Source organism: Carassius carassius, chromosome 5 (genome assembly GCF_963082965.1).
Source record: "Carassius carassius chromosome 5, fCarCar2.1, whole genome shotgun sequence".
NCBI lineage: Eukaryota > Metazoa > Chordata > Actinopteri > Cypriniformes > Cyprinidae > Carassius > Carassius carassius.
This window is the reverse complement of record NC_081759.1, coordinates 36,864,062-37,008,240: the sequence shown is the minus strand read 5'-3', so window position 1 is coordinate 37,008,240 and position 144,179 is coordinate 36,864,062. Positions and strand designations below refer to the sequence as shown.

General features: G+C 37.6%; 9 protein-coding genes and 1 long non-coding RNA gene across 13 annotated transcripts in view; 5 read left to right on the top strand and 5 right to left on the bottom strand.

Annotated features, from left to right (window-relative positions):
• The window catches only part of casp22 (caspase 22, apoptosis-related cysteine peptidase), a 5,115-nt gene extending 1,191 nt beyond the window's left edge, over window positions 1-3,924 (bottom strand). The window contains exons 1-3 of the mRNA XM_059549287.1: window positions 3,915-3,924; window positions 330-656; window positions 120-145 (exon numbers count right to left, since the gene is read on the bottom strand). Coding sequence (XP_059405270.1) covers window positions 120-145; window positions 330-656; window positions 3,915-3,921 — 360 coding nt within the window. The 5' untranslated portion in view covers window positions 3,922-3,924. The remainder of the gene's footprint in view (window positions 1-119; window positions 146-329; window positions 657-3,914) is intronic.
• A 1,743-nt stretch (window positions 3,925-5,667) lies between these two features.
• nono (non-POU domain containing, octamer-binding) lies at window positions 5,668-11,449 on the bottom strand. Of its 2 annotated transcripts, none has more exons than XM_059551102.1 (10): window positions 11,303-11,449; window positions 10,436-10,583; window positions 10,158-10,351; window positions 9,336-9,637; window positions 9,155-9,250; window positions 8,780-8,976; window positions 7,310-7,494; window positions 7,208-7,238; window positions 6,336-6,415; window positions 5,668-6,249 (listed from the first exon to the last, which is right to left on the bottom strand). In XM_059551102.1, exons 2-10 carry the CDS (start codon window positions 10,581-10,583, stop codon window positions 6,154-6,156), a joined length of 1,329 nt encoding a protein of 442 aa, XP_059407085.1. In that variant the 5' UTR covers window positions 11,303-11,449; the 3' UTR covers window positions 5,668-6,153. The 2 variants fall into 2 exon arrangements, with proteins under 2 accessions (XP_059407085.1, XP_059407086.1); XM_059551103.1 differs by having other exon boundaries at window positions 5,668-6,246.
• A 381-nt stretch (window positions 11,450-11,830) lies between these two features.
• On the bottom strand, window positions 11,831-18,640 carry LOC132141529 (uncharacterized). Its single transcript, XM_059551104.1, has 7 exons — window positions 18,567-18,640; window positions 18,317-18,474; window positions 17,419-17,607; window positions 17,230-17,328; window positions 15,405-15,475; window positions 13,063-13,193; window positions 11,831-12,921 (listed from the first exon to the last, which is right to left on the bottom strand). The coding sequence occupies exons 2-7, from the start codon at window positions 18,453-18,455 to the stop codon at window positions 12,687-12,689; spliced, it is 864 nt and encodes a 287-aa protein (XP_059407087.1). The 5' UTR covers window positions 18,456-18,474; window positions 18,567-18,640; the 3' UTR covers window positions 11,831-12,686.
• An 18,293-nt stretch (window positions 18,641-36,933) lies between these two features.
• mtnr1c (melatonin receptor 1C) lies at window positions 36,934-50,254 on the top strand. The gene is made up of 2 exons (XM_059551100.1): window positions 36,934-37,510; window positions 48,575-50,254. Exons 1-2 carry the CDS (start codon window positions 37,315-37,317, stop codon window positions 49,462-49,464), a joined length of 1,086 nt encoding a protein of 361 aa, XP_059407083.1. The 5' UTR covers window positions 36,934-37,314; the 3' UTR covers window positions 49,465-50,254.
• Window positions 50,255-55,180: 4,926 nt separating this feature from the next.
• Window positions 55,181-56,368, top strand: LOC132141526 (vacuolar ATPase assembly integral membrane protein vma21-like). The gene is made up of 3 exons (XM_059551101.1): window positions 55,181-55,351; window positions 55,544-55,653; window positions 55,831-56,368. The coding sequence occupies exons 1-3, from the start codon at window positions 55,290-55,292 to the stop codon at window positions 55,971-55,973; spliced, it is 315 nt and encodes a 104-aa protein (XP_059407084.1). The 5' UTR covers window positions 55,181-55,289; the 3' UTR covers window positions 55,974-56,368.
• Window positions 56,369-62,137: 5,769 nt separating this feature from the next.
• LOC132141524 (uncharacterized) lies at window positions 62,138-106,389 on the top strand. The gene is made up of 3 exons (XR_009433900.1): window positions 62,138-62,283; window positions 62,598-63,017; window positions 106,294-106,389. It is a non-coding gene; the product is annotated as an uncharacterized LOC132141524 (long non-coding RNA).
• LOC132141523 (neuronal PAS domain-containing protein 2-like) lies at window positions 106,389-123,590 on the top strand. 2 transcript variants are annotated; one of them, XM_059551099.1, is made up of 21 exons: window positions 106,389-106,576; window positions 106,708-106,764; window positions 107,569-107,723; window positions 108,572-108,663; window positions 110,459-110,548; window positions 111,968-112,091; window positions 112,699-112,812; window positions 113,797-113,915; window positions 114,073-114,155; window positions 115,589-115,695; window positions 115,895-116,042; window positions 116,456-116,537; window positions 117,337-117,463; window positions 117,559-117,662; window positions 118,178-118,249; window positions 118,812-118,970; window positions 119,532-119,696; window positions 119,816-120,006; window positions 121,593-121,685; window positions 121,859-122,069; window positions 122,509-123,590. In XM_059551099.1, the coding sequence occupies exons 1-21, from the start codon at window positions 106,503-106,505 to the stop codon at window positions 122,674-122,676; spliced, it is 2,535 nt and encodes an 844-aa protein (XP_059407082.1). In that variant the 5' UTR covers window positions 106,389-106,502; the 3' UTR covers window positions 122,677-123,590. The 2 variants fall into 2 exon arrangements, with proteins under 2 accessions (XP_059407082.1, XP_059407081.1); XM_059551098.1 differs by having other exon boundaries at window positions 119,532-119,714; window positions 119,822-120,006.
• A 5,061-nt stretch (window positions 123,591-128,651) lies between these two features.
• On the top strand, window positions 128,652-135,741 carry radx (RPA1 related single stranded DNA binding protein). Its single transcript, XM_059551097.1, has 16 exons — window positions 128,652-128,773; window positions 128,894-129,451; window positions 130,013-130,155; window positions 130,262-130,454; window positions 130,587-130,695; window positions 131,246-131,346; window positions 131,493-131,612; window positions 131,694-131,786; window positions 131,890-132,045; window positions 132,462-132,613; window positions 132,718-132,878; window positions 133,449-133,496; window positions 133,917-134,035; window positions 134,256-134,543; window positions 134,627-134,791; window positions 134,889-135,741. Coding segments are annotated over exons 1-16 (2,556 nt in total). The 5' UTR covers window positions 128,652-128,772; the 3' UTR covers window positions 135,038-135,741.
• On the bottom strand, window positions 135,181-141,396 carry LOC132141521 (MICOS complex subunit MIC27-like). The gene is made up of 9 exons (XM_059551096.1): window positions 141,304-141,396; window positions 140,597-140,704; window positions 139,830-139,949; window positions 139,688-139,742; window positions 139,514-139,612; window positions 137,340-137,431; window positions 137,089-137,187; window positions 136,385-136,940; window positions 135,181-136,056 (listed from the first exon to the last, which is right to left on the bottom strand). Exons 1-9 carry the CDS (start codon window positions 141,361-141,363, stop codon window positions 135,968-135,970), a joined length of 1,278 nt encoding a protein of 425 aa, XP_059407079.1. The 5' UTR covers window positions 141,364-141,396; the 3' UTR covers window positions 135,181-135,967.
• A 1,722-nt stretch (window positions 141,397-143,118) lies between these two features.
• Window positions 143,119-144,179, bottom strand: part of LOC132141520 (connector enhancer of kinase suppressor of ras 2-like) — a 40,714-nt gene continuing 39,653 nt past the window's right edge. For both annotated transcript variants that reach the window (XM_059551093.1, XM_059551095.1), the window contains one exon: window positions 143,119-144,179. This exon is cut by the window's right edge and continues 1,180 nt beyond it. The gene's annotated coding sequence lies outside the window, so the exon portion shown is untranslated.

Sequence of the window (144,179 nt, the reverse complement as noted above, 5' to 3'; positions counted from 1 at the left end):
AAGTGTTACAAAGCACAAGCAACATTCAAGAATGAAATCTGTCTGACATGTCTATAAATTTACAGAAAAAAAAGGAAATCAATGGAAAATGTATAATGAGAACATGTTGCATTACTTACTCCACTGACCAAATCATTTTGTTTGTCTGCGGGGAAAAAAATACTTCAGTAAGTCTTTGAAGTCTTTTAGGTTAGATATTTTCATTAAAAAAACAATAGTCTACAAACATGTTTTATTTTTTAAACTGTAAAACTGGACCGAAAGAGGAAACGTGATAATATCTTTAAATTAAAACTGAATATTATTATTAATGTTTCATGTAACTGTACCTGTTGTACTTTGTGGTGTTGGTGGACTGGAGGTCGCTCCTCTTTCAGGAATTACTAAATGGCTGTCTATGTTTAGGTTGTCATAAAGACAGTTGTCTCTGTCCTTCAAGCATGTTAACATGATTTCACTTGCTTTTCTCCCCTTTCTGCTCACACCATCAATCAGATCCCGAGCTTGATCAGCTCGTGCTTTGGTCTTCTGCACTATTTCTTCAATCTCCTCATTTCCTAGCACCTTCTTGGCCCGAAGATCATCCAACAAATTTTTGATGACGGCCTCGGTCAAACCATCCTTCAGTTGAATCCGAAGTTGTTCCAAGACTTTTTCTAAAGGAAAGCGCTTTGATAAGTCAGATGTTCATTTATATGTTATTTAAATATGAGCTTATTATTGTCACTTAGGCATAATAAAGTGGGAGACCGGGTATGTTTGTAACACAGGTCACTTGTCACACTTCCAATTTCTCAAACAAGGAGCAAATTACAAATCACCTAATTCCCTTGACACATTCTCACTTTAGTCCTTATTCTACATGTGAGGAAGTGGAGCCCATGGCAGACACAGAATTTCTTCTATGAGAATAAATGTTGTACTTCATTATTTTTGTGATGGCAGTCCCTGCTTTGCAGTATATGCAGTGTAAGTGTAGATATTTTTCATGAAAGTTCTAATATTTTGGCTGTTAGCTGTAAAGTGAGCTTTGGCTACAAGACTCTGGCTTAGTTGTAACATCAATGAAACATTTTATAACTTACTCTAAACATATTTAGATGTTTTCTTTGAATTTCAGTATATGCCTGGATCTAGGAGAAAGGCAAACCTCTGGGTGTATCTAAACTGTTTAAATTCACTTTTATTATGGCCATTTACTGACTGACATTAACAAGCTTAAACACACACACACACACACACATAGTTTTATTCAGTTATTGTTATCATTATACAGTTTTATCATAATAATAATAATGTGACATACAATTGTTGTTCAAATGAAGCTGGTGCAAATTTGCTAATTTTATTCAGTTTTGTGTAACAAAACTGAATAAACTCACACACACGCACACACATAATGTTGAAAAGTCAGTGTTGAATAAAAACCTTTCAAAATCCTTTTTTTTTCTCATAATCCTTGTTGCATAATCACTCACCGGGAATATTACAACCAACCCAGACTATGGGGAGCATTGTAACATTTCCCTCCTCACTGAAAAAAAAATTGATTCATCAAATTAAAAAAAATGTGGGTATGATCTATATTTTTTAAATTGACCCAATGAAAAATAAATAGCTTGCCTTTTTTTTTTTAATTGGATGAAGGAACATTTTTTTTTTTTTTTGGTGCTCATATTTACAAATAAAGCATGCATTATCTGTTTGTGCTGCAAATATAACCGCTAACCAGGGCCATAGCTGGGGTTAGTGGGGCCCTGTGCAGGTTGTACAGTGGGCCATGTGTGAAATTGTTTAATTTGAATGTTCGTTCTATTTATTTATTTGTGCTATTTACACACTGTTTACGTTTTTTCAAGTTTGTAGGTGTCCAAGTAAACACCGAATAACCAAATGTAAAATGGCACTGCATAGCCTTCAATGTAAAATAAAATACACAGTCAAACCAAAATGTATTCATACACCATCAACATTTCTCACATTATTACAGTTTATTTGCTATAGTATATAAATTGGTAATAAAATATGACAAGAACTCAGGGTTGATCTGTCAGAACAAATTCATCTTGATAATGTCAGATAACTTTGATCGAAAGATATGTAATGGATTACAATCAACCAAAACTTCAGACAACTGTTAGTATGAAAATATTTACACAGCTATCAATACTTTGTTGAACAATTACTAAGCAGTACTTTGTTCAGTCTGTGCAAGCAAAATATGGTCAGGCCAAAGTGTCTGAATAATTTTTGGTCCAAAATTGATTTTTTTTTTTTATCAATTTCACTGGTAGTCTACAGTATGAAGAATTTTGGGATATAATATGTCACAGTTTTCTTTATACACTTAGCCTACATAAATAAACTGTCTTGCACCCACTAAAACCATATAAACGATTATATCTGGTGTCGGAATAATATTTGGTTCAACTGTGGATTAATTCTTGTTAGAACTACAAAGTAATTCAGTCAAGAGCAGTGAGTGATATTCTTTCTTTCATTTTCTAGCCTAAATTAGACGCGGTCACTTTAAGAGACAATGCATCCAATAAAACGACACACATCCGATTTAATTCTCAACTGTTACTTTCACTTAAGACGTAACCGACAGTTTTTTCGAACACAATTTCCAATAGGGGTATTTTGACATATTGTGTATGTATTTGTAGGTACAAAAGCAAGAAGAGGCAGATTCATTGTTGAAGTGAAAGTGAAAGTGACATTCAGCCAAAAAATTATAGTGACATTCAGTAAAGTATGGTGACCCATACTCAGAATTCGTGCTCTCTCTGCATTTAACCCATCCAAAGTGCACACACACATACACGGGAACAGTTGGGGGTTCAGTGCCTTGCTCAAGGGCACCTAAGTCATGGTATTGCCGGCCCGAGACTCGAACCCACAACCCTAGGGTTAGGAGGCAAACTCCCTGGTTTGCCTGCATGAATTAGCAGTAGACTATGTCTAATGCAAAAAATAAAAAAAAATTAAAAAGAGGGAAATATTGACTAAATGTAGGGCACGTAAATGATTAGTAACATTAGAAACATTATATATATATAATGTTACTAATCATTTACGTAAACAAGACTCAGCATACACACGGATTTGTCCCCCGGATCAAAGAGTATAGAAGTCTATATAGTTCTATATAAGTTCCTATAAGCATACATCACGCAAACACTATCATAAGCATCTAGTTTGATCCACACCCATTGATCCACCCAACTTCCGGGGTTCTGTACCTGGACACTTACAGACACGAAAAAAACTTAAACATTGTGTAAATAGCACAAATAACTGTCCTGAGCGTTTTTTTTAGGCTGGCCTCAGTCAGTCAGTTGATATCTCCGGGGGTCCCCCCTCAGGTGTGGGCCCTTTAATCCTCACCACCTTTCAGCCCACTAACCGGCCCTGGCTACAACATTTAATAGCAGACAGTTGTAACTAGTTTGAATCACGTTTTGAACCCACGGGCTTAAAATACAGACAGAAATGTCAAAAATGTTCCAACGATTAACCCGATCTCATGAAAGTGCGTATAAATAGTAGGCCTATACCAAATAAAACCGAAAACTCGTGGTAGAATGATAGGCAAAAATGGACTGGTGCATATGCCACGCGATGGGTAGGTTTAGGGTTGTGGGGTAGATGCGTATCATATGCATGCCAAAGTCCGTTTTTGCGTATCAATACCACGAGTTTTCGTTTTTATTTGGAATACTATACGCATTTTAATGAGACTGGGCTCGAGACTGACCGTAAAACTGAAACGGCTTGCCTCAGGTCTTCTTGCAGGTAACCGTTTTTTAATTTCACTTTCACTTTTAACGATTTCTTCAAAAATATTCGAGATATAGCCTACAAATGGACTTTTCTTACTCACACACATATATTATATTAATTAATCTTACCTGCCATTTCGTCGTATGTAAAATGTTGCGGTTTTTCTGTATCTCTTGCTAAATTAAGGGCAAAAGCAGGAAAAGGTAAATGAAGTTTCTTTCACACTCATAAAGTGGGTTGAGAGTGGAAATGGGTGGATCAAATTAGATGCTTACAATAGTGTTTGCGTGACGTATGCTTATAGGAATTTATAACTATATAGACTTCTATACTCTTTGATCCGAAAAAAAATGTCTTTTCTGAGGTAGGCTAAATAATGTTACTATTCATTTACGTGCCCTTCATTTAGTCAGTATTTCCTTTTTTTATTTTTTTGCATTAGACATACTGCTGATCCATGCATGCAAGAAGTTCCAGTTTTGTCACATCACTCCATAAAACATTCCTCAGCAAGTGTCTCAGCATTTTTTTTCATTTGCATTAAAATGATTTTCCTCCTTTGATCAGGCCACCTTGCAAGTCTTGGCAGTAAATCGAAGGTTTTTCTCAGTTGCTCAAATCCAACAATTTATGATATTGTGCTTTTTGTTTCTCAAAGGTTTTCTGGTACAACACATTTTAAATGTATTAGGCTGCCAGCTCTGTCTCCAGGAATTTTAGACTCTTGGAAATCTTCCTGTAGCCATAGACTTTCTAATGTAATACAAAAAAAATCTTTATAGCTTTCATGAAAACTTTTTTGACCTGGCAATACTCATCTTTAGCACATGCATGGGCTAATTGAATGTAGGCTACGTGTAACAGTTCAGCCAAATAAATTGACTTTAAACAGCAATGTTTAATATTTATAACAGCTGTATAACAAAGAAACCCCATAACTCAAAATATTCCATTATATATTGATATAACTTTTTCTGCAGTAGTTTGTCAGTAGAAGAGATCAGTTTACATTTCCAAACATTAAGTTTAATAATCCAGTGAGATTTTTGTCTGAAAACAGCCAGTGCTTCACACAGTGATCTGATCTGATCATTATCAGTCTGTCTTGAAAATAATGAAGAAACTGAACAAACTGAGACAGACTAAATTCAGAAGAACTGTGGCATCGTCTCCAAGATGCTTCAAGAAACCAACATGTGAAAAGTACTTGTTAAAGAGGGATTCCTAAAGAACATTCAACTTTTAAACCTCCTGGAATTCTTAAACACTCCTTTTATTTTTTTATTTTAAATATCATCTGTAACTTACTTTTATCTATGGACACAGAGGCTGCATTCACAATCACGTATTCTTTTGTTTTTTATAATTACTTCACAACTGCAAAAAAAGTTTGTTCTATACAGTATGAATGTGTGTAGTATGAATGCAATCTGCACGTACTACATTTGTCACGGTCACGTAACCTACCAACATCCTCTCCTGAGGCCTCATGGGATAGTAAAGTGTCCATTGTACGCACACTTCATCTTGACTGGAAGTACAGTATTAGGTCATCTGGGTACTTTTTGCCTACTCTTTTATAAGCACTGTGAATTCAGGCATTCTGTTTTCCACCTACTATATAGTAGGAAAGTAAGTGATTTTGATTTCGTTTCATTAAAGTTTTGAAGATCAATTTTTCAGCATTACAGCAGATGTACCAAAATAAATCTATTATATAAACTACTTTTATAATTATTTTCCATACCTTTTAGCAACTGAATGGATAGGAGACAATTTTGTAAAAAAAAAAATGGTTATCTTTCCTTCTTTGTAACAGCTGTACAAAGACAAATCACAAAATGTAGTCCATGAATGCTGCCAGCGACACCGGACAGTGTGTAACATGTAGTTATGAATTTATTTAAAGTTGTCTAGAAAGGCAAGCATTGCAGAGGACAAGATGGACAAAAGCTAATCTCTACTTTAGAAAAGGTCACTGCTGGGTGAAATACAAAAGAAATTAATAAAAAAGGAAAAATAGGGCTATACAAAGCTGAATGTCCAGCCAGGAGCTGTTTCCATGCACAGATAAACCCTCGCCTATAGATTAATCTTCAGTCAGAAATCAATAAGCATAAGAGTCTACCAAAGCTGGGCTCAATTCGTTTTTGGAAACAGTCCCTTAAGGCTCCTGCTGGGGATGGGAGATCTTACAGGGTAAATTAAAACATATACTTCAACCTGTTTACATTTGCCTACACATTTTCATTTGTGAATGTGAAATGCATACACAGGTCCTACAAAACCACAATATGCACTTAAAAATATTTTACAGTATGTTAAAAAAAAAAAAAAAAAAAGGCGAATGACTTTTGGCTGGTGGTCTCAGAATCTGCGGCGTTTATTGGGGCCAAAGTCAACAGGGGGTCCAGGACGAGGGAAGGGAAGAGGGAGACCACCTGGATTACCAGCAGCCCCCTGCTGAAAGAGACAAAGAAAGAAGATTACACACTGTACACTTTACATGTTGAACTGAAAGTTGTCAATGTGTGTAGAGAAATCCGTACCTCACTGGAAGCCAAGCTGGCAGCCCCTGCTGTTGTGGTATTTCCACCCAACGGATTCCTGTTCATGGCCATTCCCTGACCTTTCACCCCAAGAGAGAAAAGCAATGTTAAGTTCAAATGGGTGAAAAAAAAAAAAAAACCTGACAAGCAAGTAAGAGCATATATATAATTTTTTATTACAGAACCAAAAAGACCAATATGTACCGTGCATTTTTCCTAAATATTAAGTAGGACAAAACAACAGGAAACCCTCATGTTGTGTTTCTGGAATCCTTTTCTAAGGATTTTTTTTCTTGAAAATGCTAGTTATCACATATATACACTATATTACAATTCCCAGAAAACAGAATTAAATTTTTGTACTTTTTGGGATTTTTTCCTCCTTTTGATATACTTCTGTTTCCGATCAAGAATTACCATCCTACAAATCAAATATAAATGTCTTCCATATCTTTTTGGAACTAACTGATTATAGGCCTCGATCTGTGTTTATGCAAGTAAATTTTATAATGAACATTGCCAAAATTATCCCCAAATGTTTTTTTTTTTTGGTATATGCACAGATTAATGAGCATGATGATCAGTTCTAAAAAAAAATGTAAAACCTGTGCTAATTGATAAAAAAAGTGGGTGACAAAAAGATTGAATCCAAGACTTGGTGATATTATAGAATGATGAGAAATACTGACAAAACACTTTTAAAAAGCTGATCATTTTTAACCAGGAACACCAAATCAGGTAAAGGCTAGGGACATTTTCAGCACAGCATGTGGGTTTAACAATTCTTTCTGTGATCTGGGGTTTAAAATGTTCAGTAGTCTAAGCGTGAGTTCAGTGTTGTCAATCACAGAGTGCTTGAGTGTGATACACACCTCCCATATGCATCCTCATGTCTGGATCCCTCTGAAAAAGCAAAAACAAAACCCATAAATTAAAAATCCTCAGAAATGGAGACAATAATTGTGGAGACTCACTTTCTCAGAGAAGTTGCCTCCCTGCCCCTGCTGTCTCCTCATCAGGTCCTCCGAGTGAGCACGGAGCTCCTCCTCTCTCCTCCGCCGCTCCTCCTCCTGACGCAGCTCCATCTGTTTCCGTTTCTGCACCTCCTGGCTATGAGCCTCCTCCATTCTCCTCAACTCTTCCTGTCTGCGCAGGAGATCTAAAGCAAAGAGAGAAACAGACAGGACTTAGTGCAGTGTGATTGCTGATGGGATGTGCAAAACTACAGGGCTGCCTGAATTGACTGGTTTTAGGTTCCCCTGACTATGCTTGATTTAAAAACTGCTAGACAAGGTGTCTACAGATGTGATTTTTTTCTTTTTTTTATAGTTGCATTAAAAACAATGATCATGATGGGACACTGAAGAAAAGTGCAAGACATGACAATTGCAACTCATCCTTGTGAATGGAAACTAAAAGTGCTTTAAAACGGATTAATTAAAAGGCAAATTTTGTTTGCAAAAAAAAAAGGATTTACTTGTAAATATTATTATGCATTTTTATAGCCCTGACTGATTTTAAAATATAATTTTTTTGGCAGCCCAAGAAATGGGCCGTAATTGGCATTACCAGAGCGGATGAAAAATTTCACTAAAGCACTCATTCAAAGATGTACATTTATTGCTTAGATGGAGAAAGAACACCTTAAATGCACGTGTAGATTCACTCGAGTGACAAATTTGGAAGCTGAAGGTCTGGAATTCATGGCAGCCTTCATTGGCCAAGGCCTACCCATGAGGCCGTTTGACTGACATGTCAAACAACAAATCACAGTTTGTCTCGTTCATCGTCACGTTTCGGGGCTTGGAAATGTCACCACAATAACAGAACGGTGTGTAAAACTTTCGAATATATTTAAAAAATATTCTATGCCGTGAACTTTAATAATTTCATATACTTTTGAATATCCAGCGTTTAGTTGATCCTGATAAGCATTCGTCATCACATTTGCAAACACAATGGCTTTCTCCTTTCATTTGACGTCACAGTATCTTTCTTTGCAGGCAAAATGCAACACACGTCTACAAGAAATCCTGTATAATTCAACCAATCCGATGAGCACTTCGAAACTCCTGAAGTGTTTGCATTTTTGTTTGCCATATGCATCAGACTTTTAGCGAACTGTCCGTTGAGAGGCTGAGACAAAGCTTTGCAAACTTGAGTTTTGTGAGCGAACAACTGATAAAAAAGCTGATAATTAATAAATCATAAAAAAACAACAAGAACAAAAAAAGCAATCCACATTTTTTTAAAGGGGATGTCTAACGCTTTTTATGCATTCTAACTTATTTACACTGCTAACATGTGTTAAATAATAGGAATATTAACTTGAATTCTTATGGGAGTATTTCAAGCAAATATTTGAACGAGTTCGGCTGACAAACAATTTGGGTTCATTTTGGCATTAACCCTTCCCCAAAAAATGGCAACCTATGTGTGCTCACCTTGTCTCATCAACATGACTTGGTGCTCATGTCGTGCTGCTTCCATTTCAGTCTCCAGCTTCTCTTGGGCCTCTTTGATGTTTCGATCAACCTGTTCAAACTGCTGCTTTTCCATTTCCATTAAGGCCTTCCAGCGCATAGCATACTCATACTCAAACGAGCCTGGCTGAGCGAACCGGGGCGGCTGCTCGCGCTCTCTGATGGACAGACAGAGCTTTATAATTATATAATGCTTTATAATTTCCCATAACCTCTACAGATCTGAAAAACACTTCTTAAACACCAACTTTCAAGTTTTCCATGCTTACATGATGACTGGGTAACCATTTGGTTGCACCTAACTGTTTACCAATGCATTTGAGAGCAAGAACTCACTTGTGATATAGTGGGTTTTTGTTAATAAGTCTCTCAGGAAGTCCTTCATCCTCATCAAGCTGCTCCATCGGCTCAACGGTAACAGGCCTGGGGAAACTGAGTTTGGGAAAGAAAGGCCAACTTTACTAAAGCAGTTAGCACTAACACACAATTCAATAAAATGAAAGCAGCAGACACTCACGTGGTGAGAAGGAAGGCTCCATCTCCACAGCGGTCCAGAGCTTTCCTGGCAGAGGGTTTGTTGGCAAACTCCACAATGCCCTTCCCAGTTGGCCTGCCACGATCATCGACGATGACAATGGCCCGTTCGATCGGACCGAACATGGTGAAGGCCTCCTCCAAGAGCTCGTTGGACACAAACTGAGGCAGGTTCTTGACCATCAGCGCAGCACCATGAGTGGCAAAACGCACACGGATCTGGCGACCTTTGAACACAGTGTCATCCAGTTCTGCTTTCGCTATGTCAGCAAGAGTCTTTGTTTCCTAATTAGAAGAGAGCAGCAGATCAGGGTTAATGCTGCATTAGTTGAGAATACAAACATCACTGAAAAAAAAAATATGAAAATGAACACAACATGGCTTCTGCAGGTTTTATGAAGGTGAATTTAAGACTTTGAAAGGAACAAATTCAAATGCCACACAACAGACTCACTAAATTTCATTCAGGTTTTTAGAAAACAAGACTTCATATGTGTAATTTGCATATTAATGTATCTTGATTTAAAGAGGTTTAGACATTTATACTTTAAAACAAAGCAAAAACACTAATTTTTTGCAGGAGATGTAACATGTAATGCCATGAATTTATCCATTAAAGCCTTTCTGCTCCGATTTAATGTAGAAAAGAGAAGTTAGACCTTCAAAGACCTGCAAAAACCCTGATGAAAACATGATCTTTAACTACAAATGTAGTTGAACAAATCACAAAAAAAATTATAATAAAAGTTTGGTTATGAATGAACTACCATAGTCACTTCCTTTTTTTACTTTCTTTCAAACTCACCAGCCTGATGAAGCCAAAGCCTCTTTCCTTGTTGATGAAAATCTCAGAAGGTTTTCCATACTTGGAGAAGAGCTTCTCCACATCCTCTTCTGAGGTCCCAGTGGGCAGGTTGCCCACAAACAGCCTGCTCCGCTGCGTGTAGGTCTTCTCGCCTGGCTTTTTGAAGTTCTGCAGGTCTATAGTTAAAGCAGCATCTGCAGGAGAGAAGGTTCAGTCAGCAACTATGATTTCAACAAAGTCATAGATATCTGTCCCATCAGCCCACAACTGTTACTCACTCGGGCTGCTCTGCTCTCCAGCATCAGTGTGTTGTCCATTGCTGTCGGCTCCCGGGGGCTTCCTCTGCTGTTCCTGTTGGGGGTTGGGCTGCTGTCGGGGTGGGCCGTGATTCTGCTGCTCTGAACGGGGTCCTCTGTTTCCTTGCATCTGTTAAGGCACATGAACATCAATACAGACTTGACTTCATTAATCTTTAAAACCTGAGAAGAATAAGGCTCATTCAAAAGTGAAAAAAGGCCATGATGAACATTATTCGGACTGCTTTGATGAAGATGATTCACTGACATTACAGCATCGTTTAATTGTATAATGAAATACTTAATGGCAAACTCTACAACACACATGAACAAGAGACACTGAAAATCAAAAAATTATTAATCTCATTACGTTACACGATAAAACAGGACAGCTTGAAAATATAAGTACATTTAACATTGGGTATTTTATTTGGATTATACATTTAACGAAAAAATAAGATGCATATTTAAAGTCGAATGCAAGTCGAGTGTTTTAACAGATGATTTCTGTATTTGTTGGTGCAATTTGGCCTGTTTTCAATGATTGTTTGATTCTTCGTTGTGTACGCTAACGAATGCTTCGTTCACGGTTAAGATTTCAAGCTTGAATTACAAACATCAAGGAGTGTAGTTTAGCGCATGCAATTTTACATTATTAATTGTCTGATTTCTTCATTAATAATCGTGTATGGGTTTGCAAAGTGGAGCCGAATCGGACAGATAACGTTACACTCAACACGGCTAATGGCCCGGAATCGTCTCCAGCTCATATGCGCAAATACATTCTTTCATAAACGAAAGCATTCATCACATGCATACAATACAAAAGCCATACAAACGTCTAAATACCTTTTATAAGAGTATTTAATTCGCTCCAGCAACACACGCAGCGTTGATCACAAAGAGGAGAGAGGCTGAACGCCGCACACCTGAACTTGCTGCCGGATCTAGCTGCTCATTGGCCAGCATGGGTTTTCAGGCGTACGCTCTGACTCTTTCTATTGGCCGATTTCACGTCAATAAAATGACGTTTACGAGTTCCAAATGTTCCATTGGTTGTATTCGTTTTTAAACCCAGTTATTTAGGCCGAAATTGTTTTTTGTTCGAAGGACGTGACTAAAAACAAGTTAGTGAGCGGCGTTGATTGAGAAATGCATGTCAATAAATGGTGCTTTGCATGTAATGACACCTCTTTCTATGAAATGTTGATATTCTCTGTACTTTCATCTTTGGTATCTTGGCATTAAATAAATAAAATAAAACATATATATATTTTTTTAGAAATGCTAATGAAAAAATTGTGAACTCCTGGCGCCGACCAGCGTTCAACAAAGAAAACGCAATCAACAATACAGTGAAATGAATCAAATGTACACTTTTCATTTTATCATTCGCAGGCACCAATACTTTATTAATTAGAATTTTATTGTTTACACATTGACATGAACTTTAAACGTATTGGAATAAGTAACTGAAGTTCGGGGTTTGGTGTTAATTCATAGGAGCCTGTCAAGTTTAATTTTATAATTGTTTGTTAAATTGTTCAATTTTTATATATCATCACATACATGTCTAAAATCAAATAGGATAGAAATTGATGCAAACCAACCAATATCATAAAACATCAAAGAACGAGTACATCCACTAATATCTGATATATCAATACATATACAAGAAGCATGAAAATGTACTGCATAACAAAAATGACCCATTTAAAAAAAAAAAAAGTTCCACCTGTTTCTAAAACCAAATGGTGCAATGTGGTCAACAAAAAAACACTGGAAAGTTTGTATATGACAGTGTAGTCAAATAGAGAAGCACATTCAGCCTGTATTAAAAATAAACCTAGAAAAATAAACTATTGTCAAAATAAAAATAATCGTAACAATGCCCACATCCGATTACAGATCTGTTCTCCACATTCCTCCAAGGGACCCAAGTATAAGTCTACGACAAGAAAAAACAATTCATGTCTGCTTCGGATCCAAATTTTAAAAATAGACTATTATTCGAACTTTTCTATTTACCAAAACAGCTTACAGAAAACCTGTACAATGGAAACCAAATACAGCAATAATATTACCACAGGTCTACTCAGCTAAACAAGTCCTTCGGTCAGACAAAGCATCAATTATTGAATCAGAGTTGTGAGATTATTTCCATGCGGTAAGGCCAGCTTTCTTCAGCATTATTTGATAAATCAAATGAGGCCAATTTGAAAGTCTGTTAATCCTATTTGAGTTTGACTCTCTTTGCTCCTTCCTTATAGTCCTCCAGGGTGAGTTTGTAGCCCCAGTGCTGCAGTGTCTGTCTGACCACTGGGGAAACACTGAGGTTGTCATAAGCACAACCGGACCGGACCACTTTTGTGATGAGATTCTGCCTCCACCGACCTTTGACTCCTGCACATTTGGCCCAGCGACTGATCTGACGTGCATCGTCCTCGGTTCGCCTGCCCTGGTAAAACCTGTTGGTAAGATGGAACAAGAATGTTTGAAAGACTCGAGTCTTCAGTCTTCAGTATCACATGATCCTTCAGAAATCATTCTAATATGTTGATTCGATGTAAATTAGAAACATCTCTTATTATCGATGCAGTAGCTCTTGCCTGCAGTACCACTGGAACCAGCCGTACGGATCCTGGGGCACAATCCAGCCACTGCTTTCCCACATCTCTAGACTCCCTCCACATTTTACATTATAGGTGTTCACATTTTCCCTGTACGTGGATGAAGCCACCTGAAATTATAATAAAAAAAAACATGAAAAAACACCTCTCACGGTGTAAAACCTGCTTTAGACATCCACAAAGTTTCAATTATTTCTCAAATACATGCACACAACAACAGCTGTTTCCAATAGTATGTTCCTGCACAACCGGAGGCTGCAGATTCAGGACCGCAGATCTAGGACTCTGTTGGTTTAGTTTGCAGTCACGTTACTTTGTATACAGCATCAGTATATTCATCTCAGTAGTATTCGTTTTTAAATGTGATTTTTGATTCAAAATGCAGCAGAGGTTAATTACTAAGTGTGCTTTGAGTCACAATTTTAAATTTAAACATTAATTTACACAAAATATAAATGAAATATAAATTTTGTAAAATTGTAAAAAATGAAGAACCTTAAAAGTCTTAGTCTCTTGAATTATACAGTATATTGATTAACCTCCTTGAGTTGAATTAGCTCATTATCAGGTAAGTTAAAGTTGGAATCAGCGTATGGAGTCACTAAATTACAGCCAATATTTTAAAAGTTGTTGAGAGGCAAGACAAGACACAAGAATGATTCAAGAATGTTTATATATATATACACACACACACGTCATTTTTGCGACAACATCACAACAGCACCAAAGTGAACCCCTTTTCCATCAGTTGCTGCATGGATAGAATGGTTGTAGGCTTGAACTCTAGAGAAAGAGAGAGACAGAGAGAGATAAATAAGAAAAATTTGTTTAACATATTGAACTGGAATATCTATATATATATAATTATATATATATATAATTATACAGTATATTGATTAACCTCCTTAAGTTGAATTAGCTCATTATATATATATGAAAAGTGAAAGTCCTTGCAGCATGTGGTGCATCTCTTCAATTCGGGCAGGGATCTCCCTTTTTGGATTGTTATATGTATCTTGAAAAAGAGAGAGCCTACTTTTTAGAATATTTTGAGATCATGAAAATATCCCTAGTGCCTTTTTTAATCATCTGTTCTACAATGAGCCTAACCAAATCCATAAAATCACTTCATATTGGCCATGCAGAACATGACAGAAACTAACACATGATATCAATGGACTGTATGTGTGGAGTAGACGTGCAGATTAGGCCAAATTGTAACAAGCTATTAAAATTGCCAAACGCCTCATTCATCATTGCAAAACAATGCCAAAACAACAGGCTAAAACATACTGCAACTAGGCAGTCAGTGCAGTTTAAGATATTTTATACATAAATATGGCAAAACAACGACTATTAAGCCAGTATTTTCACGAATACATTAAGCTGCAGGTAAATCTTACAAACCTTACATCAACCATACTCTTGTCATCTGATAAGTTTAATTAATGTGCAGGCTAGGATCACTTATAATACTTTGTCATTAAAACTTAACAAGGATTTTTGAAATCATGGCCACGAATTAACGTCGTAGTAATTAATAAAACTAGCTCACAAATTCTTAATTTGGTGGGAATTAATCAATCATTAATTCATAGTTAGCAGTTCTCACTATGTAATCTTCGCACCGTTTAAACGTTATAAAATAAAACTTAATTAAATATCGGTACTCACCGTCTGATTGCTGTCCACGTCGTCCATCTTTAATTAGTGTTGATCCAGTACGGTAGGTGGCGCTTTCACAAAAAAACTAGGGTCCTAAAGCTGCGGTCCAAGAACTGCGGTCCTGAAACTGCAGCCTCCGGTTGTGCAGGAATACCCTTCTCGTTGTTTCTGTCAAATGTGAATGATTGCTGGCTTGTGGCAATCTAGGTGTTGTCAACTCCAGCATGTGGCAATCAACTATTCATTCATTTTTATCAAGTGCAAGCAAGGTCTTTTTACTACATAACCTTTCATGATTTTTCCCTCTTGCGAGTCTCGTCACATGCTCTTAGCCCTGAGCTTCAAACTAAAGGAATAAAACCACTCAAATGACCCGGTTAATTTGCTGACATAAAATAACATGAGGCAAATAACACATAAAAATAACAGCAGAGCTGTAAAACATAAATAATGATCATAAAAATAAGTACTAATACATAACAGTCAATTGAGGTCTCTACTGTGATCTACGATTCAACAGCATAAATCACACACAGAAAGAGAGCACACTGCTCTTTTATCTGCTATAGACACTCTTAATGAAAATGTTTGTTAACTTTGACAAAAGTATTTAGTATTGATATGCTATGTGCCAGTGCTAGTGAAATGATAAGCACCTGTTTAGAGATGTTTAGCCCATCCAGCCAGTCGTTGGGAATCTCCTGCCAAATATCTTTGTAATGTTGCTCTGTTTAAAAAAGAAAAAGAAAAAATTGAGTTGAGTGCAGAACTATTGTTAGACATTGGAGTGCATAACCAGCGTCTCTGACTGCCAAAAGAGATGTGGACAGACAGAAATGTAAAAATAAATAAATAAGAAGTAAAGACTTGTTCTGTGTTTCTTGCTCATGTCTTGAAGCGGAAAGTACAGTAAACAACTGAAACTATATCTGCCTGTCCTGACACTTAAAACTCCAATTTTCTTTTTACTTGTCCAAGTGTAAATGCAGTTATTCAAATGTATTACAAATTTCACAGTTCCATAAGCTAAAGCTGTACTCAGCTGCTCAATCAGGTTGCAGAGATAATTAGTAGACAGCTGTTTTTAAAAGAATAGCTTCAGAAATGAAAATTACATCATTTGCTCATCAAGAATCCTCTGCAGTGAATGGGTGCCGTCAGAATGAGAGTCCTAACAGCTGATAAAAGCATCACAATAATTTACAAGTAATCCACATGACTCCAGTCCATTAATTACAATCTCATGAAGTGAAAAAGTATGAGTTGTTTGTAAGAAACAAATCCATCATTAAGGTGTTTTAACTTTAAACCTTGTCCATTATTCATAATAATGTTTTCTCCACTGAAAATGCCTATCCCCTGTTGCCCTCTCACATCAAAATCCACCAATATACTGTATTAATTTACATAGTAATAGTGTCAAATTGTTTTTGCATATAACCTGTGCTTGATCTGTAGACTTAAGACTAGCAATATTATGAATTGAATATTTGTATTTCAGCCAGAAGCAATAGTCTGAAGTGTAAAATATGTCCTGTTGAAGGATACATTTATAACAAACATGTCATGTGGATTTCTTGTGGATTATTTTCGGGCTTTTATCAGCTGTTTGGACTTATTCTGACGGCACCCATTCACTGTAGATGATTCATTGGAAAATAAGTGATGCAATTCTAAAATTCTTCAGTCTGTTCTGATGAAGAAGCAAACTCATCTACATCTTAGACAGCCTGAGGGTGAGTAAATTATCAACTAATTTTCATTTAGGGAGGAACTATTTCTTTAAGTCTACCCTTAATTCCTCAACTAAGATTTAGAGTCTGACTTTGCCACTCGTGACCATTAAAGTTCATGTTTTTAGCACATTCTTGTGTAGTTTTAGATTTATGTATTTTTATTTATGGTCACTGTGTTCATGGAAAATAAATCTTCTCCCAAATCACTCACAGAATTTTTTCCCCTGTAGTTTGCTCCATTTATTTTACCCTCCACCTTCTTAAGGGCCAGCCACATTACACAATGTTCCTAGTGCCATACTTAATGTTGTGCTTTGAAGGAATCACAGTTATTGGCTTGGCCTTAAACCAAACACAGTGTTTAGTCTGATTGCCAAAAGGCTCACTTTTGGTCTCATCAGACGATAGTTTCTCACATGTCTTTTGGCAAATTGTAGATGTCTTATGACATTTTAACAGTGGCTTTCTCACACAGAAGTAACTGGTGAAGCGTCCAGACAGCATTTGTTTGTTGCATTATGTAACACAACCTCTTCAGAGTTGTTTCCTCTCACCACTTCTATCACAATAATGACCCACCGAACAATAGATCTTAACTATTTATGTGACTTTGAAAACCAATTGGTTGTAACATTTAGATTACTTAGAGTCCCCTCTGCAAATGGGCATAAAATTGAAAATGCCGTAGAAAAAAAATGACATTTTGCAATAATTAAAGCTAACAACTGATCAAGGTGAGACATACTTGTGATACTGGAGTAGATGGGCCTAAAATAGGTACCCCCAAAACTGCCTGCCTGTAAAACCTCTTTAGGAGTCAAGTTAGGTGTGAACTCTGGGTGGTCTGCAACAACAGAATAACGCAAAATTAGTGAATGAATAAATTAATGAATAAATCATAAACCTACACCATAAAACACATTCTTAACTTCACCTTTAAACACAAGTTGTCCTTTCTCGTTCCTCTTTATTTCAGAGGTATTTTTGCCGCCATCTGGGTTGTTTTTCTTATCATCCTCAGACCAGTCTGTTGAGTGGGCAGATTTATTTTTTTTCCCTTTGTCCTGGTCTTTGCTAGAAGCTTTCACTTTAGTTTTTGTTGAGTCCGCTTTACCAGTGAGAGCTGAGGATCAGAGCAAAACACAATCTCTAAATAATCCGACTAATTTAAAAAGACTTAATCTCTGAAACATAAATATGAAATATGTAAATTACGATAAGGAAAACTGCAAAATAAATAACTATTTCTGTCAAGAACAAACATTAATATAATACATGTGCTAAAACTGAGGCTGTATGAGAAATCGCATACTCTCGAGTAGGCACTTTTTTGAATAAGTAATTACTTTGCAACCACTAAAAGAGTATGTATAGCATGAACGGGTCTAGTATGAATCTCATCTACAAACCAATGTTTTTAACCCTAGAGTGCAGATTCAGAAACTGCATGGGGCACATTTATGCACATTTCTTTTGTTTTTGAGCTGCCAAAAAAGCTCCAAATAGAGAAGATGAAAGTTCTCAGTTCTATGTGGGAAATGCTAAAATGTGTTAGAACCAAAATGTAGTTTTGGTCAAAAGATTGTTTTTTTTTTCTTTATAAAATCTGCATATACCTATTTGCAGCCTTGACAACCATTCATATAAGATCAGGGTTGAAGTGGGTAAATAATGAAATTATCATAATATGACTGCTAGCTTATCCCTGATAGGTGGAAATGGTGTTATAACTCTCCCCAGGTTTCATCCTGTGAACCTCACCAACGCTGATGCCACTTAGATAGATAGATAGATAGATAGATAGATAGATAGATAGATAGATAGATAGATACCGTCTGATTTCTGCACTGCGGCGCTCTTTTCCTCGTTTTTGTCTTTTATTTTCTGTATCTTCTTCCCAGGCGCCTTTAAATCATCCGAATCTGTTTTTCTTTTCGTCTTCCTACTGTCTCTTTCATTATCGTCACTCATGTTTGAATGGCTTCTGTAACTTAAGGATATTTATTCAATGAGAAATAGGTTATAGACACAAGGACACTTTGCTTAGAAACCGAGCAAAGAGTTACTAATAAACTAACTTACACAAACCACTCCTTGAGAGCCACCGATTCCGCGTTTATGAAACACGCCGCGGTGTAGTGCGCATGCGCGCACAGGACAGGGCGTTCCTGTCTGTCTTTTAACGAATCAAGACAACTAAACCAATAAAACGAGTCAATGCAATTGTTCATAAACTAAGATTCGGTATGTGTTCATTTTAATTAATCATTTAGAAAGAGTATGCACTAGTTTTTAGAACGAGACCTTAGTTAGAATTCAGTCAAGTTTGTAAAGCTGCTCTAGCTACATACAGGCACGTGCCAACTGGTGCAAACCATAGACAGTAAAGGTGCAAACATATCAAAGAGGGCTTTTTCCTATAGCTTTTTCTTACTCGAAAGTGCCATTTTGCAAGTGCAAGAGTTTTTTTTTTTTTTTTTAATAAATTAACATGTGTATAGGTTTGGGTGTGTGTTTCTGTTTGCGCACAGCTTTCCCTGTCAAACAAATAAAAAAATCATATCAGTTCGGGTCGGGAAATGTTCTAGAGCCGCAAAAGTGATGCCCTCCCTCCCTTTCCACGGTGTTTGTCTTGGAGTTGAGTGGTAGACGGTGACAAAAAAAATTAAGTACCTGTACCAAGAATTTACAGCTAATAAGACAAAAGGCAATTAAGATAAATTTGTCTTGCTAACATCCACGACTCCTAAGAGCTACCATGCAAGTCTAGTGCTGTGTATGGCAGTTGAGTTCACTATATCAGGAAGGAGTGAATAAATAAGTGAACGGATTCGGACAGTGACGTATAGCCGACACTGCGCGTGAGACTTGGAGCTGTTGCAAAAACATTGCCATATGTACTTTTATATTACATGTACCTAATTTTAGAAGATACTACAGTTTTTTCAATTGTTTACATGCAATTTTGAAAACAGAGTTCTTTTTGTCAAAATATAGTCACAATTATCCAAACACCACAATCAATTATAGCAAAATTCCTAGATTGTTTGCAAAATGACACACTTCAGTCAAAACATACACATATTTGTGAAAATGCTATTCGTTTTCGTTTAACCAACACAGTCAGGGATCATACACTATTGCAGCCAGTTTCACACTGCTGTGATAAAAAAAAAAAAAAAATTCTTACTGTATTTAGGTGACAAAATAGTGAGAAACTCACAACATTATTCATGATTTGTTTTGAGATATAAGGAGAATGTAGACAAATACTGTAGGCCTACTATAACCTTACCAAGCACTGCACAACACTTGATGCTGCAGACTGAATATTTCAAGTATTTATTTCAATACTTACAGTATTTCTTACCATAATCAAAAACCCAATCGGTCAAGAAATGAAAGTATCAGATTTGCATTATAGGGTCCCAGATTTGCATGGTGGAGGACCCCATTTTGTGTGATAGCAGCGCAAAGGGTGATGTTACCCCCTCGCTGTCCTGACACATTGGTGATTGCCCTGTGCCCAATTACACTTTTCCCTCTTGTTTTTGCAAGGTTAAATCCAGCCTCATCCACATATAAATTCATGTTGAATTTCAGCAGCATCCATTTGCAAGACTCTCTGAAACACATTAAAAGAAAATAGGATGCTATTCAATATCTATAGCACAGTATTTTTTTTGTGACAGAACATTATGAGCAGTGCATGATACCACACCATAGTCAAATGAACAATGCATACCTCCACATACTCATTGCGCAGATGTTTCACGCTCTCTGAATTTCTGTCAAATGGTACCAGATACAGTTGCTTCATGTATATTTGATTTTTCTTTAGGATTCAACCTAATGTTGACAGACTCGTTGGATGTTATTGAAAATATGGTCATCATTGATGATATTGGCTTGGATTTCTCGTAGCCTGATACAATTATTGGCCAAAACCATGTTCACAATGGTGGCCTCTTGTGCACGACTAAACATAAGGCCCCTTCCACCTTGGTGTCCTCGACCCTCAATCCTATGTAAAAAAAAAAAAAAAAAAAAAAATTTTTTTTTTTTTTTTTTTTAAATACATGACAGTAGGCTGCATATATATATATATATATATATATGCGCAGCCTACTGTCAAATGTCACAGTAAACAATATTGATTATACAAGCTTCAGTTTCAATGTATACTGTGTGGTTAGCTTACCGGTTTTCTCGATGAAATGTCCGAATTACTGACGCAACCGTATTTCTGCTGAGATTTGGTTGAACTCTTTGTCCAGCTTCCATCAGTGTCAGTCCATGGTTGATAACATGGTCAATAAGTGTTGCACGGATTTCTCAAGTCAAATTTGGTCCTCATCTTCTTTGTTCAGGTTCTATCACCTCTTCAAGTCCTTCTCTACCTCTTCCTCGACCTAGGTGTCTTCCTCTACCTCCTTCTCTTCCTCTACCTTCTCCTCTACCTATGCCTCTTCCTCTACCTTCTCCTCTACCTATGCCTCTTCCTCTATCTCTTTCTCCTCTTCCTCCTTCTCCTCTTCCTCTACCTCCTTCTCCTCTTCCACCTTCATCTCCTCTTTGAGCTCCCCCTCTCATTCTCACTCTTCTTCTTCTTCTAACTCCTTCCATTTTTGTTGAAGACAGGTGAACTCACCTGCTGCCTTTTATAGCACACCTGAGTGCTGCGTTTTCAAATTAGCACATGTGTGCTTCCACACCTGGTAGATGTGTTTATCCAATTCGTTCATTAGTGTGGTAATTGGCAATCCGGTGCTTTGTAATTACAAGGAAGTACCATCACAATCCTTATCTGTGTCTAAGGTGTGAAAATGTGTGTAGAGTTTTACAAATCACTGTGTGTAATGTTTTGCAGAAAGGGTGAAGCAGACATTGTGTGTAATGTTGTGCAAATCTGTGGAGGTGTTTTGCTCATTGGAGTAAAATTTTGCTAATTGTGTGGAAATTTTAATTTTAGTGTGTAAACAATCGTAAAAAACTGTAATAGCAATAATACTTAAAATTAGTTTATATATTGCAGTTATACATACCTCCGCGTCAGCTTTGTGGTTTCATCGATGGTATATAATTTTTTTTTTTGTAATGCTTTTATGTTCATAATCATGAAATGCTATTACAGTTTTTTTCAGTCGCTTTGGTACATTTCTCGAATCACTCTTGAGATTTGCAAAACAGTATAAGTGCATTTCTCAAAACAACTCGTACAAAGAGCAAAACACAATGGATTACCTGTAAAAGCCAGTCTCTTGCTCAAAATCCTTAGTTCATCTCTCAAAAATAAATATGTGTCAATGAACATGTCAGTGCCATCAGAATGACAAGTCCTTGTGTCATAGTTTATGGATAAGACAGTCAAATTGTTTAGTCATGTTGTCAAAATAACAGTGTGATATGCCGGCAGCCATATCACCCTGGAGCCCAAGACCGGTTTCCCACTGAAGCTAAGCAGGGCTGAGCCTGGTCGGTACCTGGATGGGAGACCTCCTGAGAAAACTAGGTTGCTGCTGGAAGAGGTGCTATTGAGGCCAGCAGGGGGTGCTCACCCTGTGGTCTGTGTGGGTCCTAGCGCCCCAGTGTAGTGATGGGGACACTATACTGTCAACAAGCACCGTCTATACACTATACTGTCAAAGCGCTTTGAGTGCCTAGAAAAGTGCTATATAAATGTAATGAATTATTATTATTATAGTGTACTCTGGAGGGATGTTCTGATGTAAATTATGGTATAATAACTGTTTTGGATGACAGTTATTGTATTGAACAGTATGCCATATGCTTATGTATGCCATATATCCATTTCAAAAGTACAAATTTACACATTACTGTATGTGGGATATTGATTGAAAGAGACTGGATAGAATTCCCAGTTATACTTTTACTAGTGGTCTGGCCAAAAAGAATTATAAAAAAAACCTTTACAATGTCATTGTGATATAGAAAAGGAAAAAGAAATATGGGCACAAAGATGAAAATAAGTCCATTTTCAGAATTCTTAACTCTTGTGTTGTCCTCTATCTATACAGTATAAGCTTTCCAACTGAAGATTCATTAGATGCACTGTAAAAAAAAATCCCGTAAAATAACGGGCACATTAAGTAACGGTAATTTTCCGTAATTCAAAAATACAGTTTTTTGCTGTAATTTTACATGATTTTCTGTATTTTCTTCAGCTTTTAATGTTTAATAAGATGTTTTACATAAATATTGTGGAAAGTTGAGAAAAAAAAACATTAAATTATCATAAAGTTTGAACACTTTAACTTCAAATAATCAGCCATGAGTGCGAAAATGTGTTTTAATAATTTATTGACCTAGCTGCAAGAATATACCAATAGTTTGTTCAGAACTGCAATTTACTAATATTCTTTGTTCAAAACTGCAACACTATAGCTACCAGTATAAAGATTATAGCACAGCTGCAACAATATTCCAATAATTTGTCCATAACTGCAATAGCATAGAAAATATAATTACAAACGATCATAACTGCAACAATATTCCAGTAAACAAAATAAGCCCAAAGGTTTAAATTACTGTAGATCACAACTGCAACAACATACCAATTCAGTTTGTTCATAACTGCAACAGTATATATATAAAAAAAAAAATATATATATATATATATATATATATATATATATATATCATAACTGCAACAACACACAATAAAAGAATTGTTAAAAACTGCAACAATATAGCAGTTTGGTAAACAAATAAAAATTAATAATTAAAATTGTCCTTAAAACTGAACCACCTGTGAACAGATTAATTTATCTTGACAACAGATAATGCATGAAAAAAAATTATTCAACTATGAAATCAAATAATCAGCAAGTATTTTAAGTCTGTGACACTGTCAATAATTTCTGCTAGGCAATGTAGGAAGATCTGACACTCAAAGTTTTAATCCATCCTTTCATAGTCCGCAATCTTGTTAATCGGTGAAAGAACCTTTGGACTGACTGACGATTTCTTTCTCGATGTGGTCTTATCCACTTCCGGTCCCTTCTCGGGGTTCATCTTAAAAAGGCATCTGTTGAATGAAAAAAAAATCCTTAGTAATAAAACATGGACTGTAACATATGCTGTGAATATATTTAAAATAAAAGCAGAACAATAAGAACTTGTAAAGGGCATGCTTGTGGTGGATGTTTGCTATAAAGAAGTATGTGAGAGGTTGTTGTTTGTGAGGCAGACTGAGAAGGTTGTGACAATGTAAGAGAGTGTGTTGTGTGAGGATGAGAGTGTGAGGATGCATGTAGGGCTGCACGATTAATCACATGCGGTTGTGAGATGCGTTTGCAGATGAATCGCATTCGATTATGAACAGGATATTGTGTAGCTTGTCAGTGAACTACAGCTCTGTGTATTAAATGTTGCTCGATTTGAAAACAGGTGATGGATATTTACTACTAATCACAGGACCGGCTTTACTGACTAGACACGCCTGAAAAACGCATGTGATTAATCATGCAGCCTTGGAAGCGTGTGTGAGGATTGCGCGTTAGAGTGTGTTAGTGTGTGTGAGGATGCATGTGTGACTGTCTATGTGAGAGTGTGCTTGTGAGAGAGAATGTATATGTGAGAGTGTGTGAGTGTAAGGATGCATTTTTAAGAGTATGTGAAAGTGTGTAACTGTGTGTGTGAAGATGCGTGTAAGAGTGTGTGTGTGTGTGGATGCATGTGTAACTCTGTTAGAGTATGTGGATGTTTGTATTAGAATGTGTGTGTGTGTGAGAATGCGTGTGTGAGAATGTGTATGTGAGATTGTGTGTGTAAGGATGCATTTGTAAGAGTATGTGAAAGTGTGTAACTGTGTGTGTGAGAATGTGTATGTGAGAGTGTGTGAGTGTAAGAATGCATTTGTAAGAGTATGTGAAAGTGTGTAACTGTGTGTGTGAAGGTGTGTGTGTGTGTGAGGATGCATTTCTGAGTATGTGTATGTGAGTGTGTGAGTTTGAGGATGTGTGTGTGACAGTGTGTATATGAGAGAGTGTGAGGATGCATGTGTGACTGTGAGTGTGTGTGTGAGAATGCATGTGAGAGAATGTGTATGTGATAGTGTGTGAGTTTGAGGATGCTTTTGTGAGTCTGTCTATGTGAGTGTGAGGATGTGTGTGTGACTGCATGTATGTGAGTGTCTGTGTGTGTGAGAGTGTGTGAGTATGCATGTGTGACTGTGTGTGAGTGCGTGTGTGAGAGTGTGTGTTAGAGTGAGTGTATGTAAGGATGCGTAAGTCAGTGTGTGTTGAAAAGTGAGTGACTGTGTGTGAGGACACGCGTGTGAGTGTGATATGTGTGAGAGTGAGTTTATGAGTGTGTGTTTTTACCTTTGCACAATCTCTTGCGTTTCTCCTTGGTTTCCTGGGTATGAAATGTTCAAGCAGTAGTATGAAGCAAACATCAGCTTCAGAGCGTCGTAGAAGATGGTGATGTGGCCGTTAACTATGATTTGGTCAACAGAAAACAAAGTTCTCTGCAGTCAAAGGGGGAACTTCCTGTTGTCATGCATAAGAAAAAGAAGAGATCAGTTACACTGTGATAAACTTACTGCAAATATTAAATTGTTTTCCTTTAAATATATTCAAACATACCACACACAATTATTTTTCTGACAGCTAGTAAATTGACATGAAAAGGTCCCTGCCTGTGACACAGAAGATAACTGCTGATGCTGACTTTTAAATGCATCGTAATTTCTGAACCGTAGGTGCAAGCTGCTAGCAACAAACCAATAGGTAGTGTGCCTCATTTCTGTGTAGCCCTTGATGTTGTGAATTGTGAGTTTTCAAAGAAACACCATAACTATTACAAGTGTAATCTGTGAACATCTTTGCATTGTGCAACTCACCCTTTCATGTTGACATTGGTTTTAGCCACTCACAGAACTTATCTGTAAGGAGAAAAAAAAGCATATAAATGTGAAATTTTAGGAAATCTACAAAAATACAAAGAAATATACTGATATTTAATATACCTGTTCACCCTATCAGTGAGTATCAATAATCCCTATAAGCTTCAATAACAGTCTTTAATTATAGAAGGGTGATTTAAACTGTCATGAAACAGAAGTTGTGAATTTTTTTTCCCTAGGCTAGATTACAAGATTTCAAGGTTATATGAATTCTCAGATGACACACTGCAGACATTGTTTTTTCATTCACAATTTTAACTGGTCAATGGTTTTAGTCACCAGCTTTTTTAAATACTTTTAATATTTTTAATATTTGCTTAACCAATAGACAGATATAAAGGGTAACCAACATATATAATTTATTAAAAAGTGATTAAATACTGACTGTAACGATATTTCAGACCATCAGTGAGACTATATCTGGAATTAAAAGAGTAAAACATGCAGACAAAATAAAGTAGTTAAGTGAACTTCATTATACAAGCGTAATAACCAGTGCTTGAAGAGGGATAACGGTTAAGTGCCCGGCGAACATAACGTTTCAAATCGCGCGTCACTTTAAGCGCTGGTCCTAATGAATCTTTTTCTAAATTCAAAATTTTCATCCAATCTCGCCTCGAAAAATATGATTTTTTTTTAGCTTTTAGACGACGCCTACGATTATGTATATCAAAACCGATTAAAAACACTGCATTATGCGTCGAAGTTCGGTAAAGTTGGCAACATATCTATATATTCGAACTTAACGTTAACTTACCCTCGCTAACTGTAAAATTCATGAGTTCTTAAACCACAAATGATAATAATATTCAATAACAGCATCGTAGACAACCAGCCAACGACTTTCCTTAAAGTCAGCCTGTTTTTCCCTCAGGGACAAAATAACGTTAGAAGTTAGCCACACTTAACGACCAACGGCACTGGTCAGCGCCGAAGTTTGAAACACTGGTTTAACGATTCAAAAAGGTAAACATTCTAAATGCTGGAACTCAAATATAGTAGAAATAACATGTAGTAATGACCAGAATTAGAAAACATGAACTTTACCTGCTTTTTTCGCCTCAAATCGAAGATTGACCGTGAAACTGAAGGTCGAGTGATTCCTTCTGCGCGCGCAGCAGCCCCACTGCGTGCTTGGAGGAGAATGTATCCTTGCGCTAGGGCGGGAATTCCTCCAGTTCGAATATTTAAAATGTTTTTTTTTTTTTGTAATTTAAATATCAGCATATTATTATAGTATTATATCACATTATGAAACGGTACTATGAGAATAAATGCGTAATAAAACACCAAACTGAGCAGAACTATTTTGACAAGCGGAAGAAGAGGAAGATATCAGTTGACAGTACTATGGAAATACGATTGTTTTGCTCGAATTGATTCTTTCGGGAAGGATGTTTCAACAAACCGGTTCAAAAACTGATTCACCTGCTCTTTTATGCAAACACGCAATGTAGGCAACATATACATATTATATCAATAATAATAATAATAATAATAATAATAATAATAATAAAAATAATAATGAACGTGAACTTTTGTACAGTTGTTATTTATATTTTTAATCTGTTAAAAAATATGGCATTATATTATTAATGCCACACACACACACACACACACACACACATACATACTGCACATAAACATACATATAGCGCACTGTTTTTGGTGTGTTATGTGAAATAAATCTTCAAAAATATTTTTGTGGCGTTATGCACATTGACATGTTTTTCATGTGATTTTACATAGGATATGTAAATATACAGTCTATTTCTGTAATTTTACAATTTTAAACTGTATTTCAAAATTACGTGAAAAAAACTGTAAAATAAAACAGTAAAATTCTGTAAAATAACAGTTTTTTTTACAGTGTAAACCTTTGAGCTATTTCAGAGAAATGGTTTATCATTGGTTTATCATCTACATTCTCTTCATTAGTAAAGATTCACTTGCACAATTCATGCCAAATTGACAAAAAGTCTAATAATGATGTGTAAAAATACAAATAAAAAAGTGTGCTTGGCAGTTTATGACAACTAGATTAACCATTTTGCATTTAATGACTTATACCATGAACTGGAGACTTGATGTTTTGAGCGGTAAGACTATTGCACAGAAAACTATATAATACATTTTGAGCAACATGACATTAGCAACTGATAATGTAGGAAACCGCAGATAAATGTGCATAATCAATTGCATGAATGTACAAAATTAATCGCAACTTGTTCAAAAGAATGAGAAACTGGTTTTATGATGTGTATAAATGACTAGATGATGTGGAGGTTGTACAAGTAGTTTTGAGAATTTCATTTCTGATTTGAGAAATGCACCAAAGTGACTGAGAAAAACTGTAAAATGCATTTAGAATGATCACAAAATTCAAGATATGGGAATATACATTTTTTCACCAAATATTAATATTAAGACACTTACATTTTAGACACAATATTGACTGTTTTTTGCTCTATATCGGCAACATATATAATTTCCAATTTTCGTTCCTGAATGAATCAACTGTTTAAATGAATCGGTTCAGTCGCAATGACTCTCTTATTACCAGTGTCTTGCTGCCACCTACTGACAGTTTTAATTTAAAATGTAAGGTATCTTTTCATTAAATTTTTTTAAGTCAGTATTCCATTTTTTATGTTTAAAATATCAAAACAGTATTAATGAATTTGTAAATGCAGGATATATGCATTCCTGTCCTGCATCAAACAGTGTGTAAATGCATCTTAATGCCACTTCAGATGCAGCTTCTGTTTTCCTCTGCATTGCAAGAGGTCAGTTTTGTCAATACTAATTTCATTTCCTTGGTAACACCCGAAATGACTTATTATTCGAATTGATTGATTCAATTTAAGAATTTGACTCAAAAGATAATGCAAACTTTTTTAAAAAAAGTGCTTTATAAAGGTAAAAATTCCCATAAAAGGTAAAAAAAAAAAAAAAATTTAAACTCATAGGAAAAGATTAATTTATCACGGCTGTGAACTGATTACCAGAATATGCAGAATATCAAACACTGTCTTCAGATAATACAGTACATCGGCTCTTTTTTTCACGTGCATGTTTCTTCTATAAAAGGATTTGTCAATTTATGATAATTAATTTTGCAGAGAGACTTTGATATATTTAGATTTGAACATTTTATTTTAATTTTATTTTAATCTATCTATCTATCTATCTATCTATCTATCTATCTATCTATCTATCTATCTATCTATCTATCTATCCATCCATCCATCCATCCATCCATCCATCCATCCATCCATCCATCCATCCATCCATCTATCTATCTATCTATCTATCTATCTATCTATCTATCTATCTATCTATCTATCTATCTATCTATCTATCTATCTATCTATCTATCTATCTATCTATCTATCTATCTGTCTGTCTTATCTGCCTGTCTCTGTCTGTCTGTCTGTCTGTTTGTCTGTCTTATAGCTTCTTGCTTTGTTTAAGCTGACATTTGTTTATCTTGTTCACTCCAAGAGACTTCAGTAAATCTATTTTTATAGCGTAGGCAGTGGATTCCTTGCAACTTGGCAGTATTTCTGATGGCCCTTTCTGATTCTTCATTATGTTTCAGGTTTAAAGTTCCAAAGTTTTTGGTTAGTTTTATCAAATCTAAGTGGATTATAGCTATGGGAGTTTGATTGCAAGAGACTGGACAAGATTCACATTTACGCTTTTACTGTTTGTACTGTAATTTGTTGACAGATCATGTCATTGCGATACAGAAAGGAAAAGACAGCACTGCATTGCACAAAGAAAAACAAAAAACCCTCTCTTGTTCAGGCATGAGATTGTCAGACATTGAAACACTGTGTTGTGCTCTGGCTATATATATATATATATATATATATATATATATATATATATACCTATGGAAGCATATGGGTAGCGATATTCAATTTGCAATGTAATATGCAAAATGACAATGCAATATGTAAAATGACAATGCATTTCTGTATTTAAATTTTCATTTTCCAATACATTTGTGCAACATTTGGTGCAAAATGAAAATGAAAAATTAAATTACATACTTTTCATTTGCCATTTCATACACCAGTTTTAATATGTAAAATGAAAACTAATTTTAATGCTTTATAAGTTGCAAAATGAAAATGCATTACAGAAATGATTAGATATGTATAACATGTTCAAGCAAAAACTGTGGCAAAATTATCATTTAAATGCTATTTTTCTTAAATGCATTAACACTCACAGTCAAGACACTTACGATTGCATTTTCATTCAGTGTCCCGCAATGAATGTAGCAAAATTCAATGTGCACATTGAAAATGCATTCCGAGCCGATCACGTGTCCGCCCCCTCCCAGCATGTCAATCACTGCGTGAACAAGGCGGGGCTTGCAGAAGGTCTGAGACTCAAATCTCAAGAAGAGCATTCAAGTGAGAGAACATGGACAAGACAGTTGGCCCGTGTAGGTTTTGATCATTTCGGTTTATGGCTTTAATATTTCTTTCGCACTGGTGGGCGGAGCTGAAACGCTGCTTTCATCTGATTGGTCGAATCGCTCCATCTTAAGCTCGGTCTTTTCATTCTTTCGGCATAATAAGAGTCAGTACGAGTGCGGCACTGTAATGTCTGAAACTACACTCACTGTTAATTAGCATAATATTTTAATCAGATGTAGCTGGGCACATAATTCGTGCTGCTGAGACCTGCAAATTATTTCTAGGTTGTAGTATTGTATGAAAATTGTCCCACTGATAAATACAGTGCAAATAGTTCTGTCTCTTTGGAAAAAAGTGAAGTGGAAATAAAAATCAATAATAGACTGAACAGTTCCATGTCTGTAACATTTACCACTCTCATCTTTTAAGTCATAAGGCACTAGGTATGTGTGTGTGTGATATTAATAAATAATTGTAAAAATTAATATAGTTACATTTCTGAAATAAAAATAGTAAAATTAGCTCTGTGCTGCTCAGTGCTCCTGTAGCCTACCCCAGAGCGCCTTCTCGCGGCTGTAGACGGTAATGTTTTCTCTTGGTTCTGAATAAATGGGACCTATATATGTTTTTTTCCTCGTCATGACGTATTTTTGGACTGATAAAACTTATACCGAAAAATACGGGTAACATTATTATTTATTATGAGAGTAATTGACACAGACTAGAACTTTAATGTTTCACCAAATTCAGCTCAGATCTTCAGACTCGTCTGACTCGTGTTGCTGAATAACTGGCCAGACTTACCTTCCCAAGAAATCCTATTTAATTTTATTTCATAAATTTAACTATATTTATTTCCACTTCACTGTTATCCAAGGAGACAGAACTATTTGCACTGTTTTTATCAGTGGGACAATATTTATACAATACTATAACCTAGAAATAATTTAACGGGGTCTCTTGCAAGTCGCAGCAGCACGAAATTATGTGCCCAGCTACATCTGATTCAAATATTATGCTAATTAACAGTGAGTGTAGTTTCAGACATTACAGTGCTTCACTCGCACTGACTCTTATTCTGGCTAAAAGAATGAAAAGACCGAGCTTAAGATGGAGCGATTCGACCAATCAGATGAAAGCAGCGTTTCAGCTCCGCCCACAAGTGCGAATGAAATATTGAAGCCATAAACCGAAATGATCAAAACGAAATGATCATTTCTGATTTGAGAAATGCACCAAAGTGACTGAGAAAAACTGTAAAATGCATTTAGAATGATCACAAAATTCAAGATATGGGAATATACATTTTTTCACCAAATATTAATATTAAGACACTTACATTTTAGACACAATATTGACTGTTTTTTGCTCTATATCGGCAACATATATAATTTCCAATTTTCGTTCCTGAATGAATCAACTGTTTAAATGAATCGGTTCAGTCGCAATGACTCTCTTATTACCAGTGTCTTGCTGCCACCTACTGACAGTTTTAATTTAAAATGTAAGGTATCTTTTCATTAAATTTTTTTAAGTCAGTATTCCATTTTTTATGTTTAAAATATCAAAACAGTATTAATGAATTTGTAAATGCAGGATATATGCATTCCTGTCCTGCATTAAACAGTGTGTAAATGCATCTTAATGCCACTTCAGATGCAGCTTCTGTTTTCCTCTGCATTGCAAGAGGTCAGTTTTGTCAATACTAATTTCATTTCCTTGGTAACACCCGAAATGACTTATTATTCTAATTGATTGATTCAATTTAAGAATTTGACTCAAAAGATAATGCAAACTTTTAAAAAAAAAAGTGCTTTATAAAGGTAAAAATTCCCATAAAAGGTAAAAAAAAAAAAAAAATTTAAACTCATAGGAAAAGATTAATTTATCACGGCTGTGAACTGATTACCAGAATATGCAGAATATCAAACACTGTCTTCAGATAATACAGTACATCGGCTCTTTTTTTCACGTGCATGTTTCTTCTATAAAAGGATTTGTCAATTTATGATAATTAATTTTGCAGAGAGACTTTGATATATTTAGATTTGAACATTTTATTTTAATTGTATTTTAATCTATCTATCTATCTATCTATCTATCTATCTATCTATCTATCTATCTATCTATCTATCTATCTATCTATCCATCCATCCATCCATCCATCCATCCATCCATCCATCCATCCATCCATCCATCCATCCATCCATCTATCTATCTATCTATCTATCTATCTATCTATCTATCTATCTATCTATCTATCTATCTATCTATCTGTCTGTCTTATCTGCCTGTCTCTGTCTGTCTGTCTGTCTGTTTGTCTGTCTTATAGCTTCTTGCTTTGTTTAAGCTGACATTTGTTTATCTTGTTCACTCCAAGAGACTTCAGTAAATCTATTTTTATAGCGTAGGCAGTGGATTCCTTGCAACTTGGCAGTATTTCTGATGGCCCTTTCTGATTCTTCATTATGTTTCAGGTTTAAAGTTCCAAAGTTTTTGGTTAGTTTTATCAAATCTAAGTGGATTATAGCTATGGGAGTTTGATTGCAAGAGACTGGACAAGATTCACATTTACGCTTTTACTGTTTGTACTGTAATTTGTTGACAGATCATGTCATTGCGATACAGAAAGGAAAAGACAGCACTGCATTGCACAAAGAAAAACAAAAAACCCTCTCTTGTTCAGGCATGAGATTGTCAGACATTGAAACACTGTGTTGTGCTCTGGCTATATATATATATATATATATATATACCTATGGAAGCATATGGGTAGCGATATTCAATTTGCAATGTAATATGCAAAATGACAATGCAATATGTAAAATGACAATCCATTTCTGTATTTAAATTTTCATTTTCCAATACATTTGTGCAACGTTTGGTGCAAAATGAAAATGAAAATTAAATTACATACTTTTCATTTGCCATTTCATACACCAGTTTTAATATGTAAAATGAAAACTAATTTTAATGCTTTATAAGTTGCAAAATGAAAATGAAAATGCATTACAGAAATGATTAGATATGTATAACATGTTCAAGCAAAAACTGTGGCAAAATTATCATTTAAATGCTATTTTTCTTAAATGCATTAACACTCACAGTCAAGACACTTACGATTGCATTTTCATTCAGTGTCCCGCAATGAATGTAGCAAAATTCAATGTGCACATTGAAAATGCATTCCGAGCCGATCACGTGTCCGCCCCCTCGAGCCATGTCAATCACTGCGTGAACAAGGCGGGGCTGGCAGAAGGTCTGAGACTCAAATCTCAAGAAGAGCATTCAAGTGAGAGAACATGGACAAGACAGTTGGCCCGTGTAGGTTTTGATCATTTCGGTTTATGGCTTTAATATTTCTTTCGCACTGGTGGGCGGAGCTGAAACGCTGCTTTCATCTTATTGGTCGAATCGCTCCATCTTAAGCTCGGTCTTTTCATTCTTTCGGCATAATAAGAGTCAGTACGAGTGCGGCACTGTAATGTCTGAAACTACACTCACTGTTAATTAGCATAATATTTTAATCAGATGTAGCTGGGCACATAATTCGTGCTGCTGAGACCTGCAAATTATTTCTAGGTTGTAGTATTGTATGAATATTGTCCCACTGATAAATACAGTGCAAATAGTTCTGTCTCTTTGGAAAAAAGTGAAGTGGAAATAAAAATCAATAATAGACTGAACAGTTCCATGTCTGTAACATTTACCACTCTCATCTTTTAAGTCATAAGGCACTAGGTATGTGTGTGTGTGATATTAATAAATAATTGTAAAAATTAATATAGTTACATTTCTGAAATAAAAATAGTAAAATTAGCTCTGTGCTGCTCAGTGCTCCTGTAGCCTACCCCAGAGCGCCTTCTCGAGGCTGTAGACGGTAATGTTTTCTCTTGGTTCTGAATAAATGGGACTTATATATGTTTTTTTCCTCGTCATGACGTATTTTTGGACTGATAAAACTTATACCGAAAAATACGGGTAACATTATTATTTATTATGAGAGTAATTGACACAGACTAGAACTTTAATGTTTCACCAAATTCAGCTCAGATCTTCAGACTCGTCTGACTCGTGTTGCTGAATAACTGGCCAGACTTACCTTCCCAAGAAATCCTATTTAATTTTATTTCATAAATTTAACTATATTTATTTCCACTTCACTGTTATCCAAGGAGACAGAACTATTTGCACTGTTTTTATCAGTGGGACAATATTTATACAATACTATAACCTAGAAATAATTTAACGGGGTCTCTTGCAAGTCGCAGCAGCACGAAATTATGTGCCCAGCTACATCTGATTCAAATATTATGCTAATTAACAGTGAGTGTAGTTTCAGACATTACAGTGCTTCACTCGCACTGACTCTTATTCTGGCTAAAAGAATGAAAAGACCGAGCTTAAGATGGAGCGATTCGACCAATCAGATGAAAGCAGCGTTTCAGCTCCGCCCACAAGTGCGAATGAAATATTGAAGCCATAAACCGAAATGATCAAAACATACACGGACCAACGGTCTTGTCCATGTTCTCTCACTTGAATGCTCTTCTTGAGATTTGAGTCTCTGACCTTCTGCAAGCCCCGCCTTGCTCACGCAGTGATTGACATGGCGGGAGGGGGCGGACACGTGATCGGCTCGGAATGCATTTTCAATGTGCACATTGAATTTTGCTACATTCATTGCGGGACACTGAATGAAAATGCAATCGTAAGTGTCTTGACTGTGAGTGTTAATGCATTTAAGAAAAAAATTGCATTTAAATGATCATTTTGCCACAGTTTTTGCTTGAACATGTTATACATATCTAATCATTTCTGTAATACATTTTCATTTTAATTTTGCAACTTATAAAGCGTTAAAATTAGTATTCATTTTATATATTAAAACTGGTGTATGAAATGTAAATGTAATTTAATTTTCATTTTGCACCAAACGTTGCACAAATGTATTGGAAAATGTAAATGTAAATACAGAAATGCATTGTCATTTTACATATTGCATTGTCATTTTGCATATTACATTCTAAATTGAAAATCGCTACCCATATGCTTCCATATATACTTGCCAGTTGATGGTTCATGAGATGCACGTTAAAGAAAATCAAGATTCACCTGAGAGCAATTTACCAATGCAGGACAGATTTAGAATAAAAGTCTAATGGAAATGTATAGAAATATGCTTGACATATTATGAAAACTTGATCTACCATTTTGCATGTAAAGACTTATGCTATGAACTAATGCCTAAATGTTGTGGGGGGTGAGACTGTACAACAGAGACCCATTATAATACATTTGGATCAACATGACATAAGCAATTGATAATGTAGGAAACAGCAGAGAATTGTACATAATATTTTGCATGGACGTATCAAAGCATTTGCAACTTGTTCAAAGAAATGAGAAATTGCTCTTTTGATGTGCACAAGTGACACAATGATGTGAAGACTGAACAGGTAGTTTTGAGAATTTCAATTCTGATCTGAGAAATGTACCAAAGTGATTGAGAAAAACTGTAGTTATTACATGCTATAACCAGAGGGAGAGCTTATTTATTGTATTATTGTTTATTGAAAGTTATGTTCCACATATATTTGTGTGTGAAACAACTTTTAACAAAAGAGTCAGAAAGTATTAGCATTCAATGAAATAGATGGATTCTGGGAATTGACTGACAAATGAACCTTATTGCCGAGTTCAGAGTTTATTCATTGATAGCTGAGAATGTTTTGTCACATATGCAGTATAAGGAATGACAGGAAGACTAAAACGCTGGTTCGACAGAACCGGAAGACTCCACCGAGAATTGACTGATGACATTGTACATAATCCTGGAACATCCCTTCAGTTAAAGTGCCTCACACTAGACAGAAATTCATGGCATAAAATTGTAAACAAGACATGAGACACCTACAGGCATGAGCTCATGATTGTTTATGATGCCTGTCCTCTGCTTCACTGCCTTTTTTGCATTATAAAATAACTGCATAACTTAATTTCCCCAGATGGCACTGCAGTGATTGGTACAATATAGCCTCTCTCACACGTTTCCCATAAAGCTTGCACTTGCTACCACATTGTAGTAGCTACACTAATGCTACACCAGTGTGAATGTAAATATGCATGAGAATGAGATTGAATGTGGATGATTATTTTTAGCTACAGATTGTTTTTTGTTCTGTTTCTGTTCTCTCAGCTCTCATGTCAGGATGCCACTGTTTATACTTGGCCTGCCATTGTTCATCAGCTTGACTGTTGCAGCCTCACAAATATCTGTAAATTTGTTTTAAATTAACAAATAACAATGAGATTATTAACATCATGCAGCAGAAAGTGTGTGTGTTTGTGTGGGTGGCTGGTTGAAGGGCTTTGGGGTTAATTACTTGTGTGAAGCAGAAAATATTATTTTATAGCCTATAGGACGTAAAAAACACATTAGACGTATCACTTAAATGTTTTCTGACTTAATTCGATCTTAAAATATACAAATAATTGTAAAAAATATTTGAAAAATGTTTTCATTTCGTCAAATTATCGAATGAATTCTGTAAAAATAGATCGAATTGAGCTGAATGTGAAATTAAACAACAGGCTATATATATAATAATATCTAATTTTGTGCGCAGTTTGTGGAGGTTTGGCGTCGCTAACCAAAAGCGGTCTTTTTAGACAACCTGTTTAAAATAAAATAAGCTATTTATTTTAACTGTGGTAAGTAAAACCTAAGTCCTTTTTAGTCTTTGGTAAAACTATAAGGTGCTGTATATACATTTGAATTATACAAATCCTTACTGAAAGCGCTCCAGCTGCATACTGTTGCCATGGTTACCTCTTTAATCCATCGCGAGGTTGCTTCGCTAACTTTTCTGTTTACCCAACCAGTTTTTTATATATATAATAAATTAAAAAAATAAACCTCCACACTCTTTGTAGAGTTGTGGACTAGATTGAATCCCAATCTCGTTACGCTAATCGCGGTTTGGTTTGGAGCTGCACATCTGACTGTGCGCTGGAACGGAGACCGAGAGGCTACGGCGCCGGGGATGCGACGCCGCCTGCCGCTGGTGTGTGTGTGTGTGTGTGTGTGTGTGTGTGTGTGTGTGGCGTCTGAGCAACAGCCCGGAGTGTGTGTGAGTCACTGTGATCCGAAGTGACTGACAATCCAGATAACTGTGGGGCTGGCAATGCGCCGACTACCAAACATGCAAACATGCATTTGAACTGAATGGGAGCTACTGGGAAATTCGAAGGAATCCTTCTGTGACAGTTGCCGTGCTATTGAAGTTATGTAAAAACGTCTTTTATACAGCATTCGATTTTTAAGTGCCCAGTGACCTTTTAGAGGTGGAATGGATTGGTTATATTTTCTGGAGGGTGAATACCGGTTCGTTCCAACTTTGCCTTTTTTCCTCGAAGAGTGGATCAAAGGAGAAACTTTAATGAGGCTTTACGCTTTTCTCTAAGAATGGAGTTGCTGAAGGCGAACTTGAGCTGTCTGGATAGTTTATCCCGGGGAAACAACTGCCTGCCCGCCAGGGGCACGTCTCCCGGGGTAGCGGCCACCCTCGCCGGCGTACTCATCTTCACCACCGTGACTGATATCGTTGGAAATCTGCTGGTCATCCTGTCTGTGTACAGGAACAAGAAACTCAGGAATGCAGGTGTGAATAGATACAGAAACTGTAATGTTCTGCAAACATCACACATGTTTAGATGAAATTACATTTTTAGAAATGAGAAATTAAAAAATTGTAGAGTAGCCTATGCATCTGTAACCGTGGTTAGCTAAAAAGCATCTAAACGTATTTAAGGTAAAGCAGCATTGGATATTTATGTTGGCTGTTAGTTGTTCCCAGTTGCTAGTGTCAGTTTGGCATAAATAATATTTTATTTCAGTTGATAGTGGTTTTTAATTACACTATATTAAACAGAAGGTACATAGAATTTATTTTCATGTTATATCTATCAAAACAACGGCCACATGCTTTTCTCGGTGTGTCCAGTGTTTTGATGCATCCTTTTCTCCAGAATTACATAAGAAACAGCAGCAAAACATGGCTGTCTTTTTAATGTTGTGCAACAACACAAGATGTTGAGTGGCATAGTAACTTTTCATGCTTTTGATGTGCAAAGAAGTGTCTGGAGAATGTAACCTAAGGCACGATCAGTTCAACAGAAGCACATCAGCAGACAACACATTTTACAGGGCTTCATTTTATACCGCAGGCAGTGCATTGAACAAACAATTACTAGATGTGTGAGACTGTTATAGGGCTGCAGAAACATCAAATGCACATCTCTCCAGAGCTCATACATACCAAGATGTACAGAAATTGAGACATTTCGTGAAAATTTTCCTGTATTGCTTTTTCTAATATAAAAGCTTTTTTTTTGCATATAATATATTCAGAATAAAAGTTCAACTTAATGGCATAATGAATTTGAGAATTGCTTGGCATTAGCACTCCACAGGTTTGTGTCAGACCTGATGATCTATGTTAAAGAGCATACTTGAAAATAAGGTAAGAGCATCAGTGCTTCACTGGTGGAAAATGTGACCTTTTGTGCAGTGGAGTTCACATGGTCAATGTCCCAAATTTGATTAATAGACTAGAATTATTATTGCATGTAATCTTAGGTGAAAGTGAGAGAGTGGAGCCCTGCTTGTGAGAGGTAGGTATCTCTATTGATTTCACTGCTATGAGTTCAGGGTTATTTTCATGTGATTGCGCTATACTAGGAATGAGAATGACTATGATCTGAGCTGGGCAGACAGGAACCCAAAAGGTTCTTTATTGGCATCTATGGTTCCGTGAAAAACCTTTAACATCCATGTAACCTTTCCATTGCTTAAGGTTCCATTTTTAGGTTCTTTAATCTTCACACTAAGAAAAAAATTCTGCAATTGATTCTGAGGATCCCAAAGTGGCTCTTCTATTGCCTCACTATGAAAGCCCTCTTTTGGAACAGTTATTTTAAAGAGTGTGCTGTTTACACATGTTTAAAGCACTCTGGGAGATGAGAATTTCTCATGATTTGAAGACGGTGGTTAATTGTCCATGTCGGCATCCACAGAAAGGGAATTATAAGATGCACATCAATCATAATGAGAAAATAATGCTTCAGTATGGCTAGTGTTCTCTTTTCATATTCTTGTTATCAGACTGTTCCGATCTCTTCAGCTACTCCTCACTATTTTGGCAGTGTGTCGAAATGTTGCTGCCTCAGATCATGGGGTGTTTTCCCAGCCTGCCCTGAGCCATGAGCTACTTGAGTAGATGTGCATCCCTGTATGTTTGCAAAAAGAATGGATATCCAGCATTTCTCCTGACAGAGATGGACAAACACCAGACACTTAGTTTTAAAATGATCAGTGTCTGCACTGGCTGTTAGGGACAGTGTGCAATGTTAGATTCTGGAGAACTCTGTAACATCAGAATCCTGTGCGTGATGGCAGGAAGAAAGAGGTAAACGATCTATTTGTGCAGTTTTAGTGCTAGCATTTTATATTCTTATTTATGGGCTTTAATGTCTTTAAGCACAGGACAAGAGGTGGGATCAGGACATGACATGGGCTGTTTATGTGTTGTGAGCATGTGCCACAGCTAAAGTACAAATTTTGTATTTGTTGATGGAAATGTTGTTGTCGGTTAATTTTATTCCTAGTAAGTATTTTAACCAGTGAAGGACAAACAGATGTGCTCGTTTAATTGTGTTGTAACTTTACATAATAAAACTACATTTTGTTGTACTTAAGAATGACAGCTGAATGCACTGAAAAAATAATAATGGTAACATTACATCATAAGGTTATATACATTTCAATACATAAAAAAACTGTGTATCACAATATTTTTTTTTTTATCCATAAATAAAAATAAAACATAAAATCTATTTATTTATTTTTTAAATATAATGATAAACTGATGTTAAAATGTTGACTATGGGCTTGTACTTACTGCAGTAAGAAGAAAAATTAAAATGAAAAAACTGCACTAATATGTCAAGATATATGACTAAGAATTTTGGCACAAGGACACTCAAAACTGCATTCCTCTCTTTAATTTTTAGTTTTCTCTCAGCTCAGCCTGTTTCTATAGACGTCAGGTTCAGTTATGGGGCTGTGCAAGTTCTGGCAGCCTGAGTTTGGTTTAATCAATACTCTCTTACCCCCTTCTGCTGGCCCGTCTTTAGACTAGAGTGCTGATTGATAGCTTTTTAATGTCCAGCATCAGTTGGCGTTCCCACATGCTGTTTAGGAGATTCTGGCACGTATTAGATCTGCCCAAGTTAAGCATCTCAACCGGTCTGAATCATCTAAAACCCAGTATAAAAAAGGTCTCTCATGCTCACCAAGACTGCATTTATCTTATGACAAATACTGTAAAAATAGCAGTATTGTGAAATATTATTACAATTGAAAATAACTGTTTTCTGTTTCAATATACTTTAAAATGTAATTTATTCCTTTGATGCAAATCTGAATTTTCAGCAGCCATTACTTCAGAAATCATTCTAATATGCTGATTGGTGCTCAAGTAGGGTTGTAAAAAGATGGAAAATCTCCATTAAAGTTTCGAAAAAAACATTTCAGAATTTTTTGAGAGTTTCCGGAAATTTACCAGAAATGTTCCACTCCTTTGCAACCCACAAGTAACATTTCTATTTCCATCCAAAAGTCTCTACTCTCACATTTGAGCAATTTAATGCATCCTTGCTGAATAAAAGTAATAATTTCTTTAAATTATCGAAAAAAGACTGCCCTCAGAGATTCAAATGGCACTGCTACCGTCTGATGGAAGGGCATTTAGATATTCTCTGTCAACTTCTGTATTATGGTGTCTCCATTAGCAGCAGCAGCACACTGCAGTTCATCCATTACACCTCACCTGAATTAGCAGCAGTGTTTGGCATTGGCACACACTCAGGGCTCCTGGTGGGCAGACGGCTTTCAGAGGAGAGCCAATGAACTACTCTCAGTGTAGTAATACTCACAGATGTGAGTAGAAGTGAAGGAAGGCATGACAGTTTTACAATTCTCTACTCTTGCTAAGGCAAGAATACTGTTGCTTAAATTTAAAGTTAGGTACACAAACAAGCCCTTACTCTAGTCAAGAGTAGCTGTCCACTGTAGTCCTAAAGGGCTGCAGACTTCACTTCCAATCTACACCGTCACACTTGACTGTAATTTAAATAATCCTGAACACGTTGATTAGCTGGTCAGGTGTGTCATTAAACATGATTTTTACCTTGATTTGTCCTGCTAGTTGAAGAGAACACCATGACAGCTGCATAGCAACATCATGACAGCCACCACAAATTAACCCTTAGCATCCTGGCAGCAACTTTTGCACTTCTTCAGAAAATGTGAAAAATAGTTGCAATTTTGTGTTTGTTATCCACTATAAATTGTCTTAATGATACATCAGTCTAATGCAATGAGAATGTGTGGCCTCACTGCACCATTCCCTCACATAATATCCAGACACGCACACACACACACACACACACACACACACATCGTTGTCAACATAATTGAATGTGTCTCCAGTTCACACTGAGGCATGTTAATGATCTTATATGGTCATTTCTGATCTGAATGGGTTTGAATTAGACAGGAATGCATGTGTGCAGATGTGAATTGTTGAGATGGAGCATTACAGTGATAGTGAAAGTCTTTGATAATAATAAATAATAATTCATTACATTTATATAGCGCTTTTCTAGACACTCAAAGCGCTTACATTGTCTGGGGGGTACCTCCTCATCCACCACCAGTGAGCAGCATCCACCTGGATGATGCGATGGCAGCCATAGTGCGCCAGAACCGTGGGCTGACCATGGCAATGGTAATGTTTTCTGGCTTTAGCTGCAGCCTTGAACTCCACCGTCTGACCGCTGTAAACTCTCATTGGACACTCTGATGAAAGTTCAACAGCCAATAGAGTATCTCACTACAAATTGCAATGACCTCTTGGAAATCTAATAGATTTTTAATAATAATAGAACAACATTATCATTTGCATTTCGCAGGATGAAGATGTTGTTTAGATAGCTGGACTGGGTTTGATCCGTCTGTTGGCAGAGCTCCTGAGAGGATGGTTGGCTGTTGTATATGACTGGCTGGTGTACAGGAATAATTCAGCATTAAGTACTTATGGAAATGAAGGGGGGAAATGCTCCCATTCTTTCTTTTTCATGCATACGAATAAACACTGGCGCACACACACACTGCTTCAAAATTTAGTCTTTTAACTATTAACCACGTTAGCTAACATAAACTACTAATGAAAAATAGTTCTGAAGCATTTATTAATTATACTTAATCATTATTACAACATTTACTAATACATTATTAAAATCAGTAAAAAAATGATTAAAATTGATTAATGTTTATTGAATGGACCTGAGCTAACATGGACTAACAATGAACAGTATTACCATTACCATTTACAAAGTAAAAATGTATTGTTCGTTGTTAATGTTAGTTAATGTATTAAATACAGTTAACAAATGAATCAGAGTGTTACAAGACCGTTCTTACACAACTTAAACATTCTTCCCATTTCATACATCTTTAGTAAATATGATTTTGAGCAAACAGTTTTTAATAAAATAATTAGAAATGAATTTAATTAAAATGTATTTTAAACTGATTTTTATTATTATAGTTAATTGCTACTTTAAAAAGACATTATGCAATGCACATAACTTATATTGCATTAACCTTCACATGTCCTTCACATCTTTTTTTCTCGATTGCTCTCTGTCTCTTTCTTTCTCAATGCTTCCACTGAGATATTTTTATGCAGCTGGAATTTTAAAGGTAATGTGCGTCTGTGTGTACATAACCCTACATGTGTATCTAAGGCTGCGGTTATACATGTGTATGCATTTTCAAAGCAGAATTGGTGGTGGTATCTCACCAGTATCTAATGAAATTTATAATCCAATAATTTAACAGACGATGGTTGGCAGATTTGAATGTTCCACACATATAATCCTGGACATCAGAGCGAGAGATAAAGATGAGATATCAAACACTCTTTCATTTCATTGCCTTTCACAAAGATATAATAATTAACCTATATTTTGTATAAATTTAAGAATTAAATTAATTACATATTGTACATATGTTTTATATAAATAGAGCAATAGTAAGCAAAAGGACATGCATATCTGTAATTGTGCATACATGTGTGTGTGGGGAGGTTGCATAAGCACATCCAGCCTTGCTTCAGTCCATCAAACACCTCGGGTACTGATGCAGTCTGGGATATTTTCTAGGAGAGATCAAAATATATTGTGGCATGTTATTTGATAGATTCTTAACATTTGTTGTGGATTCTTTGTATTAATATGGCATGTTTCAAATGTCCTCTACAGATAACTCTCTCAATATACATCATTTTGCAAAGATCATAAGTAAAAAAAAACAGATTTCATTAGAATGTGAGTTTTATGAAGCCATAATTTGCAACAAAGATGTGAAATCTATTCTGGTCTTTTCTCAGCATTGCAAGAAGTCTGCACTTGTATGCGTTTCCAAAGCCCAAACATCTAGATGGAACTCAGAACATGCTGACACCTCAAAACCAGCTTTCCTCAGACTAGATTTTAGTTTATCTTCTGTTTGAAACAGAGTAAAGTTTGAGAATGAATTAGGATATTTTTGACAAGACGCTTGTCTGGAAAAAAATATTTACCCTCCTATCAGATTCTTCCTTGTTTACTATTTGCCCAGGTCTTTTTTTCTTTTTTTCCCGGTTATGCGCTGCAGAAACTCAACAGAGCTTTTGAGTTTTTCAAAACAATATTTAATGTGCCATATATATATATATATATATATATATTTATATATATATATATATATATATATATATATATATATATATATATATATATATATATATATATATATATATATATATATATATTTGGTGAATGTTCATGCTGCATAATGCATTATTTTTCCATAGTAATTGGCTGTCTCTACAAAAAAAAAAAAAAAAAAAAATTTGTAAATGGTACCCACATAAACTGACTTATACATATAGAAAAAATTAATGAATGTGTTAACTATTAATTTCTATATTTTGTCTTTTCTCTAATATTGTTCATTTATCATTTCTGTTTACATTTTACATATTATACATTTAGTAGATTATTTTATCCAAATGAGAAAGTGCCAGCAATATGCAACATCTATAGGTTTCTATAGGTTTAAAAAGCGAAACTATATAGGCTGAATTCAAAATAGCATACTCAAATTTCCATTTCTGTCAAATACCCTGATGATATGATAGAAATAGTAAAGCAACCTATGCCGTTTCAAATTCAACTGTAATACTTCTACATAACTCTGGTTAGGGATCACTGGCTTAAGTGATATCAACGGTAAAGGATTAAATATGATGAAATATGATTCTGATGAATCATGCACAGTAACACCATATTAAGAATGTAAATAAGGTCTGTTTTGATCTTATGTTCTCCCATATGACTTACTTACACATGCTGTTCTTAAGTATATATTTCAGGCTTGTAGAACATAAGTCTTTGTGTAGAGAAGGAAACCAATTAAACCGTTCAGTCCAGGATAATCATGTGGATTTATAGTGATCCTCAGGCAGTCGCTCCTGCCCAGCAACTGTCCTGATCTGAACCGCAAACTAAATAAATGCTCTTCTCTCTTTCCTGCTCTTCCTCTTTCTCTCCCAAATGTGAAATATAAGCCTCTTTAAAATAAGCCTGTAATTATTACACTGTCTTTATGTCCTTCAACCTTGATGTGGAATAAAAAACAAGAGCAGATGCATCTCTGTTCAAGCTGGAAGACATTGATAGAGGAAAGGTTCAGCATTCACACCTTATCTCTGATGATTTGTGGTGTTATTAGATGTTGAAATACAGCTCTCTAAAGGTTTGATACTCTGATGGTACCTTTATTGTGGGTCATGTGACAGGTTTATGCAGCTATAAAGCAGCCAACTCCAAGATGACTGCAATTCAAATCCAAGAGGGATCAAGAGTAAAACAAAGTTAAAATGCTTCTTTGTATTTAAATGACAACTTGCCACTTCTATATCTTTGTTTAAGCGAGAGATTATTTTTTAGTTTTTGTCCGAAAAACTTTCCCGCTCCGAAATGACGTCTTTGTCTGGCGCCAACAGCACTGACTCTCCATATAAATGTCATTGTAAATGTCAGTGCGAAGAACCCCATAGTGACCTGTGTGCAATTCCCTGACCATTAGGACTCTGTTGCCAGAGGATCCATTTCCAGTGACTGTTTGAAAAAAATCTAAAACTGCTTTTTCAGGCCTGAGGTCGGACTTGAGCTTATATTGAGGATTCTGCTCTGATCTCAGTGATGAGCTGCAGAGAGTCAGACCACTGAGGCATTTGAGCGCACCACTAGAAAAGGGTTTCAGCTGAACAGATATTGCAACCTTGAGGGAATTGTATCTTGAAAATATTTCTAATTGTACAAAATGGTTCAATTTGATTGGCTGATTTACATAATAATTAAAGAAGCAGAACTTATAATCAGGATTCCTATTGGAATTAAATTTAAAAAGGTACTATATTTTCAGTCTGATATTTATTTATTGATACTAAAATGACATAATAATTCATTTACCTATTTATGTGCAAATAAAACGTTCTCACACCAGTTAAGTTAGTTCTAACAAATCTGGATTATTTTAAATGAAAAGAATAGCTCATGACAGCAGTAAATCATTTACATAAAATTTCTCTCATTTAGCCATTTATTAACCTATTTATTTATTTACACTGAGAAATAATTAGTAGGCTACTTAAAATCCTCGTAGAGTCAATTAATTTCTAACAATAAATAATGTGTGTAATTTTAGTTTGAATGATACTGATTTTTTTGGCCGAAAATTATTATTTACATTATATGTATTATAAACGTAATATTTAAAAGCCATCATATTAAGATTAAACAAACTGTCAATTCTGAAATCTCTGGATTCACCTCTAGATTTTTATTTTAATGAACATAACTTTTTAGGTTACATAACAAAAAACTTTTAAAGTGTATTTTATGATTTGTTTTTCCATGTCAAAGCTTATGATAAATATACAGTTATTCAAATTGAATATTAATATTGAGAATTTGAGAACTGATGCTATTATTCAAGTATCAATTGTCACAACAAATGTATATATACATATGTATTCTAATTTTTGTATAAACTTTTTAGCACAGAGAGCTGAAGCCGCCCAGTGTGTTGTCCAGTGTGTGATGCCTCAGGTTATTGGACTCATGCTAGACTGATGGCGGGAGATGGTGATCTTGTCAAAGCACACTTCTTGTCAGCTGTGGCTTCTGGTTGATAAATGTTTGGCAGGCTGAGGCACTAGTCAAAATGCCAGTGTAGATTTAAAGGAAATGCTCAGATAAATCATTTCTGATGCTAAAGGTGACACGATGAAAAAGGTGCAGTTTTAAGGCTGTCTAAAACCGATTTTGTGTAAGTGTGCAGTTGCGCTCACTAGGCTGATGTAATCTGTAACTGAATCTTGTTTCTCTCTTTTTTTACACCACAGTGTGCTGTTTGTTGCAGACAGAACAGACCTTGAAAGTGTTCTTCAATCTCAAGTAGAAAATGATCATACACAAAACAGTTTCTTGGTATGTACTATTTAGGGGTAAATAAGATGTAACTTAGCTTATGTGCCTTAGGGTACCATCCCAGTGACAGCATTCTACCTTTTTTCTGACAGTGTATGTAAAGTGTGACCCAGTCTGAACACTTTATAACACTTTGCATGAGTGAAAAGTCATAGATGATGCCAGGTGTTACATGCACAAAAGGCTGCCGGTCTGATGCAGTTTGAATCTGTTTCACTCATAAATGTGACCTTCGTGAGTTGTAAAGCATTTTTAGTTTTCTTGGCACGTAATCTTTTCGGCTCCTTTGGGTCGAAATGGAGATAGAGTGTGATGGAAGGAAACAGTCGATGAGAGTTCATGAATGGAAAATAGTGAGCAAAACAAGTGTGCCCTGATCAGTGATGCGTAAAGAATAATTGAAACTGCAGAAATGATCTGCTTTTGTATTCAGCGAATGATTTGTACATGGGTTTATGGGGGCAACTCAATCAGAAATGCATTTTTGCACAGACAAAATGAGGTCATTTTTGGAGAAGATGGATGTGTCTGACCGTTTTGTTTTTGAGATTGAACATGAGGCTGAATCACTTAGCTTTTAAAGACATTTTTTTCTCTTTGTTATCTTTCAGAGTGTTGTGAAGAGTGTGAGGAGACTTCATGTTAGTCTGCAGGGATAATAGTTATTACACCGCCTCCCTAATTGAGTTATAAATTACACACCGGTGTCTGTTTTCTGTCTGTCCACACACAGTCCTGACGCAGACCTTCACATGCACACTCTTTTAAATGACACAGACTTGCAGTCTCAGAGATGCACTATGCTGATATTACATAGCAAGAAAAGTTAGTGAAGTGACCTACTATTACTATAATATTACTATTAGTCTTTTTCTGTTCCCGTATTTAATAAATGCTGACAAATACAGTACATGTGTAGTGTCTAATCATTTGTTGCATAAATTTTAAAGATTTAAAATGTAAAATAAAAATTTTAAAATGTTCAATTTAAGTTACATTAACATTTTTTAAATGCAAAATAAAGGAAAAAGATAAATAATTGATAAGGATAAATAATGAAGTAATAAATAAATACAATACAATAAAACATACAATAATTAAGGTCAAGTTGATGAAAAGGAGTAATAGCAACAGGCAAAGGCATCCTGTGCACAGCAGTCTTTGTGGTCCCCGAAGGGCTGTTCACACTGACAGCGATTTGCAGCGACAAAGCAACCGGAAGTCATTCATTTTCAATGAGAGTTGGTGATTTGAGGTGACATGAGCAACAGAGGCCGACGGCGATGCAACAAAGTTGAGCAGAGTTCAACTCTATGCAAACGTACTGTGACATAATGTGACTATGAGATAATATGACAGTGAGAGTCCAGACAGCAGAGCACATGTGATCCACCACATGATACCATTAGTTACATTCAAGGGGTTTATCTGAATTAAAGGGATAGTTCACCCAAAAATGAAAATTCTCCAAACCCTCATGTCTTTTAGCAAACCCGCATGACTTCTTTTATTCTGTGGAGCACAAAATATGTAAAGAAGTTTTGAAGTTTTGGTCTAGTTTATTTTTCTGAGCTGCTGTATTTGGGTTGTCCATAATCTACTGTAATTGTAATATTGTTTATAGTTTCTTTCTTCATTTTGTCTTCTGTAGAACACAAAAAAGCGATTTTCGAAAAATAAATGTCTTAGTTTTGGGTCCATGCTGCCCACCGAGGTCCACTGTTTTTGGACCGCAATGATTTTCAAAAGATCTCCTTTTTTGGTTTTAAGGGCGAATAAACGATGACAGAATGTTTATTTTGGTGAACTATCCCTTTAAGTAGAAATGTTGTGTTTGGATTGCCCAGTACTTGTGTATAATTATAATATGGTTTATAATTTATTTCTTCTGTGGAACACAAAAGAAGTTGTCGTCAATATGTTTTTTTAACAATAAAAGTCAATGGGGTCTAATGATGTTGGAACCCCAGTGACTTACAGTATATATCATATATATAATTTAAGTATGTAAATATTCAAATATAATAGAATTAATTAACTTGCTCATTCTCTCTCATTAATAGGTAACATCTTTGTGGTGAGTCTTTCTGTGGCTGACCTGGTGGTGGCGCTGTACCCCTACCCCTTGGCTCTGGTCGCTATCTTCCATAATGGCTGGACAATGGGCCCCCTGCACTGCCAGCTGAGCGGGTTCATTATGGGACTGAGTGTGATCGGTTCAGTGTTCAACATCACGGCTATCGCCATCAACCGCTACTGCTACATCTGCCACAGTCTCCGCTACGACCGGCTGTATTCTCGTCAGAACACCTGTCTGTACCTGCTGCTCACCTGGACGCTAACCGCTTTGGCCACTGTGCCCAACTTCCTGGTGGGTTCCCTAAAATATGACCCACGCGTCTTCTCCTGCACGTTCACCCAGACAGCAAGTTCTTCTTATACCGTTTGCGTTGTTCTGATCCACTTTCTGGTTCCTCTGGGTGTGGTTTCTTTCTGCTACCTGCGCATATGGACGTTGGTGATTAGGGTCAAAGGTCGCGTGCGGCCCAATCCGAAGGTCAGGGCGGCCGACTTGCGGAATTTCTTGACGATGTTTGTGGTGTTCGTGCTGTTCGCCGTGTGCTGGGCGCCCTTGAACTTCATCGGGCTCGCCGTGGCGATAAACCCCGCAAGAGTGGCGCCGAATGTACCAGAGTGGCTGTTTGTTACCAGCTACTTCATGGCGTATTTCAACAGCTGTCTGAATGCTGTCATCTACGGGTTGCTCAACCAGAACTTCAGGCAAGAATACAAACAGATTCTCCGCGCTCTCTGCACCCCACGAGCACTGTTCACTGAGAGCTCCAGGTACAACACTGAAGCCATAAAGAGTAAACAGTCGCCGGCGGGAACCAATAACAATGTGAAAGAGGCCAATATGTATAAGGGTGGTGTAACACACACTCTTTTCTAGTACAGCACCCCCCATTTAACTAACAACCACAAAATTTGTGTATAAACGGGTTAAAGGCACAGTGGGGTAAAATGCACATTTGTTTTTATTTTTCCGCAGCACTTTCCTAAACATCCGTGGTTCACTATGCACCAGGAAATTTGGCTGAGCCTTGATTCAGCAAATAAAATGTCAATTCTGCACTACACTGACCTAATATTTGACTATTTTTATGCTATTTTATAGAGTTATATGACAATTGAGAATCAATACAATTTCCAAATATATTTTCAAAGATCTGAGCAGTATGTAAAAGTATGGTATTTAGGGTAAAAAGTGCCCTTACTGTTGAAGCTAATGTCACAATAATTGGAATAAAAATAAATAGCAGGTTGACTTTTTAATTTAGTTTAGTTTATTTTAGTTTATTTATTTATAAAGCACATTTAAAAACAACAGGAGTTGCAACCAAAATGCTGTATAACAAATATAAAACAAAGTAAAAACATACCCAATAAAGAAAGACAAAGGGACAAAAAACTATTTACACCCTCAAAAAGAATTAAAACATACAGAATAAAAATAGATTTTAAAAGAGGACTTAAAGAAATATAAAGGGAAAAATCTTTTGTGAAGAGGAAGACTGTTCCAGAGCATAGGAGCTGCCACAGCAAAAGACTAATCGATTTAGTTTGAAAATGTGAACGAGGGATTAGACGAGAAATTGGCTAGATAACCGAAGAGATCTAGAGGATCTAGAGAAGATTACAAATATACTGGGGAGCTTTAAAAACAAAGAGCAAAATCTTAAAATCAAACGGAAATCGCCCGGGAGCCAGTGTATGGAGGTGAGTACTGGGGTGATGTGCTCACGTTTTCTAGTGCCAATCAATAATCTGGCTGCAGCATTTTGCACCAATTGCAATCGGTGCAGAGATGATTTAGATCAAAACCCTTATCTCTAAACCCAGACTGAAATATGTCCAAAATATTACTTAAGTAAGCACTTAAGTAAGATGAGATCTGAGAATAAACTATTTTTTTTCAAAACCTTTGGGGTGAAAGATAATTTAGAAATGGGTCTATAGTTATTTAGGTCTTGGCTGATCAAGATTATGCTTTTTTAACAGTGATCAAGACCATGCTTTTTTAAATGTTTTTTAACATTTGTTGACATGAGATTGTGATTTAAATGGTCAGTGTCATGTATTACGTAGGGTTTCCACCTTAGAGATAATCACTATATGTATAATGAAACTATCATATTAAAAAATACATGATTCATATTTTAATCAAAATTTTAATCAAACATATGTTAATCATTAATTGTTGCTGTAAAGCCTCAATAAATTATGATATCTTCTTCAAGCTATGTAGGAAGCTTTAAGAATTTTTATATTTTTCTGTTTTTTAAAAAGAACTAACCTTAATGACAGCGTAAAATACATTTTAATTATTTAGTTAATTAAAATAAATAGAATATGGTGCAAAACTTTGCTGAAGTTATTATTTTAAAACAAGTATTAACTTATTACACAAATGTATTACTATATCTACTTCTTAAATAGTTCAACCAAATAAATGAAAATTCTGTCACTTACCTTCATGTTGTTCCAATCCTGTAAGACCTTCATTCATCTTCAGACCACAAATTAAGATATTTTTTTATGAAATCCGAGAGCTTTCTGTCCCTGCATAGACAGCAATGCAACTGACATGTTTTATGGCCCAGAAAGGTAGACATCGTTAAAATAGTCCATGTGACATCAGTAGTTGTCACCTTAAAGGGTTAGTTCACCCAGATAGCAAAATTATGTAATTAATAACTTACCCTCATGTTGTTCCAAACCCGTAAGACCTCCGTTTATATTTGGAACACAGTTTAAGATATTTTAGATTTAGTCCGAGAGCTCTCAGTCCCTCCATTGAAGCTGTGTGTACGGTATACTGTCCATGTCCAGAAAGGTAAGAAAAACATCATCAAAGTATTTCATGTGACATCAGATGGTCAGTTAGAATTTTTTGAAGCATCAAAAATACATTTTGGTCCAAAAATAGCAAAAACGACGACTTTATTCAGCATTGTCTTCTCTTCCGTGTCTCTTTGTGAGAGAGAGTTCAAAACAAAGCAGTCTGAATATCCGGTTCGTGAACGAATCATTCAGTTCACCAAATCGAACTGAATCGTTTTAAACGGTTCGCATCTCTAATACGCATTAATCCACAAATAACTTAAGCTGTTAACTTTTTTAATGTGGCTGACACTCCCTCTGAGTTAAAACAAACCAATATCCCGGAGTAATGCATTTACCCAAACAGTACACTGACTGAACTGCTGTGAAGAGAGAACTGAAGATGAACACCGAGCCGAGCCAGATAAGAAGAATCGAGGAGCTGATGATACTGCGCATGTGTGATTCAGCGTGAAGCAGACTGACACACAGAGCGCATGAACTGAACTGATTCTGTGCTAGTGTTATGAGCGCGGGTAAACCGAAGGCTTGAATCAAGGGCAATCATCGCAAATGACGCTATTACGTCGAGCGCAAAAGAACTGGTGAACCGTTTTCTTCAACCGGTTTATTGAATCGAACTGTCCGAAAGAACTACTGGTGATCCAAAAACCGGTGCAACCGGTTCTTGACTCGTGAACGAGTCAGTCTATTGTTCGTTATCTGGCTCGGCTCGGTGTTCATCTTCAGTTCTCTCTTCACAGCAGTTCAGTCAGTGTACTGTTTGAGTAAATGAATTACTCCGGGATATTGGTTTGTTTTAACTCAGAGGGAGTGTCAGCCACATTAAAAAAGTTAACAGCTTAAGTCATTTGTGGATTAATGCGTATTAGAGATGCGAACCGTTTAAAACGATTCAGTTCAATTTGGTTAACTGAATGATTCGTTCACGAACCGGATATCCAGACTGCTTTGTTTTGAACTCTCTCACACAACAGACGCGGAAGAGAAGACAATGCTGAATAAAGTCGTCGTTTTTGCTATTTTTGGACCAAAATGTATTTTCGATGCTTCAAAAAATTCTAACTGACCCTCTGATGTCACATGGACTACTTTGATGATGTTTTCCTTACCTTTCTGGACATGGACAGTATACCATACACACAGCTTCAATGGAGGGACTGAGAGCTCTCGGACTTATAAGAGCAGCTTCACATTAATAAACAGGGAAAAAACAGTTAATGTTATGAGATAATGATCAAATAAATTCCATTTTGTAAAGCAGCTCTATACAGAAGAGTCATTGTTGAGCTCAATTTAGTTTAATAAAACTGTTGATGTTGCAATGCTCATCAATTATGAAACAAGCTACCATATAAGCAGCTTTACAGAAGGCAACAGTGTCATTATTCAGCTCTGTTCAGTTTAAGAACAGTGTCAGTTCATTAAATCAATAAAATTACTGAATATTAATTGTTTTTCAAACCTCAACTGTGCAAGCCAAAGGTGACAGTGACAAGCAACCAAAACGCCATCAGGTGACAGCAGTGGAGAAAACAAAACATCTTGGGAGAAACCAGCCTCAGATGAGGTTGGGGGGAGGGCGGTTCTTCTATGTACAAATGAGCAAACATTGGGCGATTTATGATTCCAGGCTGCACCACAAATCAGATTTTGTGGTCTGATATTATTCAAGATTTCACACTTTTTGTGTGTTTTGTTTGAGCAGACTTGAGCTAACAAACAGAGAAAATAAGACTGCAGAAGGTTGTGTATATGCTATTGAGTTCTTAGATTGGCTGATACCATGGCAACCATCACTGAAAAAGACATGTTGATGCTCTGTGTGTCCTTTGTAAACACTTTGTAGCTTATATGGATGTTTTTTGTATATCAGGCAGTGTGTTTCTAAGTAATGGACTTTTTTTTTTTAAGAAGAAGAAGACTGAGGCTTCTATAATTATTGTTGACCCATCTATTATTGTTGTATGTTTTTACTTTTGCAACAAAACAACGTATTTAAGTGAAATCTTTTTTATATATATCTACTTCATGTTGTGTATTTCTGTACAATCAGAGGGGGCATTTCAAATCTGAATGGTCTGCATGCAATGGTGCTGAAAACTAAACTACATCTTTGTCTTTGTAGTCCTGACTTTCTTTTGTCTCTGAATCTTTCGTCCATTTGTCTAAATATCTTTCTTTTGCTCTACCCGGGTTATTTACCTTAATTTTTCTGCACACACTACACACTTTTGCTCCTGTCCTTGAGGAAGATTTATCACTTCTCCAGACACTAAACGCACTGGCTGAAAGAGGTAGATGATGATGACCTGACGCAAGTTTCTCCTGAGCTATAATTTGAAGTATTATCCCTGATGCTCTAGCCTTGCCATATCCAGCACAGACATAAAGAGCCGTAGACATCAGTGTGTTTTCAAGCTCAGTGGAGTAGAAGCATATGGTTTGAAATCCAGGTCTTAATTTTTGGCGGACCTGTTTTAGTTATTTTTATTCATATATATTTACTATAAAGACATTAATTTTTATTTGGCAAAAAAATATTATATTAATATTATATATAAGTTTCCTTATATTAGGAGACTGGGGCCACAAGTTGTCCCAAGGGCTATATCCCAGCAACTCAGTATTGAAGCAAGAGTCTAATTATCTCAAGAAGTAAAAAAAAAAAAAAAAAAAACCTTCTCTTCAATTAAAATAATTTTGTCATAATATCATATGGAGGTAAAATGTTTGACAACTGGTCATGGTTTCCATCCTCTGTAAATGTAATGATTTTATTCAAAATAAATGTTTCTTTTATGCTGGTTTTAAGTTCAAAAATCTCTTCTAGTGCAAAAATCTCTCAAATTAGAATAGCTCATTTAAATCTACAAACTTAAAGCCAAATATTTAAAATTATTTAAAGGGGAGACACTGCAGGCAAAAACACAGTTTTTCATGCACCTGTCAAGTTTGAGATTCATGGCTTTTTGGTTTTTCATAAAGTGTTTTTTCAGGCTAGTGGAAAGAAAACACCCAAAAGACACTGTCATGTGTTTCTTTATAGCACTTTATATATTTGTGTCAATAGATTAAAATTACAATTCAATACACTTACACACACCAAACTTTACATTTTTATTCCAGTCTATATCCTGAAAGTTTTTACAGAGTGATTTGTTCATATATAATTTGCTCGATTATATACAACATTTTAATCCCTCCAAAAATGTAAAAATACAGTGTTTTCTGTCCATTATAAGCATTTCTGAATTATGGAGGACAAAAATGAGATACCAAAAATTCCATCTGTAAAAAGTTTTGACTAATATGTAAAACAAAATAAATAAACAAGAATTTTGAAACTGACATCATCCATGTTTAGATTTTTGTACAAGAAATGCATGCAATTTAGCGCACATTTCATTAAATAATGACTCATTGGCATATCTAAACCTAACATTTAAGAAAACTTGTAATACAAAAAAAGTTTGCAGTTATCAGTGTAATCAATCAGCTGGGAATGGCAATAACTATTCTTTTTGTTTTTTGTTTAGTTTATTTACCCTAATCACCTGCAGTGTGTCGCCTTACTTAACAAGAAGAATTGTAATGTTGCAATTTTTACAACAAATCTTGCCGACATTGTAGTACTATTAAAAAGACATTTCCAGAAGGTTATTTTATCTAGCAAACTTATTTACTGCTAGAAGCTCGTTACAGCGCGGCGGCGCCCCCTAGCGGACATGCGCACAACAAGCTGTCACGTTCATCCGCGTCATGTGACAAAAACCCGGAAGCGCAAATCACTGAAGATGTCGCAGAACGGAATTACGAGCTATTGAGGTCCCGTATCTTTCTTCTTTTTTTGTTCATAATTACTAATACAAAATGCATAATTACGATAAGACTGCTGTGGACCCCATGCCTGCAACCGCACCTGATTTCAGAGGGTAAGATTTTTAATATGATGCGCCTTTTCTGCTCAGACTGCACGTGACCTTACACTAAAATTACAATGACTTAGGGCAATTTTAAATTGAAATAGTCATTTAATGAATATCGTTGTTGAATTTAAAATGCTTTTAAAGCTCATATTTCGAGTAGTTTCATTTATCTAATCTCTTTTCTTTGCTTTCAATCAGGAATGACGGTTCACTTGTCTCTGTGCTCAAGACGCTGTTGTTCTTCACTCTTCTGATGATAACGTTACCAATCGGACTGTATTTTGCTTCAAAGTCTTTTTTCTTTGAAGGTATTTGCTTCCTTAGGGTGATAAGCCAGTCTTTTATTCATGCTTTAAAATAATAATAACAGTAATAATATTTAATATCCATGTGTAACACTACATGTCAATGTATATTAAGTCCTTAGGAGCTGATTTGCTTTGGTAATTCATGGTTTCTGCTTAACTCTCACGTTTTCTTCACAGCCTTTCTGGGATACTCTAGCAATGACAGCTACTTCTATGCAGCCATCCTTGCTGTGCTTGCCGTCCATGTGGTTCTGGCTCTCTTCGTTTACGTTGCATGGAATGAAGGATCACGCCAATGCAGAGAGGGAAAACAGGATTAAGCAAGACGATAAAACCTAAAGGGAGAGATGGAAACACACAACACACTCTGTCTGATTCATTCCTGAACTAGAGAAAAATAATGGAGTGACTCCATCTCTCGCTCTCTCTCTGTGTTTAATTATCTCTGAACGTCTCAGCCTATCAGAGAGAAGATGCCTGAGTTCTCAGAATGGAGGAGGTCATCTTTGGTCTGGCTATAGAGGTTGTGTCAGAAGGTGTTAGATGTTAATCTGTGTTTTTGTGCAGCATTAATTCAGGATGGCAGAGAAGACGCACTGTTCTCATGGAAGTTAATTGTTCCTGCAGTGTCATATTTGGACCCTTTTCAGTGGGGTCAGAGTTTTATGTTGACATTATGTGTTTCAATGTAGCAAATAAATCAACACTCCATCTCCCCATTGTTTGTGCCCCTTTTTAGGATAATATAAATAAAAGGATTTAATCATCAGAATATTGATTTAGATTACTCTATGCCTCTAATATATCTGTATGATTCACAGAAATTTTTGATCACGTGACATTTAATGAATTATTTTAACACTGTCTCTTTGAATCAAAAGCTCTCACACTTAACCTCAATATATAAATTTTGCATGACTGAATAGATGTTCTGGCTTGAAAATCAGAAGTGTTTGCTACAGCTTTCAAGCTCTGCCCTTTTTATTATCAAGTGGAAACTCAGTGTAATTAGGTTTGACAAGTGAATCAGCCTGAGACTAAGCTAGGGACAGTGACGGAGGGCAGTGAAATCATGATTATTGAGAGGTTTCTGCATTTCTAAGCCTAGTTTAGACTAGAGAACATGACCCCAAGGCGACACAAGAAGATGATTGCATGCAGAGTTTGCCAAAGAAGGGATGTGTATAAGTAGCTTTAAATTAAAATTGTAAATCAGAAATAAACTCCTGCATAAACCCATGGTTGAGATTATGACAAGAACAAGTTTAGAATACTGTTTTGAGATCAGCCTTGAGCTCTACCACATGAATAGGCATTTTAAACTCATTCCTTCTAGCAATCCGTACCTAAAGCAATGTACAGTTTAGAAAAATAAGCTTACATCAGTAAATTTTCTGAATAAATCAGACTATATATTTCATATTTTTATATTATATAATATAAAGAAAAAGTGTCTTTGAACCCCTGAGACAGTCTGCATCAAGTTGCATCAAAACACCCCGAAGAATGCATTTGGGTTTTGATGAGTTCATGAATAGGTTTTGGTCTGGACAGATTCTTACTGTGCTGTTCTTCATCTGGTAATGGAAGGAATGAGGGCTTTTACATACCGACTGCTAAAGAAGACTGAGCCAAAAATGATGATGACTGAGAAACAGACGAAAGGGAAAAGTGAGTCAAATGGCTTGAGGGATGAAGCTGGGCAGGGAAACATCCCTGCGGAAATATTGAGAGCATGTCTGGATGTAAGAGGAAGAGTGGAAAGGAGAATTAGTAGAATTTCCAGGTTTCCATCCAGCTCTGTCTTTTTCTCTGTCCACTGTTTACTACTATATTTGAGCTGTGCTCTGTGCAGCCCAGACTATAGGACTCTACATTGCTGTCAGCAGTACTATCATACTGAACTTTATATAATACAACAATAGGAGTTCATGTTTAAGCAATAAAATATGAGACACCATGCTATAGTCAAGGCTAAATTAACACAGAACCTGAAACCAATTTAACTGTGACTATTACAATAAATAACTGATTGCTTTTCTAAAACATTAGGGCTGTCACATAATAAAATATATAGGACTCATATTTAATAGATGTTATTTTATTAAGGAATAGTTCACTAGAAAATGAAAATCTGCTGAAAATGTTCTCGCCTTCAGGCTATCGGAATAGATTTGGAGTAATTTAGTATTATATCACTTAAATTGAATGCTCTGCAGCAAATGGGTGCCATCAGAATGAGTAATATTATGAAGAGAGGACTTGGATTTTAGCCAATAACACTGGTTTGAAGTTAAAAATATGTCTAATTGATGGATTTGTTTACAAATATGCAACTTTTCACTTCGCAAGATGCTAATCGATGGACTGGATTGGTGTGCATTACTTGTTTTTATCAGATGTTGGAACTCTGTCTGATGGCACCCATTTACTGCAGAGGATGCTTTGGTGAGCAAGTGGTTAAATGCTGAATTTCTCATCTGTTCTGATGAAGATGAAAACTAATCTTGGATGACCTATGGGTGAGTAAATTTTCATATTATGATGAACTGTTCTTTTAAATCATTCTGATAATATATTTCCTAATAAACAAAACCTCGCTTTGCAACAAAGATAACAATCCACTAGTGTTGATACTGTACATTAAAGCATTATTATAAAATAAATATATATTTAGAATAGTTAATGTTTGAAAATTACTTTTTAAAAAGCGAACGTGAGTATTTTGTGTTCATGGCCATCTGTGTGTAATATTTGACCATGATGTTTGATTTACCTGAATGTACTCAGATCTGAAGAGGGAAGTTTCAACACATGTATTTCTTTTGATCAGTTGAATTCTCACACTTGAATGAAAACATTTACTAATTAACTTTATGAATTAACACTTTTTTTGAGTTTGGTGAAAGTGGGGTGGTATAGTTATAGCTCATCAAAGGTAATTGAATGGCTGCCAGTTCAGTTCCTACTGATATCACCACTGTGTTGTAAGTGTGGATGAAAGTGTGTGAATAAGCATCTGATATCTAAGAGAGCAGATAAACTGCCACTGGCCCCATCTTCAGGATCAGTTTTCAGACAGGTGGCCTAATGGAACCTACATGTTCTAATCATCTCTTAATAACACAGAGATAGGAGATGGAGAGGTCACAGGTTAATGTTAGTGAAGCAATACTTTGACATATACAGAAGAGAAAAGAACTGTGGGGAAGTTGGAATGAAAGAGGAATGACTGAAAAATACAGGTCTTATTAGAAGTAACTGCAGCTCCACAGTAACAGTGGGGGGGGGGGGGGGGGGGTATTACAGATAAATAGGGCAAGGATAGCTGTTATCCAACTGTTCCTCAGACAGCAGTCCTGACCTGGAATCTACACAGTACATGATAAAACCACTAGCAGTCTGTCTATTTCTGTTTCACTCATTGTGTCTCCCCACTCCTGCCTCCCCAGACACAGAGATGATTTTTGCGTCATCATATCATTCTTAATCCAGGTCTGTGTGTACGTATCTGTGAGGGTCCATACGTGCTTGAGTTTATGGGTGGGTATGTGTTTGTGTGTGTGCATACGAATCTTCCCCTATTACTCCCTGTGACTCACTCCCGTCGTGTAAACACACATGCAGAGAGGTGAGAGGATGTTGTATAATCCTCCCCATTTCCTGTGTGCATGTGAATGTGGCTTTCTACAGTTAGACAATACATGACCTAACTGAGGTCAAAAAAAGTCTTGACCATGCAGTTCAGACTTACAACTAACACGCTGACACATTGCAAACTGAACATAAATATCTCATCTAAAATGAATAATTTATATAAATTGTAATTTTAAATGTATTAAATAATAATAAATCATATATCTAATGATGATGCCTGATACACATGGTAGAAAGCTGAATTAAGGAAGAGGAAGTACATGTGCATTAAAGATGGCTAGAGCCATGGGATTTCACTTTTTGGCCGTTGGTCAGTTGGTCACCTCATCAGTACAGTAAAATAACAGATTAAATGCATTTAATACAGTATTCACATAATTCTGCTCATATTTAGTGATTCATGCTATAAATTATGAGACATATCTGTAGTCGGCTAAGTGTCTCATGGAACAAATCTACTGTAGTGCTGTAATGGGATCTGAAGCAAAACCAAAGGCCAGAAACTGGGTCAGACATCGACGAATGTTTTTGTCTAAGTATGAGTCCCGTCTTAACCTGCAGAACCAGAATCCTGTTGCCCAAGTGGAACACATCCGCTAAGTCTCCATGGACACAATTTGGGCTCTCATCCTGTATTTTGATTGTGCAAAAGTAACTAAGGGTGATTCACCGACTAGCGACCATTGCCATGGAGACTGGGTTCTCTCTCATATTATCTTGGAATTGTTTAGATAAGTTCAGTCTAAAAGAGAGAGAAAAGAGAGACGGAAACAAAGAATAATTCTAAATTCTCTCATAGAGTAATCCACAGAAGCTAATTTGAGGCTTGTAAACATTTATCTAAACTGTCTGCACGGGAGAAACGTGTATGTGCTCAGCATTCAGAGGTAACTGTGAGTCATTTCGGATCAGTAATGATTTTGCTAATGATTTAGACTACTGGTCTAGAACTAGCCATCTTGAGTTGCCGGGTACAGACTTATATTTGTCATGCTGATCTTGGACCAGTTATTCATTGAGCTCAGGCTGGTACATTGGCATGAGCCAGCACACTGACTCATTGGGAATTCTGCCAGGGCACTGGGACAGCAATGTGTGCTCTGATCTGTACTTAAACACCAAACACCTAATCTTTTCTTCACTCTCTCTTTCACGTCCCAAATGTCTCAATTTCCTTGATGTTACAGATAACTTAAAGTTATCCTGTTCTATGCATACTGTATGTATGTTATATATACCTTGTACATGGGGAGGTCTTGGCCTAGTGGTTAGAGAGCTTGACTCCTAACCCTACGTTTGTGGGTTTGAGTCTTGGGCCGGCAATGCCACGACTTAGGTGCCCTTGAGCAAGGCACCGAACCCCCAACTGCTCCCCGGGCGCCGCAGCATAAATGGCTGCCCACTGCTCCAGGTGTGTGATCATGGTGTGTGTGTGCCCTTGGATGGGTTAAATTCAGAGCATGAATTTTGAGTATGGGTCACCATACTTGGCTGTATGTCATGGCACTTTAATTTTTTTTTTTTTTTTTACTTATACAGCATTCTGCATGATGACATAATCAGCACTATTTATATACTTGTGTATACTATCTGTAATGAGTATATTCTGTAATGCATCTAAAATTAATATAAATAACTGAAAATGTTTTTTAAGGGTTATTATCTTAAAAAATATGAATTACCTTATAATTTACAGAGAAACAAAACATATATTGAATAAACAGTTCATCCAAAAATGATTTGAAAAAAATTTGATTAATTGGGAACTAAAACTATATCTTGAAATATCTACAATTATTTTTGCACAGAAAAGAAAAAAAGAAAGTCAAACAGGTTTGAAAAAACCTGAGGATGATGAGTTTTCATTTTGGGGTGAATTATCCTTAAATGAGACAATCCATGTGAGATTATTGATTTATTTACAAACCATTACATGTATTTGGATTATATTTAATTGCTTTGAACACTGGTGTATTTTGTTTTACTTTGTTCTGTTAATGTTTACTGCATTCTTTCAGTGTCTTGTGTGTTACCCTGTCGGTATTTTTGATGTAAATTAACACTCTGCTGTCTTAAAATGATAAAGAGGTCAAGGATGAGGTTAATGAAAAGTCATTGTGTGTTATTTCTCCACCATTTTTTTTTACTATCTATACATTTTAAATTAGTGGTTTACTGCAAATGAGCTTTAAATTAGGGCTTTAATGATACAAAAAAATAGGCCTTTGATAACATATTATTAGCAAGTTCTGGCAACAACATCTGCAATTTCTATATAATTGTATTCTACACCTTTGGTCCTATTTGATTGCTTGTGTATGTCCAACTGATAAGTGATAGCTTACATTTACAGGTTGCACAACAACAGTGACTCAGTATGGATCAGCTGTGTGATTTCTGCCTCTGGACTACAGCTGGCTGTCCTCGACTGCTTCATTGACCAAGCACCGCTGAGCGAACCGTCGGCAGATGGCAATCACTGTCTGACATGACCTAGTTACAGTCCACAGCAGCACGATCCAATTAAACCCCCTCCCGCCCGCTGATCTGTGTACAGTTTGAAAGAAAATCTTTCCGCTTCTTAGAATTACGTTTCTTCGTCTTTACGCGCGCAAACAATTGGAATTTTAACGGTTATTTTTTTTTCTTAGGGTAAAATTAATGGGGTCAGAGTACGAATTATGCAGTGAATTTCTGCCTGTCAGGTTTTTCAAAGTTCTACGAGGAGACGCATATTTTGTGATAGGCGAATGAAATGCTGAATGATGAGTTTTTAAAATTTGTTGACGTACTTGGAAAGGGCGTTAGTGGTGTACTGTATCCATGGTTACCACCTCAGACAAACTCACCTCACGTTAGTGTTCGTCGGAATCTAGTTGGAGACCGTTGTAAATATTCGCTCTGCCCAACGTGCAATCTAACTAACTTTTATGGTTGCAGAAACGTTTGAAAACAACTTTGACTCATATATTGGTAAGTTATAGCCTACAAAATATGCAACCCCATCGCTGGCCCTCGTGCTCTCTTAAACTTATTGGTCCAGATGGAGGTTAGTGATGACGCAATATTTCAAGGCATCGTTTACAGCCACAAACTAATAAGCTGCGAAATACACCTTAATGAAATAATAGTCCTTACATAACATAACTGCCTGCAGGACTCCCACGTCATTTGGGAAACTCGAGCATAACTATGACATTTTTTTAAAAACATCGTTGGCTCTAATGGTATTTGTAATAACCTACTAAATCTGTAACCTAGGCTCCCCCTTTTATTTCCACACGAAGAGCTTGCCTCACTGAGACACGGCCTCCTTAATTCTCCGCCGATGACATTCTCTGGCCGGCGTTCAAATGGGTTGAGAATGAGAACGGAGAGAGAGAGAGAGCGCACACCCGCAGCGTTCCCCACAGGTTCCCCACCGTTGACTCTGGCGAATCCGGTCCGGTCACGCCCCTTCGCTCCTTTTAAGGTGTGACGACGGCTGCTGACGTAAAGCATGAGGTGTGTGCGTTGGAAAATGAACATCAGTGAATGAAAAAAGCGCTCTGGAAGTCACTCATTGCCCACAGAAACGGTGCCGGTTATGTAACCCTATTGCATGTGTAAGGCAAGGAAGGCAAAAAACGATCTCGGTGTGTCTCGTCGCTGGAGATTCCTAGCAACTTTTCTGCTGAGGTCGGGTTCTGATTGCTGCCTCTGATTAGGTGAGTACGTTACTGCCGGTTGTTGCTTGGTTTAGTTTGTGAAATTAGAGCACACAAGAAGAAGTGTGTCATTGTGTTAAAGGCGCCCATAACGGGGTTACATGGTGCTGTAGACGTTCTGTTCGTGCAGTTAAAGTTGCAACAGATAGAACGAGTAGTGTTTGTTTTGTTTTTATTAGTAGCGAGAAGTAAATTTGTTTTTCTTGAAATACATTTATGGGGTTCTCTCTGTGATTAAGTAATTTGTTAAGTACAGTCTCTGTACTTTGTTCGTGTACTTCTTGTGAAGTGACATATTCCAGGAATGTGATATCTATGGAATGTGATATATGTCAGATGGTTGTACGGATTGTGTGAGTCTGCATATACATATTCATTCATTGGCCGAGCTGACGTTTCTCTGTATGTTTTAAATAGGTCAATAGGTAAAGTATAGTAAAATCTAACCCTACTCTGTTTTCTTTAACATGGACTGAAGTCATAGATCATGCTTTTAACGATGCCGATATGCCTTTTGAAAGTTTGGACGTAATAACCCTCAGAATAAAAGCACTTATGAAAAGATTGCAAGTTATGTAACACATGACTTGAGAATCATGAGCCGGTGGCAGTGACGTCATGCCCTGGATTTCGTTGAGGGGAATAGAAAGTTCACTGCTGAGTCTGACGATGTGTTCGTTCAGACTTTTTTCCACTGGACACTCGCTTATAGTTTTCGCTCAAAAATGACTTCGATCTCTCTTATTGTCTCATTTTATGTGTAGTCTAGTTCAGTTGTTGGTGTTACTAGTTCTGGACAAAGTTAACAAATGGACGCAAAGTAAACATTGTATATTGGTGACTTGTTTGATTGTGATTATAAAGGCTTTTATTGTTTGTGTAGTTTATGTATGCCTGGCACAGCACGAGGGCAGTTGTCGGTCCTTTTTTTATTCTGGTTGCCTGAATGAAACTCAAATGACATCAAATTAATCTATGAACAAATTGATTTATGTTTGATAATGCATTGGTGTGATGGATTCACACCTGAACTGCTTTGTTGCATTGAAAAATATAATCATTTTCAAATCAGTAACAGTGTTCTCCTCAGCTGTACGAAAAGCAATGTAATGCTCAAAAATGTGTTTTAGGCTGTTTTGTTTATAACTAGACGCTTTTTAACACCCCCCCCCCCCATTCATGTTGAAGCTAAATGGGAGTTGAGCCTGGTCAGTAATGGGATGGGGAAACATAATGAAGGCTGCTGCTGGAAGTATTAGTGAGGCCAGCAGATGGTGCACACCATTTATAGTCCCCTATAAAGAAATTGTGACATTTCTGTAAAAATAATTAATGTTTAAATGAAGTCCTGATTCAATGTGGTCATACAGATTCCAAGAAGGATGTAAACCTGTTGGCCAGACAGATGCTGGTGTTGGCACCTTATGGCTGTTGCATGATCCACTTTGATGCTGCACACTGGTGAATTCTCTGTAAAGTGCTTTGGCTGAGAAAAGTGATCTATTAATGAACAGATCTGAATGAAAAATTGGAAGGGGAAATGTGGTCAAAGTATGCACTCATCTAGCCTAATAATCCAAGATCTTTTTGAGCAGAGCATTTGGAAACAGTTGACAGGATAAAACAAGCATGTAGTATATGCTTTAGACAACGCTTATAACAAATTCAGATCTTTCTTGAACAAGATTATCAGAACCATCAGATATCAAATTAGATGAAACCTGTGCAGCTGGTTTAGAAACTCTAAACATTCATCTTTTATTCTTTCCCTCAATGATGGTCCTCTTACATAATTGTATTCCTTCTGTTAACTGTCAAGCCTACAAAGAGCATGACATGCTGTTTCATTTAAACTCTTCATTGTTTTAGCAGGCTTTTTCAGAGTGTCTTTTTGTCACATGCAAATTTTGATATTTTCTTTCAATATGTTTAAAGAAAGCAAAGTGAATCATGATAATAACGTGCATTGATTTGCGTGTTTCATGTGTATTTGATCTGTCTGAAAGTGACTGTGAATGGGTGGGAGACTGAAAGGGAGAGATTGTGAATCAGCCTGTGTCATGGTTAATTAAGTTGCCAGTTAATTAGCCATGTTAGTAATGTGCTGATTATCACCCAGTGGTCACTTAATGTAATGAAGCAGTATGCTGTTTTGTAAGTGTGCTGTGACGGATAATAAATCAGATTCATGTGTTAAGATCAGGGCTTGAAAACGAAAAAAAAAATTCAATCGTTCACTCCGAGCAGAATCAATATTTTCTGTTTTGCATTCCTCTGATATTATTACCATTCCGATACCGGTTCGGGTGGAAGAAATACCGGTTAATAACGTTATTTTTTTTAAAAACAATATTATTTGCCTAATCATAATAATTTAATAATAATAAAGTGTAACGTTTTCTTTACTCAAAAAGAAAAGGAAAAAATCGAGATCTAACGCTTAGTCACAGCCAATAGGCTACAGCATCATCATCTCTAGATTTTGGCCAAATGTAAGCTACTAAAAAAAAAAAAAACAATCTATCAACACTAAAGACAAAGTATTTTTAAGATATTTAAAATTGTTTGCTGCATTGTTTAAAGAAAAAAAAAAAACATTATAAGATTGCATTTTGAGAGTAAAAAAAAAAAAAGTCGCGAATCACGTCGCATTTTATTAGCCCTATTACTTCCGAAAGAATAAAGGCTAAAATGCCTGTAGTCTAAAGCAAAATTTTTAAAAACATTATAAAAACAGTTGGTCAATCCAAAAACAAATTAATCTAAGGTGAAGCTGATGCGTACCTCTCTCTTTCGGCACGAATCCAAATGTTTCCATGTTCACGACGTATCTGGATGCTAAAATGTTATTTAATATAAAGAATATAGAATAATAGGAAATGTATAATAAGTAACGCTGTATATGCGTCAGAAAGTCGGAATCCAAATTTCATTCTAAGAATTATTTTGAGGTTAATATAGCAAATGAAAACTGTTCAGCCTCCGGCTAATTTGAAAAGCTTCATTAGGCTATTTTAGTTCCCCTCACTCCACAACAAAATAATTTCAATTAACAGTATTTAGAGAAGAACAAGAATTAAAAATATAAGAAGCTATAGCAATATTAACCACAAACTAAAACTAATAAATTTAGGCAAAAACGAAACTGAAACCAACATTGGGTCTCATTCAACACAAAATCAAAAATTCCGTATTCGCGATGTATTTGAATGACAAATGATTATACAAAATAGCCTAGTGTTTATTATGGCCTAATGTTTGTAAACATTCTGTGTCTGCATTATGTCTATTTCTGAATGAAATAATATATTTTTTTCTCTCTAAAAAAACTAATAGGCTATACAAGTTTTCTCTTTCTCTTGCTCTCTCTCATATATATATATATATATATATATATATATATATATATATATATATATACACGTAGCGTATTTTAACCATGCAGCAAACCTTTTTAAATATTTTGATAATTTACTGAAAATAGATAAATGACTTTTTAAACCGTTTAACTGATTATAAATCGGTCAAAATTAGCTGATACGGTTTGCTGCGTTAATGCACACTCAGATACCGGTGACTGTGAATGAATCAGCAGAGCTTGTACGAGCTTTTGCTGAATCTTTCTCAGACGTTTCCAAATGTCGAAATTGGTTAGCGCATCTATCTGTGCATGAAGATGTCCAATGCCTCCGGCGAGCGGAGCTTCTCAAAGTTGGGAATAATCAAAGGAGAGCTGCAGTCCTCAGTTGGGCAGGAAAGGCTAAGCATGCTGGCGCTTGAATGTCGAATGCACATGCACCAACGCGAAGAAAAAAAGGCCCTTTTTGCGCTGCAGCATCAGCCCTAATTTGGTCTTAATCCGGCCCTGAAGGTGGTGCATTGCCATTGGACTTGCCTACGATGAGTTCACAGCTGAGCGGACATTTCACTCATTGGCTTCAGCGTCATATTTGCATAGACAGTACTACTAGAATTCGTGATTGGTTGACAGCAAATTTCAAAAATTAAATGGAACGATAAAATAACGTTATTACATGTTATAGGCCATTTCAAATCTTCGATTCTGTTCGGAACTTTAAAATTTGATTTCGTTTCTGTTTCTGGTTCTGTTCCTGTCAAAATTTTGTTTGTTCCCGGTTTTCGTTTTCGTTCCTTGAACCGGTTCAGAGCCCTGGTTAAGATGTTTGCTAGTGAATTTAGTGTTGGTCAAGAAAAGAATAGGTGTTTGCAGTCAATCACATGCTGTCCAAACCATGCAAATGGACATTTGGCAAAACGCTACATGTGTCTGAAATGGCCCCAATTTCCTTATATAGTACACTGCTTTAGGGGACAACCATTTGTAGTGTCCGAAACCACAGTGGACATTCAATCCCATAATGCACCTCAAAAAATAGTACACAGTTGATGTATACTTTACGACTAGGCTAGCTGCTACAACATACTCATGCGCTATGTGCATTATGCCAAATTAATTCCGCATTTCATTCGCAGCATTTCCAACGCACTCAGTATCCAAATTTGCTCATCTGTTTTTTTTCTTTACTTACTTAGTGGACTTTGTAAGCAGTGTAATGTAGAGAACAGGGAATGAGGACATATTATTTTTTCAAAACTTCTAGTTGTTAGTACTTTCCTGGCTCTTGATTGGCTCTCCTGAGGTTGCCAGCCATTGATTATCTCAACATTACTTCATCAGAATAACGCAGATGTATTTTTGAAGGATTTAGTGTTTTATATAGCTCTCTTAATCTGTTTCATGTTGTATTAATGGCTCAGTCAGTTATTCTCTTTATTCAGTCCTGTATATCTGTTGCACTGTGTGGGCAGATGTGCTGTGTTCTGCTCTAAATGTTAAATTGTTCTGCATAAAGGCTCTCATTAGTAGAAAATCTCATACAGTGACTCACAAAAAAAAAAAAAAAAAAAACCTCAGCAGAAACTTGGGGTTGTGGGTGGTGAAGGCATGTGACAGGTACACCCCCTCTGGTGTGAGTGTGTGTGTTAGGTAACAGATGACACAGTGAAAGGGCCACTGCTGTGCTGTTACGGAGCTATCACACTGGGGAAACTGGGTTACTGGGGCATGGCCTGCAAGCTTCGCCCTAGCATGCAGGCAAGCATGTCATTGTGACTTGGCAGGCAGAAATGGCAGTGAGCTGCTACTGCGTCTGATTGTGTTAAAAAAAAAGCGCCGGCCCTTTAAGAGCTCTCAGAGCAGTGGCAAATGTTCAAATTCTGTGTCAGATCTACAGCCATGTGAACAGAGCATGAAGCTAAAAAACTCAGTAGACAGATAAAAATGAAAGAAACTCAGCAAAAAGAAGGACACAGAATGTGTACAATGAAGGGGAGAAAGTGAAGAATAAAAACATAAGAGAAAACACCCTAATGTCTGACACCATTAAAAAGCAGCATTTCAAGCATGAATTGAGATTTATATAAATTTCATCATCAAATGAAGTCCTTAGCAAAAATTAAGTTTTAATATATTTGATACATTTTCACTGTCTGCAAACTTTGTATGTGACTGATTCCTACTTCTGGGTTTCCCAGAGTAGTGTTTGTGAACTCCCGGGGGCTTTGGAGTTGATGAAAAGCTTTTATTAAATCATAAAAATTAAAAATCTCAATAAATAATACTTGAGAAAAAACATATGAACAACTATAACGTAATCATGTAGCCACCACAATACAGCTGCCCCTGCCCCGCGAGACCTTCTACGGCCATTAGAAAAACGGCAAATAGAAAAAAACTAAAAAATGTAATATTGTATTTACTTGCATGTCATGTGGCCAGTAACTGACATCATGGTTTAATTTATGAAATATTATTAATTAAAAACTCAGGAAGTATTTAAAGACATCTCAGACAGTTGTTTATCACTTTGCATAAAAGCACTATGCCAAGTGTATGGAAATGTATATGACAAGGATCTCAAGTTGCCCCCTAGTGGCAGTTGTGACAAACTTTCAATTTGTGAAGCTTCTCTGTGTCTGTACGAGATGATTTTATAGTTAGACTGTAAACCTATAAAAATGTATTCTGAAAACACATTGTAAAAGTTATTTTGTCATGCCTAGATGACTTGATGTTTTTCAAACACCTCAATAAATCTTTCTAATGCAGTGAAGGTCTTTGATCTATACCAAGAGCCAAAGGTCAAATTGTTGGTACTGACATAAATAAAACCACTGTCTTGAACATCATATGTTGTTGTTGTTATTAAATTGTTATTGCTAAAATTGTTGTTGTTATAAGTTTCTTTTTTTTACTGTTAGTAGTAGTAATAGCAGTAAAAAGTAGATACAGCATACAGATATAGCATACAGTATAGCAATAGGTGTAAACTATGATATTTGCCCTCCCTCATGCCCACTGTCTCTCCTTGCCCTGAGGTCGCTCAGATGATTGTATAAGTTTGACAAATGAATGCAGTGTGAATGATTTCTTCTCAAGGTTTTGAAACACAGTTTGAGGGCAGCACTGTTCTTTTTTGAGGGATTTTACTACCGTCTTCTCAAAGCTTCTTACTGGTGACCACAACACAGTTAAACACTGGAAACTTCTTTTATCTGTCTCTTTCATTTCTTTTATTGCATACTGCTATATTTTACTCTTATTGTTCTTCCTCCTGAAATGTCATGTCCCTTTTCCTCATTGTTCCTTTTTTCTTAGTTGTTTCTTCAGTGCTCTCTCCTTTCTTTGACTCGAATCAATTAGAGTCAGGCTAATCGATTCTTACATTCATGTTTCAATTATGATACACTTTGAGGCATTACTTACACTCCCTGTCTTTCTTTGATCTTGCGCTCTTTACATTCTCTAACTCACATTTCCCTGTGAACTTAGATGCTAAAGTTTGTCCAGAAACAGACACGGGACCCTGAACAGGCCCAGATGAAAGATACAGACTTTTTCAAATTTTTTACCATTCTGAAAGAAATATCTGCTGAATACTGCAGAATGAAAAAGATTATTGTCAGCAAATTTAATTGCATATTTCAGTAGAATATGCAGGAGATGGAGTGTGTGTAGAACTTGGTGGTGAGGCAGACTACACAAATATCATCTTCCCCATATGATGTTAACACAGTAAAGTAAACTCAATAATTTTACAAAAACAACATGTATAGTAAAGTAATAAACAAAGCTGCTCTCCCTGATAAGCCTCAGTTCTTATCTGTTTGTTCAAATATAGTTTGCCCACTCTGAATTAACATCACAAACAGACTGCAAACAAAACAAAAATCCACAATTAGCAGATAGACCATGTGATTACTGATTTTATATGAAGCTGCCTGATATCTAAAAAAAAAAAAAAAAAAAAGATATTTGCGCACACACACACACACACACACAATCATCTGTTAGTTGGATTTTTCCTTGTAGTTTGCCATGAAGCTTCTGTAAACAGCCGTTTCAGGGCTTATTTACCAGCTAAATTATGCGAAATCTGATTGAGGGGTTGATAAGAATGATGAATTAAATCTACAGTGTTTAGTGATTTATATTTGTGATGCATTTTCTGAGGATTCTTTGATGAATAAAACATTGAGAACAGCATTTAGTTGAAAAACAAATCTTTGCAACCTTATAAATTTACCCTCAGTCTAAAACTCTTCGAATTTAGCTATTGCCATAGAGATTATCTCCTCTCTTGGTGTAATAAATGAGATATAAAGGTTAAAAGCTGGGACTGGATGCCTACAACCACCCCCAGTCATGATTATAAATTCTCAGATGTGAAGAAAGCTCATTGATTAAGTTCTCTGCTGCTAGGCCAGAATCATGCTAAGAATATCTCCGTTGTGCCTCATTAGTTTCGGTATGCTTTGTTTTTTGCAGTGATCATATCAAAGAGTCAGCCCAGAGCAGGATGTGTCACGGATTTGGGATTAGGTCACTGCTACCACCATCAGTCACGTTTGCATTATTCACTGTCACTGACCTCTGTCATGCCTGTTTTTATTATATATATATATATAGTCATGATAACATTAATTCACATTTAGGAAGCATTCTCTAAAAATACACGGGTGTTTTTTATCTAGATTTATCTTACTTGTGTATTGTTGAACTTTTATCAGCATTCAGCACTGAAATCAGTGCATGAAATAGGCGACTTATTATAAACGAATGACTTCATGTCGCTTTACTGTGTTTGAAAGTTATATGTGTGTGTGTAGAGTTTGTAGCTCTGCCCAATGTCGGCGTCATAGGGAAAAGGGGGACAGGTGAAGCACTCAATGGAAATTCATCATGATTATCATGTGAGCATTGCATCCAGCAAATGTATTTAGCCATGAACTGCATGTGCCAGAGAACTCTCTGGAAAGACATTCAAGGTTTAAAACGATTCATGGGCCATTAGTAAAAGTCACTGGCTTTTTAACTTAAGGTTTTTCAGCAAACTATAAACAGTTCAAAATGTGCTCTCTGCAGATTGCTAATCTTAAAGAGGTTGTATATGCATTGTACACTGAAACGGTTGGGATAAGTTTACTTGGCCTGAAGCTGTAGAATTTGCTTGTCATTTCTAGTAACATGAAATATTGATGTCAGTGATGCAAGATTTACAGTAATAATGAAATAACTGAAATGTCTCTTCCTGGCACAAGGCTGTTATGTGGCTTTAGAGATGAGCTGAGATATAGTGAACAAGTCAAATAGATTAAAATAGCTGTTTTCTGCTTGAGTACATTATAAACTTGTATTCATTGCTATAATGGTAAAGCTGAATTTTCAGCAGCCGTTTTTTCAGAAATCATTCTAGTATTGCTGATTTGATGATTAAGTGTTATATTCTCTGATTAATATAAGGTTCAATAGAGCAGCGTTTATTTGAAACAGAAACGTCTCAGGTTACGAATGTAACCATGGTTCCCTGAGAGGGAACGAGACACTGCGTCCTCTGAGGGGACACTATGGGGAACACCTCGTCGTGACCCGTGTCTGAAGCATAATTTGAAAAACGCCAACGTGTTGGCCGGCGACAGCCTCCGACGTCACTACCAGCGCGACTATAAATACGCGCCTGTAGGACCCGTCACTATCTTCTTCGTGAAGCTTGCGTCCGAAGCATGGCAGGGAGCTAGAGGACGCAGTGTCTCGTTCCCTCTCAGGGAACCATGGTTACATTCGTAACCTGAGACGTTCCCTTTCAAGGGAACTTCGAACTGCGTCCTCTGAGGGGACACTATGGGGAACAGTATACCCACGCCGCCATGCTGAGGGGAGTGCAGACCAGAATCATGGCAAACACTAAGTACCAACTCTACCGCTTTTCTCTTCACCGGGAGTCGCCCCTGGGACGGTCTGACGGCTGCCTTATGACATTATCCCTTACGGCCAAAGGCCTAAGCTACATACCCAACTTATCCTGTAGGGCCCTGGCCCGGGGTAGAGCTAAAGGCTTGGAATCACAGAGATTCCTTTAAAGGGATACGGCTAAGAGCCTGGCACTTTCCTCTACCAAGTCTTTGCCTGTCACACAGGGGCTACTGCTAGCTTTCGCAAAAACCTCCCGAAAGGGCTGTCCCCACAGCACTCTAGTAGCGGCGCCCTGTTCTAGATAGGTATCCGAGGATACCTAGGTGGAGTGGTGCCCAAGATGAACGGGGCTTAAACCAACTCAAGAAAGGGCACGAAGCAGCAGCGCGAAGCCCTTACCATCTAGGGATTTTAGAAAGAACGCAGAGACTAGCGTGCGAACTTACCACAATGTGGATTTTAGAAAGTGCGCAAAGACTCCCGTGCACACTTACCATAACATGGATTTAAAATACTGTTCTAAGGAGGGGTTCTCGTGGGACTCTGTCAGAGCAGCTCGTAGAAGAATGGCCCGGGAGTAGAGCAATTGGAGGCCTCAGCCCCTGCCTCAGCAGGATGCCTGCTCTCACAGAGCGTCTCAAACAGTATGTGGTACTGGAGCGCTCTGAAGAACCGGGAATCAGTCTCCCAAGAGAGGAAGACTCCGAGCTCCGAGCAGCATGCTCATAGGTGACCCTTTCAGAAAAGGGGAGCGCTGCTGAACTACCCGAGAATTGCCCACACAGCCCCCCCAAGTTGAGGGGGCTTGGGGTGTACAATAAGTACAGACCGGTTGGATGAAGCCCAAGGAACACCGGGGCGAATCATCCCGAGAAAGGGAACGAAGCGGAGCGCGTAACCCTTACCATACAGGATTTTAGAAAGTGCGCAGAGTCTTGCGTGCACACTTACCACTTTACGTGGATTTCAGAAAGTGCGCAGAGTCTTGCGTGCACACTTACCACTTTACGTGGATTTCAGACAGTGCGCAAAGCGTTAACGTGCACACTGACCACCATGTGGATTTGAGAAAGTACACAGGCAAGCGTGTGTACTGAAAGGTTACCTGACAACCACAGTATGTGGGAGCTCACATTCAGAGAGGCCTGTGAAGCCTGCTACCTGATAACCACAAAATGTGGGAGTTCACCTACAGAGAGGCCTAGAGAGGCCTACTATCTGTTACCAGATAACCACCTCAGTGGAAACTGAAAGCAATATGGAACTCGACTCCAGGGAGGCCTGGTGAGGCCTACTACCTGACAACCACAAATCGCGGGAGCTCGCTTTTTAGGAAACGCACAGTATGTGGGAGCTAAATCTCCAGGGAGGCCTGGTGAGGCCTACTACCTGGCAACCACAGTATGTGGGAGCTCACCATCAGGGAGGCCTGATGAAGCCTACCACCTGACAACCACAATATGTGGGTAGTCCACCCAGCCCCTCATGATAAGGGAAGCGATGCTTGAGGTGTATAACAAATACACACTGGTTGGATGAAGCCCAAGGAACACCGGGGCGAATCATCCCAAGAAAGGGAACGAAGCGGAGCGCGTAACCCTTACCATACAGGATTTTAGAAAGTGCGCAGAGTCTTGCGTGCACACTTACCACTTTACGTGGATTTCAGAAAGTGCGCAGAGTCTTGCGTGCACACTTACCACTTTACGTGGGTTTCAGACAGTGCACAAAGCGTTAACGTGCACACTGACCACCATGTGGATTTGAGAAAGTACACAGGCAAGCGTGTGTACTGAAAGGTTACCTGACAACCACAGTATGTGGGAGCTCACATTCAGAGAGGCCTGTGAAGCCTGCTACCTGATAACCACAATATGTGGGAGTTCACCTACAGAGAGGCCTAGAGAGGCCTACTATCTGTTACCAGATAACCACCTCAGTGGAAACTGAAAGCAATATGGAACTCAACTCCAGGGAGGCCTTGTGAGGCCTACTACCTGACAACCACAAATCGCGGGAGCTCGTTTTTTAGGAAACGCACAGTATGTGGGAGCTAAATCTCCAGGGAGGCCTGGTGAGGCCTACTACCTGGCAACCACAGTATGTGGGAGCTCGTCTTAAGAGAGACCTGATGAAGCCTACTATCTGAAAACCACAATGTGCTATTTAGTGGAACGCACAATATGTGGGAGCTAAATCTCCAGGGAGGCCTGGTGAGGCCTACTACCTGGCAACCACAGTATGTGGGAGCTCGTCTTCAGAGAGACCTGATGAAGCCTACTATCTGAAAACCACAATGTGCTATTCCGTAGAAACGCATAGTATGTGGGAGCTAAATCTCCAGGGAGGCCTGGTGAGGCCTACTACCTGGCAACCACAGTATGTGGGAGCTCGTCTTCAGAGAGACCTGGTGAAGCCTACTATCTGAAAAAGCCACAACATGCTATTCCGTGGAAACGCATAGTATGTGGGAGCTAAATCTCCAGGGAGGCCTGGTGAGGCCTACTACCTGGCGACCACCGAACGTGGGAGCTCACCTTCAGAGAGACCTGGTGAAGCCTACTATCTGAAAACCACAATATGCTATTTAGTGGAGACGCACAGTATGTGGGAGCCAAATCTCCAGGGAGGCCTGGTGAGGCCTACTACCTGGCGACCACCGTATATGGGAGCTCACCATCAGGGAGGCCTGATGAAGCCTACCACCTGATAACCACAATATGTGGGAGACCACCCAGCCCCTCATGTTGAGGGAAGCGATGCTTGAGGTGCATAACAAATACACACTGGTTGGATGAAGCCCAAGGAACACCGGGGGCGAATCATCCCAAGAAAGGGAACGAAGCGGAGCGCGTAACCCTTACCATACAGGATTTTAGAAAGTGCGCAGAGTCTTGCGTGCACACTTACCACTTTATGTGGATTTCAGAAAGTGCGCAGAGTCTTGCGTGCACACTTACCACTTTACGTGGATTTCAGACAGTGCGCAAAGCGTTAACGTGCACACTGACCACTATGTGGCTTTGAGAAAGTACACAGGCAAGCGTGTGTACAGAGAGGTTCCCAAGCATCGCAGAGGCGCTGGATTGCACGGGAGCGGTGAGCTCCAACCCTCTTTTCTAGGCGAGGGGAGCATCACCTGAGGCAGTAAATACAGAGCTTCTTGCCGTAACCACCACCTCCCCGGATGCGCCAGGCGGCCCCTCAGGGTGACCTGGCCGGACATCTATGGAATTCCCTGCAGTGCTGTGCCAATTCTTTGGCCACCTAGCTACTGTAAAGGAAACTCACAGAGATTGTTAGTAGACATATAACCACCAGCAACATAACCATAAACAGGTAGAGCAAGGGTACCTACTCACCCACCCTCCTGTACTGGAGTCCCGCTGCGGGGCGCCCCCTTCTGGTCCAGACCGTCAGTAAGGCGGTTGCTATGAACATAGAACCAACCAAAACATCATAGGTCCAGAAAGGAGACTGTTATGTGAGAGACCGTCCACCTAACCTCGATCAGGTGGAAAGCTGGTGGCTACAGGGGAATTAGGCAGGGGAGGACAAAAAACAGAGGTTAAAAACAGAGGTTAAAAACATCCGCAGCTACTAGGTCATCCTACCGCTCTGACCCGGGCGAGGACGCTGCCTCGTCCGAATCACGTCCCTCAGACCCTGCTTACCGCTCCGTGATCCGCGGTTCCTCTTGCCCCTGCCCTTAGGCGGGGGAGGAGCGCGAGCCGCAACACTAGCCTTCTGCGCCCCTCTACGACCCTCAGATCGAGATGGGCCAGGACCCCTGAGTTGCTCGGGCTCGGACCTGGACCTTCGTGGAATGAAGGATTTAAAGGCCGCTGAGCGCGCCCTTGCCTCCCTGAACTTCCCGACCACCATCTCGACGGAGGTACCAAAAAGCTCAGAAGGCGAGACCGGAGCATCGAGAAGAAACCCCCTTTCTTCCTTCCCGATGTCAGCCAGGTTCACCCACAGATGTCTCTCTGTCACCACCATGGCCGCCATAGACCTGCCCATGGTGGAGGCGGCCTGCTTGGTAGCTCGGAGAGAGAGGTCTGTGGTGCGGCGCAGCTCGGCTACCTGGTCAGGTGAAAGGCCCTCACCTGTATCCAGGTCCTTCAGCAGGTCAGCCTGGTAGGCCTGGAGCACCGCCATCGTGTGCAGTGAAGCCACAGCCTGACCGGCTGCCGCGTATGACCTGCCATTTAAGCGGGATGTATCTTGGAGGGGCTTAGATGGCAAAGCGGGAGATTTAAGAGAGGATGTTTGCCCCACAGAGAGATAGCAAGCCAGCGTCTCTTCTACAGGGGGCATCCTCTCATAGCCGTTCTCATGCAAGCCCTCGATATTAGCATAGCTCGTATGCTGAAACCGGTGGATGTGAGAGGAAAACGGCCTCTTCCATTCCTTTTCGACTTCTGCATGTAAGTCAGGCAAGAATGGAAGGCTCACCTGGGCTGGAGGGCTATGGTCAGACAAGTACCGCTCAGCGAGGCGACCTCGTGGCGCCACCTTGCTGGCACGCTTCCATGGCAAATCTAATTTTGCCGTGGCGCGATCCATAACCTCTAACAGCTCCTCATACGCGGGACAGGAGGATTGAGAAGGCTCAGCCTCAGCTTCTTCACCACTCTCAGACATCTCCTGCTCTTCCTGGGTAGAACCCAGCAGAGCACTAACTTCAGTGTCAGAATGGGTTAATGATACCACATCTGCCTCCCGAAGTTCGCTCTCGTTCGCCGCCAGAGAGTGTGAAAAGGAAGGTCCCTCTCTACACTCCTCAGCGAGATCCATTTGTGATCCCCACGAGCTCATTCTCCTCCGTGCCTCGGTAACGGCGGGACCTGAGCCGCGGGATCCAGATGGCTGTCCCTCTTTCCTCGAAAAGAGAGACAAACGAGAGTGGAGCTTTCTCAGAGAGAAACGCTCGCAGTGCACGCAGACCGCCCCCTCAAGGACATCGCGCGCGTGCTCTTCGCCCAAACAAGAGACGCAAAGAGTGTGCGTGTCATCGGGTGTCAGATAACGCTGACACGGATGCACACACTGTCTAAACGCCTTGCTAGTGGAAGCCATGATGAAAACAGTAATAGATCGCTCTTACCGTTTTGGTCGTTTCTCAGGTGCACGCTTCAAACAAAACAGTCAACTGAAGACGAAGAAGATAGTGACGGGTCCTACGGGCGCGTATTTATAGTCGCGCTGGTAGTGACGTCAGAGGCTGTCGCCGGCCAACACGTTGCCGTTTTTCAAAGTATGCTTCAGACACAGGTCACGACGAGGTGTTCCCCATAGTGTCCCCTCAGAGGACGCAGTTCGAAGTTCCCTTGAAAGGGAACTTTTTTTAACATTATAAATGTATTAACTGTTACTTTTGATCAATTTAATTGCTGAACAAAAGTATTAATTTAAAAATCTTACTGACCCCAAACTTTTGAATGGTAGAATCTGGTTCTTTTTCATCCTTGATTTGCATTCTTTTAATGTAAAAGAGCAGTGTAAACATTCTGCTTAAAATATCTGGTAACACTTTATTTTAAGGTGTCCTTGTTACACATGTTAAATGTACTTAATATTATAATAACAATTAATTATGCATTATTACATGCGAGTAACCCTAAACTAAACCCTAACCCTAACCTTAATCATATAGTAAGTACATGTAGTTAATTAATATTACTCAGTACATACATGTATAATTACACTGTAATAATGACACCTTAAAATAAAGTGTAACCAAATCTCTTTTTATGTTTGATAGTGAAAACCATGTCAGATTGGTTTGAGGGGAGTAAATGATGACCTCAGACAAACCTGACAGAGGAGCCCAGTCAGAGCACTTGTGAACGGCTGTAGATGGTGTTGGGGCAGATAAGTCTCTCTGAGTAGGGATTTAATGGCCGTAGAAGGTCTCGCAGGGCAGGGGCAGCTGTATTGTGGTGGCTACATGATTACGTTAAGCAAGTGGAAGTATGCTGCACATGACTATGGAGAAAATGTCTGGTATTCATGTCGCTGTCTGTAACCTTCTAATGGTGACATACGCAATGTTCAGCGCATGATTATATAACCGCCTGTACAGACGTCATTCTCTGCTCAAATGCCTCTCTCCCCCCATCCCTCCTCCTCTCTCCTTTAAAGTGCTCTCTTTCTGTTTTTTTTCCCCTCTAGGTCTGTTTCTTATCCCCCTCCACTTTCCCCCGCCTACATTTTTCTGCATTTTATGTGATGTGCCTTTGGGTGCATGATTAAGAGACATAATAATTTTTCCTCTGTTTTTTATGTCTCTTTTTTTTTTTAAATACAAGTGTGTGTGTGTTTAGCTGTGTGCAAATATGGGTTTGTTTGAGTCTTGTAAACCTTGATATAAAGCATTGCCCAATGAGAAATCATTAGAGTGATGCAGTGCAAGTCTGAATGGAGGCACACAGGGAGTCTAAAGGGGTCATATCATGAGGAGTCAAATGTTCCTTGATGTTGTGAGCATAGGCGGAGTGTGTATCCACCTTTTTCCTATGCTCCTTGATGCTTTGCTCAAATGATGGGAGTAATTTCCGCTTGCACTGTAAACAATCAGCAAAAGGTTCACTCTATGAATGCAACATGCACAGATGAGTGTTTCAGATTAAGACCTCTTTTAATCTGGGAATATTCATTTCTTAGGCTTGAGTGGGGTCTTCTTTCTGTGTAAGCATGAGTGGTTATTTATCTAGATTTCTAGGTTAGTCTTATTCTTACCACTGCTTAGAACACCAGAGTCTGTTCAGGTTAAAACTATTCCTGTCCGGGATTAATTCCATTACAGTTCATCTGTTTTGGCAGGTGTTGGTTGTGTGGCGGTTGAGGATTTGGGCTTTTTTTTGTATGTTCACTTTTATGGCTGACTCATGACAATTCTGCACCATCACCAATGTGTCCTTAAGCAAAACACAGAAGATTTTAGTTTTGTAATGCATCTGATCTCATTTGCATTAATTTAATTTTTATGCAGTGCTGTAGATTCATTCAAAATCAGTTCAAACGTGCCATATATTTAGGGCAGGTATATCGCAAAATAAAACCAGACAGAGAGAGATCGCAGGCAGCTGAAGTTGGATCTCAGGAGGCGGGTCATATTTCCAAAAACCATTTCAGGGATCACTCTAAAGCCGTTGTCTTGGTCTTGGAAAATCAAATCAAGCAAACCAGAAGGTGAGACAGATATTCTGAGCATGTACTTGCGGCTTTCAGCTTGTGAGATTGGAGATCAATAAACCATAAACATTTGAGATGCCACAGAAAACAGTAGTTTTTGATGCCATTGTAGTTCAAAGGAGTAAAGCTGTCTTGTAAGGGAGGGTGACATACAAGAAGCCATTACACAAACAGCACCATGTGAAAGCATGTCTGGAGTTACCAAAAAGCAAAATCATGATTCGTGACCTAGATGCAATATGAGAAAAGATTTTGTGGTCAGATGAGACCACATCTTTCAAAGAACCATTTTCTCATGTTTTTAATGTATACCAATGTGTTGTCATTTGATGTATACCATACCTACAGTAAAGGATAGAATAGAATAGTGGCTGGTAAAGTGGGCATCTGGTGCAAAATACATGGAAGTACAGGTGAACCCTTTGGCTGCAAAACTGAGCTCTGAAGGAGGTTTCAGTTGTGGTTAGTAAAGTGTCATCCACCCAATACACAACCTAGCTGTACAGGATGTTTGTCTGCTGGAAATATATTTTTTGCCCCCAGCAGAATTTTAGCTGGCTTACCACATAATAATAATAATAAACGGTTCTTTATAGCAGTATTTTTCATTAAAAATGAACATATTGGTTTTTTTTTACAAACAGAACATTTGAAACAAGTAGAAATGTCTACAACCATAATGTAACTCCATAAATGGATTTTGCTGTAAAAAGATGGCAACTGCTGGAAAAACATAGCTGTCTTTGGTTTTTGTTACTGCTGCTTCCAAGACTGTCAAAGACCATTTTGCTAAATTTTATATTAATCTTGGCATCATTTACACAGAACATTTTTAAACCGAATGTACAAAATTGACATAAAAAATTATGTAGAACATAATTCTTTAAAAAAAAAGGTAAAAAATATTATTGAAAGGATATTTTTTTTAAAGCGATAAAATAAAAATATTAAAAGAATGTCAAATGGTGCTTTTAAAATGAACACATTATAGAGATAAAAATGAAGTAACACTCATTTTTCCAATAGTATTTCATGTTAGTGTGTAGCTTTTATCTGAGCTGGTACATACAGTGATGCATTATGGGATATCCGACAGTTTGTTCTCTCAATCTGTGTTCAGCCAGCTTGGGTGTGGCTCCAGTGGTAGAGATTCAGGTCTGGACTTTGGTTTTGTGGTTTGTTGAGCTGACTATTAGCTAATATTAGCTGACATATATTCGTTTTTCCAGTATATCATTATCCAGGATTTCTATTTCCAAGCAGCCCTATGCAAATGTTTGGATGCACAAAAGTTGAGAGGGGGAATTTATGTTTGTGGCTGTAATTTACAGCTTAATATTGCACTGTCCAGCTCATAACCAATGATGCCATATAAGCTCATGAGTCATGACTCACTTTGACTGTATTGTTTTGTTTGTTTTCCTGTTTGCTAAAAGGCCAGGAAGAGCCGTAGGCCCTTTGTGTCAGCTTACAGATATTCCAAAAATTAAACGGATAAATTAACATCACTTTGGCTATACTGATATGGAATCAGTGATGTCATGCTAATGTCATAGATAATGTTCTCAATACAAGTCTTTGTTGCTGTTATGCAAAACGTTAATTATCCAAGAGCCTTCGGTATGTGTGTGTGATGTTTGAGTTTGCATGTAACTGTGCCAGCATAAATAATCAGTATTTCGGCTTTTGTTGCAGTTACAATCTTTCTCTCTGTGTTGATTGCTCAGTTTGCCTCTCTCACTCTCTCCCCTCTTTCTCTTTGCATTTTGCAGGACTGTGGGGATTGTTTGAGTGGTTAATATTAATGAAATCTAATGAAAGTTTTGAATATACAAGTAAATTATTTATGCTATGTTGGTGCTCACAGGAGAGATTGATGGTTCTTGAATTATAGACTAATGAGAGGAAACCTCAACAGTCATTAGACTAAAAACATAGGAGCATTAGCCAAAAGGCCTTTTAAATACAAAATATAAGTTTGATAAATGAATGCAGCCTGTTTGATATCAAATATTAAGATGGTTTGGTAGGTTATTAAAAGGGCAATTCGAAAGAGCAGTGCTTGTTGTCTTGGATGCGGAACAGGTTAAAAGGTGAATTTATTATACAAGTCAAACTGCAAAACTGCAGCTGCATTGACTGTCTGACCTGTAGCTGCAAGTGTCTGTCTTAACAAACGCTGAATTGCATCTTGGGACAAGTATAGCTCTGAAGTGGCCCTAGACTAGAGTCAATCTAATCAGGTTACGTTTCAATGTGTCCCTCTGGCGAACTTACATAATGTGTTAAAATATCATGTTCTCTGGGTGTGTGTTTGTATAGGCTGGAATACACTACAAAATGTTTGCCACGATTTACAGTTGATGCTAGTTGGCGCAAGTCAGAGCCATTCTGCAGATTTGACAGATTTCATAGAAAATTGCATAGTATGATGATCACAGACTCTGATTTTTTAGCTTTAGAGTCTGATTCCATCCAGTCGGAGGTCATCAAAGTTTTGATATTTTGAGCCGATTTTCAGCGTTCCTGCTTCTTGTTTACTTTGGTCACATCATGCATTGCAGAACTGAATTGTGGGTCCGTTGAGTCACTAGAGTTGCTTGTGGCAGAAGTTGAAATATGTTCAACTTTTTAGGTTTCAACGCAGGCATAAGTCACATTGAATAAAATTGAATCTTGCATGATCAGGTTTTGCACAAATTTAAAATTAATCTAGTTGTGCTGCACTGAAGGATGCTAGGAACATACATACTGTACACAAACATTCTTGTTGGAATGACTGCATGTATGTGTGTGAAGAATATTTTAGTCATCCTCATTGCTGTTTTCTTGATAAGTTCTCACATGCACTGTAAGAAAAAATAGAAAAGGCACTAATTTTCTGTCAGGATATTGTCCAAGTTTATGACATTTCTTTTAAATCCTAAAACAACACAATGTAATGCATAATTAAATATAAGTCTAAACCCCTGTTAAAAATCCTATGGATGATTCCTTTATATTTACTCTGTACATTGGCCCCGGTTTTTATAGACTTCATGGAGTGCACAGCCACTCTATTTACTTGAAACAATACGTATATGCATGTGTTAAACTTGCATTACATAAATTTGTATTTTAAATAATTTTCATTATCTTGAAAAACAAATATGATTATGTTATAAATAAAGATTTTTTTTTTAGGTTCATCAGACTATTTTCTGGTCAAGCTCAGGCACTTTATTAATCATAAATTGATCATTTAACAATTGGCAAGAAGGGATGTGAATAAAGAGATGGAGCCATTGTTCACTGAGGGATTGAGAGTTTTGATATTATTTAAACGTAAAGATTATAGCGCAGGGCCTTAAGGCTTCCATACTAAAATACTTAATGCAAAGAATTAATTTTGCAGTTACAAAAAATTGTTGGTTTTGCTCCAGAATGAAAATAGACTTCACAGCAGACAATCAACCTCTTACCAAAGCCACCCTCCTATTCTCTCTCTCTCTCTCTCTCTCTCTCTCTCTCTCTCTCTCTGTCTTTGATGTTGCCTGTATAATTAAGTGATCACTGTTCTGTTTGATATAAAGTAGCTCACTGTTAAATTATAAACAGACCATTTTAATTATAGTCTCTCTTCCCTTAATTAGTTTGTGTTTTTCCCCCTCTAACTCTGTATAATAGACCCCTCACTCTCTCTTTTTCTTTCTGTATCTCTTTATTCTCTTTTCCGCACAAACACATAAAGGGAGAGGTGGAGCATTGCGTCCTTTTGATGACTCTTGATGGTAAAGTGAGAAAGCCTTTTACTTGATCTAATATGTGATGATTAGCTTTTTCATTTAGCTGGGTCAGACCACATTAAGATAATTACACTACAGCAGCATAGGACACACACATATGTGGATAATTGCAACACACACCGTCACACAAGCATAAAAGACCGGAGCCCAGAACAGCCATATGTTATGATGATAATGCTCAGGAATAAATAGAAAGATGGATGGATAGACTGAACGATGGTGCTTTTGACATGTGAATAGATAGAGGAAGAGAGAGCAGCAATTATCTGGGCTCAGAGAGAGTAAGATGACCTCCTGTGAAACGATCATAGAGTTTAGAGGTTTATTTCTGGCTGTGGGGTTTTAAACATCTACAAGACTTTCCTGTCCTCTGAGATTGAAGCAAACTGCTGCTTTACTCCAGCTGACCTACATAATCTTGTGTAAGGCTCAACAAAAGAAACTGAGAGGTTAAGCTCATCTTCACTCACTGAATTGAACATGAATCAAGCATTTATTAAATGTTCTGCTTGTTATGCATTACATGGACTTACAATTAATTCTTTAAAAACAATATGTGAAATGTTCTATCCCTCTGTTAAATGACTCGAGACTAAATCATTTTGTGTGTGCGTGTGTGTATGTAAATTTTTTTTCACAACACTTTGTTGAATCTGATGGCTGAAGGGTCTTTCCACTCATGAGATATTTATCCACACCACACAGGAACCTTTTGACCATTTGTATCACTCCACTTTCTCTTTTTGCAGCAAGTGTCGTGGCAGATGCCTAAATCCATCATAATTTTATCATACTGTTTTTGTGTCTGAATATAGGCTAGTTTTAAAAGTTTATGCAAGAATGTAGATGTTTAGACTTCAAATTTGCAGTGTGGTAATAAAAGATATCGCTTTTACATTTTCTGAGACATTTGACGTGTGAATAGACAGAAAGAGAGAGCAGCAATTATCTCTGCTCAACTAACTCCATTCTCGCCATAGCATGAGTATGTGGTGTACATAAATAAAAAAACTGAAAGCTCCCAAGAACTAGTGATTTTGATCAACTTTTTGTGAGAGAGATATCCAAAGATCAAGAAAAAAAGATTCACAGATATACACAGTGAATGTATGAAAGATGAGAGAATGTCAGTATTTCTATTTTTATTTTATGCATTTTTGCGTTTTTATTAGGATAGATCAGAACTGACTGGAAGTGAAGTGGGAGAGAGCTAGGGGGCAGGATTGGGACGGATCCTCGATCTGGGATTTGAACATGGGATGCCCGTAGTGCTATAGAGCTGTATGTTGGCGCACTGCCCACAAGGCTATCAGTGTTGACAGACTGTCACTATTTGATGTAAGGGTTAGGATGTGATCTGTGGTATCAGGAAGAAGAGGTTTGTTATGTATTATTAAGGAACTGCTGAAATGAATCTGACTGTAATTGTGTCAGTTCTAGACTAGTAAACAAACCACTGTCAGACAAAAACAAGATTTGACCTCAAAATTTGAGGATTACCTGTTGCTTAAAAACCATCAACACTTAAAATTGCTGATCAAAACATATGCAGAAGGAACAATTGCATATTTGTGTACTGTATAGTGTGTATGAAGAGAGGTGTTTTCTGATGGGAGAATCTGATGACTAGATTGTGAATTCCTTATGAACAAATCACTTGACCTTTTATTGGTTTGCAACAGAAACATGTAGGTTGTGTGTTCTCACACGTACACACACACACACACACACACACACACACACACACACCCTTGACACATATCTGCTGTGTGATTCTAATGAGGAAGTTCCTGTTCTATTTTTTTATTATTTCCTTAACTTCTGAATGTTGTTTGCTCATAAAAGTCATCTATACTGACACAGGAGAATCAATTATTCTGCTGGTCAACTAATACTCTCAGAAACTCTGCTACAAATCATTAAATTCTCTCTCTCGCTTTCTTTCTCTTTCTCAGTTCCTCCCTCGCGCATGTGCTGGTGTTCCACTGACCCATATTCTTCTGGTTCTTCTTTATAGCTACAGAGCCACAGTCAGCTTTCAGACCAAAGCAGCCCCAACTTAAAAAACTATAAAGCAAAACACAAAAGAAAATAGAGAAAGAAAGAAAGAAATCAATAAATATATATTTTCTGATCTTATTATACCCAATGACTCATGACATGATGAATCTAAAATTCCCTCTATTAACAATTGTCATAAGACTTTAATTAGACTCCGTTCCTTTTGGTTTTATAATAATTAGCAGAGTTTTGAAGCTATTTTTGCAAGCACACCATGGCAACTAAAACTATTAAAGTATTAAGAATAATGCAAAGCAATTACATCTGTTTGGTGAGTACAGTAAACACGCACGGAGCTGTTAAAGCCTTGCAGATGATGTGTTTCAGAGGTTTCGCTGCTCTTCTGCCCAGCGGCTATTTGGACAGAGAGTCTGATGGAGGATTCTGTGTTTGCCATGGCAACCAATACTGTGTCCTGATACAGGCTTTCCTGCATCACACATTATTTCTGCTTTAAGTGATTAAAAAGATGTTCCGTAAATATATTTAATTTTTTTTTTTGACGGCATGTTTTATCCTTTAAACGAAAGTTTACATGCATTTGAATTTAGTGCAAATTTCTGCCATTTTATTTGATAATAAACCTCAGTAAACTGTGCCATAAAGCATTGTTATTTCAACTCCTGACACTGCTGCAACAAACCCAGTTTCACCTGTGAGAAAAATACCTCCAAAATAGAGCAGGTTGTTCACATGTGCCTTCAAAGGGAGCTTTGGGCTCCGCTTCTTGTAAATTTGAGCATCACCACATACATATAATAAGCCTGGACATATTGCAGTCACTTCCAACAATCGCCATGGTCACTGTTGAATTGTCACATTAATTTTTTTTATAGACAATTTGCATTTTGCTGTACAAGTCTGTTCTACTTAAAAAAAAAATTTCCCCTGACTAATTGCTAATTGTGATTCTGTATTTTTAATATGACAGAATCGCTTTTTCACACAAAGTTCTCTGCCTATATCTTTCCAGTCATGTTTAATAAGAATTGTCTGTTTCATCTCAAAATAGGCTACTCTTAACTTTCAACACTCTTCATGGTCTTGTAAAGCAACCTTGAATTTTTGGAAAGACACTACAAATAAAATATAATAAAAAAAAATCTGCAATTGGATGCATATCTAGATGCACAAGTTATTCAAAGTTTTTATTTATAATAATACAATTTATTAATTTACTTTATTTGATTAACTCATACAGCACAAAGAGTTGTATCATCTTTCAAGGAATTGTTTCAGTAGGCTAACACTTTAGTATAGGGACCAGTTCTCAATACTAACTAGTTGCTTATTAGCAGTGTTGGGGAGTAACTAGTTACATGTAACGGCGTTACGTAATTTAATTACAAAATTACTGTAACTGTAATTAGTTACAGTTACTAAGAAAAAATGAGTAATTAAATTACAGTTACTTATGAAATTTTTAACGATTACAAAGGGGATTACATTTGAATATTTACACACATCCACATACAGATTTAACTGATTTCTTTCCCAAATTGCACTGACTATTCTGAGACATACCGCCCTAATAATTTCCGGGATGCGGAAATACAGTCTGGTTCGTAGAATACAGTCATAAAAACGAAATGCCTAACGCGGATGGAATATGCCACATTTTAGATGACTAAATCAAAAGTAGGTCAGTACACTTGAATCAAAACATGACATCGACTAGTGTCTGTGAATATAAAGCCCCAAAAATGCAACATATATGACTTGCACATTCTGCGTGTCTGTGGAAATCAGGCGCGGACTGGACACCGGGAGAACCGGGACAATACCCGGTGGCCTGGCAGCCGATTTTGCCCCACTATTTAATATCATTATTGTATAATTGCCTGTCGAATGTACTAAAGCGATCATTTGCGAATCCGCCATTTGATAATTAAATCTCTAATAAGTCATGAATTTTTAGTTATGACTCGCGCGCTCTCCGCGCCTCCGCCAAACGGTTTGGATCAGACTCCGAGTAATCAATGCGAGAGAGAGAGAGAGAGAGAGAGAGAGAGAGAGAGAGAGAGAGAGAATACAGTGGACTGCTGAAGCAGAACTACTGTTCAGGGTTTCAGGTCAGTTTCATCTGTAAAGATGCTTTTATGTCTTTGTTTTTTTATTTATTTAATCAAGCAGCAGTACGTTGCTCATCAGTCATCACTCAAAATACTATATAAAGGACATCATTATTATCTGTTGTAATATTACAGTAGTAATTTAGCTGAAAAAAAATCAGATTTTTTTTATAGGTTTAGGGGGAGCTACGACAGACAACAACACAACCCTTACGAAAATTAACATTTTAATATTTAACTATAAATCCAGGTTACTGATTACTATTGTTTAAATGTGATAACCAAAAATGTAAAATTATTTTACGAATGTATTTAATTAAAAATAAATACAAATCCATTTGCAAAAAAAACAAGGTTATTTTACTTTTATATAGGCTAATAAAAGCATGGTAATTTTTTGTAAGGGAAAAACATGACTCGTGTACAGTATTAGGATTTTTCTATAAAGATATTGTAGTATTGTAGAGTATTGTATTGTAAAGTATAGTTTTGTTCAATATTGAGTATTAAAGTCATGAGAGAGATGGATAACAGGGCAAAATAAAGAGACTGAAGAGAAAAATGGAAGTGAATTTGCCGTTCAGGAATTTGCCTAACTTTTAATTATTTTGCATGTCCCCAAATTAAAGATTTAAACCTTTTTTATGTCAGGTCCATACAAAAAATAGTTTTGTCCATGAATTTGTTTGTATGAGTTTGAATTTTTCAGTCTGAATTTTTTTTCCCAGTCCGCCCCTCCTGTAAATTGATGGCAAAGACATGGTTTCATTTACTACACATTGGCCTACTGAAGATCGCAGTGTTTTCAACCTCTGTTGCCTCAATATAGGAGTACACGAGCACATAAACATAATTTCTAGAACTGCTCTGTGTCACTTCATGTGCAGTTTACTTATTTTGAGAAAACTATCATCATATACAGAGACAGCAGTTTCAAAAAAACACCAATGTTTCAGGAGTTTATTACACAGAATACGTCACATGCTTATTAGATAACTGCATTTAAGTTGATGTATATGCTTTTATTTATTATTCTTTAATTTCACAAATTTAGAAAAGTAATCAAAAAGTACTCAAAAGTAATTAGTTACATTACTTTAATAAAGTAATTGAAAAAGTTACACTACTATTACATTTTAAACAGGGTTTACTTGTAATCTGTAACCTATTACATTTCCAAAGTAACCTTCCCAACACTGCTTATTAGCATGCCTGCTATTAACATGTTGGCTTTTTATTAGTAGCCTATTTTTAAAAGAACATATTCTGCATGAACATATTCTACATCCCTCGTAACCTAAACTTAACAACTACCTTACTACCTATTCAGCAAATTAGGAGTTGCAAAAGGCAAAAGTCGCAGTTTTGGTTAACTCAAAAATGTTTGTTAATAACGAGAATGGAACCTTAAAATAAAGTGTGACCAGTTTCTTCCACGGTATTAAAGCAGCTATGTTGAGGCAAACGTGCATTTGCGAAAGGCGACCGTCAGCTCCACATAGACACAAGCATGACAGCAGCATGACATTCACCAAAGCAAGAGCCAAATGAGCTGATCGTGTATGAAAAATGATTTTAAAATGATTGCTGTCGAGCATTTATGTTCAAGTGCGTTTCTGACGTGTGTGTTTTCTCTGGCGTGTGTGTGCGAGGCTGCGGGCGGATAGTGCTGTCGTTGGTTCAGCGTTGAGCTCCAGTCTGACCTACTTTCGTACTTCGCTTCAGCTCTGCGCTGTTTACAGGCGCTCGTCAGCGGACGATGTGGACCCGGTAACGAAAACACGTCGCCTAAACGCCGACTCGCGTGCGCTACCGTGCCCCGTTTATCCCGGGATTCTTCATTTAATCTGCTTTGTACATATTTTGTCCCGTGTCCGACTTCAGAGTGGCTGTTTCGTGGGTTGTTTATGAGCTCACTCGTGGATTCAGCATGAAAGGCGCGGACATGGGCAAAAGTGAAGTGTGGACCGGTAACGTTAGTCCTTAACGCACGGTAAGATCTTCCCTACATTATATATTGTAATGCCAACAAGAAAGTTTAAGACTATTTAAGTATTCGGGGCTGTTTTTAAAGACATATGTAAAGATCGCTCGTTTGGTTCCATTGGTTTCTTCGCTTTTTGTGGAAACTAAGTGGAAATCTTAAGTTACGTAGTTGTGAATATTAATATATTGACGTGTGAGTGTCGCGTGGAAGAGGTTTGACGCGGGAATCGCCGGGTTCTGTGATGTTACCGCGCGCTTTCTTGCACCTTAATCTTTTTATCCCGTGCGCGATGGATTGTATGAGTGCGCAACCAAAAACATTCACTCCGGTTTTGGACAATGCAGTTATGGTAATGAAGGCTTATTAATATTTTGTCTGTGGCTTTTGCTAATTGGACTGTCTTGGTCCGGATTGATCTGAAATCTTGGAATGCGGTTAAAATGGGTCACTGTACAATGCGCTGAATCCAGTCTCTCCAGTATCTTGGAAGATATTTCACTTAATGCCGGGCTATTAAGACTTGAAAAATGACTTTTGCACTTGTGTGAGGAATTCAAGAGCCATCTATTTGTCACTTTAATTTATATCTTAATCAGTTTCTTTATTCCAAAGTGGTTGAAAAGGTGCATACAGTAGACTTACATCATGGTTTTAAACATTTAAGAAAATAGCTGAATGGTATGATGTTTGTTTTAGGCTAACTTATTAGTTCTATAGTTAGTTCAGGAAATAATTTGTTACTTTGCAAGTAACAATTTAAGGGTAGAAGACGCGTAACGTGCCCATGTACTTTCTAAAGTTAAATGTTCACGAATGTATAAAGCATTTATAAATTAATTAGACTACATGTTTTAGTCAGAGCATCTAAAAGAAGTCGCGTTCTGTCTGAGGAAGCAACCATGGCAACAGAACCCCGCTTTCCATCCGCGAACATTAATGAACAAAGTTATGACAAAAAGATTATTTAGCACTTCATTACAATTGTACATACCACATTGTCAATGTACTTTATTATGCATGCAGCTTTTTAGCTTCATATTAATTATGTATAAAATATTTAGAATAGTTATAAAATACATTTTTATGACATGTATTAATTTAGCAATATCTACGTCTTACGAATGACGAATATCCCAAGCTCTTTATTTTAAGAACCAACATTACCAGCAATATCAATATGTCAGTTGTATTTAATGTCATTGAGAAGCAAGCGCGAGCATGCATGGATCTTTTAATATCACACATGATGGAAGCTGTTGCATGTTCATTTGATGGAGGCTTGCGTGAATGCTTATAAACTTGTGCAGTGTGGATGAGTGTGTAGATGGGTATCGGAGCCTATACCTACGTGGGCCTCTTGGTCAATTGTGTGTGTGTGTGTGCTGCTGTACGGTGGGCCCCTGGTTAAAGGTGGGCTCTCAGCTTCATGAAAATACTGTAAACAGTAAGTGATGCAATAATTTCCTCACCGCTTGCACGGGGGTCAGGCTGTCCTGGAAATCACTCTTTATTGTTCTCTCGCTGTCCTTATCTGTTTTCCTCTGTCTCTTGCCCTGGTCAGGAGCCCGTTGTTACTAATTACCGTTTGCTTCAATATTTCTGTCATTTCTGTGTGTACTGCACATATTGCCCTGAGAGACAAATTAAGCTGTTTTATAAAAGCACAAGATGCTTGTTCCTCGTTGCTTTTCCTGACCTTTTCTTTCTCTAGGCTTATGTTTTTGAGTGTGTGTGTGTGTGTGTGTGTGTGTGTGTGTGTGTGTGTGTATGATTATGAATGAATGAGGGGCACTTGAAGCATTCACCTGGCTGATTGAAACAGTGAAACATTCACCTGGCTGATAAAAGCTGCATTTACAGTAAATGCAAGGAAAAAACGACTGAATGAATCATCCCAGCAGTGAATCAGCACTCCACAAGATCCACAGTGCTCTCCATCTCTGCTTTTTTTTTTTTACTTGAATGCATTTCATATGTATTCTGCTTTTGTGAATTATAAATAATTACAACTTGCTGACTTAACAATCATTCTAATTTAAACAAACAAAATTTCAAATGATTTTTTTTCACTTCATTTATTGCTAATTCATATTTCATATTACTAAAATTACTAAATAGACAAAATGCACAATAAATACTTGTGCCATAGACACATTTAGATATACTGTTGTTAACTTTATATTTGTAGGTGTGTGTCACTTATATTTGGTACATTGAAAAGCTATGCAGATCTACACAGAAATACACTTTATGGCTAGATAAGTGAAAATGTGTCATAGACTCACTTGTTTTCAATTAGTAAGGTCATGACAAAAGTATTCTTTAAAAAATGTTTCTGACCCCAAGATCTTGAACAGTAGTTTATCTCTATTTGAGGATTTTAAACTATCGACTATAAAGTCCATGCTTTTGTATATATAATGGTCCTCATTCATGAAGCACAAGCAGAACGAATTTTGGTCAATGTCGTTCGTACAACCATGCATAAAGTTTCATTCAGTTCAATAAGAAATTTGTTCTGCTCATGTTTCATGAATGAGGCCAGTACACACTTCTCTGGGCTATAATCGCGTTAACACTCCTGTGACACTGCACCAACATTGTGCTAAAACTGTGTGAGCTTTCCTGTTGCTGCTGTAACATTCTTGAGTGATTCCATTCCTTCCGGAATCCTCCTGGGCCCCTATCAGCTCTCACCACTGAGTATGACCCTTGACCTCTTTCTGAACCAAACTACAAAAGCTACTTTTACACACTCCTGTGTCTGATGCGTGTGCATTTATTTGGTCATGTTCAGGTGTTTGTTAGCTTGTGTTTATTGTGTGTGTAAGTAGATAATAGGGAAGATTCTTATTAGTGAGATGTTACAGAGAATGGGGAAGGAGTTAACTCTCTGATAAAAGAATAATCGCCTTTCTTACAGTGACCTCTGTTCTCTTTGCTCAGTTTATTATTTAATGTGCTGTGTGGTTGCTTTCAACACACACACACACACACACACACACACACACACAGAGATAGATAGATAGATAGATAGATAGATAGATAGATAGATAGATAGATAGATAGATAGATAGATAAAATCATGTTATAATGTTTCAACAACAGGTTTATAAACGCTTCTCATTACGTTTCGGAGGATGTTTGGAGTGTGTTGCTTAATCGGATGTATGTTATAAGATACTCAAACTCACAGCGCATGCAGAGATGAGCAGCATTTAATTAAAAATAAAACCTTTGAGATTCAATAATCACATCAAGCTAAATCATGATTTCACTTCGATTTCATTTAATCGGGCAGCCCTAGTAACCAAATAATCAAATATAAAATAATAGTGGCAAAATGGCAGAACTTAGAGACAGTTATAAATATAAAGTCGTCATAAACCATTTCAATGGGCCTATTTATACTTGGCCCCTTACGGATAGCTATCCAATCACGAGAAGACCTGGTGTAAATGTATTCTAGATGGATTGCAATCTGATTACACACATCACTTCAGGAGGTGGTTTGAGACTCATTCCAGAAGCAGCTGGACAAGTGTAAATGCATCTGGTTGTTAAAGGCTCATATGTACATTTTTACTCCTGCCAAAATGGCTAGAAATAAAGATTTGACAGTGTGTGGCTTTCAGCTTTCAGTAGCTAGAGACTACAATGCTAACATGCATCATGGCCTGTCAAAGATGAGCAACTCTTTTCAGCAACCATGCGCAAACTGATGCAAATTAAACACACTGTTTGCATAACAATTTGCGGCATCTTTGCATTTTCAACACAGTCATCATATCCACTGAAAGCGGTGAACACTATTCTCTCATCAGTACGGATGACACTTTCTCAACTGACATGGTCTTGAAATCAGCAGTTTTTGGTATGGAAACCAAATATATATAGACATTTTTCACACAATGAATGTGGAAATGGGTAATGATGATTTCAAGTGAAAATTAAACCGAATATGTATGACAAAAAGTTTCCAATAGAGTTACAATGTGACCTACATACAACAGCAAGAATGGAAACCTTGGAAATAAAAATGACAGTAGATGCTTAAATTTGTGTGCTTTTTTTAGATTACTAGTTTATTAGTTAATATCTATTAGGAGTGTTTGAAAGTTGCTTATCCTGTCTATGCTCTGTACTTTCCAAGAGGTGTCTTTGGGTCTCAAGAAGTGGTTGTTAATATGAACTTTGATTTGAACTCATTGCTCTCTCTCTCTCTCTCTCTCTCTCTCTCTCTCTCTCCCCCCCTCCCTCTCTCTCTGTGTGTGTGTGTGTGCGTGCGTGTAATTTAAGGCCACACTGTAGGTTGTAAACATGTATTTGTGTGAGCTACATATCACTGGGTGTGGCTGAAGGCAGATTATGTGTGGACAGTCAGGTATGAATGTGCACACACACATTTTTCTGAAAACTAGATCAGATCATGTTCAGTATTTGTTAATGTCCTGTTTGATGGGGTGTATGTGCCTGTGTTTGTTAAAATATTAGCAGCGGCTGTTTGCACTGAGTGTAAATAGCAAAAGAGGCTATTTACACTAAGTGCAAATAGCAATAGATGATGTTTACACTAAGTGTAAATAGCAATTAGATGCTATTTAAACTAAGTGAAAATAGCATTTTTTTAGTGATAGATGCTATTTACACTAAATGCAAATAACTATAGATTCTGTTTACACTGTTAAAATATATGCACCTCATTATTGTAGTACAACCCGAATTCCGGAAAAGTTGGGACGTTTTTTAAATTTTAATAAAATGAAAACTAAAAGACTTTCAAATCACATGAGCCAATATTTTATTCACAATAGAACATAGATAACATAGCAAATGTTTAAACTGAGAAAGTTTACAATTTTATGCACAAAATGAGGTCATTTCAATTTTGATTTCTGCTACAGGTCTCAAAATAGTTGGGACGGGGCATGTTTACCATGGTGTAGCATCTCCTTTTCTTTTCAAAACAGTTTGAAGACGTCTGGGCATTGAGGCTATGAGTTGCTGGAGTTTTGCTGTTGGAATTTGGTCCCATTCTTGCCTTATATAGATTTCCAGCTGCTGAAGAGTTCGTGGTCGTCTTTGACGTATTTTTTGTTTAATGATGCGCCAAATGTTCTCTATAGGTGAAAGATCTGGACTGCAGGCAGGCCAGGTTAGCACCCGGACTCTTCTACGACGAAGCCATGCTGTTGTTATAGCTGCAGTATGTGGTTTTGCATTGTCCTGCTGAAATAAACAAGGCCTTCCCTGAAATAGACGTTGTTTGGAGGGAAGCATATGTTGCTCTAAAACCTTTATATACCTTTCAGCATTCACAGAGCCTTCCAAAACATGCAAGCTGCCCATACCGTATGCACTTATGCACCCCCATACCATCAGAGATGCTGGCTTTTGAACTGAACGCTGATAACATGCTGGAAGGTCTCCCTCCTCTTTAGCCCGGAGGACACGGCGTCCGTGATTTCCAACAAGAATGTCAAATTTGGACTCGTCTGACCATAAAACACTATTCCACTTTGAAATAGTCCATTTTAAATGAGCCTTGGCCCACAGGACACGACAGCGCTTCTGGACCATGTTCACATATGGCTTCCTTTTTGCATGATAGAGCTTTAGTTGGCATCTGCTGATGGCACGGCGGATTGTGTTTCCCGACAGTGGTTTCTGAAAGTATTCCTGGGCCCATTTAGTAATGTTATTGACACAATCATGCCGATGAGTGATGCAGTGTCGTCTGAGAGCCCGAAGACCACGGGCATCCAACAAAGGTCTCCGGCCTTGTCCCTTACGCACAGAGATTTCTCCAGTTTCTCTGAATCTTTTGATGATGTTATGCACTGTAGATGATAAGATTTGCAAAGCCTTTGCAATTTGACGTTGAGGAACATTGTTTTTAAAGTTTTCCACAATTTTTTTACGCAGTCTTTCACAGATTGGAGAGCCTCTGCCCATCTTTACTTCTGAGAGACTCTGCTTCTCTAAGACAAAGCTTTTATAGCTAATCATGTTACAGACCTGATATCAATTAACTTAATTAATCACTAGATGTTCTCCCAGCTGAATCTTTTCAAAACTGCTTGCTTTTTTAGCCATTTGTTGCCCCGTGCCAACTTTTTTGAGACCTGTAGCAGGCATTGAATTTTAAATGAGCTAATTAAGTGGATAAAAGTGTAAAATTTCTCAGTTTAAACATTTGCTACGTTATCTATGTTCTATTGTGAATAAAATATTGGCTCATGTGATTTGAAATTCCTTTAATTTTCATTTTATTAAAATTTAAAAAACGTCCCAACTTTTCCGGAATTCGGGTTGTACATTATAAAACAGTATACAATAATAAATTATTGAGTGTAAATTTAAATTTTAATTCAGAATATTAAATGGATGCCAGTTCCACCTTTTTGGGACAATAAAGCCCTCCCTCCCAGTTAACACATTTTGGTTCCCAGAATGTTCTGGAAATGTTAATTTTTGGTTCCCAGAACGTTCTCAAGAACATTTCCTTTTGGTTAGCCAGGAAAGTTTTCTAAACGTAAATAGAATGTTCCTCTAGGTTAGGGGAAGGTTCCGGGAATCTTCCCCTAACCTAAAGGGAACATTCTATTTACATTTCTAGGAGGTTCCCAAAAAGTTCTCTGAAGCTTCCCAGAACGTTCCCCTAACCCAGTGGTTCCCAATCCTGGTGTTGGAGGACCCCCAACACTGCACCTCAATAATCAGTAGCCTACTACAAACCATGTGTTGTTTTAAACTATTGTTTAATCATTAACGATAATCAGAGCACATTTAAGCATCATAAAGACCATTAAATGAGTGTCAAATCTTGTCAAATCTCTCTGAAATCACAATATTTACTCTCGAATATATATTAATTGTAAGTAATTATTCAATAAAGAGTTCAATAAACAAGTGTTAGTCAGTAAAAAAAATGACCGTAAATTGTTTTAATTATGCGAGTGTGCGGCTTTATGTGGAACACAGGAGAGAAGTGCGTGCTGGAAGCAAATGCAGATCAGAGGCGTGATGTAAAGAAACATACAAACCCAGTGTTTATGATATGCTTTTCCATCTGTGCTGAATCTCGGCTTAATTTCAGCTATAAAATTGTAATATTATCATTATAATGCGATTTGACTACTTTGATGTCAACACTTCATTACAAGCTTATTTCAGATAAAAAAAAAAAAGTGAGTGAAGTGACATTCAGCCAAGTATGGTGACCCATACTCGGAATTTGTGCTCTGCATTTAACCCATCCGAAGTGCACACACACAGAGCAGTGAACACACACACACACACTGTGAGCACACACCCGGAGCAGTGGGCAGCCATTTATGCTGCGGTGCCCGGGGAGCAGTTGGGGGTACGATGCCCTGCTCAAGGGCACCTAAGTCGTGGTATTGAAGGTGGAGAGAGAACTGTACATGCACTCCCCCCACCCACAATTCCTGCCGGCCCGGGACTCGAACCCACAACCTTTCGATTGGGAGTCCGACTCTCTAACCATTAGGCCACGACTTCCACGAAGAGTTTGTTTATGATTATAAAAAGGCACAAATTTTTGCATCAGAATAATCAGAAACATCTGCAAAATTTTAATTAGTTTACATGATTATGACAACTAAAATTAACCTGCAGGGAACGTTAGGGAAATGTTCTGAGTCTGTTGGGCTACACCAACTCTAACCTTATCCGATACTTTATTTTCAACTTTTGGATTATTTCTTTCATTTCATTGAAAATAAATGCTTTTCTGATGTTCACCAAAAGTTCACCAAAAGGTGGATTCGAACCCAGGTCGATCGCGTCAAAATGAGTACGACACATCTTCTTACCATCTTACCATACCAAGGCAGGCTATTTGCACTTAGAGTAAATAAACACAATATTTGGCAAAGGAGGGGTGGGCAGTTTATAATTTTTTTTTTGTAGGTGTTTGTGTTTCAGAGACAAAAAGAGAGATATTCAGTTCTTTCTGCATGGGAGAAAAAAAGATCTTCTTTTCTCAGTGGCTTCCTTCATGTGGTTGAGTCTTTCTCTTCTTTCCTCCTTTTGTGTCTATAAACTTTTCGAAAACAATTTATTCATGTTTAACAGTGCTGCTTGCTGTGTGAATGAGAATGAGTAGAGCGGTGTGTTAGAGAGCAAGATGCAGCAACTCAAACTCATGAACTTTATCCACATGATTCATGATGGCACTGATGTTTCATCATATGTGATGGATTCTCTAGCAGTTGTATAGTTTTAATTATTGATCTTGAAGTAGTATGCTGCTACAACCCGAATTCCGGAAAAGTTGGGACGTTTTTTAAATTTTAATAAAATGAAAACTAAAGGAATTTCAAATCACATGAGCCAATATTTTATTCACAATAGAACATAGATAACGTAGCAAATGTTTAAACTGAGAAATTTTACACTTTTATCCACTTAATTAGCTCATTTAAAATTTAATGCCTGCTACAGGTCTCAAAAAAGTTGGCACGGGGGCAACAAATGGCTAAAAAAGCAAGCAGTTTTGAAAAGATTCAGCTGGGAGAACATCTAGTGATTAATTAAGTTAATTGATATCAGGTCTGTAACATGATTAGCTATAAAAGCTTTGTCTTAGAGAAGCAGAGTCTCTCAGAAGTAAAGATGGACAGAGGCTCTCCAATCTGTGAAAGACTGCGTAAAAAAATTGTGGAAAACTTTAAAAACAATGTTCCTCAACGTCAAATTGCAAAGGCTTTGCAAATCTCATCATCTACAGTGCATAACATCATCAAAAGATTCAGAGAAACTGGAGAAATCTCTGTGCGTAAGGGACAAGGCCGGAGACCTTTATTGGATGCCCGTGGTCTTCGGGCTCTCAGACCCGAGGAAGGCCTTGTTTATTTCAGCAGGACAATGCAAAACCACATACTGCAGCTATAACAACAGCATGGCTTCGTCGTAGAAGAGTCCGGGTGCTAACCTGGCCTGCCTGCAGTCCAGATCTTTCACCTATAGAGAACATTTGGCACATCATTAAACGAAAAATACGTCAAAGACGACCACGAACTCTTCAGCAGCTGGAAATCTATATAAGGCAAGAATGGGACCAAATTCCAACAGCAAAACTCCAGCAACTCATAGCCTCAATGCCCAGACGTCTTCAAACTGTTTTGAAAAGAAAAGGAGATGCTACACCATGGTAAACATGCCCCGTCCCAACTATTTTGAGACCTGTAGCAGAAATCAAAATTGAAATGACCTCATTTTGTGCATAAAATTGTAAACTTTCTCAGTTTAAACATTTGCTATGTTATCTATGTTCTATTGTGAATAAAATATTGGCTCATGTGATTTGAAAGTCTTTTAGTTTTCATTTTATTAAAATTTAAAAAACGTCCCAACTTTTCCGGAATTCGGGTTGTAAATCAGTTTCATCCTAACTTCATCATCTTCATCTTAACCCATTCATCTTTAATTATTGTATTATTTTTACAAGTTTGTGTTTACTTAATATATGTATGTGTGTACTGTCTATATAGAATTAGAAATGCACTCACATACATGTACAGTCGTGGCCAAAAGTTTTGAGAATTACATAAATATTGGAAATTGGAAAAGTTGCTGCTTAAGTTTTTATAATAGCAATTTGCATTTACTCCAGAATGTTATGAAGAGTGAACAGATGAATTGCATAGTCCTTCTTTGCCATGAAAATTAACTTAATCCCAAAAAAACCTTTCCACTGCATTTCATTGCTGTCATTAAAGGAGCTGCTGAGATCATTTCAGTAATCGTCTTGTTAACTCAGGTGAGAATGTTGACGAGCACAAGGCTGGAGATCATAATGTCAGGCTGATTGAGTTAGAATGGCAGACTTGACATGTTAAAAGGAGGGTGATGCTTGAAATCATTGTTTTTCCATTGTTAACCATGGTGACCTGCAAAGAAACGCGTGCAGCCATCATTGCGTTGCATAAAAATGGCTTCACAGGCAAGGATATTGTGGCTACTAAGATTGCACCTAAATCAACAATTTATAGGATCATCAAGAACTTAAAGGAAAGAGGTTCAATTCTTGTAAAGAAGGCTTCATGGCGTCCAAGAAAGTCCAGCAAGCGCCAGGATCGTCTCCTAAAGAGGATTCAGCTGCGGGATCGGAGTGCCACCAGTGCAGAGCTTGCTCAGGAATGGCAGCAGGCAGGTGTGAGCGCATCTGCACGCACAGTGAGGCCAAGACTTTTGGAAGATGGCCTGCTGTCAAGAAGGGCAGCAAAGAAGCCACTTCTCTCCAAAAAAAACATCAGGGACAGATTGATCTTCTGCAGAAAGCATAGTGATTGGACTGCTGAGGACTGGGGCAAAGTCATATTCTCCGATGAAGCTCCTTTCCGATTGTTCGGGGCATCTGGAAAAAGGCTTGTCCGGAGAAGAATAGGTGAGCGCTACCATCAGTCCTGTGTCATGCCAACAGTAAAGCATCCTGACACCATTCATGTGTGGGATTGCTTCTCTTCCAAGGGACTGGGCTCACTCACAATTCTGCCCAAAAACACAGCCATGAATAAAGAATGGTACCAAAACACCCTCCAACAGCAACTTCTTCCAACAATCCAACAACAGTTTGGTGAAGAACAATGCATTTTCCAGCACGATGGAGCACCGTGCCATAAGGCAAAAGTGATAACTAAGTGGCTTGGGGACCAGAATGTTGAAATTTTGGGTCCATGGCCTGGAAACTCCCCAGATCTTAATCCCATTGAGAACTTGTGGTCAATCCTCAAGAGGCGGGTGGACAAACAAAAACCCACTAATTCTGACAAACTCCAAGAAGTGATTATGAAAGAATGGGTTGCTATCAGTCAGGATTTGGCCCAGAAGTTGATTAAGAGCATGCCCAGTCGAATTGCAGAGGTCCTGAAAAAGAAGGGCCAACACTGCAAATACTGACTCTTTGCATAAATGTCATGTAATTGTGGATAAAAGCCTTTGAAACGTATGAAGTGCTTGTAATTATATTTCAGTACATCACAGAAACAACTTAAACAAAGATCTAAAAGCAGTTTAGCAGCAAACTTTTTGAAAACTAATATTTATGTAATTCTCAAAACTTTTGGCCACGACTGTATATATTTAAAAAAAAATATATATATATATATATAATTAATATTTATATATAATATAAATCAATCAATAAATCAATATAAATAAACATTTACTCTGGATGCGATTTAATCACCATTAATCAATTTGACAGTACTAATTTGAATATGAGTAAATATTATTAGCAGAGTTTGTTGTATGTGCTATTAACAGGGTTTGTTCTGTTTATTGTAACTTAGAGTTGAATGTTTTAATAGGCATTTAGTTGTTAATCATTACTAGCACAGAGTTTACCGTGTTTGTTATCATTAGAGTTTTCTGTGTTTATTACTCCTGGACAGTTTGCTGAAATCATTATCGGCACACAGTGTATATTCATCAGAATGACTGCTGTTTATTATAAGCAGACAGTTTGCTGTTTATATTATTGCCAGGGAATCTGCATCATTATCAGCAGAGTTTGCTGGTAATATCAGCTGAGAATTTATGTTCAACAGAGTATTTACTATGAGAAAAGTGTCTGTTTGGAATGAGTCACAATTGTTACGTAACTTAAACTGACAAGTAGTGAAGTTGATTAGAATTTTTTTATTTTGTTTTGATTGTAAGAAAATGGTGCTTATTAGCGTGCTTTGAGTTAGCATTAAGTCGTTCAAACTTTCTGGTAAAACATCAAAATCCACTCTGAAAATTTTCTCTGAATTCATTCTCTTTAAAGCACAAGTGATTGTTTCACAACTCTGCCTGTTTCTTGCCCCATGACCATTGCATTTTCAAGCAGTTCAGTTTTACAAAATGTAACTCAAAACTTTTGAATTCTGTTCTGCTCCATCCAGCTGCTCTAGACTTGAATCCTATGTGCTCATTATACAATAGGCAGAGAATTTGCTGTTTATTATTAGCAGAAAGTCTACTGTATTAATCATTAGCTGAGAGTTTGCTGCGTCTTGCTCTTTGTGTCCCTTCTCTTTCATCATCTTTTTCATTTTCCTTTTAAATGTGAATTAAATACGAACTGTAGTTCAAAGGCTTGAACTATTTGTCAGACACAATTACTGTGGATTAGACCGAACAGTGTGTGCGTGCGTGATCTGTATACAAGCATATGTGTGTGTGTGTGTGTAAATGTGGGTGGATATGTGTGTATACAGTATGTGCTGTATTTATAGTTTGTGGAGGTCTGTATTCTAATTCTATCCAGCTGTATACTCAATCTTACAGCTTCTCATTTGTGCTTGTCTGGTCATCGCCACCGTTTTGGTGAAACTATTCTTAACCAACTTGTGTATGGTAAAAATCATAATGAATCTCTCTCTCTCGTTGTGCTATGAAGCAGCCTGATGGTATGAAATAGTAAATTGCAAACACTCACATTTGTGTAAATTGTGGCTGATATATAGCAAGCACATTTGTCTTAGTATCAATAGAATTACCATCCCTGTTTTTGGTTTAGAAACTTTAAATTGCAACCTAATATTTATAAGTATAATAAATATTTGTTTTTTCATTTGGTCCTGAAATAAAAGACGATTGTATTACGTTGCATGGCAGATTTCACAGATCTGTCAGTGTGATGTTATGCAGAGCAAAACATGTTTTAAAAAGGTGTGTGTTTGTGTGTGTGTGTTTGAGAGAGAGAATATAGGTCAGTCTTTATCTCATACATACCTCTTCTCAGCTGATAAGTAAAAACTGCCAGATTTCTGGAATTGTTTCATAAACCACAGTTGATGTGTGTGTATATGTGCTGATAGTTTAAGCACAGTGACAGAGTACAATAAATGTTTCCTAGTCATCTTTATTTATTAAATAAAAAAAAAATTGCAAGGAAAGTTTGGGTGAAGCTGTTTTCAGATCCTCTGCCTCTGAAATAAAGTCTCCAATCAGGGTCAAGTGCCCTTAAACCAGCTTCCTCCCATGCTAATTTAGTCAATTTCAGGCATCCCACTGACTATTTGATTTTGAAAATCAGGGAACTACACTGTGACCAAAATGGTCGCATATGCGACCTTTTGAAATTACATTGTGACTCTAATTTTTACGAGGTCGCAAATGTATCACTGATTGTTTTTGTACCTACCTTATGTTTTAGGCAATATGCTATGATTTACTATGAGCATTTATTAAAACAGAAATGTGTATTTTAAAAATACGTTTTATAATGTGCTCTGAGCATTCAACACATCAAGTTGGCTTCAGCCCCGCGATGCGGGAAAGCTGAACTGAGTAGCTGGTGACTCGCGTGCTGTGTTCAGGGCGCACGCAGAGACGCATCTCAAAGTCTTCTTGCTTTTGTACAGACAAATACATACTAAATATGTCAAAATACAGCAAACTGTGAGATATTATACCCAAACATTCTTCATACTGTAGACTACCAGTGAAATTGATAAAAAAAAAAAAAAAAATTAGGGACCTGACCATGTTTGTTTTGCTTAAGTGTTTCTTTCTCTAATTGCTAATGCAACCTTTTCACACCACAGACTGAACAAAATTAAGCATTGCTTGCTTAGTAATTGTTCAACAAAGTATTGATAGCTGTGTAAATATTGTCATACTGACAGTTGTCTGAAGTTTTGGTTGATTCCATTACATATCTTTCTATCAAAGCTATCTGACATTATCAAGAGGAATTTGTTCTGACACAGTTTAACTCTGAGTTCTTGTCATATTTTATTACCAATTTCTAAACTATAACAAATAAACTGTGATAATGTGAGAAATGTTGAAGGTGTCGGAATACATTTTGGTTTGACTGTATATTTTATTTTACAGTGAAGACTATGCAGTGCTATTTTAAATTAGTTTCTGGACACCTACACACTTAAAAAAAAAGTAAACATTGTGTAAATAGCACAAATAAATAAATAGAACGAACATACAGTAAATATTAAACCATTTCAAACAGGGCCCACTGTACAACCTGCACCAGGGCCCCTCTAACCCGGAGCAATGCACTGTGTGTACTGTAAGAAATAAAACAAGAAGGCATGTGGTTTAAAACATGGCAAGTAAAATAAAAAGCACATCTGAATGCAATACAGTTTCATAATTATCCAGAGTGGCTTACTATAAAAAAAATGTGTGCGACCAAATCATGATTTGCGCCAGTAACTGAAAAGGTTAGTCGCGCAAGTGCCACCAGTGGAAAAGGTTAGTGTAGTTCCCTGAAAACCTATTTTTGTAAATTCATCTGCCGTTTAGTGCCACTTAAGCAGAAAGCTTATATTTTTTTCATTTATATTCTTGGTGTAGGCGGTGCTGCTAACCAAATTGACTTACGTTACTGGCAAATGTCCAAACAAGAGGCCAAAAATACACTTGAGCTTGCTAAGATAGGCCTTTAATTGCAGAGAACCTCCTAACAAGACAAAAATTCATATACCGTAACTAACTTAGAAGCTTATGTTGAAATCCTCCTAATGACTGATGAAATTCTGTGTCAGGCTTCAGCATTTTTTTTTGTTGATTTGTTTTGTTTTTATTTTCTAATGTCTTGCCTTGCTTTCCAGTTGCTTTCCAAGATTTAAGAAGCAAAATAGCATTTTAAGACAATAAGACACAGTCTCTTAAATTAAATGTATTTTTCTTGACTCATTGACAAACAGTTTTTCATCTCAGCAGGGTAAGAAAAAGCAATTTCATTTCAGATAATTTTTTGAAACTACAATAACGTTGTTTTGAATATATTTAGATAGTTTTGCAGGAAAACAAGACAAAAAATACTCCGTCTATCTGTTCTCCAAACTGCTTATCCTGTGTAGGGTCGCATACCCTACCCAACGCAAGACAACACTACTAACTGAGAAAATGATTTTTTGTGGTGCAGTTTGAAAAGATTTGTCCCATTGATTATTTGTGTGCGCATGCAATTTCAACACCCTCCTTTCACTCTCTCATACACTCTTTAACGACTCATCTCTCTCTCTCCCACTTTTTTCTCTTTATTCTTGTCTGTTGTGTTGGATTATGAAAAGAGCTTGGTGTAAAAGATGTTTCTAGGTCATGGCACTCCTTGCCGAAGCAGCATTTCCTGGGAGTTGTGTCAGTGTTGCATTAATGCTTAAGCATAGGTGTCAACACAATATGTTTTGTTCATTTTCATTTCTTTGTCATCGGATATTACATTAAATGTTTAATGCAAAAATTGATAAAGTGAGTAAGCAGCACCTCAGTTCAAACCGTTTATGCCGTAGTCCAAAGCAGAAGGATTATTGACTGGACTAAGGTGGAGATCAACAGCTGATGTGTATATAATTAGACTTGAGCTAAAACAGCTCTGATACACCCAGAATCTTCATCATTGTAAAGGTTGGCGTGAGAAACAATTGCAGGCAGTTAATAAATGAACATGTAGCTCTGGATGATGAACAGGTTATGTGGCACATCAACAGATTCCTGTGATTTGAATTTGTTAGGTTGGGTAAAAAAAAAAAAAAAGGATGAAAATGTATGTTTTATCAAACACATTGCATATAGCATGATGATTCTACACATTTTCACTGTGAAAGTAAAGGGAATCGGAACGGGGGAGATGGTAACTTTTACTTTTTTAATATAAATGTGTCTGGTTTCAGAAACATATATGGTTTATATACCATTAAAAGAACCTAAAGATTACATCATAATATTACATTTGATACAAGACAGAGTTACAATCAGTGCAACAGTTGAAAAAAATAAATGTACTATTCACTGTGTCTCAAATAAGATCACATTTCATAGTAATATTTTGCTTTAATGTAATAATGTCACTGAATACATTTTAAAGGAAATATTTTAGCTGTCAGGGAGTAACATGTTTAAAGCAAAAGTCTGGATGGGACTTTTCAGTTGTAATTATCCAAAATCTATTTTTTTTTACTAATATAATACTTTTTTAAAGGGATAGTTCACCCAAAAATGAAAATATCTGCTTACCCCCTGGACAACCAAGATGTAAGTGACTTTGTTTCTTCAGTAGGACACGAACCAAGATTTTAAACACAAACCGTTGCAGTCTATCACTCTTATTATGGAGGTTGACCGATCATTTTGTGTCTTTACACATCAATGTATCATCACAAGCCACAGTGTTTAACTTGGTTTTGTTCGTGTATGTCCTTTTAACATTACTCTTCTGAGTTTTCGACTGTATAGTTAGATTTTTGGCTGATTTTTGATCATGAAGCTCACAGTATGTGGTATCTCTGTTGGCTTTGGTGAAGTGTAATGTGTCTGGAGAAGTGCCAATGTTTTATTCATTTGACCGAGAGGGAGAGAGAATATTTAATTAATGTCGGTGGTCTTTTTCCTTTTTTCCAAGCTTGTAAATACAGCTTAATAAAAAATAAAATAAATAAAAATCACTAACTTGAAACTTTTTGTTGATTGTGTAGAAAAAAGTTTGCCCTTTCACAAAAAGGCAATGAACAGATGTTCTACTTGTATGATACTTTTAATATTGTTTATTATTATCCAATAAAACTTTGTGTTATTTCAGTGTCAGTAGTATATGTAAATGAACAATGTGTTTTCTTTATCCACGAAACGTACACAGAAGACTCCTGTTTTATTTTCCAGCAAAAATCCATGTGGACTAAAAAAATAGAGAGAGGAAAAAGAAAAATGTATTTAAAAATATGCATAGGCCTACTTACAAGACCCTCTAGTCTATAAAAAGCCTTTTTAAGTTGAGATCACATGACCAGCCCAGTACTATGTACTTCACATTGTCAGACACTTTCAGTTACAGAAATAAATTAGTCATGGACTAAAGCAATCATAAATACAACATAAAACCTGGCAACTAAAACATGCTGTTTGTTTTCTTCAACAGGTTCTTTTGTTTCCATCATTACCTTCATGGAGAGAGAAAACAGTTTTGCAAGTGTACATTAGCAAGAGAAGACAAGAGTCAAGATAAACAATATCTGCAGTCAACACCGGTGGCTTGCCATCAAAGATTTGTGAGTAGTGGCTAACCACTATCATCAGGTGGAGGTAGAAGACACGAATGGGACACGCTAGCCTTTCCAGACGGCCTGAATGGGAGAAGGAGTGAGCATGGACAACCTTTTGGAGTTTGGAGGCCTCTGTCCGTCCACCCGGAGGGAATGGGAGTGAGTCTATACTAGAATGTGCTTTCTACACACTTAGAATTCCTTTTCCTGTTTCTATATATTTTGTACGATTTTCAGAGTGCCAAAAATCAGTTTGAAATAGAAAATGTTTTCCTGTGATTCCCTCTCAGCACAGGCAGCTGTGTGGATGATTTAATGGATGAAGATGAGAAAGACAGAGCAAAAAGGTCTGTGTGTTTAGCTCTTCATAGCCGTAGTACACATTATTGTGCAATGTTGAATAATAAAATCCCACATTAGATTGTAAACCTTTGAACTTTAATTGTGTCCAGAGGTGATTAAGAAATCACACCCCTAAAAGCTCTCACACTTTCACTCAACACAATAGATTCCCTTGAGAAAAAGTGTCTAGGGATGAAAGAGAAAGAAGGGGAGTAATGAAAATTAGAGATAATTGAAAAGGCTGAAAAGATGGGAGAAGAAAAAATTATATTATATATATATACCAAAAATTATGGTATATATATATATATATATATATACCATAATTTTAGTACTATTTTTGTTTTTACTCCCAGTACAGCTACAAATGCTAATGGTCATGACATTTTCCTCTTATTATTATTATTAAAATGAGGGGGGAAATGTTCTCTGTAACATAAGTAAAAAAAAAAAACAAGCTTTTATCAGTTTTCATGATGTTGTGCACCTTAGATGGACTGTTACCAGCAAAGGTGTTTGCTCTTTCATTTTGAGACTTTATATAAACCATTAGCTGGAAGCCTATTCTTAACTGAAACTGAATTGAAATTTGTAAAATTGTTGTAGCATATAAGAGTGTATAGTAGACATGTGTTTGTATTTCATTAGATATCTGGGATTCTCATTAGAAATCATGCACAAACACCATCATCGCATTCAGAGATTTTCTTTTCGCAGATGTCTTCTTGTACTTTCAAAGCAGAATTATTATTAAAACTATGTAATTAAAGATGCTTTTTGTCCATCTCTCTCTCTCACTTTCTCTGCAGGGCGTCCCGTAATAAATCCGAGAAGAAGAGAAGGGACCAGTTCAATGTTCTCATTAAAGAGCTGTGTACGATGCTGCAGGGTCAAGGTCACCCCCGCAAGATGGACAAATCCACCATCCTGCAGAGAACCATTGACTTCCTGCAGAAACAGAAAGGTGAGGGAGAAAGGTCACATTAAATAAAACCAGATGGAAAAATAAATGTAGTTTGATGGACATTTATGTTGGTGCGTATTAACACAAACAAATTTCTTCTCCCAGTTTTCACTCTCATTGCCTTTATTTTTGTACCTATATTATTTTAAATTATTTATTTTGGATATTTTAACAAAACTGAATTATATCCAACTCTTTCAACACATAATCTCTCTGTGAAACAGCACCTGAAATCGTGAATCATGATTTTGTTCCTCATATTTGTGTGTGCAAGGAATATTCTGCATATGTGTGGTCGCATGAAGTTCTAGAGAGAAAGAAAACAACAACCTTCATTCTTAAAAACTTCCAGAGAAGTAAACCTCATTAGAAGACAAGCGAGTTGCAGATGTTTGGTTTGAGAAATGGTTTGATTTGATTCAAATCGGTTTTTATAATCAGTACCACAATTGATTTAAACTTTGACTGCGTTTTATTTCACTAATGCCAGGGTTTACACTCTGATTAATAATTTATTTTTGCATTGAGAGGAGCTAATTTCTTCAAGCTCCTGTGAGTATCACTACAAACACCTTTGTGTGCCAGGAGCTGCTGTGTGTTGGGCCCAGTTCCATTTCCTGTCTGAATCCAGGGCACAGCTGTCAGGCCATCGGCAGAACGTTTACTGGCAGCAGATTTCACTGCTCCTATAAACAATCCCAGTGCCGTTTCCAACTTCCTTACTGTTTGATTGAAATTTCTTTTCATTTTCACCCATTCCATCCAAACCTATTAGTCCACACAATTCCTTTCTCAGAATTCCACAATCAAGTTCTCACAACATTTTCCCGCTGTTTGATGTTTTCCAGAGATCACGGCGCAAACAGAATCCTGTGAGGTCCGGCAGGACTGGAAGCCTTCTTTCCTCAGCAACGAGGAATTCACCCAGTTAATGCTGGAGGTAAAGGAATCTTGTTACCGTCAAATCTGCTTCATCAACCTTCAGTTTCACTGTTGCCCTGTGGGAATACGCCACACTCCAGATGTATTTTTTAAAGGGTTAGTTCACCCAGATAGCAAAATTATGTAATTAATAACTTACCCTCATGTTGTTTCAAACCCGTAAGACCTCCGTTTATCTTCGGAACACAGTTTAAGATATTTTAGATTTAGTCCGAGAGCTCTCAGTCCCTCCATTGAAGCTGTGTGTACGGTATACTGTACATGTCCAGAAAGGTAAGAAAAACATCATCAAAGTAGTCCATGTGACATCAGATGGTCAGTTAGAATTTTTTGTAGCATCGAAAATACATGACTTTATTCAGCATTGTCTTCTCTTCCGTGTCTGTTGTGTGAGAGAGTTCAAAACAAAGCTGGATATCCGGTTTATTGAATCGAACTGTCCGAAAGAACTACTGGTGATCCGAAAACCGATGCAACCGGTTCTTGACTCGTGAACGAGTCAGTCTTTTGTTCGTTATCTGGCTCGGCTCGGTGTTCATCTTCAGTTCTCTCTTCACAGCAGTTCAGTCCGTGTACTGTTTGAGTGCATGCATTACTCCGGGATATTGGTTTGTTTGAACTCAGAGGGAGTGTCAGCCACATTAAAAAAGTTAACAGCTTAAGTCATTTGTGGATTAATGCGTATTAGAGATGCGAACCGTTTAAAACGATTCAGTTTGATTTGGTGAACTGAATGATTCGTTCACGAACCGGATATCCAGACTGCGTTGTTTCGAACTCTCTCACACAACAGACACGGAAGAGAAGACAATGCTGAATAAAGTCGTCGTTTTTGCTATTTTTGGACCAAAATGTATTTTCGATGCTTCAAAAAATTCTAACTGACCCTCTGATGTCACATGGACTACTTTGATGATGTTTTTCTTACCTTTCTGGACATGGACAGTATACCGTACACACAGCTTCAATGGAGGGACTGAGAGCTCTCGGACTAAATCTAAAATATCTTAAACTGTGTTCCAAAGATAAACGGAGGTCTTACGGGTTTGGAACAACATGAGGGTAAGTTATTAATTACATAATTTTGCTATCTGGGTGAACTAACCCTTTAAGTACCTTGCTGTCAACACATCATGCATTTTGCGAGGCTATGAGGTGCCTTATAGCGCTGCTTCAGGCATAACTGGAGAGACTGCTTAAAAAGAAACATTACAAATAAAGGAAAATCATGTAAGTTCATTCGTGTAGCAGAAATACAGGATGTTAATAACCTGCACACAGCATTCATATAGCCTTAAAACCGGAAGCATTTTTTAATTATCCCCAGAGTTTCCAGCATTAAGGAAACATTCACACTCGAACACGTCCTTTCAAAAACAACCTCTGGCTCTTCTCGGTTTTGCCAAGGTATAAGTCTAGCGAATAAAGCATGTAAAAGCAGCAATGTGGAAGATGGTATGAGTTGGGGAATCCTTCATTTGTTTCTAAGAAAACAATAAAAAAAAAACTCTAGAGGCTGATAGACAACATTCTTCAGCTACCAAGGTTTCTCATAACCAGCTTTCTCAGCTATGATGAATTGAATACCCATTTATAACATTGTGTGAGGGGAAAAAAACAATATTCAAAGTTAAGTTCAGTCATTCACTACATAATGACTGATGATTCAATACGGACAAAATTTTCATTGTTAGATAAACTAATTCTTAAAAAACAAATGGAACATTGCTATCAGTATTTTATGAGACTTTCTGCAGATTCATATGGATTTTTTTTTGTGTGTGTTACGACAGGCATTGGATGGTTTCCTAATAGCTCTTACCACAGATGGGAACATCATATATGTATCTGACAGTGTCTCTTCTCTCATTGGTCATCTACCGGTAAGTGAGGGATGTGATACCAATGCGTTAAACCCCAATCCAATGCATCCAAGAGGACTTGATTTGGTGCTTTACTTTTCATCAAATGAACTCATTACCTCTGAGAATGCCATGACTAGTCTGACAAACTCATGTTATTAGTAATATAATTGTCATGATTTTCTAAACTTAGATAAGGCAGCCCACACACAGCAGGTTTTCTGTAGGCTGTTGACAACAGTCCTTAGGAAACGCTTCCATTTTTTAGGACCTTCAGTTGTATTTGTGCAGTATCTAAAAATCATGAAATGTCAAGTGCTATGGCTCATGGAATATTTTTCTGAAATTGTGTGGAAAATATACCCCCAACTGAAGTGAAAGGTAATTGGCAGTTAAGTGGTTTCACTTATTTCAGAAAAAAGCCTATTTCATAAACCCAAATCAGTGTTCCTCTCTTCTTAATGCTGCAAATGCGTCAAAATCTATTCATTGTGTGATCACATGCTGCCAGTCTAATGAGATTTGCTTCCAGACTTTACCTTTATTTCGGTTCCTGCTGTGTGTGAGTTACAAATGCAGTCGGATGATACTGATGGATACTTTCATAACTGTCAAACCTACCTTGACCTTTGACCTTATTAAGCAGAGAGGAGGGCTTAGCAGACCCTTGTTATTGAGGAACAGGACAAGCTGAAAGCCATGTAACCATTATGGATCTACTCAGATTGTGCTAATATTTTTAAGATTTTTTTGAGATGGTGGTTGGGTTGGACGGAACTACTATCTCCTATAACAGCAGAAAGCTGCCTTTGTCCACAAGGCAGTTTTAGAATTCTTATTGCGTGCCATTATAGTATTTATTAATAATATTCTGAATAGTATTTGATATGGTTTCATTATTATTTTTTTATTAGTTTTACATATTATTTGATGTGTGATTGAGATTTAATGAGTTTTAATCATTTTAGTTTAACATTTCTAATTTATTTCAGCTTTATTCAAACGGACCTATTCCACATCATTTTCATTAAAAAAACACTTATATGACACTCTAATTGGTATTTTATTACCGTTGCCTCAATTACAAATGGAAATGCAAAAAAAAAAAAGTTAAATTCTATAGAAGCTACCCAACTATGACATCATCTGCTTTTGAGAAACCCTAAAATGTGAAAAGGATCTATTACCGAAAGCTATTTTTAATAGATTTAGTTTTAATAGCAACACTGCCACAAGGTGGTTTATTTTGATGGTGTAATTTCAATTGATAAACATTAATACTATAACTGCTAATTCCACCACTACTTTTAATAATAATAATGCTACTATGTGAGTAATGTTACGACTAAGTGCTTAGTATTATGGGAAATGTAGTTCATTGTGTAGCACTAATGAAAGAGAGCAAGGAGTGATGTTGTCATGGATACTGCTGTGTCTCAGTCAGATATGGTGGACCAGAACATTTTGAACTTCCTGCCAGAACGAGAACATGGAGAGGTGTATAAACTTCTGTCATCACACATGCTCTTGACAGAGCCCTCTGCTGTGGACCTACTCAACAGCAGTGAGTATACATACAGTACACATGTATGCACAGATCAACACACTCTCGCACACACACACACAGATGTATGCAGAATACTGTGAGTGCGTGCTGTCTTAGTGGCTGGCTGTAGTGTGCTCTATGATTACACTCATGGCTAATTATAGAGGCTCAGTGCATGCAGTGTAACACAGATTATCTGTTACAACACTCTGATAATCCCACATACATCTCTTACCCTGACCCCAATCCATAAAACACAACCACACACTCACCAATACTGAGAGATAACAATACTGGTTGAAAAAACAGTCACTGTTGATTATTCATCTTTTTCAATCAGCAGTACCACCTCTGTTTTACTGGTCACACTCGCTTGTGCACAAACACACACACACACAAACACACACACATAGAGACTGTTGAGACTTATTGTACTCTATTTTAGGATAATCATCAAAGTCACACTGGGGCCACAGCCATAATAGAACATTAGCCTCAACCTTGTGTGTTCATCTGACAAACCGAATTGCTGTTATATCAGCTGCTAACAGTCTCTTTCCTTTCCCTGTGCACTTTTTTTCTTTTCTTTTCTTTATTTCTTTCTTTCTTTCTTTCTTTCTTTCAGATGAGACACACGTAGAGTTCTGCTGTCATTTAGCAAGGGGAAACATTGACCCAAAAGAACCACCCACGTACGAATATGTCAAATTTGTTGGAGATTTCAAGTTTCATAATAACGGTGGGTTTTTATTTGTCACTTTTTGTACTCCCAGCCACATGCAACACAAACGGAGACACTAATAATTGATGGATAGATAAAAAAAATGTATGACTGGATTCTAGAAGTAAACTTCAGCTGTGATAACAAGCATTTGGAATGAACATGCATTTGTTTTTCTTTCTGTGCATTTGGTTGAGGAAGAAATTTAATGAGGAGGAGGCATTTGCCTACTTTGGAATTATAGGTCCATTTCCTCATTTGCATGTAGAAAGTCATTGTAAGGTTACATCTTTGCTAATAACAAATGTGAAAATGTGAAGAATCTTGGAATTTAAGTAGACAAGGAACATTCGAGCCATGGCCAGAACTATACTAGTTCTTTGTAATCACTCATTTGCCATAGGTTTAAATACTTTATTATTCACGTTCTTATTTGGTTGGTATAAAAGATTTAAAATATACTTGAATTTCCTAGTGAAAAATAAATGTACTATAAATGTATTTGAAATGCTAAGTATACTACAGATACATTTACATATTTATGTGCCTAATAAAAATACCCTTTATATTCGAAAAAATAAAGTACCCTTTATACTCAATTGTACTTAAACTGTGCGGAAATAGTGCTGATGTACTGAAGTATACTGAAGTATATATGTTTATGCTAAAGTGGAACTATTGCGAATATACTTTAGGTACACTTCAAATATCTTGCATTTAAAGATCAATGGCCACATACACACTGCAGGTTTCAGGAGTGACAGCCACATTAAATGCAGGAGTGTGTCCCATATATTATCGTTGCGTGTGTGTATGGAACAGCAGTCACTCAGGTAACCATAGCAACATTTTGATGTCTTGCTTGAGTTGATAAGAATTTAGCCATTTGGTATCTGCCGTTTTTCGGCTAAAGACTTTTATATAGTGTAATATATGTAAAATGTACCTTGGCCTAAGAATAATACTTAATAATAAACAGAACATGTTTTCTTTGTGTCACAGTGCCTCTGTCCTCATGTAACGGTTATGAGCTGGCGTTCCCACGCACTCTGCAGTCCTCACTAGAGGAGCAGATCTGTCTTGTAGCCACAGTGAGACTCGTGACCCCTCAGTTCCTAAAGGTAACAGAGGAACCACCCCCACATACACAAGACACTGATTCACATGCACTTAAACGCATACGCACAAAATCAATGCACATACTGCTTGCGTTCATCCTCCTGTCAAAGGAAGGACAGACTTATTGCCTGTGTGTGTGTGTGTGTGTGTGTGTCACAGGATCTGTGTAACGTGGAGGATGTGTGTGATGAATTCACATCAAGACACAGCCTGGAATGGAAATTTCTCTTCTTAGATCATAGGTGAGTCAAATGCTGCTTCATTATGCAAACGACTCCTCTGATGTTGTGATTCTGCATGGTCTTTTATGCAAAACTCAATTATGTCCACTTGAATCATGACTCCTTCTGATTGTGTAATTTATTTTATTCATTCATCAGTTGCTGACCCACTTACATCTGCTAATTCAGATTTTCCGCTGTCCCACGCATGGCTGCGAGGGCCAGCGATGTCATCAGATGTGCGTGTGCTTGAATCAGTTTTCACACTCGTATTTTAATATGGTGTTTTTATTCTGCTGTGGCCATTCATAAATTTCAGAATAGAGATTATTTACTTAGAAGGCGTTTGTGACCCCCAGAGAGTTACATAAGGGTGTGTGTGTGCGAGTACTGGATGTTCCTGTTCCCTACAGTGCTATAATTGGACATTCGAGCTGTCTGGTCAAACTCACTTTTAAAGGAGAAGTGTGTCATTCCTACATCACTCACTCAAAATATTGTGGTTTTCAAACAGGTTTCCCAAATACTCCATGTCTTTTTCATGCTCAGTCATACAGATATTCCTGTACCGGAAATCATGCTATTGGTTGAACCAGTGTTGCTGTGTCAAGCCGGTTAAGAAAAGTGTTGTCTCTGAATTTTTTTTTTTTTTTTTTTGGAAAAAAAATAATCGTTTGCTTTTTAAAATAGTCTTCCCATTAACACCATTGTATTGTTCAAATCTGACTGATTCGTGAATGCAGAATGCACACGAACACAAAATGTGGGATTTATCGCATGAACCAATCATAGCCAAACTAACCAGTCATATACAATCTTATCTCTCACGTGACTTGCCCCCATTCATTCTCAGTTACCCTACTCCAAACTTATGACACACCATAGGGTGTCTGTTAAAACTCAATGGGCTCAGGGGAGGCAGGACAGATGCAGACTCCCACTGTAACTTTACCTGCTGGTGTTGCTGTTGGACAATGCTTCTTTTATATTATTACTGTAAAAAAATATAATAAGTGTTTTTTAAGTATTTTTATACAACAAGAAAATTAGATTTATTTAAAATAGATTAAGAGTTATTTTAAATAAAAATAATATTTCAAAGTATTACAGTTTTACTATATTTTTGATTAAATAACTGTACCCTTGGAGAATCTTAAGTGTCTCTTTATTTACACTCAGACACATATATGACTCAGTCAGCTATGGATATCCATCTTTCTTATTTCAGTGGTTCCCATGGTGATGAGTGTCTCCAGGTTCATCCGAGCCCCCATGATTCATTCCTTTAGTGCACTGCCAGTTTATTGGGTGTTAAAGTACATATATAAGAGTTCTTGTTTTGTAAAATGGTTCAATACTTGGAATTGTGCATGTGCTGGTAGCAGCTCAGTAGAAGCATAGTATGAGTGGATAGTATGTACTGAGTGTTTGTGTGTGTGTGTGTGTGTTCACAGGGCCTCTCCTATCATTGGGTACCTGCCATTTGAGGTTTTAGGGACTTCGGGTTATGATTACTACCATGTGGACGACCTGGAGCTGATTGCTCAGTGTCATAAACAGTGTGAGTGTTATATATCTCGCTCCTTCTCTCTTTCTCTTTAAAAACTAGGTCAGTAAACTGTCTTGGAAATTTTGTTCTGTTTGTGTGAATCACAGAGGAGCTGAAAATGCCCCTACCAGGAAAGATGAAAGACCTTGTAAGAAGCTTTCAAATAATTTTTAGACACTACTGATCTTGTGTGTGTGTGTGTGTTTTGCAGTGATGCAGTTTGGGAAAGGAAAATCCTGTTACTATCGTTTTCTGACTAAAGGGCAGCAGTGGATCTGGCTACAGACACACTATTACATCACATACCACCAGTGGAACTCCAAACCAGAGTTTATCGTCTGTACACACAGTGTGGTCAGGTAAAACACACACAATCATTATTTATCCATGTATATGGAAAGAATGTGCATGCCACACACTCTCATTTATATGTATATAAAAACAAAAAACATCTTTAAATAAAGCTCAAACACATTCAAGCTTTTTAAAATATTTTAGAATTAATAATATACAGATATCTGTGTGCAAATGCCTGTTCATAATTACTTCAAGAGTAGTTAATGTTCTTGAACTAGTCAGCTCAATTAATTAGCCGTTTTACAGAATCTGTTGTTTTTGTTTAAAATGTTTCCATCTAGTGGTAAGATTGTGTTACTACAAATCTTCAAAATCGAGCATATTCTCAGAAATTCACTACATTACAGGATCAGTCTAAAGCTTTTCACAATAAATATATGAGAAGTAAAAACAAATGCTTCTTCTCTATCTAAAGCTATGCTGAAGTCCGAGCAGAAAGAAGGAGAGAGATTGGATTGGAGGAAAGTTCATCTGATATGGCAACATCCTCAATCAAGGTTCTACACATGTCCAGGAAACACACAGTGCTTTAATCCTATTTGTTTAATAAATAGTTTTTCATGTTAAAGAAATAGATTACCCAAGATGTAGATTGATTTTGTTTTATCTTTGTAACATATGGAAAAAATTAGCATTCCACTTAATTACCAATGGATCCTCTGCAGTGAATGGGTGCCGTCAGAATGAGAGACCAAACAGCTGATAAAAACATCATAATAATCCACAAGTAATCCACATTTTTAATAAACAGATCTATCATTATAACTTCATACAATTTCTACTTGCTAAAATGCCAGTTCTCTATCCATAATATTGCTTTCTACATTTAAAAAAAAATCATCTTGTCTGGATCAAGAGAGAAATGTGTGCAGATCAAGCACCATTTACAAGCCAAAACAGTTCTGAACAATTATATTGGTGTGTCTGGATGTGAGAGGACAACAGTGGATGAACCTTTTCTCTGGAGGAAGTATCATGATGGATTTTCCATTATAGATTTTGGTGATGGTTGAAAGTTAAAATGAATTAATGATAGATTTAATTCTCACAAGCATGCAACATTTCACTTCAAAATACATTAATTGATAGACTGGAATGGTGTGGAGTATCGTGATTTTTTTCCCAGTTGTTTGGACTATCATTCTGACGGCACCCATTCACTGCAGAGGATCCATTGGTCAGCAAGTGATGTAATACTAAATTTATCCAAATCTGTTCCAGTGAGGACTCAATTCCTCTTTATCTTGTATGGATTGAGGATGACTCCAGATTTCCTTTAATGTGTTTTGTGTGCAGGGGCAGGAGGTGTTTTTGGACATGTGTCCTCCTTTAGAAGCTACACGGGAAAGAATCAGCAGCGCTCGATCAGTGTCATCACAAAGTTCTATAAAATCATCACACACAGCGCTGTCTGACTCTGCGTGTAAGTACAAACACACCTCGGCTAAAACTCTGCACTTATGAGGTGCACTTGTGCATCAGGTGATCATGTGAAAGCCTGTGCGTCTGTGTCCATAGCGAACTCATCAGTGAGGTACACAGAAGCATGCACATCGTCACGGCAGTCTGCTTCCATTGGTCCTGAGAAGAGTTCCAGCAGATTGCCACATAGTGGATCAAAGGTACAAACATGCACATCATCATCTTCATCTTTATCCTTTATAGGTGCAGTCTTCAGTCTTATATGATCCTTCAGAAATCATTCTAATATGCTGATTTTGGTCCTCAAGAAACATCTCTTATTAGCATGTTGAAAACAGTTGTGCTGCTTAATATTTTGGTGGAAACTGTGATGATTTTTCTCAGGATTACTTGATGATTAGAGAGTTTAAAAGAACAGCATTTATAAGACAGAGATCTTCAGTAACAAAGTAAAATTCTTTACTCTTACGTTAGTTCGATTTAAAGCATCCTTGCTGAATAAAACAATAATTTCCTTACAAAAGGGGACATTGGATGCCCATTTTCCACAAGTTGCTATGAGTGCATATGCAAACATCATGTAAAAGTGAATTTTGAATCTGATGTCCCCATCAAATAACCCCCCCCCCCCCCCCCCCCCCCCCCAAAAAAAAAACTTTATGGTCGTGTGTGTGTGTGTGTGTGTGCATCTGATTGCTTTGTCTCTATGTTTTAGACCCTGCTTCAGAGGCAGAGCTCCTCTGAGCCCACGTCACTCTCCCCTTCCTGCAGTCAGCATTCCACTGTGGTCAGTGTCTCTCAGCTGCTCTCTTTCTTTCCCTACTTTTTCCTTTTGTCTCTCTTTTTCTCCTTGTGTAAGTAAAGTTTGTTGTGTTTGTTGTAATTTTAGAATAGAAAGACTGTCAACATTTTACTGTTGACTGGGTGATGGGTACGAATTTAGAACCTCCCACATATTTCTGCTGAAGAAATGGAAGTTTAGGCCTATAAAAATGGTTTCCACTGGTCCCATAAACCTGCTGGACTTAAACCAAGGACTGCTAATATTAGGGCTGTAATGCTGTCCTCATGCATACAAAAAGCCGCCACTTTGTCCATCTAAAATAAAATTATCTGAATAAGATTTGTGAATGTACTGTCCTTTGATTGCTATAAATTCTATTTGTTATAACGTCTGCCCATTGCAGCTCACAGTGGCATTCGAAATAGCTTTTCAAAATGTTACGCAATAATGTAGAAACAATGGCCAGATTTGAAAGAAGTATACAGTTTCCAAAAGTGCTATGTGTTTGCTCCTTTTGTATATTTGAGTGTGTGTTCTCAGTGTTCTGTGTGGATGTGGGTTGCAGACACAATCTCTGTACAGATTCCAGCAGCCTCAGTTAGGCGTCATGCATCAGCTGAAAGAGCAGCTAGAAGAGCGGACACGCATCCTACAGGCCGACATCAAAACACAGCAACAAGAGCTGCACGACATTAAAGAGAAATTACAAATTGCTAATCTACAGGTATAGGCACATAATTATAAACCTGCAGTGTTGTCTTTATTTGTGCAAACTGGGGACAGATAGAATACTTCAAACATAGAAAATAATGTATAAATATATAAAGAAAAAAATATAAAAGAAATATATACACTTATTTTTCTTCATTTGTTTTTAAAATAATTATCTTATGCTCACCTAGGCTGCATTTAAATCACAGTAGAAACTGTTATATTGTAAAATATTAATAGTTTAAAACATTTTTTTGTAATTTTTATTTTGATATGTTTAAAAATTGTATTTATTCCTGTTATGGCAAAGCTGTAATTTCAGCAGCCTTTACTCGAGTCTTCAGTGTCACATGATCCTTCAAATATAACATAACATGTTATTTTAATCAGTTCTTATATGCTAATTTATTGCTCAAGAACCATTTGTTGCAAGTATCAAAGTTACAGTTACTACTTTTGAACTGTAGTGTAGTTATACCATATTCCTTCTTCGTGGGAAAAAAGCTACTGTTTTCAGAGATGAAGTTTGTTATAAAGTCTGACTTTCTGACTTTTATGGTCTCTGTGTTTGCAGATGTTACTCCAGCAGCCGATACAGGGAGAATTTGCCAGTTCTGGTCTGCAGCAGCAGGGTCCAGGCAGGCCGTCCCAACACAGCACCCAGCCCAAACCTCAACACTGTGTTTCGCATTCATCACACACACTACTCCGAGAACAGCCTAGTAGCTCATCTGCTCAGGTACACATTAAGCACAATGTGTGTGTGTTGTGTGTTACGCACAACACAGATCACACACACATAAATATTACTCACTTGCAGACTCGTTCAGTTATGGATGTCTTTTTGTGCGTGTTTAGGGCCAGCAGAGACTGGTTCAGACTGGACACATGCAGGCCGTCAGTGTTCCAATGCAGACACACACCAGTCTCACCACACCCTTCTATAGCAACCCAATGATGTTCTCACCCAACCACGGACACCGAACCCAACAGGACACACAATGCCAAAGACTCACACACACAGACTACAGCCAGGAAGGACAGCTACGGTAACAACACACCTTAAACAAAGTTTACTTTGGCAGAAGAACATTGCAAAGGACTGTTCACACCAAGACGAATGTTCAATGTGAAAATTTGGTTGAGTAGACTTGAAAAATCAAGATCCTAACCTTTATCCTAACTCAGAAATCTTTTATAAATTGTTAAAATATCGGTGTGAAAGTGGTGACATTTTTCAAGTATGGTAACCCATACTTAGAATTGGTGCTCTGCATTTAACCCATCCAAGTGCGCACACACAGCAGTGAGTAGGGAACACACATACACACACCGTGAACACACACCCGCAGTATAGCAGTGGGCAGCTGTTTGTTCCAGCGCGCAGGGAGCAATTGGGGGTTCAGTGCCTTACTCAAGGGCACTTCAGCCATGGGTATTGAGGGTGGAAGAGCGCTGTTCATTCATTCACTCACCCCCACCTACAACTCCTGCCACCACTGAGACTCAAACCTGCAACCTCCGGGTTACAAGTCCGATTCTCTAACCATTAGGCCACAGCTGCCCACGTGTCCAGGATGACGTTAGTCCAGAAAATGTTGTGTAAACTGTAATGTTGTTTTTTTTCAAAGGCATACATTTAATTTAATTATGTGTGGTATGAGTAAATAGTGCTTATAAACAGCTGTTGAGATAGTATTCTCAGCTGAAAAGTGTAAAGGTTTGGAGCCCAAAACAGTATCCCCCAAAATTCTGTCATTAATTACTCACCTGACATGAAAGAGAAGTTAAATAAAGTCATTATTTTTATTTTCTTTGCGCACAAAAAATATTCTCATAGCTTCATAACATTACAGTTGAACCACTGATGTCACGTGGGCTGTTTAATGATGTCTTTAACACCTTTCTGGCCCTTGAACCTGTCAGTTGCATTGCTGTCTATTTCCGCATTTCCACCGAAATTACCCAGAACAATTGTACCAGGAACCTTTTTTTTTTTAGGTATTTTCGCATGGCAGGAACCTTTTCATAGTACCAGTACTAATTGTGGAACTACCCACCTTTCTGCATTTTCGCACCGCAAAAACTAGGTGTGATTTTAGTACCGCACTGCCTTTTTCGAGAACCAAATTAGCTCCTACTCCGGAGCAGGGTCTAACCAGCACAACTGGTACTAACTGTGATGTAAGTAGACATTGATTTGCCAGACACGTTAAAAAAATTCTTAATTTGTGTTCTGAACATGAACGAAGTTCATAATGGTTTGGAACAACATGAGGGTGAGTAGTTAATGACAGAACTTGTATTTTTGGGTCAACTATCCCTTTAATACAGTATCTCTGATTGGAATAGCAGTTTCTAATGACATTTGAACCATTTTAGCAAAATATAACTATTATTGGGCTGTTTTCAATAAATAATACATTACAGATCCATGATAGACTAGTAACAAACTAATTTAGCCAGGACTTTATCGGGAACAACAGAATAAGAGATGTTTTCTGGTTTCTGGTAGAGTGAGGGATCTTCATGATTGGCTGATTTTGGTAATGAATTACTACAGAATGTGTAATTATAACAAACACATTCCCTGATCTGATCAGTAATGTCACACGGGGTATTTTTGGATTGGTAGGATGCTCCTAAACCAACCAATGCAGACGCTTGTACCAGACAGCAATGGGGGGGCCCAGTCTTCCCAATGCAGCTCAACTATTCAACAAACCAAGTGAGTATGTTTGAGCATGAAGGCCCCATTAAAAATGAACATGAAGTCATAGACCGAATGGTTGGCTAAATTTGGAAGAGCATACTACTTTCGCTATTTGTGTCGTAACAGAAGTAGTACGAGTAGTATGCTAGCATACTATTTGAAATTCACTAAAAATGTTTGTGTTACAGATATCCTCTGGACCAGCAGATGATGGCTCCTTCCTTCCCTGTGCAGCAGGTGAACTGTAATGCTGTGCTCGTCCCTTCCCCTGTCTTCACCTCACCAATCATGATCCCCCATAATAGTTTCATCACCCATCAGGCCACGCCCACCTACACGACTCACCTGTCGGCTGCCCCACACAGTTTACCACTACAACAACCTCAGCAGTTCTTTCAGGTAAACATTATTGTGATTCAGATTTACAAATCATATATGACCCTGGACCACAAAACCAGTCATACCAGTCAACCAGTTATACCTCACATGAAAGCTAAATAAATAAGCTTTCCATTGATATATTGTTTGTTAGTATAGGACAATATTTGGACATCTGAGGATGCAAAAAAAAATCGAAATATTATATCTTAGCAATGCATATTAATAATCAAAAATAAAGTAGGAAATTGAAAAAATATCTTCAAAGAACATGATCTTTACTTAATATCATAATGATTTTTGGCATAAAAGAAAGATCGATCATTTTGACCCATATTAATATACCTGTGCTTCTTATGACTGGTTTTGTGGTCCAGGGTCACTTATTTTCTTGAATCATGTTGTCTGATTCATATGAATGCCTCAAAAACATGGTTACCTTTCTCTTTCTCTCTTGAAGATGCAGCCTCAGGGTCTGATTCAGAGTGCTCCCACTCAGGCCTTATTCCACACCCCTAGCATTCCACAGCAAAGCACTGTGGGATATGTACAGCCACAACAACAACAGCAGCATCATCACTCACAGTCGGCAAACCTGTCAGACTACAGAAACATGCTCCCACGGTAGCCCCGCCACCTGGGAAAAGCCAAGAGGTTGCCAGGAAAGCGCGTTGAGCATTTAGCTCTGAAAGGCATGATGGGATGGGACTCTCTCGGCTCAGGGGAAGGCTCGTTCCCGAGCCGAACCAAAATCGAGAAAGCCAAAGTCCCTCTAAGTTCCCATGACAGCAAATGATGGTGATAATGGCACAAGGCTCAAGGACTCTGCCTGGCCCTGACTGCACACAGAGGATGCTGGGATACGTAGGAGGAGCCGGCAGGCACACAGGGGTCAAGTCAAGCTTTGATCAATACGTAAAGGACAGGAAGCCGTGGAGGGTTTTTGGTACTGTAATATTACAGTAATCTGGATTTTTCAACACATAAATAAGACAAAATCAACAAATCAAGTAATGCCTTGACAGAGCGTAAACTCCACTGCGTGTGTTCTGTCCTCAACTGCTTTTAAAATACAAACTAAAAGAGAAATCACCCCACAGACAAGAAGAAAAATACACCGTCATGAACTGATTTCATGCATCATATTTCATGTGTGTGTGCAGATGGTAGGAGCTGGGCATAATTCAGCGAAGACCCAAATATATTTCAAAAACATTTGGCTTCCTGTTATCATCTGCAGAGCTCGTCGGCAATCTCCTGTAGTTATGTTAACGCTATCGTAAAGAAACTTGAAACACGTTGTATATTTAAAATATTTAAGAACAATTTCGCACTAGGGCAAACTTTCCTACCGCTGAGTTCAACTCAATCCCTGTTACTCTTTGTTTCTCGATTCACTGTACTGTATGCAGAGTTTCTCCTCATATTCAGTTCGGGAGCATCGTATTTCAGTACTTTTTTTTCATATTAAGGTTCTGAACATAGCTGGTCAAGGAGAAGCATGTTGGCTTCCCTGATCAAACAGTTCTTTGAGTTTTCAGATGTGCATGTGGTCTGCCTGTCCACACAGTAAATCTACATTGATTTGATGTCAACAGATGTGCTTTAAGATTTATTTTCAGTATTACACAGGGATGAAGCTCTGTCTAATTTATGCTTCGTAGTAGAGGGACTTTGTGATTGTTTTATGGTGGTGGGTGTAAGTGCCGCAGCAGTTAAACTGCAAAAATGAAGATGTAAAATAAGACGGTAATGCAGGTTGAATGATTGAAGACAATCATAATGTCAGGGCTGCAGAAATGGAAATGTTCTCATCTGCCTGTCACTTGGGCAAAGTGTTTGACAAATACAACTCAAATATTAGAAAAAAAAACTTATTTTATTTGTTTTCCCCATTACATTTATTTTATTTTATTTATTTTGGGGGGAGAGAGTTGATATAGACATGGAAGTGTCAGGCAAAGGGCAAAAATGTTAAGAGGTTCTGGAATGTACAGACCCGCAAAAAGGCACAAAAAAAATTATCTTGACAATCAGAAAAGCATTTTAATTTTTTTCTTTGCTGGCACTTTCGTCCATCCTGTCATGCATGGCACATTTAAGGGCTGGTGCTGATTATTACATTTTTTTAATCAAATTCTGTTCAAGACAGTCTAAGATCATGTCCCCTTCTGTATGCTGTGCAATGCAAATCGAAAAACATGAAAGAGTGTTTAATTTATACTTGTCTAAAATAATTGTTTTTGTTTTGTATTGGCAAGAAACGCTTCATTTTGGTAAAAGCCAGCGTGTATTATGGTACAAAAATCTCCCCAACATTCCTTCAGTCCTGTCTAGAAAGTGTGAAACTACCCGACTCTCTCAGGTGTGACATCTCCACACAGGTGTATAGCTTGTTAATATTTAAATCAAATAAGATGTTTCAGATACTACAAGGAAGGAAGCACTGCAGAGATTTTACATTTACAAACCTTACAATATCAAATCCCCCATTCCCAAGAATACATTTAGGTCCCAAACCAGCCCACGTGAACCATTTTGAAATGTTTTGAAAGGTTTGTGAATCACATGACCGGTTCATCTCAGTGTTTTGTTCTGTCTCTCTGGAGTCACACTAGAAAAGATGAGGAAGATGTTGGTGTGTTTCGCATCGGTGCCTCCAAATTTATCACCTTCTGCTGCTCTGAGATTATCTTTGGGTCTCTCAAATGCTGTTCATGTCTATAGAAATTGAGTCAGATTTAACTGTTAATTTTAGGTTGCTCAACCTTCGAAGCCATCCCAATATGGTAGATCTGGTCTAGGCTGGTTACTAGATGATCATTAGCTGCTCCAACCATCTAAGACCAGCAACAAACCAGACGGAGGAGCTATAAAACATTCATTTTAAAATGAGTAGGACAAATAAATCCAAAGGTTATGACTTGTGCCAGTTGCCACTGTGATGGCTATATAGAGTGTACATTGTCCCCCGAACAAAATGAGCTGTTGCATCCTTCATTTATTGCCCATTTGCGGTGTTTTCATGAAATTTTATTTAAGACTGAAATGTTTCTTGAGTTAAAGGTTTGATTGTTTTGCAGATGTGTTTGTGTTCATTGATTGGGTTGTAAGTAGATGGAAACTGTACTGACTCTCTCATCTTTGTTCTCTTTCTCTGTGAAACTATGCTCTGGTTGTGGAAACTGCACTTTATTCTTTTTCCTTTCTTTATGTCTTTAGCTTTGTGCTCTCTTCTCTCTCTCTCTCTCTCTGGCCTGATTTTCTCCCCAAAAGTGTCTGTTCTGATGAGGTGTTTGGCCTCATGGATTGGTGAGTGTGTGTGTGTTATGTGTTACCTGATCAGGTGACATTGTCAATGCATTTATATTCTCCCAGGTGAGGGGAAGAGACAGAAAATGACCCCAGGCATAAACAGCCATCTCTGCTGATACTCTGCAGAAAATACATTTATGATATTGTAATATAAGATATACAAAAAATGTCTAGAAAAATATAGTTGTTTATTTTATAAGATGTCAAATAGATTGAACTAAATTTATATGCAGTGTATGATTTGAAAGTAAAAACAGAGTTATTTTGTAACAGATTATTGAAGTGTCTTACTTTTGGGGGGACGTAAAGCTTTCTGTTTGTCAGTTCAGCGAGTTGATGTTGCACAGTCAATGTATGGCTTGTTTTTCCCCCCTTTTAATCTTCTGTGTACATATACCATCACGACAAGCTTTAACATATTGTTAATATTGTTTTAAAAGAAATTAATAAAAAAAAAGTTTACATTCTGAAACCGTTTGGATGTTATACCGACTCTTATTTACTTTTCCATACATAGTATTTTACATAAAATATAACCGTTTATATAATACACATTTAAAATTATGTATTACTTATTACTTCTATATAAACATTTGTTATATTTTATGTAAACATTAGTTATTTCAGTTTATATATATATATTACATTGTTTAGATCACGATAAAATTAGGTTGTTATAACGACAAAACAACTCTAGTTATGACGAGATATCTGTATTTTATGTTCTACTGTTAGTGTTATCTGTATGCACCAAGAGTCTAAGAGTAACACAATTTCAATTCTCTGTATGCATGTGCTGTACATGTAGAAGAATTGACAATAAAGCAGACTTGACTTGATCAGAGGAGGAAAAGCCACCTTTAGCTTCAAATTATATTCCAGGTTTTGTTTCTTCTGAAATTGTTTTACTCCAAAAATAAAGATTTAAAGTTATGTTTCTATCGTAATGCATTTTATGAACATAAAAAAGCGGACTGCTGTTTTAATGTGGATCAAATATGACACGGGATCAAAGGCAGACCCACTCATTCTCTACTATAGGAGAGGAAGAATTGTATAAACTTGTTAAATCATCTAAACCAACAACATGTATGTTAGACCCTATACCATCTAAGCTCCTAAAAGACGTGCTCCCTGAAGTCATAGATCCTCTTCTGACTATTATTAATTCCTCATTGTCATTAGGATATGTCCCCAAAACCTTCAAACTGGCTGTTATTAAGCCTCTCATCAAAAAACCACGACTTGACCCCAAAGAACTAGTTAATTATAGACCAATCTCGAATCTCCCTTTTCTGTCCAAGATACTAGAAAAGGTGGTATCCTCACAATTATATTCCTTCTTAGAGAAAAATGGTATATGTGAGGATTTCCAGTCAGGATTTAGACCGTATCATAGTACTGAGACTGCTCTCCTTAGAGTTACAAATGATCTACTCTTATCATCTGATCGTGGGTGTATTTCTCTATTAGTTTTATTGGATCTTAGTGCTGCGTTTGACACAATTGACCACAACATTCTTTTGCATAGACTTGAACACTTTGTTGGCATTAATGGAAGTGCATTAGCATGGTTTAAATCGTACTTATATGACCGCCATCAGTTCATAGCAGTGAATGAAGATGTATCATATCGATCACATGCAGTATGGAGTACCTCAAGGCTCAGTACTAGGGCCGCTACTCTTCACGCTTTATATGTTACCCTTGGGAGATATCATCAGGAAACATGGTGTTAGCTTTCACTGTTATGCTGATGATACTCAGCTCTATATTTCTTCACGGCCCGGTGAAACACACCAATTTGAAAAACTAATGGAATGCATAATCGATATAAAAAACTGGATGACAATTATTTTCCTACTGCTAAATTCTGAAAAAACAGAGGTGTTAATTATAGGACCTAAAAACTCTGCTTGCAATAACCTAGAACACTGTCTTAGACTTGATGGTTGCTCTGTCAATTCTTCGTCATCAGTTAGGAACCTAGGTGTGCTATTTGAATCGCAATCTTTCCTTAGAAAGCCACGTTTCTAGCATTTGTAAAACTGCATTTTTCCATCTCAAAAATATATCTAAATTACGGCTTATGCTCTCAATGTCAAATGCAGAAATGTTAATCCATGCATTTATGACCTCAAGGTTAGATTATTGTAATGCTTTATTGGGTGGTTGTTCTGCACGCTAGTAAACAAACTACAGCTAGTCCAAAATGCAGCAGCAAGAGTTCTTACTAGAACCAGGAAGTATGACCATGTTAGCCCGGTCCTGTCAACACTGCACTGGCTCCCTATCAAACATCGTATAGATTTTAAAATATTGCTTATTACTTATAAAGCCCTGAATGGTTTAGCACCTCAGTATTTGAATGATAGACCCATCTCTTTAACCTGGCTTACACATAACATACTAATATGCTTTTAATATCCAAATCCGTTAAATGATTTTTAGGCTGCATTAATTAGGTAAACCGGAACCGGGAACACTTCACATAACACCCTATGTACTTGCTACATCATTAGAAGAATGGCATCTATGCTAATATTTGTCTGTTTCTCTCTTATTCCGAGGTCACCGTAGCCACCAGATCCAGTCTGTATCCAGATCAGATGGTCATTGCAGTCATCCGGATCCAGTACGTATTCAGACCAGATGGTGGATAAGCACCTAGAAAGGACCTCTACAGCCCTGAAAGACAGCCGAGACCAGGAAAACTAGAGCCCCAGATACAGATCCCCTGTAAAGACCTTGTCTCAGAGGAGCACCAGGACAAGACCACAGGAAACAGATGATTCTTCTGCACAATCTGACTTTGCTGCAGCCTGGAATTGAACTACTGGTTTCGTCTGGTCAGAGGAGAACTGGCCCCCCAACTGAGCCTGGTTTCTCCCAAGGTTTTTTTCTCCATTCTGTCACCGATGGAGTTTCGGTTCCTTGCCGCTGTCGCCTCTGGCTTGCTCAGTTGGGGTCACTTCATCTACAGCGATATCGTTGACTTGATTGCAAATAAATGCACAGACACTATTTAACTGAACAGAGATGACATCACTGAATTCAATAATGAACTGCCTTTAACTATCATTTTGCGTTATTGACACACTGTTTTCCTAATGAATGTTGTTCAGTTGCTTTGACAAAATGTATTTTGTTTAAAGCGCTATATAAATAAAGGTGACGACTTGACTTGTAAAGCAGTGAACTTAGGTGTCGCTGATGTGTCCTCCGCGCCTGTAGGTGGCGCTGTGGTTTAGCGTTCAGTTACTCGGGTCGGGAAGAAGAAACACGAACTCATCGCGCGCTTGGAGTTTGTTTACATCCCGTGAGGTTTGAGCTGACTTCATGAGCAATAAAATCGCATACACGTACATTATTTCAAATAAAACCCTTTTAATTTAATATAAGTAAACTTAGTGAGTATCTGTCTCCTGTAAACATTCGCTTTTATATACTTATTCAACGTCGTTAAATGTAACGTTAGAGTTAACGGGTTTGAGTCTGGATCTGGACGCTCTAACCGTTTGTGGTTTCAGTGATGGAAGGCCCGTCGGATCGCAGTGACAGCGGCTCCGGTTCTGCTCTCCAGGCGGTGGTTGAGCAGCTGCGGTCCACGCACACTCTCTCTCTGACCCTCACCGAGCCGCTGTCTTTGGCTGTCATCGCTCTGGACCGCTACCTGAGCGCACAGCATCCCGCCGCTGAGAGCTACAGCTACGACCTGACGGTAACGGACGGCCGGTGGCGGATAAAGTGTCAGCTGGCGGACAGTCTGAGCCGGTGGCTGAAGACGGGCTCGCTGCGCTGCGGTGCCGGGGTCCTGGTGTCCCAGCTGTCGATGGTCCACGACGAGACGAGGCTGAGTCACAGTTACATCAGAATAGACAGCATCCACAGCGTCGTGGAGCTCCCGGAGAGGTTTCTGTCCATTCAGGACGTGGGGAGTATCCCTGAGTGGTATCAGGACCATGTAACCCAGTCCGATGGACCCCTGCAGCTGAGCAGAAAATATTATTTACCACTGTGGATAAACGATGATCCTTATGGAAGCGTTTGGGTTCCTTATAGCCCACCGCCAGACGTGGTCATTGATGGTATGAGATCATGTTCTTTTCAAAACTTCTTTCAAGACTTTAAGGTTAACAGTGCAGCCCCCAAAAAGTTATTTAAATTATTTACCCATCTTTCCCACTATCCTTAAAACCACTATGTTTTGCCCATTTGTCAGCCAAAGTTTTTTTATTTGTTATGTAGTTCACAGTTTAATTTGTGCAGGTCTGAATAAGTATATTGTTAAATTTTTTACTTGAATATATCTGTTACACTGAATGATGATGAAACATTTCGCCCATATTTTGTCATTTTATTTTGACAAAAGTTATTTGAAACATTAATGTAGTAGACACTTCACTTATATGTAATGTTTTCTGAAGCCAGTTAATTTAGCACCAAAATGTTGGCTTGTGGTTATTATTAATAAACTTATATTTATTTATTTATTATAAAATTAAATACTTGTATTTGAAGCACAAATAATTTGAAATGAGAATGTGGAATAAGACCGTTTACATTAAGTATCATTTTAACGCAGCTGCGGATACTTTGTTGTGTAATAGGAGTGTGATCTTTTATTATATGTTATATTTCTGTGTCAGTGTCTAGAATCACACTTCTGGCCGATCTGGAAGCGTTCTTTCACAGCTCCAGACGACCTCTCCCACTGCTGGTCCGAATTCTGCACAGGTCCAGGATACGGTACTATGGCAAACCAGGACAAAACATTGACTTCCCGTTTCAGGTGAATCAACATCAAAGGTTCTTTTTGTCTGCAGGTTCTTCTGCACAACAAACATTTTGGGGCTGTGATCTCTTTCTTTCACATCCTCCCTCTTGCTCTCTTTCAGGTGTACTGTGAGGTGGCTGATCAGAGTGGCGTCATGTCTATGGTTGTATGGAATGATCTTTGTCCTGAATGGTTCAACAGACTGACAGTTGGCTCAGTTCTATATTTGCAACAGTACTCATTGAAACACAGTTATCAAAACCGGTCTAGACCTCAAATCCGCACACTCTCTCTTATGACTTTCCACTCCATTGGTATGACTCCAGAGCTTTTTAGTTGCTAGCTTTCTTATGCTGCATTTTCACATAAGTTTGTTTTGTACAGGTTCAGTTTTGGACCATTTCTTGAAAAAGTTTTATTTCAGCTGCCTTGCCTTGGGTTTGTAGAGATTAGCCTGAATCCTCGAAGTCCTGCCTCTGTAGTGACAGTGATTCCTCCAAAAAGTGTCCAGCCTCAGTGGTATCTGCCTGATGTCCCATACAACTTTGCCACAAGGTACACAGATTTATTTAAAATGTCAGTGCACCCTCAGTTTCAGTTATGTCCAAATACAGGACGTCCTGCAAGCATGTACACTACTGTTCAAAAGTATGGGGTCAGTCTCAAAAATCAACTTTTTTTAACAAGTATACATTAAATTGTACAAAAAATGCTTGTAAAGACTGGATAATATCACAAAATATTTCTTTCAAATAAATGCTGTTCTTTTGTACTTTCTATTCATCAAAGAAATGATTACAGTTTACACTAAATCATTAAACAGAACAAATCAGCATATTAGAATGATTTCTGAAAGAACACGTGACACTGAAAAATGCTGGAAAATGAAACTTCTTACTGATACCAACCGTTTGAATGGTAACATAAATCAGTGTGTCAAATGCAAATATGCAAACAAAGCATAGCTAAAAACGAATGTGTTATTATATTGGATTTTAATTTGCATGTTTTAATACCTTTATGTTATTGATTAGTCCAATTTACAACACATGTAAATTTATCATGAAGCCAATCAACAATTTTCTAAACTGCTCCCTGTGATCAGGTCAGAGGTGGACTCAATGAATAATAACCAAGCCTGTGACATCATTGGTCTAGTGACATATGTGGGCCGGGTTGAGCGAATTAGGAGCAAGGAGAAGACAGGTATAGTCTTATTAAAGCTGGTTGTCAGTATTAGAGCTTGATAATACAAGATACATTATTACTATTCATACTTAGGGTTGGGAATTGGTCAAACCACCCTTACATCTTCTTGTGTGTGTGTGTGTGTGTGTGTGTGTGTGTGTCAGGACCTGAAAAGTTCTGGGCATATCGTTGGGTACATGCAGTGGATGGGACAACTGACTCACCATTTATTCTGGAGATCTTCTCCTCATCCCAGCCAGAGATCTTCAACAACATCTGCCCAAGTAAAACAGCAGTCCATGTACACATTCATTGCATTTCTCTTATGCTAAATGACCTTATTGATGATCTCTCTTACTGTGCAGTGACGTATCTGGTGTGCACCCAGATGAGAGTGTGTAAGACGGGATGTTCTGTGTATCTGACCAGTAGTACAGAAACACAGCTCTTCATCACAGGTAGATTTCAGCCAGAGCATTCAATCAGCCAACGAGGTCACAGATAATCACTATCAGCTCAGCTCAGCTTTATTTTTTTTTGTCTGTGTGTGTGCTTTAACAGGCTGTCATAAAAAGCAGCCCTATGTCAATGAGCCAAAAGTTAAAGCATTCATTCAGTGGACTAAGACACTGAAAGACAGTGTCATGCTGCGGAGGACTTCGGTTGGAGGACATTACTGCTACCCTCCTGCACCACCCACCAACAGCAACATGACCAGTGAGATTTAGCCTTCTTATATTTAAACAGTATTGCAACTGAGAAAATCACACTGTGGTGCGTTTTTTCCGTTTTGATTTTCAGTGTTCAAAAGACTACAGAAGTGTTAATTGTTAAAGGGATATTAAATTTAAATTCTGTCATTGTTTGCTCATCCTCTGAATTTCTTTATTCAGTGGAACATAAAAGATCATTTGAAGAGTGTTGATAACCACCGACTTCCATAGTATGACAAAAAATACTTAGGGAGTCAACCGCTAGCAGCAACCAAGCATTTTTCAAAATATTTTCTTTTTTATGAAGACAAAAATTAATACATGTTTGGACAACATGGGGGTGAGTAAATGATGACAGAATTTTAATTTCATGTTGAAATCTGATTTAATTAGACGCACATGAATTCCTGTGTGTTGCAGATGAGCTGATTACAGCAGTGGCTGATCTGAAGGGAGAGCTGCAGAGTCTGCAGTACAGAGAGCACAGGAGAGTGGCTGTACAGGGTTATGTGGCTGCTGTGCAGTACCACGCATGGCCACCACAACCTGAAACACCCCACAGTGAACAACAGGTCTGTACAGCTCAATCAAACTGAAACAAGCACCATTAGCACTGTCATTTCCGTTTGCGTTTTTAGAAAAATGTGCTGACAAAAATAATGACATGTCATTACAGCAGGAGGGTGTCTCTGTACGAGGAGTCAGTGACACTGGAGGTGCCGCTTCGCCTTCCACAGTGGATGAGATGACTCTGACACAGAGAGAAATGGATTCAACCTCACCTGATTCTGATATTACAGTCTCACCCAAACGCAGGAGAGTGCAGACAGGCTCAAAGTAAGGCACTCTTCACCAGCAGCCATAGTGTATTGTTCATTGATATTAAGCGATTTTGTTCATTACTTTAGTCTTCAGTGTCACATCATGATCCTTCAGAAATTTGTGTTATATGCAAATTTGGTCCTAAAGAAAACAACTTTTTTTTTCTTATCGTGAATTGATAGTTTATGATAGTTATGATAGTTTATCCTGTGGCCTGCACAAGCTACATCACACTGACGATTCTGGGTAAGAGCAGCACTTGCAGAAAAGTTTGTTGATGCAACCATGATACATTTTTTTCAGAATTCTTTGTTTAATAGAAAGGTAAAAAAAATAAAAAGTGGAATCTTTTGATTATTAATGACCTCAAACTATTAAACAGTAGCTTAAATATTTAAAGAAAATTCTGAGGCCAAATAATTACATTGTCAAAAAGTCACAAAAAATGTATGTGTCAAATAAAACTGACAGATATGGCATTTGGAAACAAGGTTGAATGAATATTGCTTAATTTATGTAAATAATTTTATAAAGATTTTTTTTATTTCATTAGTGTGCCACAAATTTGTTCCCCTCTTTATTCAGAGGAGTGCATCGGCAGTATCTCACCAGATCCAAAATGCAGTCCAACAGGTAATCTAAGCATGTCTCACTTCAGCATATTCAGATAGTTTTGTGTAATTCAGCACACTAGTAATAACAGGACACCTGTATTTCTTTTCCTTTGAAATATTGTGTATTTTAAACTGAAACCCTGCCTGTGTGTTTTGAGGTTCTACCCAGCTGAGATTAAAATAGGTCAGACTGACTGAAATTTCATTTGATGGATATTCAAACTTGAAAATTGTACATTTAAAATGGATTTATTTAAATTTCCGTAATAATGTGCATTGCTGTGTCTTGCCCTATAGATTTCCATCGTAAATGCATGTCAATTTTACATTTGCCTGTTTTTTTTTTTTTTTTTTACTGTGAAGTCAAAATGTATTTCCTGCAATAATGGACTGCTGGGTAGAAGATTTCGTTAGATCTCCCTTCTGATTGGTCCCTCAGGCAGGTGGCCGTTTCCTCTCATGAAGAGGAGGAAGAAGAGCGGCAGGATGAAGGGGAGTTGGAATCAGAGGAATCTGAGGTTGAAGATGCATCAGTTAGACAGCCAGCTGTGGGAAAAGGTGTTGTACCCTCTTAACATCCCTGACACAAATATATAAAATATGTAAAAACATAATAAATTATATTTTAAAACAAATTAAACAAAAGAGAGTTCTTTAAAATTGTAATATTACTATATTTTGATCAAATAACAGCAATCTTGGTGAGCTTAAGAGACTTTAAAAATGTACAAATTGTATTTATCTCAAACCTTTGTATTGTCATCTATTTTTTCAAAAGAGATTGTCCACACATCACGAGTCCCAGACGTACAGCAAGCTGCCAGCCACCCCACTGCATTATGGGAGAGCAGAGTCTGGCCTTTAGTGAAACAGCAAGTGACCGATCACTTTTGCTGTGGTAGACTCGATCAGGAAAGCATTCCTGAAAAATTCCACTTTGACGACAGAGAAGTTCTACTGCATCACCTGAACCTGAGCCCAGCCAGATGGACACCTGATCTCACCTCACAGACACACACGCACACACCTGTGGCCTGCACCGGCTACTTCACGCTCACGATTCTGGGTAAGAGCAGCACCTGCAGCTCACCATGTTGTGGACTGGAGCTATAGCTTCAGGTGATAACTGGACTTCTCTTCTTCTCTCAGGGCTGAATCAAAGAGCCGCAGTTGATGTTCAGTTTGTGCCTGTCATCTCCCCTGATGACCCCAGAGCTGCTGGAGTGCCACACACACAGCATGACAACTCCCTGCTGTCCTGCATATCAACAGGACAACTGTGTGTGCAGCCAGATGGTAGCTGCCCCGCACCAGGTGTGTGTGTGTGTTCGGTTCAGTCTCCATCTCTTCTGAATAACCTGTGAGTCACTGTGACATATTGTAGCACTAAAGTGTGTGTGTTTTTCTGCAGAGTCATTGATGTGTTCTGCCCCTCAGCTGGAGTCGGAGCGCGTGTTGTGTATTGTTGATCTCTGTCTGCTCGGAGAACGCAGGGTAGAAACGATCTGCTCCAAACTCTACAGGACGGCAGACATCTGCCAGCCTGATGGCACTCCGTGAGACGCCCACACGTCATGAAAATAATCATGCAAGGAAAAAAGTCAGTAAATGGGGTGGAAAGGTGATTGGTTTTTGTATTAATAATATATGCTTGTTTGTAATTTTGGAAAACATTTTAGAAAAATAAACTCAAACCCAAAAACATTTTTAAATACCTTTATTTTTTTCTTATGCTTTTCCGTTGCACAAGCATTAAAGATTTATGTAAAGAAAGCATAAATTAAATCTTTTAACAAAAACATGTTAGTGCCCTTTAAGAAATACTGTACAAAATGGTGCTGGACAATCCCACAATTGAAAAGCAGTTCCCAGAGTCGTGTTTGAAATGTTTTGAAACTAAAGACACAGCGTGCCGTTAACTAATATTTTCAAATGGGTCAAGATTTAACAGCTGTTAACAGAAATTCAGACAGATTTCCAATTTCATAGATAAGATCAGACTTGTTATATTTACTCCTAACCCATGTAAAATGTATACATCAAATGTTTTTGATCATATAAAAAGGTTTGTGTGTGTGGTCCAGTTTTAGATGTTATTTTGTCACAGTATAAAATGAGCACAGAATTCATGTTGCTACAGGAATTGAGGTCAGAAATAAATCTGGAGATTAATCTAAAGGACCACAGGCTTTTTATTAAAATACTGTTGCCCTGGATTTTCCTACATAGTGTCAACAAAATATAGATAATGTGTGAACACAGAATGTGGATTTGTGTGTGTATTTGATATCCCTGCTGAGGTAAGAAAATTCTCACAAGTGTGAGGCAGCACAGAAAGAAAGAACCGTGGAATGACCTTCCTCCACATCACTGGTAAAACCTAAATATCCTAATCACAAAGTGATCAAACACTGCTGGAATCCTGGCACATTAAAACATCTCATCATGTGCTCCATCTTTCTCTCTCTGTGCAGTTTCTCTGTCACTCGTTCAGCTCCGTGTGCTGTACATGTCTGCGTCCTCTGGATTAGACTGGCCGTGGTCAAGCAGAGAAGGGTCAGGAACAAAACCTGACTTCACTAGAATGGAAAGAGACAGAGGGTGGATTTTAGTATGTGGAGAAGTGAAGTGTTTCTGCTGTCAAGTCACCTGAGAATTCTTGTTTTAGCAACATAAACATGATGCACAGGAATTTTTTTTTTTAATTAATACTTTTATTTAGCAGGGACGCATTAAATTGATCAAAGGTGAAGTAGAAAATCAGTAAAGACATTTATAAAGTTAAGGTAGTATAAAAAAAAGTTCCACAGGAATAACCGTATCTAGGATAGCTGCATTAGACTAGTTGGAAGGGGGAAATGCTAAATCCGAACCAGGCTTGCTTCATAACTAAATACGTTTACTCACCTGTGGCTGGCTCATCTACAGAAGGTTCAGATGAAGGCGGGGCTTCCTCAGCTGGGGGTGGGGCAACAGAAGCTGCTTCCTCGTCTGCTGGGGTTAAGTTGGCAGCTTCAGGGGGTGTGGTTTGCTCTACAGTAGGTGTAGATGAGGGTGTGGCCTCTTCTATAACAACTGCAGGTGCAGGGGCATCAAGTTCTGAAGCAGTAGGTGCAGCTTCCAGGACAATTTCAGGATCAGACTCCACAACAGGAGTAATTTCCATTTCAGCAGAAGGTGCTGGCTTGGGAACAGGGATGGATTGTGCATCTAGGACAGGCTCAGGGGCAGTTTCTACAGCAGGAGCAGGAGGAGATTCAGAGAGTGGGGCAGCGTTTCCAGACACTACATCAACAACAGAAGGAGGTTCTACAGAATCTTCTAACAAATCTGTTACTGGGGCTAAATCCACTGAGGGGACAACTTGTGTTACTGGTGTGACATCCTGATGTGGAACAGCAGAGGCCGGCTCAGACTCGGACGAAAGTGCTTCTGTATCTGAGCTTGTTACAGCGGCAGCAGACTATAAATATATTAAACATAAAAATCTAAATTGCATTGAAATACATCAAAATAATTCTGCAAGTGAAAATTACATTTGCATTTACATTGATTCATTTAGCAGACACTTAAAAACCAACATGGTTTTAATATCCAACTTTGTAGATTACCTCCACACTAACAACAGGCATGGTGACATCTTCCATTGGTTTGGATTTAAACATTGAAGCAACAGATGAACTGACAGTATACACCTTTTTACCAGTAATCTATGAAAGAAGAGCAAAAAATAGGGGAAATGTATATATTTGAAAGTATATAAGCAATGATTTTCTAGGTTTGGGTGAAAAATTAAAATCAAGTATGTAGGGATTTTTTTTTTAATTCTTTTTTTTTTGAGTGCGAGAGAGAGAGAATGTACCTTCAGGACTCCGACGGTCTGTGTGGGGTAACAGACTGCAGCACCAGCGGTAGCCAGACCAAGAGGAACGAATATCTTCTTTAAACGAGAGCCTGCGCAAAAGCACACATTTACACAGATGCTGCTTACTATAGAGCTGGGTATTGTTCAAAAATCTTCAATACCAGTTTCGGAACAATACTTTTTTGATACCAATTTTATGAAATGGTATCCCTTCTTCCATTCATTGCAAAGACACTTGAGCGAGCTGTGTTCAACCAGTTTTCTATATTCCTTGTACAGAACAACCTCCTGGACAGCAACCAATCTGGCTTCAAAAGTGGCCACTCAACTGAGACTGCTCTGCTCTCGGTTACTGAAGCCCTGCGACTAGCAAGAGCAGCTTCAAAATCCTCGGTACTCATCTTACTGGACCTTTCTGCTGCTTTTGACACTGTTAATCACCAGATTCTCCTGTCCACCCTCAGAAAGATGGGCATCTCTGGAACAGCACTCCTGTGGGTTAAGTCCTACCTCTGTGACAGATCCTTCAGTGTGTCTTGGAGGGGTGATGTTTCAAAGTCACACCACCTTGCTACTGGGGTTCCTCAAGGCTCAGTACTTGGACCACTTCTCTTCTCAATCTACATGACATCATTAGGATCTGTCATTCAGAAGCATGGCTTTTCTTATCACTGCTACGCTGATGACACCCAACTCTACCTCTCATTCCAACCAGATGACCCGACGGTAGCTGCTCGCATTTCAGCCTGTCTGAGTGACATCTCTAGCTGGATGAATGACCATCACCTTCAGCTTAACCTTACGAAGACAGAACTCCTGGTGATTCCAGCTAACCCATTGCTTCATCACAACTTCTCTATACAGCTGGGCTCATCAACCATTACTCCTTCGAGGACAGCTAGAAACCTAGGAGTTGTGATGGATCATCAGTTAAGCTTCACAGACCACATTGCTACAACTACCCGGTCCTGCAGGTTTGCCTTATACAACATTAGGAAGATTAGACCCTTCCTGTCAGAGCAAGCAACCCAACTTCTTGTCCAAGCTCTTGTTCTCTCCAGACTGGACTATTGTAATGCTCTCCTGGCGGGCCTTCCTGCATGTACTGTCAAGCCTCTGCAATTGATCCAGAATGCAGCAGCGAGGGTTGTCTTCAATGAGCCAAAGAAAGCTCACGTTACTCCGCTCCTCATCAGGTTACACTGGCTACCAGTAGCTGCTCGCATCAAATTCAAGGTACTGATGCTAGCCTACAAGACGACCACTGGCACGGCACCAACTTACCTAAACTCATTGGTTAAATCTTATGTGCCCTCCAGAAGTTTGCGCTCTGCAAGTGATCGACGCCTTGTGGTACCATCCCAAAGAAGTTCAAAATCACTCTCAAGGACCTTTTCCTGGACTGTGCCGAGCTGGTGGAATGACCTCCCAATCTCAATTCGTACAGCTGAGTCTTTACTCATTTTCAAGAAACAGCTAAAGACTCATCTTTTTCGCCTGCACTTAACCAACTAACACTAGCACTTTTCCTTTTCTTGTCTTTTAATTAAAAAAAAAAAAAAAAAAAAAAAAAAAACTACCTATGCGTTCTATACTAGACTAACTGAGACTTGTCATGGCACTTGTATACTGTTGTTGTTCTCTTGTTGACCTGACTGCTTCTATTGTTCTCATTTGTAAGTCGCTTTGGATAAAAGCGTCTGCTAAATGATTAAATGTAAATGAAATCCATTTATATTACATTACCTCAAAAAACTTTTTTCAAACACTCTGTGATTTAAAGTGAGTTTTGAGTAAAAGTGTAGCATAAATCTTCTAAATTGTCTTATGGAGCATGGTAATACATACGTGCGTTTTTGGTTGTGTATTGTGGATGGAAATCTTTTCTGAAGCGCAGCTGAAACACCAGTATGGACACAGACTGTTTTCATTTTAAAACAAAAATGCTCTAGAGTAAACGTAGCCTTTCATTTATGGGTGTTGTGATGCTTGCAGACTTATAGCCTTGATGTCTCACCAAAGCCAAATGAAACCCTTCGGTATCAAAATTTGTTATATTGAACGACATGACATTTTATGATACTCAGTGGCACTGAGACAATTCAGTCAGTTAATAAAAAGTATAGAACGGGATACCCAGCTCTATTTTTAAACACTAAAACAACACTTACCCTTGCGTGCCAGTATCAGGCCACCCAATCCAGACACACCGATGACACCCACTCTAGGCAGGAAGCCAGGAGGTGGATCTCGAAGGAAGTGATATGAGTCTAAAACCAGAGAAGGTTAAGAGTCAAGGGCAGGTTCAAAGGTCATTTCCTCCCTCTATCTAACATCAGACTCACCTTGCCCTGCATGGTAAACAGATATCACTCCTACTTTGATTGAAGTGAAGGTGTTCTGTAAAAACAAGAACAGATATCTTTCATAAACTCACACTACTAACAATGAGAGATTAAGTCATTATCAAAGTGTGCCAGATCTCACCTGCACTGCTCTGACGTATGGCTGCAGGCCCACCCTCACGGCCCCCAGCCCCGTCTGCACTACACCAGGCTGTTCCTCCACAAACCGCACCTCAAGACCATCTGGAGAGTAGATGGACAACTGGACAGAGACAGGGAAAAAGAGACAGGTATTTAACATGGGTATTACTTTACATTCAAAGGTTTGGGGAGGGTGAGATTTTTCAAAAATACAGTAATAGTGTGAAAAATAATAATTTTTCACAGAATCCGAATTAAAAAATCAGTGTTTTCTATTTTTACATATTTCAAAATGTAATGTATTCCTGTAATCATCATTCCTCCAGTCTTCAGTGTCACATGATCCTTCAGAAAGCATTCTACCACACTAATTTGCTGAATTCAATTCATAATATTACCAGTTGAAAACTACTGAACTGCTTTATTTTTGGCGATAAATTTTTTCAGGATACCTGTGATGAATAAAAATTCAAAAAGAACAGCATTTATTTTGATTTTTTTTTTTTTTTTTACTTAAGCCTTAACCGTCTTACTGATCCTACACATTTGAATGGAAATGTACATAATTTGTCTAAAGTGCGAACTTGCACTTCCTACTAACATTTCAAACAATTGTATGGTACATTGTTCATACATTTTGATAAATATAATAGGTCACTCAGGTATTCCATGCATACAGGAAATTAACAAATTGCACACCACATACCACACTTATAATATGGTCATATATATATATATATATATATATATATATATGCTTTTTCTTACCTCTCTTGGAGATATTAGCTCCTCGTTTATTTTCTCATTTATGGAATAAATCCTGAATGAGCTGAAACCCACTGCAACAGCAGCAGGAAGAGCTGCATACTTCAGAATCTGAGGATCAACAAAGCAATTTAATAATACAGACTGAATTAAATTGTTTACCATAATGTCATGGTATTAAATACCTGCAAATTCATATACCACAGTATTTAAATGGAATTAACATGGTTCATGTAAAAAAAAAAAAACGTTTTCTGCATGTGTCGCGTAATTCTCATTGAACGTGTGTAGTGTAGTAACTATCAGCTTTAGTCTGGCTGAGTGTTTTCTCCGTTTCAGCTCCTTGATCTTGTCTTAAGCACATTATCTGTATCAGTTTAACGGACTAAAGCTAGAGAAGACGCTTTCCTTTTGCTTTAATAATCCCAATCCTACTGGCTCGAGTGACAGAAACCTCGCCAGCTCCCTCAGAGTGATGTGTAGGCAGCAGATTATGTTTTAAGACACCGTCAGTGAGAGATCATTAGTGTGTGTGTGAGTTTAAAAACAGCATGTTCTTCGCTGTGCTTAGGTTCTGATTAACAGCTGCGTCATACAGATCTTTAAAAAATTATGCTTGTCAAGATGTGTGATACTATTCTGCAGAATGCCCATATTATTAAATAGTACACACTATAATTTGAACTAACTCAGCTGGAAGTGTAACTCACCTTGGCCGCCATGCCGGTCCCGCCCCCTTCGGTATAACTACGGAAAGCAAGAGGAGTCATGAAAGCCCTCAGAACGCGAGAGAATATTCCTAATGGGGGTTCTCATAATAATAATGATATATACCCAAATTACGCCATATGACAGATACATTATTGTTATAATTATATTAGCTTCATCACATTTGTTATTTTTGCACCCCATATGAGGCCATTTACAATATAATATAATAACATATTCATTTCTTTATTTTATTAATTTAAGTTAATATAAATTAACCACAATTCATTATAACGAGGGAACGAATTCATAACTCATGGTCACTAGTATTAGAAAACGATTATTTTTACAAGCTAAAAATGGTCAGTTATTTCTATCCTTGCTGAAGTGTGTCAGTAGGAAATATTAGTTTACATTTCCAAACATTCATTTTGCCATTAATTGTAATAATCCATTGAGGTTTTTTTTTCAGACAACAGCCAGTGCTCCACACAGAGATCTGATCTGATCATTATCAGTCTGTCTGGAATGACATGAAGAAACAGAACAAACTGAAACAGACTAAATCTCCAAGTCTCCGAGATGTTTCAAGAAACCTATCTGCAAAGCTACAGTAGCCTACTGTTAAAAGTTTTAGGCACTTGTGTAAAAATGCTGTAAAATGAGGATGCTGTCAAAAATAATTTCATAAATAGATTTTCTTAATTAAGTTCTATTAACTAAATTAAATCAACATTTGGTTTGTGTTTAAAGCAGCTTTTGCCCTAGGTGCACTTGCATTTAGATTTTCCGGTAGCTTTGCAGTTTGGTCTCTTGAAGCATGTTGGAGTTTGTTCTGTTTCTTCATATCATTCCAAACAGACTCGATGATCATAACTGTGGGACTGAGTCATTGGGGGCCTTTAAAATTAAGATACCAAAAGGAAAGTTTGTTAAAACCAGAATCTAAAAGGATATTAAGATATCTTTAATACTTTTAGGCTTGGTTTCACAGATGGGGCTGAGCTTAAGCCAGGATTAGGCCTCAGTTAAATTAAGATACTTAAGAAGCTTTAATAAAATGCCTTAGAAAAACTTTTCAGGTGTGCATCTTGTGACAGACCAATGGCACTGACATATTTTAAGATATGTAAGAGCAAGATATTTTCATTTGAGACAGCTCAAACATGCATTTTAGTCTAGGACTAGCCTTAAAGGATCACTCCACTTAAAAAAAAAAAAGGCTCATTTTCCAACTCCCCTAGAGTTCCACAGTTGAGTTTTACCATTTTCGGATCCATTTAGCCGATCTCCAGGTCTGGTGGTAGCACTTTTAGCTTAGCTCAGCATAGATAATTGAATCTGATTAGACCGTTAGCATCTAACTCAAAAATGACCAAAGAGTTCCTATATTTTTCCTATTTAAAACTCGACACTTCTGTAGTTACAGTACATTGTGTACTAAGACCGATGGAAAATTAAAAGTTGCGGCTAGGAACTATACTCTCATTCTGGCAAAATAATCAAGGAACTTTGGAGAACGACCCGGAGATTGGCTGAATTGGTTTGAAAATGGTAAAACAACTGTTTAACTCGAGGGGAGTTGGAAAATGAGCCTATTTGTCTCCTATTCCAGGTTAATGAGCAGAGACAACTTGAGAAATCAGTTGTTAACTCAAATCTAAATTATGTTGGTTTGGTGGTCAAATCTTGCTTTTAAGCCATCAAGCCCCATGAAATCTTTGGTAAACCAAGTTTACACACACAGTTGCATTTCAGCCTGAGATTTCACTGGACACTGAAACCATCACATAAGATAGCATCACAAAACACAAATGCAGAGTGCAGAGAACTCAGTTTATTAGTTTAACATTTTACAATCTGTATTATATTTATTTATATATGTATTTATATTTCTGAAAGCAAAGAGGGTTAGCTTTGAGTAGTACTGTGAATAAATATCAGGCTCTTCCTGGTGTTTTAATATACAGAAGGGGAATTTTTGCAAGAAAACCTTGAAAAAAGAGCAATATGTTCCGTCTCAATGTTGCAGTGCAACTTACACCTTATACAGCATAGCCGTGTGGGGGAAAGAGGGGGGGACATGCCCTTAAAACCACAGTGAAACCCCGATGGAACACACACTCACTCACTCACACACACAAACACCTCATGAGATGAAACACAGTGAAGTGTAACAGGTAACTGCAACGGGAATATGTGATTTTGAGAGTAGCTTTGGTAAGAAAGCATCAACCACAGATGTAAAAGTATTGTCTGTGTCTGGGCAGTGTGTGTGTGTCTGTGTGTGTGTGTGTTTGTTCCAATGAAATTTACAATTAACTAGCCATTGAATGAGTACATTCTATTCAATTAAAATACATCCCACAAGATTCTAAAAAGTGACATCAAACATAACTGTAACACTGAGCACATATGCAGAGCTGTGTTTAAAACCAATGTGTCTGTTATTTGGATGAATGAGAACACGCACACAACATTTGGAAAGGGGACGTTTTGCGCTCCACCGCCGGGAATGAACCAATTGATTTTTTTGTATTTTAACCTTTAATTCTCTCCCGTTTCACTTTATCCAATTCTAGAATCCTGAGCCACTGACGTCTAGAATTGCGAAAGGGAATATAACATTGGCTTTAGGCTTGTGGAGTCTGTCAAAGGAACACGTACATTAGCAAACAGAAACTAACGACCTGAATGTAGCCCAAAGCTCAGAGGTAATGACCAGCAAAGACCCGGAAACAAGCAAAAACAGTCATAACATCAGAGAAGCAAAGCTTTTCATCTTTTGTCATCTTTTTTTTTTTTGTAGAAAAAAATAGAGAGTAGAAAGAGTCAAAAGATTGCATTCACGAGTACAATTCACAGTTTTAAACAGAGG

Excerpts from the sequence above, each read along its gene's own strand:
- nono (XM_059551102.1), bottom strand. The coding sequence starts at position 10,583 with ATGCAAGGAAACAGAGGACCCCGTTCAGAGCAGCAGAATCACGGCCCA. Across the intron at positions 8,977-9,154 it reads AAAAACCCACTATATCACAA|AGAGCGCGAGCAGCCGCCCC; the intron begins GTGAGTTCTTGC and ends TCTGTCCATCAG. Across the intron at positions 6,250-6,335 it reads CCAGCTTGGCTTCCAGTGAG|CAGGGGGCTGCTGGTAATCC; the intron begins GTACGGATTTCT and ends TGTCTCTTTCAG.
- LOC132141529 (XM_059551104.1), bottom strand. The coding sequence starts at position 18,455 with ATGAGTGACGATAATGAAAGAGACAGTAGGAAGACGAAAAGAAAAACA. Across the intron at positions 17,608-18,316 it reads CGCAGTGCAGAAATCAGACG|CTCTCACTGGTAAAGCGGAC; the intron begins GTATCTATCTAT and ends TCTGATCCTCAG. Across the intron at positions 17,329-17,418 it reads AGGACAACTTGTGTTTAAAG|ACCACCCAGAGTTCACACCT; the intron begins GTGAAGTTAAGA and ends CTGTTGTTGCAG.
- mtnr1c (XM_059551100.1), top strand. The coding sequence starts at position 37,315 with ATGGAGTTGCTGAAGGCGAACTTGAGCTGTCTGGATAGTTTATCCCGG. Across the intron at positions 37,511-48,574 it reads CAAGAAACTCAGGAATGCAG|GTAACATCTTTGTGGTGAGT; the intron begins GTGTGAATAGAT and ends TCTCATTAATAG.
- LOC132141526 (XM_059551101.1), top strand. The coding sequence starts at position 55,290 with ATGCATAATTACGATAAGACTGCTGTGGACCCCATGCCTGCAACCGCA. Across the intron at positions 55,352-55,543 it reads ACCGCACCTGATTTCAGAGG|GAATGACGGTTCACTTGTCT; the intron begins GTAAGATTTTTA and ends GCTTTCAATCAG. Across the intron at positions 55,654-55,830 it reads AAAGTCTTTTTTCTTTGAAG|CCTTTCTGGGATACTCTAGC; the intron begins GTATTTGCTTCC and ends TTTTCTTCACAG.
- LOC132141523 (XM_059551098.1), top strand. The coding sequence starts at position 106,503 with ATGGGAGAAGGAGTGAGCATGGACAACCTTTTGGAGTTTGGAGGCCTC. Across the intron at positions 113,916-114,072 it reads TGACCCCTCAGTTCCTAAAG|GATCTGTGTAACGTGGAGGA; the intron begins GTAACAGAGGAA and ends TGTGTGTCACAG. Across the intron at positions 116,043-116,455 it reads TGTACACACAGTGTGGTCAG|CTATGCTGAAGTCCGAGCAG; the intron begins GTAAAACACACA and ends CTCTATCTAAAG.
- radx (XM_059551097.1), top strand. Across the intron at positions 132,879-133,448 it reads AGAGTGCAGACAGGCTCAAA|AGGAGTGCATCGGCAGTATC; the intron begins GTAAGGCACTCT and ends CTCTTTATTCAG. Across the intron at positions 133,497-133,916 it reads TCCAAAATGCAGTCCAACAG|GCAGGTGGCCGTTTCCTCTC; the intron begins GTAATCTAAGCA and ends TTGGTCCCTCAG.
- LOC132141521 (XM_059551096.1), bottom strand. The coding sequence starts at position 141,363 with ATGACTCCTCTTGCTTTCCGTAGTTATACCGAAGGGGGCGGGACCGGC. Across the intron at positions 139,950-140,596 it reads AGCTAATATCTCCAAGAGAG|TTGTCCATCTACTCTCCAGA; the intron begins GTAAGAAAAAGC and ends GTCTCTGTCCAG. Across the intron at positions 136,941-137,088 it reads TGCCTGTTGTTAGTGTGGAG|TCTGCTGCCGCTGTAACAAG; the intron begins GTAATCTACAAA and ends ATATATTTATAG.